This window comes from Camellia sinensis, chromosome 1, assembly GCF_055761805.1.
Source record: "Camellia sinensis isolate YWXY chromosome 1, ASM5576180v1, whole genome shotgun sequence".
Classification (NCBI taxonomy): Eukaryota; Viridiplantae; Streptophyta; class Magnoliopsida; order Ericales; family Theaceae; genus Camellia; species Camellia sinensis.
In genome coordinates, this window is record NC_138961.1 from 243,425,358 (window position 1) to 243,535,378 (window position 110,021).

A 110,021-nucleotide genomic window follows, 5' to 3' on the forward strand; every position below is an offset into this window, starting at 1 on the left:
TTAAGGCTTCATTTGTGAAATTCTGGATCCTCACTGTCGAGCAAATTTCTAGAAATTCATTCAAATGCTTATAAGGATCATCATGAGTTAGTCCATGGAATGATGGGAGCATTTGTATGGTGCTGGACTTAATCTCATAATGAGCAGCAGTGGTATTGGGTAATTGGATGCACGATGGTGATGTATATGCAGTGGGTGTAAAATAATCCTTTAGTGTCCGGTTGGGCACATTCGGGACATTAGGATCTGTCATCTCTAATGGCTCAATGTATGAATATTCAAGCCTAGGAATACGAGCAGAGGTCCTAAGTCTCCTAAGGGTCCTTTCTAGTTCAAGGTCCAAACTCCACAATTCAGGGCGACAAGAACGACGCCCGTGCATACACTACCCAAACACACACACAAGTTCTGACTCTGTGCACTAAGAATGAAAGCAAAATACCAAAGGAAGAAATACTCACAGCGGTTTAACGAAAACGCTTTACTCGTCTTGCGGATGCTTGACGTGTAGACATTGTTTTCAACCTCTGTTTGAGCTTTGACTTTCGTTTTAGCACTTTGGTGCTTTGCTTGTGAGTGTTTGCTTCTGGCTACTCACTTTAGTGCTGCGGTTTTTATTTAAGCTCGGCTGCACTTCGCTTGCACTTTAATGATAGCTCCAATTTCAAACGCTCTGCACACTAGCAACACCAAATGCATAAAATCCTAAACTAAAAATTAAAGTAAGAATGTAACTTTAAATTAACTAATTTCGCCAGAAGTCCCCGGTAACGGCGCCAAATTTTGATGGGTCGTTGAACACACAAAAATTAAATACTAAACTATACCAAATTCAATCAGAATAATGGCAAGTCTAGGTATCGATCCATAGGGACTATTGTGAAATTAAATTAATTCAATCGCAAAATTCCTAAATTAATTTTGATTAAAAAGATAGGATTGATTCTATACCTAAACAACAATTAAATAAAATTGAAGAATTATATTGACAATTAAAATCTAGGGTTTGAGATATTAATTTTCAGGAAAAAATCCTAGGGTAGAAAATTCACCACTAACCACATGAATGAGACTTAACATCAACCATCAATCGCAATTCGGTTTGAATTATCCAACATTTCACAACTACAAGTTTGAAATATTGATCAAGAGGGTTGTTGCATTCAATGTACAAGCACGAATCATCCCGAGTAGTACGAGTCGTTTGCTCTAAACTATGTTAGCAAAATGACCCGTTTCTCATAGCATGACTCATCTCGTACTTTGAATACAAACACAAAGAATACTAATGTATGGAAAACATTAAACAATCACAGAGAGTAAAATGCTTGAAGAGAAGAACGAAACAATTATTTATAAACTTCTAAAACATCCATACATTCATTCAAACCAAGTTACAATGAAAGCTCGTGAAAAATTCCATTACATGGCTAGGGTTTCATCAAAACTCTAGAAAAGACGACTAGCCACTCATGGAGGAGTGGAAAGAGGAAGAAGATGAAGAAGAAGCCCCCATGGAAGTGTTTTCCAAGCTTTGGTAGTGTCTCCCCCTTTGGAACCCTAGCCTCCCTCCTTTCTGTGTTCAATTTTCGAACCCTAACTGTGACTGATTTTCTGTCTTTTATTCGGAGCAAAATAGACCAAAAAGTTCGTGCACGCGTCCCTAGGTGGGCCGCACGTGCGGTGAAACTTGGCCGCACGTGTGGTGGCCTGGTGGACTCGGATTTTTCACGTCTCGCTCGGAGAATCTGATTTCACGCCCCCTTTTGATTGAATTTTCATATTTCCTGTCAAATCTGTACAAGTGCACGAAACACATCATCTCCACCAAATAAATAGAATTAAAAGACAAAAAATGTAACTTAAGTGGCCTCAATGTAGTACCTTTCGGCCTACATCAAGTACCCCTGGTTATTTATAAGATTTTGTGTTTTCAGTTTATTGTTTGTATTTTTAATTAGAAAAGAGTTTAAATATTCTGTTGAAAAAAAAATTTCAACTTAAATATCTTTTTTGAATTAAAAAAAATAAACGTATTATTTATCTATATTTTTTAGTTTTTAAATCTATCTCTAAAAATAATAAATAGAAAATATGATATATGTTGATTGGTTTTTGTTTTCAAAAACAGATATAGATGTAAAAATACAAAGATATACAATCTACTACTGCTCTGTTCATGGTTTTGGTGGTTTGAATTGTTTTTATATTTTAAGAATCACAGATTATAATACTTTATGTGGATGAGAGATGCTGTGATTGTAGTATGTGGATGATTGTGATATTCTAAAGTTTCAAACTTCCTTGTTTTGGATGAGGCATGCAGTGATTGTAATATTTTTTTAAGTCAATGACTGTAATACTTTCTTCTTCTTCTTTTTTAAGAAAGTACATAAGTTGAATTATGTTGAAAATTTATAAAATTTTAAACCGTCAAACCGATTTGCATCCATCCGCCAAACCGCCAATCCGCTCAATCCATATCTGCCGGATTGGCGGACGGATGCAGATTGATTTTCTCTAATCCGCCAATCTGGCGGACAGATGGCGGATTGGAGGTTCCATGGCCGCAACCGACCCGCGCCCACCCCTAGTTTGAGTTTGGATAAGTCTACTTGCGAGGGTAAATTTGGCTTTTGCCAAATAAAATATATTAGGGTAAACTACCAACCCACCTCCTGAGATTTACTTAAATTATAAATTACCTTTTGTGATTCTTGAAATCACATTATACTCTTTAAGATTTTTAATTTCATAATAAATAGATCATTTTATTAATAAATCATCAAGTAATTAATAGTTTTTAATAATGTTAAAATTTTATTTCAATTAATAATTCAAATAATTTTATTATTGTATAGGTGAATAATTAGAAATTTCACTTTTTTAATTAACTTTGTTAAATAAAAAATTATGGCAGAGAGGTGTTTGTAATTTTTCAAATCACAGAAGATAATTCATATTTTAAGTAAATCTCAACAAATGTATTTGTAAATTACTCATACATTAATATAGCGCGATTAATTCTTGTAGTTTGCCTTGTAAATTGTTAAATTGATCCTGGCAATAGCAGCATATTTGTAATTACTTGAAAATATGTAAATACTAGTGTATACCCGTTCTTAAAGGTATGGTGTAAATAATATTAGGATCAAAATGTAGTTATAATTTATACATATTATATTAAAATTCGTATTGTCCATAGCATTTTTTGATTCTTCTTAAAGAATTTTTAACAAATTTATTTGTACGATAAACTCTATAGAACTCAATTAAAAATAACAACTCCCCCTAGCCTTAATACAAATTAAGGAATAAACATATAAAATTTATAATGTTCAGTAATATTGCAAATCAAAATAGTAAAATGTAAAGTAAAAAAAAAAATAGGGTAAATTACACTAACACCCCATGAGGTTTACGTTTATTACAGTTTCCCCTTCAGCTTTTAGAAATTACATCTCCCCCTTGAGGTTTAAAGTTTTATTACAGATTTTCCCCCTCAACAATTTAATTTTTTTAAATACTAATTTTGCCCTCATTAGGTAAATTACATTGACACCCCTCACATTTTAGAAATTACAATCCCCTCCCTAAGGTTTAAAGTAGCATTATCAATTGCCCTCTCGGTCAGTATTAGTTGGAAAAAAAATTTATTGAAAAAAAAAATTACTTAAAAAAAAATTTGTTAGTAAATTTTTTAAATTTCTGTTTAAAAAACCAACGTAAGCTCATTTTTTGAATTTACGTTTTTTCCTTAAATTTACAAACTGAGACAACCATTTATAAACAAAAAAATTATCAAACATGTTTTTATGGCAGCTTTTTAAATTTTTGTAAGTATACATTGAAAACTAAAAATGAAATGGCTACCAAACAAGATTTAGATAGTAAAAATGTCGTAAAATTAACAAATAATTAAATAAGTTACCAACGTAAGAAATGACTTATCAAAAGATTCTTAGGTTATGTATGGTTTGATTTTTAGAATTTTTTTTTAAAAATTAAAAATTAATTTGGTTAAGAAATAAAAAATAAAAAATAATTATCGTTTTTATATATTTTTATCTTTCAAGTGGTTAGAAATAATTTTTTACAAATTAAATTGAAACATTCATGCGTCTGTGTATAACCTGCCCAAAACTTAAAATGATAATTATTTTTTACCCTTAAATGATAATTATTTTTTATTTTTTATTTCTTAACCAAATTAATTTTTAATTTTTAAAAAAAATTATAAAAATCAAACCATATATAACCTAAGAATCTTTTGATAAGTCATTTCTTACGTTGGTAACTTATTTAATTATTTGTTATTTTTACGACATTTTTACCATCTGAGGCCTGTTTGATAACCATTTCGTTTTCAGTTTTCAATTCATATTTACAAAAAATTTAAAAACTATCAAAAAACTTGTTTGATAATTTTTTTTGGTTTATAAATAATTGTCTCAGTTTGTAAATTTGAAGAAAAAACATAAATTCAAAAAATGAGTTTACGTTGGTTTTTAAACAAAAAATTTAAAAATTTTACTAACAAAAAATTTTTTCAATTAATTTTTTTTCCAATGAATTTTTTTTTTCAATGAATTTTTTTTCCAACTAATACTAACCGAGGGGGTAATTAGTAATACTACTTTAAACCTTAGGGAAATTATTGTTATTTCTAAAATGTGATAGGTGTCAATGTAATTACCCAATGAGGGCAAAATTGATATTTAAAAAAATTAAATTGCTGAGAGGGGAATCTGTAATGAAACTTTAAACCTCAGGGGGGAGATAAAATTTTCAAAAGGTGAGGGGGGAACTGTAATAAACATAAACCTTAGGGGGTGTCATTGTAATTCATCCAAAAAAATATAAATCTATAAATCATGCCTAAAAGAACTCTCAACAATTTTTTTGGTACCTCACACTCTACAAAACTCAATTAAAATAAATCAATTTAGAATGACAACAATTTTATTGCCCTCTAGAACTCAATTAAAATAAATCAATTCAGAATGGCAACAATTTCACTGCACTATAGAACTCAATTATAACAAATCAATTCAAAACGACATACTTTACGCATAAGAGGAATGGTGAATGAACATTTTAGTACAAAAAATAATCATTATAGCTTATTAAAAATAAAAAAAAAAACTAATCATTCAGTCGAGAATGAAAGACCAACCATTAACACACATAGAAAAAAGCAACACAACCACAACATTTCTAATGCTGATCAGTCACCTATAAGAAAATCACTCCAACACTTGAATTTGACTTTAAAAAACCAGCTAAAAGAAATCATAACAAGAAAACTCATTCAAAATATTTGTGAGCAATAGAAAAACCAATAATTATGAATTAAGAGAAATTAAACATAACAAAAAATTCTAACATAACTCTTCTTGATAAAAGCACCAGTGTCTTCTCCAAGTTACCTACAATTATCAAACTAAATGCCAGCAATTATCACATTCACACTTGAACAATTTTTTCGTGATCAAAATACATGATTCCTCATAGAAGGCTAAAAAAAATCGTTTAAAACAAATTACCATTAAAAAAATGTAACACTTGAGAAAATCTAAACAATCCAAATTGATTATTGCCGAAAAAAGCTAAGAGGCAAAACAAATTATTGTATTAAAACTAAAAAGATAGGACACCTAGTCAAGGTTCCTCACCTTCGTAAGTATGAAGGTGTACTATAGATAACCAATTTATTCCCTTCAAAAAAAATTGCTTTGAGTTGTAATGGAGTATCATAGAACTAAATAGGAAAAGTAATATGAACTCCTACATTTCCTTTTATCTAGTGTAAAAAGGACAATGCTTCCAAATGCCTTCAAGAATTACCAAATGCATACATCACTGTAATCTATGAATTAGTATTATAAAAGATTGGTTCAATTCTTTCAATTTCCCTGATGTGAAGAACCTTTATAGTTTGTTCACATAAAGCCACATAAGAAATCACATAATTAAGCATGTTAAATAAGTAGGCATTGAAGAAAAAGTTGATTGAAAAAATTTATTTACTACATCATGCATGATTTCATTAGACAGTGATGAGACTGCTTGAATCTTTAAAATCTAAGATCTTACGCAATCATTAATAGTACATTATCCCCTGTTTCTCACTTAATCCCATTAAAAGAAATAAGCTTAGAAATTACAAATGTATTTAAACTAATAAAAAAAATCCATGAGATCTATGGCCATCAAATCCACCATCTTGTTGTGCCCTTGGGTCAATATCACTTATCCAGCGGTTCATTGGAAGAAAAATCCTGAATATGCAAACCAAAAAAAAAAAAAATCCTGTATGCAGGAACAAATTTGACATCTCACTAAATCTAAATTATTTGTTTTTGATGAACATAACAAATCTAGTAGTCTATGGCAAAAATGATATTACACCTATTACCACATTCCTAAGTATGTATCAATATCAGAATTAAGAAAAGACCACAATGTTGCATTAAATTATTCAAACATAAGGAGCTTTTGACATAATTAGAAGCATAACAATAGAAACTTGACACAACACAACCTATTGGTAACATCAAATAAAAGTTTAACAACAATACTAACATTATGAAGCATCAAGTGCTTTCTAGTCTTGAAACATACTAATATTTTAATTGTTAAATAAATTAAGACACTTCAAGAACCATATTTGTTTATAAGAATTTTATTCAAGAACCATCCTAGTACTAAAAAAAAACTGCGATGTCAACACTTTAAATTCTTCATTTTTGATGGACATGACAAATCTAGTAGTCCGTGGCAAAACTGATATTACACTTATTACTACATTCCTAAGTATGTATCAGTGTCGAAATTAAGAAAAGACCACAACGTTGTATTCAAAATTCGAACATGAGGAGCTTTCAGCATAATTTTTTTCTTCATAAATAAGCAGACTTTATTAAAAAGTATCAAGTTGATGTAAAGAATATAAAAATTCAGCCTTCAAAGGGATAACAAAGCTAAGAAATCAAATCATTCATAAAATCTACAAAAGCCAAGACATCTGGATTAACCAAACCCATAACCCTAGAGCTATTTTGGGAAGTGGCTTATGAGCCATCGTATTGACTTATTGGCTTATTTAGGTCACATCACCTCTGTACTTTCTGTACATTTTTTTCGTAATAAGCCAAAAAAATTATGAGCCAAATATAAACTTGACAAAACACAACCTACAGGTAATATCAAATAAAAGTTTAACAACAATACTAATATTATGAAGCATCAAGTATTTTATAGTCCTAAATCATACTAATATTTTAATTGTTAAATAAATAAATAATATAAAACCATACCAGTTGATAAAAATTTTATTCAAGAATTATCCTAGGACTAAAAAAACTGCAATGTCAACGGTTTGAAGGTTGTTGAACCTCTTTTTTAAAAAAAAATTAAAAAAATATACTTTTGTGACAAAATTAAAAACTCAGCATCTCATTAAAAAAGAAAAAATAAGAAAAAAAGAAAAATAAACATTTTTGTGAGAAAAAGACATTACCAAAAGGAAGAATATATCAAACAATCTAGCGAATGACCTAGCCTAAAGGCACTCTCCAACCAAAATGTAGCGTAAATTATCAACATCTGATATGTCCGTAAACTCACTGTTAGCCTCACACTCAATTTTTAATCCTCGAAGATTCAATTTTCACAAGAAAATCAAATTAAGGATATTAATGCAACAAAGTTCAATCTAAATATTCACCCAAAAAAAAAGTTCGCTCTAAATGGTTAACAACAAAGTCCAAAACAAAGGATAAAAATAAATAAATAAAAGAAAGAAAAAATGAAAAGAAAAGCAAGAAGACAAATACAAATCTGAATAAAGGAGCTCTCCTATAATCTAAACAACAATACTAGGAATACAGATGTATAAAAACAAACCCAAAATAGAATTGTAAACAAACACCAAATCAAAATCAAATCAGAAAACAAAGGCACCTAAGGATCTCATCACAGCTTGAGTTGAAAATAGAAATGTTTTTAGAGATCTATTAGCTGGCATAATGGAAAAACGAAAAAACCAAAAAAGGAAAAGCTCATTATATAATGAAAGAGGCACAAAAATAGTGAAAGCAAAAATTAGAAAACCTAGACAACAAAAATTAGACTTTGATGAGGTGATGGCTAGGAGGAAGGGGCAAAGCTGAGGAGGAGTCGAGAGATATCTAGAATCTGAAATGGGTGAAGTGTTAAAAAATAGACCATTGGATTAAATTAATCTAGACCATCCAAATTTGTAACAACCCCGACCCTTAATTAACGTTAATTCATGCTTAAGTGTGTCTAACAAGTGATTAAGAAGAAATCATGAGTTAATGACATGTGTGTTGCATTATTAATGTGTCTCTATCTGTTTAGCGTAGAAAGATCTATTTATGTTTTAGTTTTGATTTGCGAGTTGAAGGCCTTATCGGCATCCGATACAGAAATTGATTTGATTTATATGTCCATCTGGATTCATAGGATTTTATGGTAGGTTTAATTTAAATTCGATTTGGAATGATTAAATTAGAATAAATAAAGTTGAATTATTTGAATCCAAATTAATTACAAGTGTGCCATTGAGTGGGCTTATACAAATTGTTGCACACCTTATGCATATTTTGACTTGTCATTTTCCATCCACAAGACCCAAAACGTGAGAGAGAGTGAAAAAGGAAGAATTGGCTTAAAACTTAAAGAATTTGGGGCTCAAATTATAGAATGCTAGGAATTGTTGTCATTGATGAAGATTTAAGAGTTTTGACTTCAACCATTGTAGATTCAAGCCTCTAGTAAGGGACTAAACTCTAAATTGAGTAATTGAGTTAGATTCTACAAGATTATTGATGAATTAAGTAAATTCATGGTAGAATTGCATTAGAGTTGAGAGATTTGGGCCATACCATACATGCATGTGCAATTCTTCACAATTTCAGCATAACTTCAAAGGATTCTTTCATGCATGTATTTATTTCATCTATGTTTTGAGAATTCATCATGTTTTCTATCAAATTGCCAAATTTAATCTTGGTTTGAAGTGTTTGAACTCAAGGGAGATCATGCATGTTGTATTTATGTTTTATTCATGAAGTTTTAGTTAGAATTGTGTTCAATTGGCATGCATTCTTGAAATATCTTTAATTCATGTTACTTTAGGGTCTTCATGTATTTTCCTCAAGTTTTGGCCCAGAAAAATCGAGTTTGAAGCTTTAAAGGTTGAGTTTTGTGCTTGAGGATCAATTTGGAAATTTCAGATTTTCGATCTACGCTCGAGCGGAGGACATCAAGCTCGAGCGTACACTCCGAGTACATGCACTTCCGCTCGAGTGTCGAGTGTCACGCTTGAGCGTGAAATGCATATGCCTAGAAGTTCATGTGTTTTGCAGTCTGCTCGAGCGAGGGAATCCGTGCTTGAGCGAGGGTCTGAGTCTCACGCTCGAGCGTGGGTCGAGCGTCCATCGAGCGTGAAAAACATACAACCAGTACTTTTTCAAGAGTTTGCAGTCCGCTCGAGGGAGGGAAGTCACGCTCGAGCGGAGCTTCATTGTCTGCATGTCCGCTCGAGCGGGAAAAGCCACACTCGAGCGTAGACCCTATTTTCAGCAAGTTTCGAAAAATGTTTTCCAGCACATTTTTGCATCCTCATTCCATCCTAGGCATTCCTAGGCCATGTTAAGACTCCATAATGAGGATTAAAGACTAGAAACACACTAAGAACAAACGAAATAAGTTATGTACAATTCGAACGTGTGTTTCAAGTGTGTATTTGTATGTATGTTCATCTAGGTCACGTGCCTCAAGACAAGTGAGTGCCACATTACCATCTAATTAGAGCATTCAATCATCTGTGAGTAATAACTTTGTAAAGTTATGTTCAATGTTAAATATTTTCTGATCATTATGACATAAAATGATTAGTCTTCTGAAATGATACACTATGTTTTGAATGAATGAATGATTATCCAAGATTCTAAAAGTTGTTTGTGGCATCCTTAGCATCATATGATATGCGTCCCTTCATGGGTCATCAGGTCCCTTCATGGGTCATCAGAAACGTCTCTGTGCACATAAGTCATCAGCAAGCCTTCATGGCAGTCCCTTTGTGGGTCATCGGATTTGTTAATGCTAATGGATGTGTCATGTATTATGATATGATATATGTACAAGTTTTGACTATGAATGTAAGAATACCTATGAATTTGCTCTGTTATGGTAACTAATTATGTGCAAGGCTTTGTTTCCGTATGGACATTATTCAATAAAATCTTTACTCTGTTATTATTCACTGGGCTTTAGCTCACTGTTTATATTATGTATGTAGGTGAGCAAGCACGTGATCAGGCCTAAAGTTGATGGCCTATGCTTCAGTTTTGTCAGCCAACCCTTGTGCCTCCCGAGGAGGTTCTATGACAACCCTCACCTCTGATTAATGCTAAACTATAACTGAGAATGATAAGTAACTGATTTGACTGAAATTCTGAATTGATTGCAAGAGTATATATTGCTTTATTTGCATTTCTAACTGTTTGTCATTTGATCGATCTGTTCATATTTTAAGTTTCGAACTGTAAATTGAAGGCCTTATTGACGGCCGAATCTGAAATTGATTGGTATTTTATACTAATTAGAATTTTTGTGATTTTATGGTAGATTTAATTGAAATGCGATTTGGTATGATTAAATTAGATTAAATAATGTTAAATTACATTAGTTTGAGTTATTACCAAATTGCCATTAGTGGGCCACTTTCATACAACATTTTGAGACTTAATTCATATCAGTTGGTGCATCATTTTGTCCATATTCTAGTCCAAAACTGAGAGAGAGGGAGGGAGAGTAGGAGAAACTTGATTTCAACAAGGATTAGCTTGGAGACTTAAAGGAATTGAAGTAGATTGCAAAATTGCGCTTCCATACCTAGAATTCAAGACCTAAGGTAGAGAATTCATCCTTTGGTTTATGTATTTAAGTTGTTTCTTGCATGATTCATGGAAATTTAGAGATTAATGTCAAGAATTAGTTTAAAGAGTTGATTTGAGTAGCTAATTCATGCATGCATGTACATGTTCTTGGAATTTGAAGTTGTTTTCATAAAAAGCCCCACATGCATGTCCATTTTCTAGTTGTAGTTCATGAATTCATCATGATTTTGGAGGGATTAACTCATTTGATCATGTGTTAGAAGCTTTGAACTCAATTGAATACATGCATGTTAATGTACATCTTGTTTTTGAAGTTTATTTGAAATTTTGGTTTAATTGACTTACCTTTGGACTTTGATTTTTCAAATTGATCTTCAAAACATGTTATATTATGGTTTTTAAAGTGTTTTCCAGAAAATTGGCCCAAAAGGATCGAATTTTGAGGCTTTTAAGTTGAGTTTTGTGCTTGGGGATGAATCTGGAAATTCCAGATTTTGGACCCACGCTCGAGCGTACACTCTGAGTCATGCACCTTCGCTCGAACGTGGAAAGTCACGCTTTAGCGTGAAATGCATATGCCCAAAAGTTCATGTGTTTTACAGTCCGCTCGAGCGAGAAAGTTCACGCTCGAGCGAGGACCTGAGTCTCACGCTCAAGCGGGGGTCGAGCGTCCGTCGAGCGTGAATTGCATGCATCCAGTATTTTTCATGAAGTTTGCAGTCCGCTCGAGCGTAAGAAGTCACGCTCGAGCAGAGCTCCTTTGTTTGCATGTTTGCTCGAGCGTAGAAAGCCACGCTCGAGCGTAGACCCTTGTTTCAGCAAATTTTGAAAAGTGTTTTAAGGTGCATCCTTGCGTCCTCTTTCTATCCTAGGTATTCCTAGGCCATGTTTAAGGCATCTTAATGAGGATATTGATGTAGAACCACACCGAGTCAAGATAGGGACTAAGTTGTTGATTCCCGAGTGTGTAACTTAATGTGTGTTCGTTTTGTAACTATGTAGGGTTGGCACCCGAGGACGCCTATTAGCTGCATATAGCCCAGTGCTCTGTGAGTAACAATGTTGTAAAGATATGTTCAATTATGATTATTTTCTGAATGATCAACTATTCTGCTTACTGAAACGTTATTGTTTAATGAATGAATGTTTGTCCTATTTGTAAACTATATTCGTGGCATCCATAGCAATTTACTGTTACTGTACTGTTACTGCTACTGACATAGAGATCTCTGTCGGTTCCCATGTTTAGAACTGCTACTGTTTACTATTATGATGGCCATCAACTGACTGTTCGGTCTGTTAAGACCTATTGTACTGTTTTGCTATGGGATGCACCACATATAACTGCTATGGTTTCTAAGTGACTGATATGGCTGTTTAATTACTGAAAGGACATTCATTCTTAACCTCTTTACATAACTGTTATTCACTAGGCTTTAGCTCACTGTTTATATATATATGTAGGTGTCCAAGCACCAGACCGGAGCTAGGAGCGTCGGGTTAGCTCTTGTTTTGTCAAGCCAACCTTTGTGCCTCGCCTCGAGGTTCCAAGTTCGTTCAAGCTACGGCTGTTTTGGGGTGTTCGAATTCACCCTTCTATTTCTGTTTTGTAATAGATGCTATAGACTCCTACTATACAGTCATGGCATAGGGATCGAATCCCTAACTTGTATGTATGTATATGTGGTATGTAAATGTGTTTTGGTTACGAATGTGACTTGTTCATAAAAGTCTTTTTGCATTCAAACTGTCATAGCTCATTGGACACCTTTTATTTACTGTTTTGGCTTCCGCCAACCCCTTTACTCTGTATTACTGTCATTACTATTAAGCAGGCCTTTGGTAATCACGGATTACTGGCCGGTTACGATGCTAAACCCATAGAGGCGGGTCTGGGTCGTGACAGAGTGGTATCAGAGCGATATCAAACCCCGAGTTATACCATACACACGTGTCCAAATGAGCTATAGGATGTCCTAGAAAAGTAATTAGGGCATTGCGTGAGCATGAGAAAGTGTGTGTGGCCATGACATGAACATATGTGCTAATGTGCTAATGTGTTTAAGTATGTAACTGCCTATGTTTATTATTACCATATTGCCTATAGTGAAATGGACAATGCACGAAATCCTGATGAATCCGAATCATCTAAGGCAAGGATGGCAAGATTAGAAAGAACGGTTGAACTGTTGACTGAGGCCTTGAGGCAACAACAGAACCAACAGCCCCCACCTCCTCTAGTTCAACCGGAGCAAAATGTTAATGAGGATATAATTGCCTTGACACAGAAGTTCAGTAAAATGAAACCACCATCCTTTCAGGGAGGCCTTGAACCATTAAAGGCCGAAGCATGGGTTCTAGAAACAAAGAAATTATTTGAAGTGTTTCCGTGTTCCGAAGCACACTAGGTATTGCTGGCTACCTTTACCTTACAAGAAGAGGCTAGAAGATGGTGGATGCTTGTTCATGGCACCAATACTGCTTTGACTTGGGCTCAATTTAAAGAAGCCTTCTTTGAAAAATACTTATCTCAGTGTGTCAGGGATCGCAAAGTGACTGAGTTTAAACAGTTGAAACAAGGTACTATGTCAGTGACAGAGTATGAATCAAAGTTCACTGAACTCGCCAGATACGCGCCACACATATGGTGGACACTGATTACAAAAAGGCTAGGAAGTTTGAAGGCGACCTTAATGTAGAGATACTTGACAGAATTAATGTGCTGAAATTACTGAAATATGTGGATGTTCTTGACCGGGCGATAATAGTTGAGTCGAACATCGAGGCATTAAAACAGACCGAAACACCAGCGACTGAATGTCGTGGTAAGAGACGGGGTTTTAAGTTTAAGAAAGGCCGAAGCAGTCCATTGAACAAAAAGCAAAATACTGGGTCAACAACCAGTTCTAGCCAGGGAAACAATTCCATACCACCCTGCTCTGAATGTAGGAAAAGGCATAAGGGGGTTTGCTATAAAATCTATGGTGCTTGTTATAGGTGTGGCAAAGTGGGTCACATGGTTAAAGATTACCCTTCCACTTCTCAAGGCAATAGTAAAGCTGTAGCTAGCGCAGCAGCATCAACTGTTGTACCGAAACCCAATCCCAAAGCTACCGGAAATGAGCCTCTAAGGCAAGGCCGAGTGTTCGCACTTGTACCGGGAGATGTGTAGAATACCGAGACTGTTGTGTTAGGTATACTCTCAATCTGTACTCAAAATGCTTATGTTCTGATTGATTCAGGGTCTACACACTCATATGTCTCGCATGCTTTTTCGCGAAAACTAAATAGACCACTGGAACCCATGAATTATTTGTTAGTTGTACCTTCACCTGTTGGGGGATCCATGACTTGTGCTTGCATGTACCCTGCATGTGAAATTATTGTTGGGGATGTGCATTTGTATATTGATTTACTGCCTTTGAATATCGATCATTTCGATGTGATTTTGGGAATGAACTGGTTAACAAAATATCATGCTACCATAGACTGTGTGACAAGACAAGTTATTTTTCATCCACCTGGATTGCCTGAATTTGCATTTAACAGAGTTGGTGTAGTGCTTCCCCCATATCTGATTTCGTCTATGAAAGCTTTTAAACTAATTAGGAAGGGATGTAAAGGGTATCTATGTTGTATATTGACTGTACCTACTGATGCTAAAGCTAATGTGGACAGTATTCCCATAGTCAGAGAATTCCCAAAAACTATATTCAAGTTAAATTATTTTCGGTATATGAAATAAGATCTGTTGAATGGAATGTCATGTTTTATACTATGAATGATTGTCCAACAATAATAAGCATTTATGCTATGATTCAAGTATGTTACAAGTTCCTGGTACCGGAGGTTCCTTATGGAACTAACAAGCTATATGTACCCGGTTGGAGGTTCCTAGGTGGAACTGACAAGTTTACAAGTTTCTAGTCCGGAGGTTTCTTTATAAAACTGACAAGTTATCCTTACCTGGCCGGAGGTTCTTCTATAGAACTGACAAGTACGATTTAAGATTCTCTGTATGTGTTCTGTCAGTGCTAGCGGATGCACCATGTAAGATTTAGCATGAATCTTTGATATCTATATACATGTTCAGAATGAGAATACGAATGTGAACTTTGGTTTCAAACACAGTTATGGGACATCATTCATTTATCCCTTTACTCTGTTATTATTCACTGGGCCACCGCTCACTAGTTATTTATTATGTATGTAGGTGAGCAGTCTCGTGATCAGGCTTAAGATAATGCCTGAAGCATTTTTATGTTTGTCAGCCACCTTTTGCGCCTCACGAGGAGGTTCCAGATCAAGTCATGTCTTGTGGCTATGTTAATATGAATGTATAAGACTATTCTTTTTGCTCTATGAACAAGTTTTCCTTTTATATGTACATGAGGTGACGTGTAAATACTGTACCTATGACGTCATTCGTATGTTTATAAAAGTTAAGATTATCAGTCACATGTATGTCTGCACAGCTCGATGGACTATGTATATTTTTCTTTTATGTATTTACTTTCGCAGCCCCTAATTACAAGTCTAATTGTTAAGAGGCCTTCGGTAATCCAAGGATTACTGGCCGGTTATGACGCTAAACCTTTATGGGCGGGTTTAAATCGTGACAGAGCCTATTAAGTAAATTGAAAGCAATGCTTCAGATACAAATTGTAAGAATCAATCACAATTAAAGCTATAAAATAGATAAATAAATAAATCAGTACCAAAAACAATTGAAAAAAATGACACAATTTTTTTTCTAAAAAAAAGAACATAAAAATTTACCCAATCTTCTTAAATACATATGAATGATTTACCATTGCGATTCACTTATTTCAATTCAATAATTTGGAATAATAATTGAAAATTATTTACACAAATGTAGAGAGAGATTAGGGATTTGTGATTGGAAATACCCACCGCATCTGTTGTCGAGACTCGAAATTCCAATCTGTTCTTAGTCTGCCATGCTCCATTTAACAGCTTCAGTCATCGAAATAAACCACTCGTCACCCATACGTAAAAATATGTTGAACCAATAAATTTTTCGCAATAAACGGCGAAAAAGGCTGAACGTGTTTCAATATGGACTATGGGAGTTTCTTTAAAACACACACAAAAAAAAATAAAATAAAATAAATAAATAAATTCAAGATTGTGCCTTCAATAAAATTGATTGTATAAATATATATATATATATATATATATATATATATTTGTATATATCTACAAATACTGATTTAGAGTAACAAACACAATATTGAAACCTGCTGGAAAAAGTGAATCCGAATACCCAATTAATCAAACACAATGCCTAATAGAATTAGAGTAAAGATTATTGAAACATTATTAAAACAAAAGAATTAGACAAACCTGTCGAAAAAGAATTAGAATGACAAACTTGCTGGAAATATACTTGTTTGGCCCAAAAAAATTAATACTCAAGAAAAAGAATTAGACACCTCAAAAAAATAGCACCAGATTCAAAAGAAACTCAGAAAAATATACTTGGTTTAAAGATACAAATACTCAAAAAAATATACTTGCTGGAAATATACCATGATGGGTTAAAGATAGAAAAAGATTGGTTTCATTCCTTTTGGTTTGCTCACCTAAACAGTATTTATACCAGATTCTTCCTTCAGATTCTTCATTTTGCAGTGGCTCCATTCGGTTGTCGACAATATTCAAGGAGGTTTGGGGCTGCCACTGTTGGGTCTCCAGCAAGGCACTACAAAAAAATACACTTTTGGCGACAAAAATATTAGTCACCAAAAGTACTGATTTTAGTCGCCAAAAGACTTTGCCAACCAAAAATTTTGGTCGCTGGCTTTGTCGGGGATACATCATCGCTGAAGGTATTAGCGACTAAAGAACGTTTAGTCGCCAAAAGTACTACAAAATTACCGACTAACACGTTTGTAGGCAAAAGTAACAGCTATCAGCGACGTAAAGAGCCTTAGTCGCCGATGACTCACATTAGCGACTAACATATTAGTCGCCCAAAGGGTGCATTAATTTGTTTAACTCACTTCTTTAGCTACTAAATCTTTTGTCGCGAAAACTGAAAATATTTACGGTGACAAAATCTTTTGTCGCCAATAGTGTTATTTTAGCTACTAAATCTTTAGTCGTGGAAAGGTTCATTCTTGTTTGGCTACTAAACAAGTTAGTCGGCTATGCTTTTTTATTATGTTTTGGCGACTAAAAATGTTGTCGCCAAAAGTGTTTTCCATTTGTTTTGGCGACTAAAAATGTTGTCGCCAAAAGTGTTTTGAGTTTTAGCTACTAAACAGTTAGTCGCCAAAAGTGTTTCGATTTGTTTTAGCTACTAAATATTTAGTCGCCAAAAGATTTATTTCTTTTTTGGCTACTAATTGTTTTGTCACCAAAAACGTCATTTTATATTTTTATTTTGTTTTTTTCATTTTAATAAATTTTGTTGGAACCTGTATGTATCCACCACAACCTGTAATAGGTATACAACCTATATATATTATCACCTATTCCGTAATGCATGTTTCACTTACAACCATCAAACAAAAAAGAACACCTGCTAATGTAAACTTATATACAAACCAACTATATATATTCCAATTACAAATAATAACGTCATACATTCCAAATACGTTACCAAAACAATGTCCTCCTTACACAATATTTTTACTATACTACGCATCGTAATGATCATTTGCCAAGGTACAAATTACCATGGTAATATGTACCACGACAAAAGGTAATCTATATATATACCACCAGAGTAATTAATACAAGCTCCAAAAATATTATGTACCCCGCCATAAATTATATGTACGACGCATCCAAATTCCACGGTCCATTGATTCTATACGACCAGAGCAATTAATAGAAGCTCCAGAAATACTATGTACCCCGTCAAAAATTATATGTACGATGGATCCACAGCCCACACAAAAAGTATAGGACGACAAAAAACTTCCGAAATTTGCAAAACTATGAATTATCTTCCGGAAAAAAAAAATAGAAGATCCACATGTCAATGCCAAAAGCCATCTACACAGCAAAAATTACACCCATTAGTTCCATTGTAAACAAAAATTGTAAACAAAAAGTTATAGCCATCTACAAAACACAAATTGCAAGGATGTCAATTGTAATTGAAATTGTATTTAACTATAGTTTGAATTTAGGAATTTCAATATACTTTCTTTACACTTTAAATTGTATTGAAAGTGTACATTTAAAGTGCAAAGAAATTTCCCAAGTCAAGCATGAGCCCCAAGTCAAGTTTAGTCCAATGTGTAAACATATATGCATTTTATTCATAAATGTACATATATAGAGATGCTTATAGAACATATATTTTTGTAAGCTTTAATACATGCCATCACAACTTCATCAAAAAGTCCTTTTTTCACTTGTTTGCCAAACTCTTCAACCATTTTTGTCTTACCTACCCTTCCTAGTCCATGCACCCCAATCTGTTTTGCGGTTCACAAATTTAAAGCATTTCATGCTTTCAGGATCTGTTATGTGGTTCACAAATTCTTCAACTTCTTTTATCATTTTGTCCGCCTCTGTTAGCCAGTTTGAAACATTAGCCTTTATGTCTTTACCAAGGGTCTTGTATATATCAACTTCGTCATTGACTTTTTGCCACTGATCTTCCAGGTTCTTCTTTTCAGCATCCATCTTCTAGAGGTTTCCTTTGTAGCAAGTAACAAAACGGATATGACACACCACCAATTGGATCACTGAATCAATAATTTTTTCTACAATCTTATCCAGTATGATTTGGGGACTACACATTTTCAATTCACTCTTTTTCTTATCTCTTCGTGAGTTTTTTTTTTTTTTTAAGGATATGGTAGAAAAGAGAGGTTCAAAGCAAATGCTAACAATAGAAACAATGTAAATATTGCAACAGAAACTAGTCAAGACTTGTGGTAAATGTCAAGGATCTTATCTTTCAACTTCGGAAGTCAATATAAGCTTTAATATATTTTTGGTCTAGCTTTATAGCGTTTCTCACGCCAACTCCCAACGTACGCGTACTAATTACGTCTCGTCTGACCCCACAGGTCCTATTTCACATGAGGAAGCTACCCGTGCCATCCCTACACTTGTTTGGGGGCTGCTTTCAATTTTCGGCCCTCGAAGACATTTTCGGCTAAGTTTATGACGTTTTTCATGCCAACTCCCAACGTACACGTGCTAATTACGTCCCGTCTGTCCGCACAGGTCCTATTTGATACAAGGAAGCTACCCATGCCATCCCTACAGTCGTTGGGGGGCTGCTTTCAATTTTCGGCCCTCGAACGCCTTTTTCGGCTAAGTTTATGGCGTTTTTCACGCCTACTCCCAACGTACACGTGCTAATTACGTCCCGTCTGTCCCCACGGGTCTTATTTTACACTAGCAAGCTACCCGTGCCATTCCTATAGTTGTTCGGGGGCTGCTTTCAATTTTCAGCCCTCGAAGGCCTTTTTCGGCTAAGTTTATGATCTTTTTCACGACAACTCCCAACGTACACATGCTAATTACGTCCCGTCTGTCCCCACAGGTCCTATTTGATATAAGGAAGCTACCCATGCCATCCCTACAGTGGTTCGGGGGCTGATTTCAATTTTCGACCCTCGAAGGCCTTTTTCGGCTAAGTTTATAGTCTTTTTCACGACAACTCCCAACTATGTTCCGTCTATCCGCACAAGTCCTATTTGACATAAGGAAGCTACTCGTGCCATCCTTACAGTGGTTAGGGGGCTGCTTTCAATTTTCGGCCCTCGAACGCCTTTTTCGGCTAAGTTTATGGCGTTTTTCACGCCAACTCCCAACGTACACGTGCTAATTGCGTCCCATCTGTCCCCACAGGTCTTATTTTACACCAGCAAGCTACCCGTGCCATCCTTACAGTGGTTCAGGGGATGCTTTCAATTTTCGGCCCTTGAAGGCCTTTTTCAGCTAAGTTTATGGCCTTTTCCACGACAACTCCCAATGTACACGTGCTAATTACATCCTGTTTGTCCCCATAGGTCCTATTTGACACAAAGAAGCTACCCGTGCCATCCCTACAGTGGTTCGGGGGCTGCTTTCAATTTTCGGCACTCGAACGCCTTTTTCAGCTAAGTTTATGGCGTTTTTCACGCCAACTCCCAACGTACACGTTCTAATTACATCCCGTCTGTCCCCACAGGTCCTATTTTACACCAGCAAGCTACCCGTGCCATCCCTACAGTGGTTCGGGGGCTGATTTCAATTTTCGGCCCTCGAACGCCTTTTTTGGCTAAGTTTATGGCATTTTTCACGCCAACTCCTAACGTACACATGCTAATTACGTCCCGTCTGTCCCTATAGGTCCTATTTGATATGAGAAAGCTACCCGTGCCATCCCCATAGTGGTTCGGGGGCTTCTTTCAAATTCGGCCCTCGAAGGCCTTTTTCAGCTAAGTTTATGGCGTTCTAGTAAGACGACATTTTACAGAGGAGACTAACTGAACTAATATATTTTTCCAATATGACAATAATGAAGCTCATAATTGTCCAACATATTGAACATGGTCAATAGGGGGAAATATACCCGGAATTATGTTGATTACAACCCAAATAAAGTCATGATTCAATGTTGACAACTCCTAATGCACAATGAGGGTTTCATTAATTTTTTTCACGTATTACAGTCCTTTTTACGCAACAAAAATTACAATTGTATTAGCACCCTTTTGATTACAACCTAAAATTGTTGTCCACTAATAGACCCCAAAACTCTAGAAACAATGATAGACTTATTGTGCATAGAAGCGTTACAAAAATATATACCGATTGACACGACTAAAACCTACCGACTGTTTCTAACTTAAAAAATTCAAATAACATTTTAGTTTTCAGGTGAGTCAAGTTCCATAAAATTCCAAAACTTTATAAACTTAATTCCAGTATAAGAATAAATTTTTTTCCTAAATCAACTACCAAAAATTACAATCCAAAATTTCAATAGTGGTGTGCGTCAAAAAAATGACTTCTCAAAATGTGAGTGTTCTCAGCATAAACAAAACCAACAGCAAATGTGAGTGTTCTCATGGCTTTGTTTACTTCAAAACATATTTTGAAATGCCTAAATGTTGTGTCAGATTAACAACCAGCACAACATGAATAACAACCAAACAGCACCACACAAAACAACAAAACAAGGCATCAGCAGAGCAGCATGAATACATTTAAGCAACCAACACAACATCCCAACTCAGCCAACCAACCATCCTACCATTAGCTAGCACCTAAGCATAGCAGTCAAGCATCAAGCAGCCAAAATGGACAAAAACAGCAGCGAACTGTCAAATACAACAATTTGTATTTTGAATTTTATTCAGAGGACCCTCGTACGCAAATGATTCATGGCACAGGAAGTATATGCTCAATACATTTATGTAAGGGCATTGTTGGGTAATCAACAAGATGTGGTTTTGGATGTGTGGTAGTTCACAGGATCCTAAGGCAAATTGTTTGTTGTTCTCTCTCAAACTATTTCTGCCTACATTATTAAAGGCATTAGAGTATGCAACTGAAGCTAATTAAATGGACACAATGGAAGTTATCATCATCAGGAGGGGCTACTAAAATATAAGCGACTAGACTCCTAGTGCTTTTAATGATTGCCACTACTTTGAATGTGAACCTTAGTTATATCCTCTGTTTAGGTTTTTGTTATTTGATTTTTATTTTTCCATATACTACTACTAAATCCATAGTGGGTGAGATGGGGTATTGAATGAGCAGCAGGTTATAGTAGGATGGCCGCGACTACCCCATCCAAGTGATGCTAGTGTATGTAAAAATTGTAGATGTTTAAAAATGATTGGTGCTCTCAAATTTGAGTGTTTGATTACATTAAAAACATATGTTGTTCTAAATGCTGGGAACAACATAAATAAGATTTTCATCATCAGAGCAACAAAAAAAAAAAAATTATAAGCAAATTAGACGGAAATTTTTTCCAAAGAAAAGGTACCTTAAATCTCCAAAAAGCACAGCAGAATGGAACTGGATTGTCACTTTAAACTCCTTAGCTTGTCCTTGTGGTCTCAGATCCTCTCACTAACACACAAAACAAGGTCAAACATTATTTAGATTTCTCACCTATGAAATCTAGATTTATATATATATAGGGTTATATATATAGGGTTAGTTTGGAATAATATATATAGGGTTAGTTTGCAAAGAAAGTGTCCTGCAAAATTGAATTTATAGTTAAGGGTATGCCTTGGACTTGTCTTGTGAGAGATCAAAGCAAAGAGCATGAAATTGTTTCCTATATAATATGATACATTTCTACCAACAAGCATTAGCTCAATTGATAAAAAGAGCTCCAAATTAGTGGGATGTGGACTATACCTACATTCTTCAAAATGAAATCTTTTATTATGAGCATAGAACATGATTTTTTGTTTGGAATATTATTTAGATTTATACATATATATATATATATATATATATATAGGGTTAGTTTGGAATATTCCTAAAACAGAGGTCATATATATATGCATTCAGTTTAATCATCTGATTTCCTAAAATAGGGTTAGTTTGGAACATTTGGTCATATAGTTCAACAATCCACAATGGAGAATCAGAAATCGGCAATCCAAAATTTTAACCAAACCCATTCACGAAATCAGAAAAAGCCCTAAAAATTGTTTGTGAAATCAACAGAAAATGAGACAAAAAAAAAAATTAAAAACCCTAGAGAAATCGTTAGAGACACGGGGATGGGAGATACAAATAGACAGACCCAGATCGACAGAGGGGGAGAGAGACGAGAGACAAATACCTGTGGCCAGCGATGGTGACCAGCGATGATCGGCCAACGCCGGTGGACAGCGCCGGTGGCCAGCGATGGTGATGACCGGCGGTCAGGTTTGGTATCGAGTGCTGGTGTATGAGGTTTGTATGTTGGTGTGTGAGACAAAATAGTTCCAAAAATGTGTCTCTGAAATATATATATATATATATATATATATACTGGGCACGAATCATTAATGAGTTTCCCTCTAAAAAATTTCAAAGCTTTAGCGACTAAATCCTTATTTGTCGCCAAAAATCATATTTGGCGACTAAAAATTGGTCGCCCAAAGCATCCTATTTGGCTACTAATTCCAATTTTTCATCGGCAATATTTACTATACAACGACTAACTTAGTTTTGGTCGCCATAAATTCATCAAAAATACGCCCATCTTTTGGCGGCAAAAATTTTTTGTCGCAAAATGGTAGCAAACAATTACTACAGCTAAGTTTGGTCGCCAATAATAATATATGGTGACTAAATTAATTTAGTAGCTAAAAATATTAAACGAATGCCGACTAAATCAGGTTTTTAGTCACCCAATATGGTACTTTTGGCGACTAAAATTGTTTTGGTCGCCAATTTTAGTCGCCAAATGTGCATTTTCTTGTAGTGAGGGGATGGCAGAGAGAGAGAGAGAGAGAGAGAGGGGGGAGGAAGAGAGAAGATGAAAAGAGTAATAGCGGGTTCGGGGTTGGGTCTCTGGCAAGGGTTGGGCTCCAACAGGGAATTAAAAAAGAGCACGAGTATGGGCTCCGATGGAGGTAGAGAGAAAGAGAAAGGCTCTGTGTTCAAAATTTGAATTTGGAAGAGAGAGAGATTCCTGAGAAAGAGATACTTTGGAACTTACATTTTGGGCCATTAAATCTTGATGGTAATTAATCTCAACCATTAAGTAAGACATTTTCAGTTATTGGATTGAATCAATCTAATGGTTCATATGTTGACACATATACATTTTGAGCCCTTGAATTCAAACCAAGCCTTCCATTGTTATATAGATTTTTACACACAAATTTTGGAAGCCAACAAAATCTTTCTACTTTCTTGTTTTTTTTTTTTTTTAGTTGCATTAAATCAGAGTAAAAATGTCCTGATTTAAAGTGGCAAAATATTTATTTATTTTCCAGAACATTACATTATGGGACAATATCCTCTCTAGTGAGCGGACCGACAAGTATTGTGGAGTCCATTAATTTCATCTTGAATCCTTTTAATTATTTGAATTGTTCATATTTTATTACGTATTTAGACCAATTTTAAAAAGTAGGGGAAAAAAAAAAGAAGAAGAAGAAGAAGAAGAAGAAGAAGAATTTTTTTTTTTTTTTTTTTGGTTTTTTTTAAAAAAATGCAAAAAGTATATAAAATTTATGTGACCCAAATAAATCAATAAGCGAATAAATTGACTTTTTTCCTCATTGTCAAGATAGGCCTCAGATTATATAAGGAAAAAAAATGATTCAATGTTCATAGTGATATAATTTTATTATATTTATTTTTAAAAATATAGTTACTTTTTTTTAAAATATATATAATCAAATTATGACATTCAAATTGATTTGAGATTTATGCCAATAAATCAGGTGATTTGATTCATGACCAATAAATCATTTGAGTATATTTATCAGCAAATCACTTATATTCAACAAGTGGAGCCAAAGTCCACCGTGGTTACTTTGCTGAAAAATTCCACCATGTTTGATTTTGTTTCACCCACTTCTTCCATGAGAGCTGTTGTTAGCAACCAACTCATAAGAGACATTTGACTTTTTATTATTATGAGATCTCAATTCTCCATAGTTGGAATGAAAAAGCTAACAAAACCATTTCCAAAGGAAACTTAAAAAGAAATTGTAAAGAATGTAACTGCGGTTCGATTGTTATGCCGGTTTAACCACAATTTTTTCAAAATAGGCCAGTTTTCAGAATAGAACAAGTTTAGAAAGCCATCCGAATCAGAACCCGAACAAGTCAACAGGTTTAGTTTGTTTTTGATAAGTGCTAATCTGATCTCCCCCTAGTATATACCTCAATCTGTTAGTTTTGTCATTGGAAAGGTTCGATTGATTCATATATATCCTTGAGTTGTATAGAGTTGAGAAAATAAGATAGAATACGATTTCTAAAATATTAGTAAATAGATTGTTTAGTGTTCCCAAATTTCAATGAAATTCAACTTACGGAAACTAAATCTGTGGCTCATTACCTAGGCCAGTGTACCACCTTTGTGTTCAATTATGGCACAATTCCTATTTTATTCCCCCGTGAACTTTAATGAGAGATTCCATCATAAATTTCTGGTGTTGACCGATGATCTTGGGCTAATATCGTTCAATAACAATAATATTAGGATGATTATCTTTACTCAACAACCCCCCCCCCCCCCCAAGTGAACTTTAATGAGAGATTCCATCATAAATTTCTGGTGTTGACCGGTGATCTTGGGCTAATATTGTTCAGTAACAATAATATTAGGATGATTATGTTTACTCACCATGTTTTGTTTATAATTTGATACCCGTGTGCTTAGTTTAATATGAGTAAAAATGACAACATTGCTTTCCAGCATTGTTTGATAGAAGAATTTTGCAGAGCATATAGAGAGAAAAAGCAATGTAAATTGTCTTCTCATGAAATGCTTTGCTGAATGATTACAAAACTTCCAACAATGTCCTCACTTTTCTTTTTCTTTTTTATTTATTATTTATTTATGTATTTATTATTATTATTATTTTTATTTTTTTTTTTGAGAGAGAGAGTATTCTATTCAATTTGCAGCCCACACATCCAGACAATTGTATATATTTTTATCAAGAAACCATAAGCTTGAAATTGAGTATTCCATATTACACAGTAGAACAAGGTATTTTGAAATGCTTATTTTTGTGTATTTGGGTACCTAGTTATTCAAAAAGTCGGTATGAAATAATTATACAATCAAAGAATCAACTCTACTACGGTGTCTCTTAATTGCTAATTGCAATAGCAAATGTGCATCATCTGTGAGAATCCCAGCTCCAAAGTTTGGCATTCTATGGAACTCAGAATTTCTTCAACAGCAATACAACTTCCATGATCATATATAGGTGTTACTGTTTCAACTCATCTGCTCACCAATTAAATCCAAGCCAACCACAAGGAAAGACAAGCCTTGGAACAGCAAGAAATAGAAATGAATTCCATGTGCTGATAACAGGCTTCTTGCAGCAGCGGTGAGTAGAAGAAAAGCAAGGGCAAGTTCCTTCCTATAGAGCTTGTTTCGCTTCTTGACAACAGGTACCTCTTGTTCCTTTAGTTTTGTGAGCATTTCTAGGCCAGATTCCGAAAGCCTCCTTTGGATTTTCTCTTGGTTTGAATTTATCGATTCCCTCTCAGCCAGGGCTAATAAATCAGATTCAGATGACCTGCCTGTCTTCTTTGTCACTACCCATTCGTACGCACTTCCAAGTTGAAATAGCCCCGACACCATGGCATTGAATTTTGTCACGGACATGGTGTTCTCAAACAGTAGGTATGGTATCAAGAATGGGAAAGATTTCGGAGAAGGTAGGACATTCAAAAAAGACATGAAAACCGGTACATAACAAACCACCCAAAGAGGTAATTCTGCCTCGGGTATGAACATTGTTAATGGAAGTATGACACAAAATAGTGTGAATGAGTAAAAAGGAAGTATCAGTTTTCGCAGAAGAAAGAAGAGAAATATCATGTTGGCCTTCTTCCACATTGATATCTGCACATAGACACAGCGATAAATCAGATTTGAACAAACATTAGAACTTCTACAGATTCTTAAAAAGCAACATTTAACTCCGGAGGGAAAAAAAAACCTTGGAAGTCAAGATAGCAGGAAGGCATAATCTGAAGAGCTGCATTGGACCCGAATGCCAGCGATGCTGTTGTTTCTTGTACGCTTCATAAGATTCGGGTAATTCACAAAGCACCCTCACATCATTAAGGAAAATGAATTTCCACCCGTTCAGATGGGCTCGAACTGCAATGTCCATGTCCTCTACAGTTGTTCTTTCAAGCCAACCTCCTGACTCCTCTAAGGCCTTAATCCTCCACACTCCAGCAGTTCCATTGAATCCGAAGAAATTAATAAACATGCCATTAACTTGCTGCTCTACCTCAAAATGGAAGCACAGATTAACATTTTGAAGCCTTGTGAGTAAATTCTCATCCTTGTTGACAAACGACCAGCGTGCTTGGACAAGACCCACCTCGGGATTTCCCTGAGACAATTTCACAAACACCTCATAGGTAAGATTAACAAGATTATAAAGATTCGAAAGAAACAATGCCTCCGTTTGGGAAGTGGGTTGGCTTTTTGGCTTTTTGGCTTTTTGGCTATTTTAGCCGAGGCTATTTTAGCCTGGTTTGGGAAGGGCTTTTTGGCTTTTTTGGTTTTTTTTGTGAGAGAGGATTGTAATGATTATGAGTTGGATTTGATGTTTTGTTTTTTGTGGCTAAAATAGCCTATTTTGTTTTTTGTGGCTATTTTAGCCAAAAAAAACCTGGCTTTTTGCTTGCCAAACGGAGGCATTATTCAAGTGGATAGGTTTGTTACCTTGAAGTGAGGTATTGTCAGTTTAAGGAAATCAGGATTGGGCTGAAAGTCTGCATCGAATATTGCGACAAACTCGTAGTCCTTGACATAGTCACAGCCCATGGCTGATTTAAGATTGCCTGCTTTGTACCCTGTTCTTATGAATCTATGTCTGTAGATTATGTTCACCCCTTTTTGTTTCCATGAAAATACTTCATTTCTTATTAGATTCTGTAAACTTTCATCATCTGAATCATCTAGGACTTGAACTAGAAGTCGGTTCTTTGGCCAATCCAACTGGCAGACAGCAGAGATTGATTGCTCATATACCTAAATTCCAAGAAAATCTTTCACATCAGATCCACACAAAAAAAAATGTAAATGGATCAATAAACACCAATATGCATCTAAGTGCTAAAAAAATGGTGACCCAGTGCACGAAACTCTTAATCTAGAAGAGAAAAAAAAAAAAAAAAAAACACACCAATATGCACCTACGTGCTAAAAAAAATGACTCAGTGCGATACTGAATTTGGAAATAACAAACAAGATTTGAACTCGTGCCACCAGGGCAAGCCTTATCATTGGGCCAAACAGCCCTTCAATATGGTGCAACTGATTGCTCTTGATTAAAAATGCAAATTGAGCTGTCAGATGTAATTAAAGAGGTTAACATGTACAAATTGAGAACAGAAACGTACGAAAAGAAAAGGAGAAAGTAGTTTTTTTTGTTGTTTGATTACCTCTCTTTCATTGCACATTGGAATCTGAACAAGAACCATTGGGAAACCTGAACAATCCTCAATGTCATATGGTTCTCCTTCAATCACTGGTTTCAATTTCTTGCACTTCATCCAAAAACACCCAAAGCAGAGAACTAGCCGATCGAGCGATTGAATCATGAAAAGTACAATGCAGAATTTAGAAAGATACACAACGGAAGGAGCAATATAATCAACTCTGAAAGATAGCCAAGCCATGTAAGACCACTGCACAAGACCCTGAACCTCCCATGGATTGATCAGATTCAAATTCCATTTCTTGAAATGGGCAACAATTTCTATAACCAAAGCAAAGACCGAAACAGCAAGAAAAACTCTGAGAAATCTGTACAACCTCCCTTTGTTTTTGGGCTCTTCTCCTTCTTCTTCGCTCATTTCGGATACAGCGATGCGTTTCTTAACCGAAACAAAGGTAGACTTTAAGGCCATTGCTAGCCAAGAAATGCAAGTGAGAGCTTTGTATGCTTTGAGAAGAAGAACCCATGTGAATTGCTTAGGACTTGCAGCTTTTTCTTTATCTGGGAACATTAAAGGCTTGTTCTCAATTGTGACTGCCACTGATGAATTGGGTGCCATTTCTTTTCAATCACCCAAGAAAATCAAAGACAACCCAGATGAGAACTCTGGCAATAGAACAATGGGTTGAACTTGGAAATTAGTTATATATGGGATTTACATAGAATCAAGAATGAGAAAGAAAGAAAAAAAAAACACAACTCCAAATCATTGAAAACTGGATCTGAGCAGAACAGAATGGCACAGGGCCCAGAAATTCAGATGGAAGGTGAGGAAGAGAATATGCTTCCCACAGAGAGAGAGAGAGAGAGAGAGAAGTTGCTTGTGTGGGTGATTAGCAAATGGAAGAGTGGGTTAGAGGGGCCTAATATAAAATTTCACAAAGTCCAAGGTCCACACTGTTCGTTCAAAAGAAAAAAAGGTCCACAGTGTGTGTATGTATACAGCAAAGGATAGTCCAGGTGATGAGAGATGTGTGAAGCACAAAGGTAAAGAGTCAAAGGAGAGAATAGAGAATTACATAATAGGGTAATGTTAGGAATTTTAAAAATTTTATTAAATATTTTATATGGGTGTGTGATTTATATTATGTGAGTTTTACATTTATGTGAGATATTTAATAAAATTTTTGATAGAATTTTTTGACTCTCTAACATTTTTGTATAATATAACAAGTGTACTTGGTTTTAATTTTTTAAATTTAGTTTTTTTTGTTTTTGTATTTTTTTTTGTTTTTAATGAATATTTTTAAAATTTTAAGTAATTTTTTTACTTTTTTAAATGAACTTTACTTAGATGTATTTAAAAAATAAAATATTTATAAAAATCAATAAAACACAATAATACCAAAACAATGAACTGAATTGTTATTATTATTTTTATATTTTTAGTATTTAGCAAATTTTTTAAAGATTTTTTTATAAATATTATATTTTTTTAATTGTATTTATGTTAAGTGTATCTAAAAAAAAATTAAAAATTATTTAAAAATTTTAAAAAAATCAATAACAGTAAAAAAAATATAAAAAATAAAAAATTTTAAGTGAGTGGTTTTTACAAATCAATCTTACACAAGACACATGTTGAAGTAAGAAGATCTAAATTGTCGTCATATGATGATTAATTAAGATAACTTTAGTTGAAAATAATGAGAAAAAAAAAAAAAGTGACAGCCAATTTACAGCCAAAGTCGAGAGACACGTCATTTTCAATCAATAATATGTATATGTATATATCAAACTCAAGCCAACCAACCCATAAGAGAAGAGTTTAATTTCTTCGTCGTGTGGTGTGATCTGGAGTCTATGGACACCGTGTGTCTTTGCGTAATGCATGGTGTACTGTGTTTCAACTTCTCAAAAACAAATCGGTGTCAATCACCGCCGAATCCTGATTGTTAAGGTTTAAATAATATCAAAATAAATTTAAAATTTTAATACATGATAAAATTTAAAAAAAATTATTAGAAAATCTTTCATCAAATACTTATATTCTACCATTGGTGTAGTGGTAACATAGATTACGCATCAGCATTCCACGTTAGCAAGTAGCGCTCAATTTTCAAGAGGCACAAATCTCTTTTAATGACTCTATATTTCAATCGTGATTCTGTTTTATGCTATTTTGATTAGACCGACTAAATAAGAAGATTAGAATTTATCAGATTTGAATCTAAGAACTGTGAATCACCGAATTATTTATCCGTATTGGTTTTCTCATAGAATTAGATATCTGAAAATGACTATTTTTAATGAATCTAATGTTTGGTTGGACGCACTGAATAGGATAAATAAACAAAAGATTATTTTACCTTTTTTCAATTGTTTACTAAGTAATAGTAATATTAAACATATCTTTAATATTTTAATTATTTTTAGCTAAATTAAATAAAAATTTTATTTATTTTATTTTTTACACAATTAAATAAATTTATTTTTTTTAAATTAAATAAATAAAATATCAATAAAAATATATGTTATTTTTTAATTAAAATTTTAAATGAATTTATTTTTAAAAATAATAATAATGAAATAATGAAATTAAATAAAACATCTATTAAAATTTAAATTCAATAAAATATAAACAAAATTTTAAAATAAAACATCAATAAAAATATCTATAAAAAATTATTTTAAAAAATTAAATAAATAAAGCATCAATAAAAAGTTAAATAAAATTATTTTATTTTTAAATTGAGACATTTAAATTTTTTTTAATTTTACTAAATATAATATATAATTAAATAGTAGAGAGTTAAAATAGTCATTTCACCATCTAATCCGAACAGTAAATAGTCCCATGGAAATAATCTCACCTCCCCCAGGATATAATAGTCCCTCATATAAGGGATATAGAGTCTGGTAGGACTCCATGTCCGACGAACTAAAAAAATAAATAAATGCCGGATTGGATGCTTCCAATAGATTACAGTCCGCACAGTAAATAGTCCCTCCCTTATCCCTCCAATCAAACACATTCCAATCGTGACTCTGTCTTTTACTATTATTGTATTTGTCTTATTATTTTGGATATTTGATCTACCAAATCGTAATTCTTACAATTTTACCCTTATAAATATATTTTAAATCCTTACCAATTTGGTGTGTGCTATTTTAGATTATTTTGAATATTTAATGATGTAAACATTTACATTAAATAAATTTAACAATATGAATGTCCACATCATGAAATATTTGCATTGTCAATGTAAATGGGACATTTTGATAATTATGTTATCCATATGATTTATTGGAACATAAAATAAATAATTTGAACTAAATATAATATAAATAGGTGAAGAGAAATTTATAAATAAATATTCTTAAAATTTATATATTTCAATTTTCTCATTGAGACGTGTACAAAGCTATCCATCACACACATTAATCATAATTTGTGCATCTTATTTTAAGGTTGAGATTCTCTCCTTGAATTCCCTCCTTGTCTCCCTACTTGTAATGATAAATATACACCTTAAATTGATCCCACGGTCCAGATTTGGGCGGAAAAAACAAATTTAAATTTGTTTTATTATTTTTTTATTTTTAAATTGTCAAATTTGAACCGTTAGATCAATTCAAAGTGCATCTCTACCATTACAAATAAAGAGATAAGGATAGAGTCCAAAGAAAAGATCTCAACTCCTTATTTTAAGTTAAAACTAGTAATAAAAGAGTAGAAATTAAAAATATCATTTTCCCAATTTTTAAATAATTTATTTATTTAAATTATTTATGTCTAATAAGTTATAAGCATAAATTATATTAAATAGTTTAATACAAACTCTTAAATTAAAATAAGTTATAAGTAAGTTATTTAAACGGAAATAAAAAAAAACCGTGATTGTTAGTATTTTTGTTAATTAATAAAAAATAAATAAAAAGACCACGCACGCAATTAGAAAAGTAATTTGAGAACATAAAATCTATAATTTAAATTTAATTTAATATAATGTGAGCTAATAAATCAAAAAATATACTTTTTTATAACATCTCAAACCAACCTTAAATATGGTTTCACACGCTTAACTGCATTGTCCCTACCTAAAACAGATTTAAGCCGTGTTGCACATTTTTATTAAGTTGATCAACCCTTCTTAATTAATCTTACGCGGATTCATCATGGGGATTTGCTGTCACTTTTCACCTCGATGTGGGTGGGTAGCCTGGCTCATAAAAGTGATGGTAACCATTGATGAGTTGTATTTTAAAGTAAGGGACAGTGTGGTAATTATGAAGAGTAAGCTAAAGAATCTAAATAATTTATTAAATATTTTATTAAATTTTTTACATGAATATGGCATCTACACATATATGAGATTCATAATACGAGATTTGGTAAAATATTTAATAGATTATTTGAGATTCATAATATTTTCTAATTATCAATTAAGAACTATTTTTGGTTATCAAAATTAATAATAAATTCAAATTTCCCGTTTCAAGAAAAAGTTTCACAAATGTTTGAAATTTTTTTTTTTCTTTTCATTAAATAGCTAAAAATTTACACCATTTGGATACGCTTCACTGTTAAAAAAAAATAAAAATGATTAGAGTTGGAGCTTAAGGCAAAAGAGGGAGATGAAAATATCATAATCAAGGAAATTCACCTAAGATGTTAGTTTTTGTTGATAAAAATTTAGTTCAACTCCAATCAATAATGATTTGATCGACAAACTAAAATAAACTTTCAATAAACAGAAATAAAAATCAAGCTATGTTTTAAACAGATTAAGGATTTTCTTAGAGGTAATTAGGCAAAAAAGAGATAGAATAGAAAGGAATATGTATTAATACGAATGAGTTGTCACTTGTCACTTATTACAAAAACTTAAACAAGAATAAAAGATTGAAGAAATATAGCAATCGACAGAAAAAAAAAAAAAAAAAAAGTGGAGGGGAGGTTTGGAAAAGGCTATCACTATTCTACTCCTAAAAATGCTACGTTAAACTACTCGTAGATAAACTCTTAGCAAGTATTTGATTATTGAGAGATGTCCTTCCTTGTATCCCTCTTGACCTATTTATAGACTCATTCACATGAGAAAAAGAAATAACTTAAGGCCACAATTTTCTTAACAAGCCCATGATTTTCTCAACATGATATATATTCAATCTTTGATAGGAACCATTTTGCAGATTTGGTGCTTGATTTGATCTTGGCTCTTTAATTTCAGCAACTAACTTTCAAATTGCTCAATTGCCATCTTTCTAGCTCTCCATTTAACATGTCATCATTTCACATCCTTAACATATTTTTCCCGCTACGTTAGCATGTCTGTTGACAAAAACAATAACAATAAAAGCAAATGTAGCCAAGGTTATTCTTAAAAATATTCTATGGTCTTAATCGACAGGCCATAATTAATAGGTCATACTCAACAGAAAAATAAAATGTGGTACAAATAATGCCCCCCTCATTTGAATGGATTGAAGAATGAAATCCAATTAAATGATTTATAAGACCTTTTACCACAATCCACAGAAAATATTTTATGGTGCAAACAATTCGAATTCTTGAAGAGTTATATTATATCTATCGTAATTTTTAATCTATCACTATCGATTTGTGAACATTCAATCTTTGGCTCTGTCGACTGACATAACATAGAGTCACATCCCTTATTTTTAAAATAAAAATAAATTTTAAAAGAGAATATTTCTATGTTAGCCACATTTTGACTAATTAAAGAGAATTCATTACATATAACATTTTTTAACCATTGTTGCTTTTCAAACCAGGTCATGAAAATTAATTTTTGGTGTAATCTATAAATCCAAAGTGGATGTTGGATCTCAAAACTCACATAATTGAATGTTATGAAAAATTCATAAATTTTGACACTTTGAACAATGTTAAAAAATTCATATTCAATAAACATGGGTTCATAACTTTCAGCCACATTTGGCTTAAAATCATGCCCTCCAAGTGAATTTTTACTATCATTTTGTGATATTTTTTAACATTTTTTAATAGAAGGGGTTGTTTGTCTTTTTTAGCCATTAATGACTTGTCACTTGTTGTTACATTTGGGAAAACATCATGCCCCCCAAGTGGACATTTACCATCAGAATTCTCAATATTTTTTTGAAAGAAGAGATTGTTTTTTAATTTTAGCCATTAATGGCCTATAAAAATTATCCAAAGTCTTATTATTTTCATGACTCGGTGTACTAACCCTTCGAGCTACATACGTTGGCTCTTTTTAAATGATTGGCTTTTCAAAAATATGTGTATTAACCATATGAGATATATTATTTTCATATCTTAATTTTTTATTGGACATTATGTCTTCTAATTTTTTCTTCCAATATTGAATTTCTTCATCAATTAGAAAAATTTGGCTTTTAAGTCAATGAATTTTTTCATCACGATAATTTAAATCTCTGTGTAAAATAATACAAAGATGACAAAATTATTTGAAATCTTTGCCTGTAAAGAGAATTGATTTCTTCTTTTAGGGCCAAGATTTCACTCTCGCACCAATAAATTTCATCATCACAATGCCAAATCATTATTTTCACATCATTTGTCATGTCATTATGTTGGCAATAAGCAGTAGAACCACCACCATAACACTGACAATTTTCAGAATATGAGGTATTTCATTGATAATCTGTATCTATGGGAACATTGCCACTCCATTGGCAGTTTACAGCCATGGGTTCACAAGATGTAAACATACCTGTTAAAAGCATGATTCCATAAAGATAAGTATGTTTCTTCACCACCATCACTCTAAGTTAGAATGGTCCCACCAGGCTTGCCAATTTGTGTTGGTAAAAATTTAGTTCATGCCCAACCGACAATGATTTGATCGACAAACTCAAATAAATTTCCTGTAAACACAAATAAAAATCAGGCTTTGTAGTTGAGGTCTATGCCTTAAATAGATTAAGGACTTCTCAGGAGGTAATTAGGCAAAGAAGAGATAAAACAGAAAATAATATGTATTAATTCGAATGAATTGTCACTTGTCACTAGTTACAAGAATTTAAACAAGAACAAAAGATTGAAGAAATACAACAATCGACAGAAGAAAAGAAGCGAAATGGATGGGGGTTTGAAGAAGGCTATTATCACTATTCTACTCCTAAAAATGCTACGTTAAACTGCTCCTAGATGAACTCTTTGCGAGTGTTTGATGATTGAGAGATTTTCTTCTTTGTGTCTCTCTTGGCCTATTTATAGGCTCAGCCACATGAAAGAAAAAGATAACCTAAGCTAACAATTTTCTTAACAACCTCATGATTTCCTCAACATGATCATATCCCATTTTTTATAGGAACCATTTTACAGATTTGGTGCTTGATTTGATTTTGACTCTTTGATCTCAGCAACTAACTTTCAAATTGCTTAATTGCTAACTTTCTGGCCCTCCATTTAACATGTCATCATGCCACGTCCTTAACATATCTGTCACGCCACGTTAGGATGCTTGTCGACAAAAATAATAACGATAAAAATAAATATAGCCAAGATTATTTTTAAAAATAGCTTATGGTCTTAATCGACAGATTATAATCGAACTTGACAATAATTAACAAGTCAAAATCGACAGAAAAATAAAATGTGGTGCAAACAATTTTGAGAACAAATTAAATTTTTATTTTTAAATTTTAAGTCCCATTAAAATTTTTTTTTTCCAACCATCAAAAATAAAATAAAATAAAATGTCAACTCACAGCTCATAATTGAGTACCTTCCTATCTTCTTTAGTAGAAAAAAAATACAAAATAAAATAAGCTCGTTGACTACATTATCACATATTACTAATGTTTCTCATTTCATCAATAATATTACTAATGTTTCTCATTTCATCAATAATTTTACTAAATATTCTTTCCACCGCAACTGCCATTATCAATGTTAGAAATTTAATAAAATATCTTATGTTCAATGAAAATATAAAATAAAAAGAATAAATTACACTCTACCTTTTTTTTATGTTTGATTATTTTTTTATTTTGACTTAAAAATTTTCCCCCTACTTTAACCTTTTATATTTCAATTTTGTTCAATTTACTTCAAAAATTAATTTATGTCCAAAATTAAATTGAAAATAATATATTGATAGTCACGTGATATAAAAATATTTTATTATATATAACTTACATTTCTGACATAAATTCAAATCACAATATAATAATAAATTTCTTATGTCACGTGAAAGTTAACGTGACATTTTTTTTTTAATCTATTTTGAATAGAAATTAGTTTTAAATAAATTACAAAAACTTGAAATATGAAATATCAAAATAGAAAGAAAAAAAAAGTAGAACTTTAAGAGTAAAATTAAAAAAATAACTAAATATAAAAGGGACAAAGTTTAATTTGTCCAAATAAAAATGATTATTTTTGCATTTGGGTGCCATTCAATTCAAGCCAACGAAAAAGTAAATAAGCAAAATGATGACCAAATTATATTTTAAAATTTTGGAAAATATTGTGGTGCAAACTCTTTAAATATTGTGTACTATATGCACCTTATAATTAAAAAAAAAACATAATTTTAATTTTTTGAGTCATAATTAAAAAAATTATTATAACTAAACACAACATGAGGTATAACTAAAGAATTTATAAATTAAAATTAAAATAATATTATAACTAAAGAAGAAAATTGATCATAATTAAAAAAAAATTATATAATTAAAAATACATATGGTATAATTTTTTTAAATAGGTGTATATTTGAATTTCTCTAAAATTTTAGATACCAGTCAATTTTAGATAGCATCTAAGACAGTCAATTGTGAGCTGCATGGCATGGCAATGATCAGGTACGTATGTAACAAATGGTTTTGGAGATGTATCATATTCAAATTTAGATCTGACAAACCTGTTTGTAGCTTCAGATTGATTAAAATAGTTAGCAGATCAAAAGAATAAAAATTATTTATATCGTTTGATTATAAATTAGTTGGATCTGATAGGTCCTTAAATCTGCATTAACTCCAAGCTGCAGCTTTAGCTACTTCTTTAAGCAATCAGATGTTTTAATTTTTTATTACACCTCATTTTAAATTTGATAAAGGTTTACCTGGGAGCACTTATTTACAAGACGCTGCATCTTAATCATTGATTGCATATTAATCATTGATTGCTGTAGACCTTAAATGGGGGCCATGCAAATCAACGGTTAAGATGTGGGTAACAAATGTCACTTATATTAACGAATAATTTTTTTATTAACCTCTCCTTTTACATTTCTGTATGAATGTCTTACATATCAAAACTACTATAAACTTTATTTGTTTTAGATGGGATAAAATAAAAGACTCATCGTGATTTAGTAATACCTGATTGACAAGATTGCAAGTTTGAGTCATCTTAGACACTAACCAAAAAGAAAGACACAAGTTTAGAAGATCTGTTTGTTGTGATTTATTCTAAATTGAAAGTTAATCATTTAAAAGCAGAATCTAAAAACAATCCTTTTCTAACTTTAAAATAATCAAAATTTTAAATTTATTTAAGTTACTTTTACCACATTAATAGAAATAACAAAAAAGTCATAAACAACTTATTTAAGTTACAACTACACCATAACTAGCAATATCTTCTTTGAGTAAAATGATTTTCACATACGAAACACAAATATGAAAAATGTGAGACCCACCATTGTCTCGCATTGATGTCTCATTATGTGAAAATCTTTTGTATTCATAACAATAGGACTTTATCTTCTTTAGTTGGACAATCCTAACTTGAAACATTAACTGTAACTCCCGTTTAGATGTAGGAAATATGAAAACCAACCCAACAACATAATGGAAATATATACATAAACTAGTCATTTTCATGTAAGAAACTAATGGGGGCAGAGGTTTTAATGGGGGCTAAGTGGGGATGCACCCTAGCTACCAAGCACTTTATTTTTGTCTTCGCTGTTAGGAGGAAGAGCCACATGTGAGAAAGAGTACTGTGTCCCCACTATTACGCCCCATGTGCGTCGCCATTTCTCTATAGTCTCATTTTTTATATACTATTCTAGTATCTACTGGTTTCACTTCCGTCCACTGATTGTGATTGTCTCCTCAATATAATATAATATAAAAACATACTCAAACCCAGAACTGCATAATCAAGGTTAAAATTATGTTTGAAAAAAACATTTTCATGAACCAGACCAATACATATGTAATAATTGATGATAATATTCATGTGGTAAGAGAGAACCAGCGTTCAAATCTCCAAACCAAACTATGATTTCCTCGTGTGATGGTGTGTGTGTTCTTGTTACACATTTGTGAGTTTCTGTTATGCTAAAATCACAACTTGGCAAAGGAGGCATAAATCACATTTGTAACTTACTTATTGCATCACTCACGATGGAGAGAGGGTAGACCATATTGTCGTCACTACTAGGGACGGAACTAGAATTTCATTATTAGAGGGAGTAAAATAAAAATAATTTTTTTCATTATATACACAAACCATACATGTATATATATACATATGATATATAAATTATATATACATAAAAAAAAATTGAGTAAATTACATTGACACCCCTTGAGATTTATATTTATTACAATTCTCCCCTCACCTTTTGGAAATTACATCTCATTTCTTGAGATTTAGGCTCTGTTTGGTTGTGCTCTGTAATCAGTTTTCTACCCCTGTGTTGGAGCATGATGTTTGGTTTCGTTTTCAAATCAATTTTCTACATTCTGCAGAGAGAACTCTGATGCACAGGCGCCTTTTTTGTCCACCCGGTTGTCCACCCGGTAGACCACCCGGATGACCACCCGGATGTCCACCCGGATGTCCGGCTGATTTCCAGATTTTTTTTTTTTTTTTTTTTTTTTTTTTTTGCAATTGATTTACATAATCGGGACAAATATTTTCTGAAAATTTTTAAATTTTTTATGTGCTTTAAAATAATTTTGAGTTGTATGTTTAGTTATGAGTTGTAAATTTTTGTATCACATATCAAATGTCACATCAATAATTCCCCACTCAAATCAAACCTCTTTTCCAAAACTATTTTCAAAACTCTTTACCAAACAAATTTTCTACACTCAAATCATAATTCCACAACACACAAACTCAAAATACAACTTATACTCTCAAATCACATTTACAAAACTCTACCAAACGCTACCTTAAAGTTTCATTACAGATTACTCTTCCCAGTAATTTAATTTTTTTAAATACCAATTTTGTCCTCACTGGGTAAATTACATTGACACTCTTCACATTTTAGAAATTACAATCCCCTCCCCAAGGTTTAAAGTAACATTATCAATTGCCCTATCGGTTAGTATTAGTTGAAAAAAAATTCATTGAAAAAAAAAAATTAATTGGAAAAAAAAAATTTTGAAAAAAATAATTAATTAAAAAAAATTTGTTAGTCAAATTTTTATTTAAAAACCAACGTGAGTTCTAAATAATATATGATAAAGAAAATTTTTAAATACATAAAATTTGATCATAATTAGATATAACTTTTTTACATGAGATATGAGCTACATGTATAGATTCCATTTCACATAATAAATTGTGTTTAATTCTATAATTAAATTATACAAAAATATTATATGGTAAATTTTGAATATAATAATGCCTTGTTTGCAGTCATTAATTGATGGGAATGGAATTGCCAATGTGTAACAGCGGTGTCACCTTAGTCGCAGCCAGTGATGCAATGGCCATGTAATTAAAAGTTGAATAATACCATAATGATCATAATTTTTTGGGTTAATTGCACTTTAACCCCACCAATTAATTCTGAATATTATCTTATCTGATCAACTTCAAAGCATTATTTTTTGTCCCCTCAATTATCAAAATTACTTCACTTTCATCCTATATAGAATGAGAGCTTTTGTACAAATTTTAATAGTTGAGGGTCTGAATGTATAATTTTAAAATATAAGAAGTTACAATAATATTCAAATGATAGTTAAAAAAATAAAGTACAAATTTTCAATGATAGTTAAAAATTTTCTTTATCATATATTATTCAGAACTCACGTTGGTTTTTAAATAGAAATTTAAAAATTTGACTAATAAAAAAAAATTTCAATTATTTTTTTTTTCAAATAATTTTTTTTCCAATTAATTTTTTTTTTCAATGAATTTTTTCTTCAACTAATAGTAACCGAGGGGGCAATTGGTAATACTACTTTAAACCTTAGGGAGAAGATTATAATTTTTAAAATGTGAGGGGTGTCAATGTAATTTACCCAATGAGGGCAAAATTGGTATTTAAAAAATAGAGTTATCTGTAATGAAACTTTAAACATCAGGGAGAGAGATGTAATTTTCAAAAGGTGAGGGGGGAAAATATAATAAATATAACCCTCAGGGGGTGTCAATGTAATTTACCCAAAAAAATTTAAATTTCAAATAGGATGAATAAGTTTTTTTTAATATAAAATAGAAAAATAATTCAAAATGAAAGAAGAATAACATATATATTTTTTATACCGGAAGGACATTTTATATATAAAATGATATATACATACATACATATATATATATTTTAAAATTTTATGACAAACAATAATGTTCATAGAAACAGGCGCCATAGCCCTCCATAGTCATCTCCAAATTTCGTTCTTGGTCACCGTTGTAAAAATAAACCATGTTTTTACTATATTAGTCCAGTCAAAAATCAAAGTACCATAATCTATATTCAGCTAAGGACCTAACACAGTTAAATTTGGGCACTATCGTCCAAATGCTAGGCCTAGCATTGCGTGGAAAACAGTTCTAACCATATGGATCCATGTTATTTTTGGTTTGACAGCATTTCGGGTACTATCTATAACATGCCACCCCTTCAATGGGCCATATAAAAACTCACCATAAAAGTGGGTGGCACTTACTTTGCCCCCAACAATCAAATAATAGAAAAAAAACAAATTAATCCAAATCAGAGACTCCATCCACATGTTTTTGAAGGCAACAGCTGTTGAGCTAATGACCCAATATCAGACAACATACGGGCAAGTGGTGACAATGGAACTTTTACATCATGGGTAAAAAAAAACCTAACATACACAGTAAACATGGTATGCATGTGTTGGACATGATTTGTTGCCATTATCAAAACACAAAAAACATAAATATCTTTGTCAATATATGGTTACCTTCACCAGAAGACAATCCACCTCACATGACCAAATCACATTTCAAATTTTAAAGAAACCAAGTGCAGACAAACAATAGAAGAGTCGCTGAAAGTTCTTTTCAGTAGAATAACAAAATAAGTGCTTTACTTAAATATAAGGAGAACAAGAATGTGGCATTGTCTGACAAGTGTATTGAGATTCAATCCCATGCACTGTGTAGTTTGGTGAGATGTCTAAATCCAAATCAGGATTGGATGGTCTAATTCAGTTGTCACACCATTGGGCACCCATGACTGCCACCTCACCAGTATGATTGTTTTTGTGATCAGGATTTAGTCAGACAACAGAACTAGCATAAGCTGGCACTACCAAAACTTCCAAGAAGAGATCCAAAACAATTTCCAACTCCTAATTTGATCCTATCAATAAAGCAACTCATTTCTTTTGGGCACATTCAAGTGTGTTCTTAATATCCCCAAATATCCCACTAAGACTGTTTGGATCTTGGATTTTCCTTTTCTTTTTCACTTTTCTCTTCCCTTTTCTTTTCTCTCTACAAATTCAAGATCCAAGCACCACATAAAAAATCTCAACTGACTTATTTGCTAGGCCTCTGGTGTTGCCATGTACAATTAAGCAACAAAACCCTCTCAGCAAGGTACAAGAAGGAAGACTTTGCAAGTCCAAAACAACATACATGTATCTCTTGTTGCAGTCAAGTGCATAGAAGGGTTGATTTGCCAAAACAAAAAAAGCAGCAATATCTAAATTGATAAATTTTGCTAGTTAACCCAAACATGATCACAATGTACAAATCAAATCATAGAAAATGGTTCTGTATCTGTACCAGCTGGATGGTCCCTTGGAAATCTGATGTGGTTCACTGATTCTCATCCATGTGATGTGACAAAATCCACCAAAGATAAGGAACTTAAAAAAAAATAAAAATAAAAACCCGCAGTTTGAAGAAAGGAACAATGCCTAGTTATTGATAATATGACCAGAGATGCTAAGCAGAAGACAAAATTAGAAAGAATTAAGCTTGACCCATCCATGCTCAGAGCCAATGGACAAATTTGAGCTGGATTTTTAGAATCAGAATTGGGCTGGAGTTCAAAATTCCAAATTGACCCGAGAGGTCTGGTTCTCTTTAATGATTTGTGCCAAGTGCATCAAATTTAATGCCAAAGTCCCTAGAAAAGAAAGGTCATTCCCCAATGTTGGACTGATTATAGACCTTAATTTTGTAATTATTTGCTTCATGTGGCTGCTTTAAACTTGAACCCTCATTCTCACACAAGATGTCCTGAGATTTTGCCAATGTACCAAGCAATGGACTCTTGGTATCAAACTCCCACGCACATCAAGCTGAGTATAAAGAGCAGAAAAGCCAATTTGAATGAGAAATTGCAGTAATTCAACCCAACCAAGTTCCCTATATGAACTTACTCTATGCTTTACAAAGACACAGGGCATCAGGTACCAACCAGCACCTAGGTTTTAACTTTCAATGAAGCTATCAAACAAATGCCATAACAGCTGAATTCATCTTCTACATATGGTAAACATACTTGATGAATATTTTTTGCCTCTTAAACATCTCAGCCAGGTGACATGAGGCAGGAGGAGTAAAGCCCTTAAAGGATTTCTTATTTCCTTTCTGTGGTAGGGCACAAAATTTCAAGGCAAAGTTGTTAAAATTTAAAAAACATTAAACTAACCCTAAATAATATATATATAGCTCATGCTAAGAGATTCAGACAGGAAATGCCATGGTCAAACAAGAGATGCCAACAAAATTACCATAATGCTAAAAAATGACAAACTAGAAGCAACATGAATGATAATGAGAGCTGCTGCACAAATCTCTAATCATAAGAATGGAGCAAAAGTCATATGTAAACTCCACTTCTCTTGTTGATAATGCTAAAAAGTACCATCATTTCCCAATGATTAATTTACTGTCTCTTCGAAAGAGGAGAAGAAAACAAGAAGGAAAGGGCAGAGATGGAGACAGATACCTTGGATTAGTAGGAAAAGGAAAGGGAAAGGAGATGTCAAGGGGTAGTAAATCTCTCCAAGCCCACCAAAATCAATCTGCCCAACAATGGACATATCGGAGAAAGGTTAGGGAACCTTTTACTTCACATTTCTGCCTGTCAAACCACACCCTTGTGTTAGCATATAAGCGTATAATACTAACATAAAGGAAAAGCCCTTGCCTTCCTATGCAACCAAACAAATGAAGAACAGAATACCCTTTCTGTCCCTCACCTTTTCCATCATTCTTAACGAAGTTTCAACAGCAGATATCATCAAATGTTCATGATCTCAGCAGAACCTAATTACCACCATACAGCAAACAAGATTGTGTGCAGGACCCCAGAGAGCAGAACTGTAAACCAGAGCATGTAGAGAAACTCATTGAATGAAAAATATCTTGCTATGAAAGGTAAGGGTTAACTCTAGCTCACAGACAGGTATGTTTATGCAGCTCCTCATGCACTAACCCAGTATGCTTATCCAACATCTAACTACAAGATTATTGATCAAAGCTGGATATTATAAGTTTACAACAGCCTAAGCAAGTCCTTGGCAATATACGAAAACTTCTGGTCAACTAGTAAGCCTAAAGATGCCAAATCATTTTCATTGACCACTAATTACAGAATGAACAGTAATAGTCTGCATGTTCCTACATTCTGAAGTAACCATTATGTTAACAAACATGGGAGGAAGAAGTGGCTCTTTTACTGATATTTAAGCTCCAGAATTTCCAGTACATACCACCTCCAGATGCCAGTACCACAACACATGAAACTGAGCGAACCTAAAGATACCTAGCAACCATACAGCATGAAAGAGAAAGCTTTACCATCCAAGACCGTGAACTTGCAACCTCTTTACTTTTTTCACAACCTGAGCTGCACACACGCGAAAGATAAAAAGAGTCTAAAATAATAGTATAAAAAAAAAAACTTCCCACATGATACAGAACAAATACCGTCATTTTCTCAGAGATATGCTGTATCACATTCTTCATCAGCTCAGCTTGTGATCCTCCACCAACAGTTTTTGGGAGGTAGAGATTGATAACATGCTAGTATATTTATCATCACTAACATTGATTTTGTTAGAATGAACAGAAGCCTGGTCATAAAATTTAAAATACACATTTTCCAACATGAATATATTAAGGTGATCTTAAAGGGTACAATGTGACTTGAGGGGGTACAATGTAGTAAAAGAGTGAATTTGATCTTGCAAGCAACTACTGGCATCCCACACGATGGGAGAAATTTTAAGAGATATACAGATAGACTTTAAAGAGATTTTACATTTCATAACTAAATCAAAGCATGGTTTCTACATAAAACAATTAGTGGCACAATTTCAGACTTTTGTTAGAATGAAGCACAGTCAATTTCAAATATATTAGTTAACAATAACAAAGAAATTCAATTTTTTTTTTTGTGGGGGGGGGGGGGGGGGGGGGGGTTGTTATAAGCAAAATTCAAGAAGAATATAGTAACATAATCAAGAAAGTTGTCTAATTCCTGCTTATCAATCATGTGACTGATACACATCATTCCATTCATGGACTATATACCAATCTGCCAGTATTTTGAGTATCACCACTATCCTTCATTTTGAGCTCATTGGTTGAGTATCACCAATCCCGAATGTTCACAACTGATCCACCGTCCGCACCTCCTACATTCATTCCCAAAAATTGAAGTCAACGTCATGGTATCTCCACATCTTTCCCTTTTCGGTGCTGCACCTCAAGTCTTCAAGGTCTTCACTTGGATGGCTTGGTGCCTCTATCCTGGCTTTTCATTGTTTTCTCCGAGGGGCCTTTATCAATTTGCGGGTGCATCTTCAAGCAATCAGGAAAGTTGCAGAGTACATCAATGTGAGCAGATAAAGGAAGTATCTAAATGCCTCCAGGGACCTCAATTAAGTCCTTTTCAAACAATACAGTAGTGTACACCAATGAGGATCAGGTTAAGAAGATTATAATTAGCACTTTTATCTTATTTTCCATAATTTTCATATCTATCCCCAATATCTGAATTTGGTGTTGTTAAAGGCATCAAGTTGGTTGAAAACACTTGATCTTTTCCATCACCAACACAATGCAGTTCTTCGCAAGTAATAACAATTTGCAAATAAGATTTTGCCAAGTAAAAACGCTCCAACATCTAGGCTGGAGTAGAATAAATTCCAAGCAAATTAATTAACATCGTAAACTGCATTGATACAACCAATTCAACTGGCATTTAGTGCCCCCATTTCCAAATCGTTCAATTCATCATCTCTCTCACACTACCTTGAGCTAAGTTAAAGTCTTCTTTTTCCTATCACAAATGAAAATTGTTAATACCATTATCATCAAGATAGTCGCATACTCATTCAAGACCTTTTGGATGCCCTCTAGATACCCAAAAAAAAATCAGTTGTAAACACCATCAACTGATGTTCCTACCCAAGAAACCATATATTAGATAATATTTTCTGAATTCTCACTATAATAACTCTACAGAGAAGTCTCCTAACAAATCCTATCAACCCAGAAAAACCCCAAAAACATAAGTGATTGTTTGAAAGGACTTCACAGGATTTGATTTCCTTGAATATATTAGCCTATTCTATGTACACCATTTTTTCTTGAACCCTACTTGCTGTAAGAACTTGAGATGTTACATTCTGAATTTTTTAATTTTCTACATCAATAGCGGGTGAAATTCTAACTTTAAAACTTTGATTTGTCAAAAAATAAAATTATTGCAATGCTGAATGGATGCAAAAGTATATTGAGAGAGTATAAAGCTCAGTAAGGTTGCAGGAACCCTAGCCCCCAAAAATTCAAGAAAAATTATATGGCCCGTGATGACCATGCTCTAATAGCTTCAACTCATCCATATTCATTTTTGGTCTAAAGCTGCCATTACTGTGTCTTACATGTTCTACTAATTACATATAATATAACTAATCTATGTTTGCAGTGAAAAGAGTAATGATATTATTGCTAGTTATGAATTGGTTATCCAAACCAAACCATTGCAGCTTTTGCAGACCAATATGACATCAAGAAGCACACCAGAGAAAAAAAGATAAAAATAAATAAATTGATAAAAGAATAAAAAGCAATCTGGGTTCTGATATTTAGCCCCATTCCTCTACTCACATCACATGCATTGGAAATTATACAGAAATAATCAGGAATCAGAATTGGAGAAAGAAAGAGAGGAAAAGGTGGAAATAACATTGGAGGAAACTGATAGATGAGGAAACAAAATTGACAGAAAAGACACACCCCGTGGGAGAGAACTCAGTTTCCTTGTGTTGCTGGCTCACGTCACAATCCATCCATTGTACCGCTGTCGGCATTGCTCCTCCTCCCTCCCTCCTCGTAGTCATCCATCCATTAGTACCTTCTCAAAGCCAAGCTGCGACTGCGATGCTTCAGTACCAGTCCCCAGAAGGAAAATTTAGAGAATAAAATGAGTTTTAAAATAAATGATAAAATAAAAAATGCACCCTTAAAATTGAGTAACGTTGTTGTCCAAATGTTGTATCAATATTTTTATTAAATTTTTTATAGGGGAGTGTTTTAGGAAAATGGTTAAAAATAATTTTTTAATTTTTTTTTTAACTGCTTTATGTGGGAGATTATATGACCTAAAATAAGTTAAAAATTGACTTTTGACTTTTAACTTTTAACTCATGTTTTCCAAAATAGGCCGAAACTTACATAGCATTTGATAGTAATATTGGTAAAACGGTTCCTCACATTTTTCCTTAAAATTTATTTAAAATACCAGTTGTTGTTATAGTTTTAAGAAAAAAAATATACACAAATTCACTTTTTAGACCCATTTTATAGACTCAATAATGTATTAAGAACATGATTGATTAATAGTTAGAGAACATTTAATTATTAACCAATTATCTTCTTAACCTATCACTAAATTTAGAAATTGGGCTCAACTTTTGAGTTTGAATTACAATATTCTTTGAAAAATTATAAATATATTTTTTTATTTAATAGAATTAATTTATAAATAAAATTTTTAACTGTCCTCCTATATAATAATAGAATTAATTAAAATATATTCTAACATCATTAAAAATATTAATTAATTTAATAATTTATTAATAATAATAATCATTTATTGTAAAATTATAAACTTTAAAAGGTGAGATGTTATTTCTAAAATTATTCTAAACTAACATTTGTAATTTTTACTAAAATAAAAATAAAGTAAAATTTTTAGTTTGGTTTGGTTTGATCTGATTTGACCTTTAGGTTTGGCGTGGCCGAAAACTCCAAAATTTAATTTTCAACTTTTTTTAGTAAACTTTTAACATTTTTCTTTTTAAACCTTTTAGATGTAATTAAAAAAAATAAAAGTATTTATAAAAAATGTAAAATAAAATTACTACAAACAAAAAAAATATGAAAATGTAAATATGGTGATTTTTTTTTCAAATTGTTTTCAAGTATTTTATTTTCATTGCAAAAAAGGGGAATTCTCAGTATCTTTTTCCTGAAGGAATAAGATCACTAGGTCACTTTTGCATTAAAAAATTGTATTGTTAATAATGTTTTATCACTTTTATAATATTTGTAAGGACAATGCGCGCCAGTAATTACAATTTTGAGGCCATTTTGTCGAATCTGAAATTTTAGATACTGTGCAAAATGTTTAAAACTTATAACCTATTGCCCATAAATTGAATGCTTATAACATGGATTGTTTAGTTGTTGATTAATATAGACATTAGGGTAGTTCAATTTGCAAGTCACATTTTAAGAAAAATATTATATGTCACTTAATTTTTATCACCGTTTTGTAACAATCTTTACATAGTCATTACCGATTAATTTCTTCATTTAACGATAATCATTAAAAAAAGTAAGGAAAACAAATAACATTTTTATTATGCACCGATAATATAAAATAATAACAAAAAACCAAGTGATATATTAATATCACTCACTTCAAAAATTAAAACAGAATTCATTTTTGAAAAGAAAAAAGTGTCGCAACTTTCAAAAATTTCAAAATATTTTGAAAAAATTGTGCTTTTTTTTTTGTTTTTTAAAATAAATTTTATCTTCTTTAGCCGTCACTCACTACTTCCAACCATCACCTACCACTGAATACTATTTTCATCTATTACCTAGTCATCCACCATCTCTGACTTTCGATCAACCAATAATGACCCTATGTTAAATTCCGATAATCTTCCTATTATCTTTGGTGATTATATTTTGACAATCTCATTATTGGTTACTAACTCCAATAATTTATCAAACATATGTTTATATGTATTTGTATTTATATTTATATTTATTTATCAAAGTAAGTCATGATGCTGTCTCCAATTTAAGCCAAGACATCTAGTTGGTCAAGTCGTATGTCAATAACTTAATTCATACGAATAACAAACAAACAGAGCGCCAACAAATTTTGAAAATGAACAACATTTTTAAAGTCATAATCCACTGGAAAAGGCTGTCATTTCATATAAAATTTTAGAGTAGAATAAAATACAAAAAAAAAAAATACAACTTTTACAGTTTGAATATAATTACACCGATTTCAAATTTAATAAAGTTAAAAAAATTAAAATTAATACAAATAATATAAAAATAAACAAATAAAATTATATATTTTAACATAAAAGTAATTTTAATATCATTTTTCTATCGATATAACTAATAAATTATTGATAAAAATAAAATTAAGTATTATATGAATTAAAATTGTTAAATTTACTGTATTTTAATGAAAAAAAATTATGAGAATGGTTTGATTGTAAAAATTGTCTAATCTAAACAAACACGTCTTTAAGATGAAACATTTGAAGGATGACACACCATTGATTGAGGGAGTAGTAGCGTGTCTATCGCCATTTCCAAGTCCCATTTGCAATAATACGTCAGAGCCTCTCATTTTCAGACATTTTCGTCTCTAACTTTCTAGCATGCACTCTCCATTTTTCAATTCCATGCTTTCTACTTGAACGTCTTGTGATGTTGATCCATCAATGTCACTTTCCCATATTATTATTATTATTATTATACATATATAATGCTTACACAATCAAACAAAACAATGTGTGACTTTCACTATGTTTTTTTATTAAAGTTGTTGAATTTTCGATTTTATTTTTTAACCAAAAGGGAACTTATATTTTTGGCTTCTTTCAAAGAAATTTCTAGCTTTGTTTATAGTGGGATTTAAAATTCGACCTTATCAGCTTCTACTCATTCAATAAAAATTGTAAAATATTGAGTTTCCCTTATTTTTTCTTTTTTTTGTTATACAAAATATTAATAAATCTCTTTCAATCATCATGTAAACTGTCACAAATTCTCGTCTCAAAGTAGGCTCCGTTCTAGGATTGTGTATATCATTCAATTCGTTAAAATCACACTAATTCGTACCGATTTGTCTACTAAATACGAATTAAACTTTGAAATTTATAACCCGTTTTCGAAACCACCCTATTCTACTATAGTTAATATATATATATATATATATATTTTTAACTTTTAATGAAATCTTAAAATAAAAAGAAGTGCAAGAGAGATTTAAAATTAATAGTTATATCTATAAAAAATATTATGTAAAATTAGTTTATGTTATATATATAAAAAATATTTTGTAAATTAATATTAAATATTATGTAAATGTTTGATAATTGTTTTAAATTATTCAATTGGCTAACAAATTGAAACCACTTCAATCTGTTCAAATTGTGATTTGATTATTTATCAATTCACCATTCACAATTTCGCATATAATTTTATTCTCAAACTATTCCAATTCCACCCTATCTATGAATTGATATCCCTTTTTATAAGCCACCAAAATCAAGTAGAATTAAAGAACAGGAAACAAAAGCAATTTATAAAAACAAAACTGAAGAAGAAATATACCACATCAACATCCTGTATATATATATATATATATATTGTACAACTTCCCAAAACTATATACATAGAGTGATGTTATATACAAATGACATATACAACTTCTACAAATGTAGCAGCCATTGTCACCCATGTCAGTCATATCAAATGATGAATAACGCCTTTACAGTTTGATAGGTTGTTCTTTGAATGTTTTTGGAGTGTTATGGTTTTTGGATGTCAATTCGGATGGGTCGCATTCATAACAGGTGGCCACATGTGTACTATAATTTGTTCGTTTCTCATTTTATCTCTGGCCAAAATATGCAGTGGTATCCTTTTTCCAACTGACAATCTAATCCCATTATTTAGGCTTTGTTTGTGCAGTTAGGTGGTTTTTTAATTTTTTAATTATTTTAATTTAGGATTAAAAATTCCGTATGAGTTAAATATTTTGACTTTTTAATTTTTTGTAAAAAAAAAAATAAATAATTATAATTTTAATGTGATATTTATTTTATTAACTTTTTAATCTATTTTATTTTTTTGTAACTATTTTAACTAAAAAACCTCCAAACAAGAGTATAAATTTGGCCTAATCCAGCCCAACCCATGTTGGGCCGTGCGAATTCCTATCAAATTCGAGTTAGACCACTGGCCAAAAAATTAGATCCAAGTCGCATAGAATATTCGGTTCTTGGGCGAATCAAACTTGGGCGGGACTGAACAATTTTTTTCACCAAAATTTTATTGTTTTCATCAAAAATGATACTGAGCATCGAGCGGGCAGGGCCGGGCCTCAGGTCGAGCTTTGAGTGGGCTTATAGCGAGCCGATGAGTTGGGTCGAGCTTCAAATGACAGTCCAAGCCCAGGGTCTTGAACTGGGCTCGAGCTTGGGCCTAATCAGACCAGGCTCACCTCGAGTAGCGGACAATTTTTGCATCCAAACCCAACATGCCTAACAAGGGCTTAGCAATTTTAATAACTCATTAATATTTCGTTTGTTTTGGTATTACATTATTTTTTTAATAATAAATATTGTTGCCATAATTTTTTTTAATTGCATCATTAATGAGAGGGAGATTTATAATCTGGCTTTGGGCCGTGGTAGAAGCCAAACAGAAGATGGCCGAGCACATTTGGGCCGAGCTAACTTAGGCCTATGTAGAGGTGGTTTTGCTCGGTCGAGGTCCAGGACCAAGTTAGGGCCGAGCTACTTGGGCTTGTCTGCGTCCAGAATCGGTCTTGATCGACCGAGGGTCAAGCCCCATGTATGGGCCGAGCTTACTCGGCCGAGTTGGTCACCTACCAACCCGGGTTCCATGGTTCGCACGTTTAGCTCGGCAGAAAGGCTTTTTGTTTGTCGGCTCGACCTGTCTGGAACTCTACTCTACCAGAATACTACTGAGCTCGGTTGTTATGGAGCTCGGCGAGTGGACACTGGGACTCGTTGTGCAGCCCGGTCGTGTGAAGCCGAGGTGATGTCGCCGGACTGCCGAGTTCCTGGTAATGTTGTCTGGCGGTTTGGTTAGGTGGTGTTCGCTGGATTTGTGCTAACAGATGGGAGAGCAGCTCCATGTGTCAAGAGACCAATGGGTGCAGAGTTGAGCGCAGAAAGTATATAAGCATGACTGCGCCCCCCATGTTGGGGATGGAACATCATTTGGTGGGAGAAACCTAAACACTCAACTCTCTTCCTCTCTCTCTTTATCTTTGAGTGTATGCTAACTTGACCGTCGGAGGGGTTTTTCGGCAACACACTGTCGGTAGCTCACCGCTGTTGTATTCTCAGGTCGATCGGATAGATTTGGAGCTTGGACGAAAGGAGTACAGACAACAACGAATATATTTTCCCTGTACAATTAAGATTATTATATTAATGCTTGAATTAGTTATAGTGTGGCAGCAATAACCACAATAGATAGAGATAGAGGTGGAGATGGTGGTAGAAGTAATTGTGGTGATGATAATGGTGATAGTTGTAATAGTGATGTGCTCACAGTAGCAGTGGAAACAACAATAGTACGATATCATAAAATTTATCCATAAAAACATTATTAGAAGAAAAAAAATATGTGATTTTGATTTATTTCAAGCGTGAGTGATATATAGTACAATAATTTAATGAGAAATGCCTAATTGGTTGAATTTTTTTTTATTTTTTTGTTTTAGTCTTGAGAGCACAGCCCCCTACGTGGAGCTGGGGGTGCTGGGTGTCATCCCCCATTGGGGTCCCAGCATGGATGTGATTTAATTTAGACCACACATCACTTTTTAAAAAATAATAAAATAAAATTCTTACCATTTTTTTATGATTCTCAAAACTTTTGGTGATAAAAGTGATTGTGATGACAGTGTGACATTAGTAAAAATTTTAATATAGAAAGTAAAAATATTTTTGCCAAATAAACTAGTTTTAGTTGACCATAAAAAATATTTTTTATTTTTATTATAGGGTAAATTACAAATACGCCCTATCCGGTTTGCTTAAAGTATAAATTATCCATTGTAATTTGAAAAATTGCAAATATCTCATCGTTAAAATTTTTTATTTAACAGAATTAACAAAAAAAAAAAGAAATTCATAATTGCTCTCCTATATAATAATAAAATTGCCTAAATTATTAATTGAAACATATTTATAACATCATTAAAAACTGTTAATTGACTTGATGATTTATTAATAAAATTGACGATTTGTTATAAAATTAGAAACCTGAATGGATGAAATGTAATTTCCAGAACCACATGGGGCGATTTGTATTTTAGGCATTGTTTGGCATTGGCTTGTTTTATCCTAAAAATAAAAAAGTCACTAAAAAAACAAAAAAACCAACAACTTATATATCAAAAAGTCAAAGATTTCAATTTCTCTCTACTTTTTGCACATTTTTTCATAAAAAATCAAAAATTCATCCTAAACGTACTTGTTTTTTTTTAATATCATATTTTAGTAAAATAAAACTAAAAAACTATTAAAAAAATCTGTTCCCAAATGAGGTCTTAATCAAACCTTTAGAGGTATATTTGTAATTTACACTTTATTATATTAAACCTCAAAAAAATACAAATACAAAATATTTTTTTATAAAATTATAATTCGATAAAGTTGTAGTCGTAACTTCAAACACATCAATTCACACGAACATCACCGATATCTACCCTTCCATTTTTCTTCCAAAGATGATGTGTTTGTTGAACCTTGAAGAAGACAATAATTTCAAATCAATCAATGTAATGCTTTTCAAATTTTTTTATTTTTTCCACGGGGTTGCTTTCAAAAACACCTTCAGAGAATAATTTTAAAAACAAAATCAACAGCAATAAGGGCCTACCTCACATCACCATCAAAAACCCATATCGATATGGATGGTTTATTTGTATATAAAAATATTATTGTGGAAAGTTTCATAGATGGAGAACTCTAATTTTTACAGCACTAGGAAGGGCAAGACATGTGAGGCTGACTATTGAGTGTTAATGTGCTCTTCTTAAAGTATGTTGAGAGTGACCAATCAAATTGGGAATCCCAAATCAAGGAGTACAATAGTACATCAATGGTGAATAGGTGGGCGATGATGATCCATTTCTTCAAAGTTGATGAATCAGTTCATGTTGAATGTTTTAACCTTTTGATTGATCGTCGATGTGTGATGAATCTCACGGTTGTGATCATTTTCTAAAGTTTTTGCTTTTTTAAAACATGTGTTGTGATTTCTTGAATTTGAGGAATACTTATATCAAGTTTGAAAGTTGATCAAAGATTGCCGTTTGGGAAGTGGGTTGGCTTTTTGGCTTTTTGACTTTTTTGGCTATTTTAGCCTAGGCTTAAAAGCTTGGTTTGGGAAGGGCTTTTTAGCTTTTTTGAGTTTTTTTGTGAGAGAAGAATGTAATGATTATGGGTTGGATGTGATATTTTGTTTGTTATGGCTAAAATAGCCTATTTTGTTTTTTGTGGTTAAAATAACCAAAAAAGCTCAAACCATGGCTTTCCAAACGAAGCCTTATTTGAATTTACGGAATTGAAATAGGATATTTATATAGTTTTCTTATGGCATTTAGTTGTGGGTAGTTCTTTTATGGGGTTTTTTTTTTAAGGTCCTTGATCTTATGATTTTATAGCATAAAGGACATCAAATATTTTTATGATGTCTAAGGTCCATCAACAATATTTCATAATGTCTAAGGTCCCTCAACCTTGATCCAGAGAAATTTCAGTCCAGAGAAAATTGGTCCAAAGAAATTTCAGTCCAGAGAAAATTGGTCCAGAGAAATTTCAGTCCAGAGAAAATTAGTGCAGAGAAATTTCAGTCCAGAGAAAATTGGTCCAGAGAAATTTCAGTCCAAATTTCTCTGGAAAATCTAGAATTTCTCTGGTTTCAACCTAGAGAAAATTCAATTCAAAAACCAGAGAATTTCTCTGGTTTCAACTTCAAATGAAAAAAAAAAAATTCAATTCACAATTTGGAACCTCGAATGCTTAATTTGAAACCCAGAGAATTTCTCTGGACTAGCATTGCTATTGCTTGTGGTGAACCCAACACAACTGCAATTGTTCCAGCACTTTTCCATACAATCGCTAATGCTTAAGCCCGAATTATCGTCACGGTCACTGGATTCGGCCGAGTTGGAAGTGAAGGCTCGGAGCAATAATGAGATGAAAAGGACTTTTACTTGACTACTTTGCCTCTTGTAGAACACAGAGATGCTGAGGTTTTGAACTCCAGGTTTATCTTCTTGTTCGACATCTTCATCAACCTCTATATCAGTAACTAAACAGCACAAAATGCTGCACAAACTTTATTACCAAGAAACAACAACAATACCAAAAGCATACATATACAAGAACACATCATTTGTGTAGTTGACAGATATAATACAAGCTGTAGAAGGGGAAATTGAATCAATTAGACTCAACTAGTCAGAGAAAATTCGATCTAGAGACTCTAGACGAATTTTCTCTGGACTTCACAGAGAAATTCTAGTTTACAGAGATTTTCTCTGGTCCAATTTTCTCTGGACTTCACAGAGAAATTCTAGTTTACAGAGATTTTCTCTGGTCCAATTTTCTCTGAACTTCACATTTCACAGAGAATTTCTCTGCTCCAATTTTCTCTGAACTTCACATTTCACAGAGAATTTCTCTGGTCGAATTTTCTCTGGACATCACAGAGAAATTCCTCTTCCATTTCTTGTTCTTTTGCATCTTGCTTCCCAGATTAATCATCACACTTGTTCATTGTAAGGTGCAAATCTAAAGCATTAGGGACAGAAGAGTAGGCAAAGTGTATGAAATAGACTGTAAAAGCTTGACGGAATAGTAGGGAAAACAGGGGATGACGAATTAAAATGAAATTGAAGGGGTTCAAGAACTTGAAACCCTAGAATGAGAAAGTGTATGAAAGAGGAGGAGGAAGAGGAACCTCGTTGATTATCGCCCTACATGTCCACAATTCCACTTCTTGGAGACCAATTAAGCATTCGACGAACGATGAGAGTGATGATTCATCGCCGATTGCATAGCAGCTTTGCAATTGGAGTTTCTTGAGCTGTTTACAACTCCTCCAGAGCCAACTGAGGCCGTAATCGCAGTGTTGAATCCCGGACAAACCTAGGGTTTCTAATTGAAGTTTGGTTTCGGAGTTTCCGATCATTGAATCGGTCAAATTGAGTTTGTGTAAATCGAATTGTCCAGTGTTGAAGACGATCGAGAGGTCTTTAAGTGAGTGGAAAGAGATGAGCCAGTGAAACTTTCATCTGATATATGTTTAGGGACCTTAGACATCAAAAAATAATTTTGTGGATCTCTTCCATTATGAAAAGTGGAAGAGGGACCCTAGACCGATTTTCCCTTCTTTTATTTATTTATTTTTAAATTATACTACATTTTAACAATGAACAATTTTATATATAAAAATCTTGAATTGAAAAAAAAAATATTAAAATGCTATATGTAATGGCAAAAAATTAATGGAAAATCCCATGGTATGTTCCATTTAAAACTGTAAACTTGAAGTCCATTGTATAAATTGTTTTGAAAAACTTAAGTAATTAATTAAAAAAAGGTACATTTTTTAGATTTCAACAAAAATTTAAACTGTGTTTTCCTTTATTTTTAGGTGGTTACTTATTGCAAACATTACTTTTCAAGATTTTCTGTAGAAAATAGTGTAACTACTGGATTAAGTACTCATTAATGAAATGAACAATGCTATATAATACATAATCTCTCATTTATTATTTCATTTTGTCACTCAGCATAAAGCAATGGAGTACTCATTAATCGAGAAAAGGCTCTTATAGATTTATTTTTATATTTTTTTCCACAAATAAAAAGTGAAAAAAATACAAATTTTAACATTAATATTTTCAAAATTTAAAATTAAAATAGAAATATCATTCGATTCGTCGATTCTCAACGAAAGAAATAAGCAAACTTTATTCATTGAATGACAAATGGGGAAATCATGGAAAATTACAATCCCAATTGTGAAATAGTGCACCTAAACATCTGCATTGATGTTATTTTTCGACTGAAAGACTGATAGCTAACTATCGACGCTTTGGATTATTTGGACACATACAAGATCAAGTTAGTAAGGATTAAAATATCTCTTAATTTCTATGATGGGAGCCCTTTTTCAATCTGTATAAATAGACTATTATATTTGTACATATATAATAAAGGGCAAATTACATATACACCCCTCGAGGTTTGGCTAAATTACAGATACCCCCCTGAGGTTTCGAAAATTACATCCCGCCCCTGAGGTTTGTATTTTCATAACAATTTGCCCCCTGAGGTTTATATTTCATAACAAATTACCCCCTAATTTCTTATGCAAATATAGCATTCAGGGGGGAATTCGTAATTTCTTAAACCTCAGGGGGCATCTGTAATTTAGCCAAACCTCGAGGGGTGTATATGTAATTTGCCCTATAATAAAGGATAGCATTCAATCTTAGCCTCCGTTTGGCAAGTTGGTTTATGAGTTTTTTTTTGCTGTTTTAGTCACAAAAGATAAAATAGGTTATTTTAACCATAACAAATAAAATATCACATCCAACCCATAATCATTACATTTTTCTCTCACAAAAAAAGTCAAAAAAGCCATAAAGCCAAAAAGTCTTTTCTAAATCAAGTTTTTTAGCCCAGGCTAAAATAGTCAAAAAAGTCAAAAAGCCAACCCACTTCCCAAACGAAGCCTAGTGTCCAAGTTATTGAAAAAGGGTTGTGGTTCGTTCTATAAATATTTTTTCCTCTGTCTATAATTACCCTTCTTCATAAATATTTGTTGAGCAATGATACATAGCTCTAATTCAAGAGCTCTAAATAGAACTCTAGTGAGTTGGCAAGTTAAAAGAAGATGAAAAGCACCAATAGAAATTAACAATAATTATACATGGGCTAGTGCCACATAATTAGAGCTCTTATTTTAAAGCTACCAAATAGTTTTGATATTTGTTTCATGAATTGATAGAGCGAACATTTTTATAAAAACTAATCATCAAAACATAAAATTTCAATTGAAAAGCACAATTGAATTTCAGAAGGGAGACATTTTGATTTCAGATAAAATGAAAAGGATAATTACAAATATACCTCTTAAAAAATGAATTGTCTGTTGCAATTTTTAAAATGACAATCTGAATTTTTTAATTTCATAAAAAATGACTCATTTTATTAATGATTCATTAAGTTAATTAACATTTTCTAATAATATCAAAAATTCATTTCAATTAATAATTTAAATAATTTTATTACTGTATAAAAAAGTAGTTACAAAATTTTTTTCCCAGTTAATTCCATTAAATAAAAAATTATGACAAAAAAAATATTTATAATTTTTTAAAATATGAGTGGCAGTATGTATTTTAAGAAAATCCAAGGCGTCTATTTGTAATTTATTGCCCCAAATGAAAAATAATAATAAATTTAATTTGAGAAAACGGAATTGTTTTATTTATTGAGCAGTAGTAATGACCAAAACGGCACCGTTTCCAATGCCTGCATCAATCGAGATTGACCTGACCCCGAAACCATCTCACCTTGTCTTTCTTTCATTGGGCGCTTCGCGTAGCATAGCATACCATCCCCAAACCAAACCAAACCCCATCTCCGTTTTTCGCTCTCGCTCTTGCTCTCGCTCTGTCTCTCTCCGCAAAATCTCGATTCGCTCGAAACCCGGCCCCGAATCTCTCGATTTCCCTAACCCAATCTCCCCCATCTCTCTCTCTGAGATCCAATAATAATCGAATTTTCCGTCAAATTCTGTCGGATGATTTCACATCCCAAGCCCTAGTTCTTCAGTTCCGGTGATTAATTCATCTAATTTTGAGGCTGTCTCTTCATCGAAGCTTTGTAACCATCTCGAATTTCAAATTTCCAGAGCCTAGGGTTTTGTACTTGAAGGGGGATCGAAATTATTAGGGATTGATGTTTATCGTGAGGGACGAAAGCTCGACGACCGATACAGATACCGGCGATGATGGACGGCTATTATGCATGGACGGGAAGGTGAGCGCAGGATACACCGCCGGCACATGTGGTCTGTCCCCGCTCCCTCCACGTCGTCTGTAGCTGTTTCCGATTCCGTTGCTGCGATTACCTCCGATTCTCTCTCCAAAGTATATATACATATATATCTGTTAAATAAATATATTACTATTGAAATCTTTTTTGTATACATGTTGTTGGGTTTGTTTTTCTTTCTCTTTAGATGCCCTTGATGCTGATGAAATTAAATGATTTCTTATTTTTGCGAATACCCTATGTTTATAATTTTTGGGTTTGGGTTTGGGTTTGGGTTTGTGGAAGGGAAAAGGGGGAACAAAAATTGTGTTCTGGGTGTGGATTTCTTAATTTTTTGTGTTGGCTTTGGGCTAATAATGAAAGATTAGGTTGTTTTCTTTATTATCTTTATGTACATTAACTCGTTTCTATTCACATGTGGATTGCCGATTCTTTGAGCCTTATTAGTTGCTGGATTGGGCAGTTTTCCACATTTTATATTTACCAAAGTTTTCCAGTTTTTAGGACTCTAGGCTGTTAAATGCATTCGCTACAGGTTCCTTTATTTATTAGGATTGGTATAGATGGTGAAATGTTGATTATTGAGAAAACCCGTCTTTGAAATTACTTTCACGAAACAAATTAACAGTATGGTTCTGGTTAAGATTGCATTGTTAATGCGCAGGAAGTTATTGAGTGAATTTTGTTTTTATTTAAGAAATAATATGCTTGTCTAGATTGAATTTAATTATCGAACTTAAATTTTTAGTGGTAATTCTCAATGCTTATGCCTTTGCCTTTTTATCTTGGCTGAATTTCTCTTCCGGAGATTTCTATTTTGCAACTCTATTGTTTTTCCCTTGACATATTTTTTGTTGGGTATTTGCCCCAAGTTGGAGGGACATACATTTCCTGCACCAATCTGGGATGTGAAAATTTTCAATTTGTTTGTGCCATAAACTTAGGAGTATTCTTCGCTCATGCTTTGCTTTCTTGTAGGATGGACGCAAGATTTGTGTTGGTGATTGTGCTCTTTTCAAGCCGCCCCAAGACACCCCACCTTTCATTGGAATAATTCGTAGGTTAATATTAGGGAAAGAGGAGAATTTAAGCTTATCTGTGAATTGGCTCTACCGACCTGCTGATGTAAAGCTTGGAAAAGGTACCTTGCTAGAACCTGCACCCAACGAGGTCTTTTACTCCTTCCACAAGGATGAGATACCTGCTGCATCGTTACTCCATCCGTGTAAAGTCGCATTCCTTCCTAAAGGTGTTGAACTTCCTTCAGGGATATCCTCATTTGTGTGCAGACGTGTGTATGATATTGAGAACAAGTGTTTATGGTGGCTAACTGATCAAGATTATATTAATGTGAGTATTGTGATTTTTTGTGATATGTATCTGGTGGTTCGTTCATAAGTATTCTCTTGATTATATCTGTAGTCTTGTTTTGGACACAGGAACGGCAGGAAGAAGTAGATAAGCTATTAGACAAGACGCGACTAGAAATGTATGGAGCAGTGCAATCTGGAGGCCGGTCTCCAAAGCGCTTGAATGGTCCAACAGGAACACTGCAGTCAAGGCCTGGTTCAGAAAGTGTTCAGAACAGTAGCTCGCCCTTACCTTCTCAAGTTAAGGGAAAGAAGAGGGATCGGGCTGATCAAGGCTCTGATCCTGTCAAACGAGAGCGTGTCTCCAGAGCAGATGATACTGATTCTGGTCAGTTTAGACCAGAACACTTATTAAAGTCTGAGATTGCTAAAATAACTGACAAAGGTGGGCTTGTAGATTTTGAAGGGGTTGAGAGATTAGTGCAACTCATACAACCTGACAGTGCCGAGAAGAAAATAGATTTGACTTGTCGAAGAATGCTGGTTGATGTGATAGCTGATACAGACAGGTTTGATTGCCTTGGATGGTTTGTACAACTTAGGGGTTTGTCAGTGCTGGATGAATGGCTGCAAGAGGTTCACAAGGGGAAGATTGGTGATGGTAGTAGCCCCAAGGAAAGCGATAAATCTGCTGAGGAATTTCTGTTGGTTTTACTTCGTGCATTGGACAAGCTGCCTGTGAATCTACATGCACTACAGACTTGTAATGTTGGTAAATCAGTGAATCACTTGCGAAGTCATAAAAATTCTGAGATTCAGAAGAAAGCTAGGACTTTAGTTGACACATGGAAGAAACGTGTTGAAGCTGAAATGAATATGATTGATGCCAAGACGGGATCGACTCGTGGTGGTTCATGGCCATCCAAGTCAGTGCTTTCAGATGTTTCTCATGTGGGGAACCGGCGTAATGGAGGACCCTCCGAGGTTAGTGTGAAGAGCTCTACCTTACAATCTTCTACTTGTAAAATACCACCTATTAAGCTTGGTTCTGGCGAAACTGTTGCCAAGAATGTGTCGACATCTCCTTGCTCAACAAAATCGGCAGCATCAGTGAGCTTTTCCAGTGGTGCTAGCGCAAAGGATCCAAATTCGGCGAATTTAATTGGTGGATCCTCAGATATGCATCTGTCAACAATTAAGGAGGAGAAGAGCAGCAGTTCCAGTCAGTCTCAGAACAATAGCCAATCTTGTTCGAGTGATCACGCAAAGATGGGGGTTTCTTCTTGCAGGGAAGATGCACGGAGTTCTACTGCTGGGTCAGTGAGTGTGAGTAAGATTTCTGGCAGCACTCCTCGCAACCGGAAATCAAGCAATGGTCTTCAGGGGTCAGCTATATCAGGGGTTCAAAAGGAAACAAGTTATGGAAAATCTGGTTTCTTTAGTAGGAACTTGGCTTCTGAAAAGGTGTCACCTACTAGGGGTACTTATGAAAGAGTTGCTGATGTGCCCAATGTGGATCATCAGCGACTGATTGTCAGGTTGCCAAACACTGGTCGAAGTCCTGCACGAAATGCCAATGGAGGTTCTTTTGAAGATCCTGCTGCTACATTAAGCAAGGCTTCTCCTCCAGCACAGCCTGAAAAACTTGATCATCTTGATAGGAAAGTAAAGGGAAAAAGTGATGCCGTACAAGCTGGCAGTGCATCAAACATTAACATGGATTTATTTCAGGGTGGAGATGGGTTAGTCAGGTCTGATGAAGGTAATGTGTCGACCCCCAGTGCTATTTGTAATGAATGGAGCAGGACTGCTGATGATGGTGGGAAGCTGATGGAAGCATCTAAAGTTATTGGTTCATCATCTGGGGTTACGCCCAAACCAGGGAAATCCTATGATGCTTCTTTCAGCTCTATGAATGCTTTGATTGAAAGCTGTGTCAAGTTCTCTGAAGCTAGTACAACTGCCTCAGGTGGGGATGATATTGGGATGAATCTGCTTGCTAGTGTGGCTGCTGGAGAGATGTCCAGATCTGATGTCTCGCCATTGGGTTCTCCTGGAAGAAATTCACCTGTACCAGAGGAATCTTGCTCTGGAAATGACGTGAAATCAAGACACTTGGATGAGGATACAGCTCGAACTGAGGATCTAAACACTGGTGAGGCAAATGGTGATGCTATACTGAAGCAAGGTAATTCTGTTGATTCTTTGCATGTTAAGAATGAATCCCCACATGATGCTATGCCTATGTCAACAAACTTTTCTGAAGATGGCAAGGAATCCTTGTGTGGCTGTGAAGAGAAGACGGGGGAGTGCAGTGGCCAATTGAATTCTTCCATTAGTTTGCAACAAAATGCATATGGCTTGCACATGAAACGTGATGGGAAGCCTGTTCAAGTAATTGATGCTTCATTAGCTATCTCTTCTGAACATGCTACAAAAGAGGGTGATGTGGAGAATGAAGGAACTGACCAGAAGTCAGGTGCTCTCCGGGCGATAATGAACAGTGTTTCGACTTCCAAAGTTAAAGCAAGGAGTCTCTTGTCTGATGAAGATAAGAAGAACTATCATGCAGATGAACAAATTGTTGAGAGCAGTACATTATTAGATCCAGAAGCAGCTACTAGTGTAAAAGTTGAGAAACAAGGTAATGCAGAATCACCTTCTTGCTCGTCTTCAGAAATGTGCAGGGAGGACAAGAGTGCTTTGCCTAGGGAGTCAGGCTGTGGCATCTTAACTGAGCAGAAGCTACCTGTTACAGCAAAGATTCTCCAAGAGTCAGGTGGAAAAAGTGAGGGTTCTGTACTACCTTCTGGTTCTGTTAATGTTTTGGGCATGGAGTCAAAGGCTGAGAAGGCTATTGATATGAAGGCAGCAAGTCAGACTGAGCAGAGCGAGAAACCAAATATTGACTTGAGTTCAACCATTACACATCAAAATGAGGAAAGTTGCAAGGAGAAGTCAGAAAGAAAAGAGGTTCTTGATCATTGTCCTGATGGATCCATTTCCCATGCGGAGCCTCCCACAATCCCTGTGCAACAAACAGAGGAGTGCATCAAATCTAATGCAGGCAAGTTAGATGGAATTGAAGCTGGTGGGACAGGTGAACGTGCTTCCAGTGTGAATGCTTCTGGATCCGTGTCAGGATCAGATGCGGTTGTAAAGCTAGACTTCGATCTGAATGAAGGTTTTCCCGTTGATGATGGGTGCCAAGGGGAGTTTGTTAAGTCATCAGTTCCTGGAAATTTATCCACTGTACATCTGCCTTGCCCATTACCCTTTCCTATTTCTTCCATGTCTGCAAGCTTTCCTGCTTCAATTACTGTTGCCTCTGCTGCCAAAGGATCATTTCGCCCTCCTGAAAACCCATTGAGAAGTAAAGGGGAACTTGGATGGAAAGGATCAGCTGCTACCAGCGCATTCCGGCCGGCGGAACCCAGAAAGGTTTTGGAGATGCCACTCAGTGCAACTGGTTCCCCTCCCGTTGATAACATAACGAGTAAGCGAGGGCGCTCTCCTCTTGACTTTGACCTGAATGTGCCGGATCAGAGAGTTCTTGAGGACGTGGCTTTTCAGTATTCTGCACGGGTTACTTGTTTGGAATCTGGGCCTACTGATCGGCATGGTGGTGGACTAGATCTTGATTTGAACAGAGTTGATGAGAGTCCTGATATTGGGCAGTTCTCAGTTAGCAACAGTTGTAAATTGGAAATTCCACAATTGTCCAGTAGATCATCATTATCTGGTGGATTTTCTAATGCTGAGTTGAACTCCTCAAGGGGCTTCGATTTGAACAACGGACCTGGTCCTGATGAAGGGGTCAATGAAACAGCTCCACGTGCCAAAGGGAATGTGCCATTTCTATCACCTTTGCCCTTTGTCAGAATGAATGCTACGGACCAAGGGAACTTTTCGTCATGGTTCCCACAAAACAACTCCTATTCAGCCATTGCAATCCCATCGTTTCTCCCTGGTAGAGGGGAGCAGAGTTATCCCATTGTATCTGCCACTGGGTCACAGAGGACATTGGGTCCAACTGGTATCTCGTTTGGTCCTGAATTCTACAGGGGGCCAGTGTTGTCATCCTCTCCTGCCATTCCCTTTCCTCCAGCTGGCCCATTTCAGTATTCAGGATTTCCATTTGAGACCAATTTTCCTCTGCCATCAAATTCATATTCGGGTGTCTCAACCGGATATGTGGATTCTTCATCTGTTGGGCCAGTTTGCTTCCCTGCCATTCCCTCACAGCTGGTTGGACCTTCTGGTGTAGTATCATCACACTATCCTCGACCCTACGTAATGAACCTTCCAGGTGGTACAAGTACTGTTGGTCCTGAAAGTAGAAAATGGGGAGGCCAGGCTCTAGATCTTAATACTGGTCCTGGGAATACTGATGTAGAACGTAGAGATGAGAGGTTGTCTTCAGCTTTGAGGCAGCTCCCCGTTCCTGGTTCTCAAGCCTCAGCAGATGAGCAAATAAAACTGTATCAGATGGCAAGTGGGGTTTTGAAGAGAAAGGAGCCTGATGGTGGGTGGGATGGAGATAGGATTAGCTACAAACAACCCTCATGGCAGTAGGACTACAGGGTTATGGAAAAATTTGTCAATCTTTTCAGGCCTGGTGAGCCATCTATTCAAACTTCTGTTACAGTAATTGAACTTTGATGCTGATGTAGTTTCACATTATGTATATATAGGATGCACTCCAAAATCTTGTGAAAGTGAATCTTCAAATGTGTTTTTCTTGTGACACATGTAGGCATAAAGTGCTATTTACTAGACTGGGGCTAATTCAGGAAAAGGGGCCATCAAATTACACATGATTGTAAGAATTTGAAACTGACAATGTTTTAATAGGATCCTATACATGCAAAATGAATGATGTTTAACTGTTTGCGAAGGCAAAATGGTGTGTATTTGAAAGCCATGCCAAAATGCACAAAATATTATCATTGTTTTTATGGGGGTGCATGAGTGTGCTATGCATTTAAGCCTTTGTTATTTGGCAATTGTGGGAACTGTTCCTTTACTCTCTTGCTTATTGTCTGAACATGCTTTCTCCCGTGTGTACTGTGCATTTTGTTTTTAGAAAGCAGCAGTAATGTCTCTGTTTCTAATTCTTGCAAGTATTGGGGTGACGACGTTGCTTTAGAATTTTTATCCTTGACTCGATGAACTCTTTTGCAGCTGACAAATCCTAGCAGTGTTCAACTAACTGGTCAAATTTTGGCCGTCAGACGAGAAAAAGAGCTCCTTGTCCTGAACCAATGAAGGCTGCTGGAGTCCTGGAGGAATCGTTATTGCTTGAATCTGTTCTTACATGGCAGTCATTGCTGATCAGTTCCTTGTGTAGATATGACTTTCGAAAAGAATATGTGGTGGTGGTGGCCTTGGGAAGTATGGACTTTGGGTCGGCTGGTGCACTTGAAACTCAAATCTGTATCCAATCCTTTTAGATATAAAGAGAGTATTGAGGGTCGGAACTGTCCAGGCACAGTATCTGGGTTGTATCTTCTTTTTTAATTATTCTTTTCTCTCCCCTCCCCCCCCCATCCTTTTTTTTACAATGCTTTTTAGTTGTGACTGTAGTCCTGACTACCAAATTTTGGTATTATTATTATTACCTCTTCATAATGATATTGCATGGGCCAACCAACCAACCGTCATTGTTGTCTGATATGTATTTACAATTTTTTTTTTTGTTTAAATAACATGATAAACTCAAATTTAGTCTCATTGGACAACTCTGGAACATGGGAATGAAAAATATTTGATTGGTTGCAATTTTTGGCCAAGTTATGTTCCTGAATGTGTATGGTGCTGCTGATTACACTCAAATAAGTGAGTGAAATTTTCTTGAGATGAGCTAGATAAAATGCTTGTTTTCAGCAGATGTGATCCAACAGGTTTGAGGACTTCAATTAATGCTGGAGTCGTTGGTCAATGCTAGGGTAACATGACGGGAATTCATTTTTTATTTTTCCGTAGACATGATATTGAAATGTTTGTTGCCAAGGCCAATTCTCAATCTCCTCGCTTATTTGAAGTTACACTTCCAACATGTCATGGTTAAGAGTTTGTTTGTTTGTTAGATTCTAATGTATCATTCAAAATTTTGGAAGCTCGAGTTTTCTCTGCATCAGTGAGGCAATTGGTGGTTGATGAACTGTGGGGTGATTATTTTCATAGGAGGATGGTTCCCCCCCCCCCCCCCCCCCCCAAATAAAAAATTTTATAAAAATTTAAATGGTTGAACATTCTTCAACTACCCATGTCTTTGGAATGTAGAATCATCTTAATGCTTTGTTAAGAATGTCTTAATCACATCTATAAACTAGACCTTAAAAAATTATCTATAAGAATAACTCAAACAAGCTGTCATTTGGGCAAGAGCTCAAAATCAAGGGGCCCCTCTATGGTGAAAACAAAGGTCCAAACAGCTGCTTTGAGCTAAATATTAAAATTCTGATTGACAGATGGAAGAAATTCAGAGACCTAACAAAACCTGGTATCGTAGTCCAATGAGTAGTCTTAGCCCTTGAGCTTCATTTAATTTGTCAAGAAAAGAGAACTATTTTTGCTTGCAATCTTATAACTCAATAAAATTTTATTCACTTTATCTTTCATTGATTCAAAAGTAACCCCTCACATTCAGTTACAAATCTCTCTTATTTGTCCCTTCATATATGAGACATGAAGACACCTCTTTCTTCCGATCAAGATTACAAGTTACAAAAGAGAAAAAACTTTCGCCAATAAATCCCTCGACAAACAACAGCATAACTAAACACACTGTTGGTAGCATACATGAGTGAAATATGGAAGATGCTGAAGCTATTGGCTATGAAAGTACGACAATAATAACAGTAAAATTATAAAAAATAAAACATAGAAAAAGGAAAGAAAATCATGGCAGAAAAGTATACAAATATATGATCAAACTGTAATAACAAAACACAACCATTTTAGTCCTCAAGACCTAAATCTTCGTCAACCCAACTTCTTCAGGTATTGAACACAACTGACAAAATAACAAAAAACAAAAACGAAAAGGACAGACCAGGTAGAAATTGCTTGTATTGAAGCAGAGATGTGCAAGTGCAATACGAGGTTACATGCTGCTTTAAAGGATAGGCTTTTAATTATAAGAAGAAACAAAGTTAGAAAAAGTTGGAAACCAATGGCAAATAACACAAGGGGTAAAGGACCAACGCCGGTATGCATGGTGGGCTCTTTAGTATATAATCATGTAAAAACATGTATGCCTTGGGGCATGATTGTTTCTACATTTGTTTTGTTTTGCAGTAATCTAGACGTTTCTTCCTCCTATGTCCCATTCGAATATAGCACTAATTTCCATGCAGTGAATGAATTTTGCCAATGAACAGTAATACTGTCAAGATCATGGGTTAAAGCTCACCAATACCAAACTTTAAGAGATCACCTTGTACAACAAAATTAACAAGAAACACCGGTAAATGTTCACATCTGATAAAGAACATTCTAGATGAGATTCAACAGGCATATGGGGCTAAACTAGCAATGATGTACATATATATAGAAGCTAAATCAGGATGCAATGCTGCAGGATATATTTGAACTATAAGCAAGTAAAGTGCTCCGAGGCAAAACCACAAAGGTGTAAAATTAATTTTGCCTACAATTGCTGAAATTCATCTTCCTAAGTAGTAATACCCTTTCATCTCCTCTGTTATATTAACACTTCCAGAATTGAGCTAGTTGACGCCTACTTCAGTCAAAACCAGGAAGTGGTATTCCCAACCAAATAATAGTAGGGACACAGTGGATATTGATCACACCATCCAATAACTAAACAGCAACAATGACTCTTGAACTTGACCAATAATTTTTTTTTAAAAAAAACCCTTAAGAAAATTGATTCTTGTAAGAGAATTTCTCAATCTCTACTACACCACAAGGTAAAAGGCAACAAGACATGTAAACAGTAAAGTTAAACTTCAACTGATGTCATTTTCTTGGTAATTTTCATCAGTATATGTAATGGACCAACAGGTACTTGAGACAAACAAGCACGTCATTGCTTCAAATATAACAACTTGAGTTCTCTTATATGACAGCTGTTGCTATTTGAAATTCACTTCTCTATCCTCCAGTATTACTACCAATATTCATACCACTAACATACAAAACCTTCTTCATGTGATATACAACATCTCTCTCCATTTCGGGAGAGAACATACGGTCTTTAATTTTGGAATTGCTAATGCAACCAATAGAAAGTGATTCCAAATGGCAGTTAATGCTATAATACTTTCCAAAAGTATGATGCAAAAAGAGATATCTATCATCACTACTAAAATAAAATAAATAAATAAATAAAACACATTTCCCCTTATAAATGTCTTATGAACTTCTAAATCTAACTCCACAGCCAACATCATACCATCCTAATTACGTGTCAAGCATAAGAAATTGAGAACACAACTAATGAGGAGGTAAGCGACTTGCCATATCATTTCAATCTTACCATGTATCTCATTTCAATGTATAGTTCTACCAAAATCACATTCTATATCAATCTTCATCCTACTAACCTAAAACATTTCTGAGTAAAGTATCTCTGCACAATTTTAAGTTAAAATTCACCACAAAACAGCATTATGGATATGGATACATAGCAAACATGATGGGATTCTTCCTATACATGGTACTTCTCAACCGTGTCTCCTAGGGGCACTGAAACAAGCAACTCATGAATGCTGCCAGGTTGAAGGAGTCAACAAATCGAACATGGCCCTCTTGCTTACTATCAGTTTGGTTCCTACAACCCCATGCATGTTCTAAATGCCCTTCTTTCATTCAACTAGCAATTTATCACAATTCATAAAACATAATCATATTTGAATTTTCTTCAAACAGGGCATTCTATCATTCCCCTCACATACACAGACTTAATTAAAATTTTAAAACACCATACTCCTACAAAATATTTATAAGCATTTTATACAAACAAACTCTAACCTTAAATATCCAAATTCTATGGAAAAACCTGTTTTCCTTAACAAACATGATTAACAAGCTCTTTTAAACCTAAGCTTCTAACAAGTATTTCATTTTAAAATTCTTGGAAGTGGAATTTCCACCTTTCTTTAGTTTCGTCAACCTTTCCTGGAATCTTCAATCAGGAAAATAAAAAAAATACTAGAAATGAAGAAACAATCACTTCCAGCCAATGTTTAAAAATATATGAAGCAGACAAAAAAAAATCTTAAATCCCACAGCCAGCAAATGATATATAACATAAAAATGTGCGAAAAAGAGTAATGAGACCGAATCCAAACAACAATGAGATAATCTTTCAACATTCAATAACTGTTGTACATCCATCCTTGAGAACTCCAGCAATGCTTATAGGTTGATAGAAGTCACAGACTCACAAATCATTAACATTATAGTATCAGGCTCTATTATGTAGTTAAATAGGTCACAACTAAAACATAAATATTATGGAAAATTAGTTTGGTTTGGTTAGAGCAGTGAGTCACACCAAAGGCAATTGGCAAACTAATGGGGGAGAAAATTATGGGTATCATGCATTTTGTAAGTTCCAACAACAGAGAGAGAGAGAGACATTCAAAATCCAATATTAGATAAATAGCCTATCAGATCTATCATCATATTAAATCCATACAGTTTAAGGGTCCAAACAAATTACAGAGAACTTGTTTCTACTTTAAAGTACAACTGTGATTTCCCCCCACTTTATCATGTCCAAAGCAACTTGAAGAAAAGCCACTAGTTGACCTAATAAAAAGATCCTTCCAATCCTCCCAAAAAACATCAGATAAGCAGAGACAAAATTTTCTAATTTTTTTCTTCAATAAAAGTGAAATACATTCATTCTAAACAGAACATTCTCTAGCCAAATTAAGCACAGGTACTGTTTCAATAGTAAAAGCAGAATTCTTTAGCATGGTCTAAATTGAACCATTGATACAGATCTATGTTTAGTTTCTACATTAGCGAAAAACATAGACAAAACATAATTTAACACAAAAGCAGGGAATGGGGTTTGAAACCTCATGCTTCAATTGTGCTGCCAAGCATAAATGAGAAGAGTTCACGAACCGGAGAAAACTCCACCAGCCCAATATCCATCGCGTACCCAGTAACTGGCAACTTCAAGTCTCGCAAAACAGTAAACGCCTCGGCCATTCGACTCTTTGGCACTTCTTCAGCAACTGGGCAATAAGGAATCCATGAATCCGGGCGGTACTCCTCCCCAATTTCGATGCCTTCCTTTTTCATAGCATCACACAATTGCAAATGAAATTGAAGAAGGGGCAGTGACGGTGTCGGGGCAAGAAAGAGAACATTGTTGTCATTTGGAAGGCTTCCAATTGAGGAGAAAGATATGGCTAAAGGTTCTTGCTTCGAAGCCAAACTTTTTGCTATGTTTTCGAGCTTTGATGGGTCGATAAAGGGGCTGGAAAAGAGGGTAATGTGAGGCCTAGATTCTATTTCGATAAGCTGAGTACTGATTTGGCGGCGAGCCAATACATTCCAGGCCTTCAAGACCTGGTTTTCCAGAGCGGGATCGAAGTAAAGCTCAATTGCATAACCTTGTGACATTGCCTTTAAATTGAGATTCGAAACAAGATAGAATCAAAGAAAGGAAAGGCAAAAATTCAATAACAGAAAATTGGAGTTTCCCAAGACCTAACTTGGAAAAATGATACACAACAGTGTAAAAACCAAAGCAACCCACAGAGATAAAATCGAAGCAGCCCTCAAACAGTGACTTAGAAAACAACAGAACCCCCAACCCAACAAAAGAATATCAAGATCTCAGTTTACCCAGAAACAGAAAAATCCAAATAACAATCGAACAAGGTATTTAAATCAAAGTATAGACCACAAACAGAAGAGATCCAACTAACCCAAGAAGCTAAATTCAAAACCTAAAGATTGAAAAACAAGATAATAAAGAAATGGTAGTACCCAATTGAGATTAGAGATAACAGAGAAAGAAACACCAAGAAAATTAAAAGAAAAAAAAGAAAGAAAAGAATTGGGGGCCGACTGGACTTACCTAAATTTCAGAGATGCAAAGGGAAGTATATAAGAAAGAAAGAGATTCAAAAATGGGGAAACATGGAAGGAGGTAAAAGGGTTAACAAGGGAATAGAGATTGAGAGAGAAGCAAAGAAGGTAAGGGGCAACATTTGTGTAAAATAGTTCTCAAATCTGAAAGAGACAGAGGGAATAAAGAGAGAGAGAGAGAGAGAGCGCAAAGGTTTTTGACAAACAAAAGCAAAAAGAGTCGGTTTTCTATGTAAAGTAATTAAACCGACAAGTTTTGTGGGGGCAATTTCATCGCACTCTCTTGTTGAGTTTATTTTATTTATGAAAAATACTTGGGAGTATTAATTAGTGCTCCCACTAATTAGGTGGTAGTGAGTTTGGTAGTGAGTTTCGTCATTAATGATGTGATGTTTTGATTTTAAAATTATATTTTTTTTTTCTTTTACATTTTTAATGCATTAGTGCTATTAGTGGTGATTTTTTAGTGGGATGAATCATTATTGTTTATTTATTTATGATCAAGTACATCATTATTGAGTTTATTTATGAAAGAGGAAATGATTTTTTTGGCTTAATTAAATTTTTTGTTTTAATTAAATGGGACATAAATTTGAGATGGGATAATCATGCAGTAGTCATGAAATCAGTAAAAGGCTAGAAAAAGGTATGAAACTAGTTTTTTTTGAGAAAAAAAAATATTTTTTAATGAATTTTGTTAGGACAATCCCACATCATCTGGGAGGGACACTTACAACCAACTTATAAGCGTACTGGCCCCCTCCACCTTGTAAGAGGTCTTTTAAAGTCGTGAGGCCGACGGGCGTCGTTTCGCCGCCTCGCCAGAGCGGACAATATCTTACCGGGGCGCGAGAAGCCATTCACGTCAGTTTGGTGGCCCAACTGGCGCGCGGAGTAAGAGAGTTCCCACAGACGGCGTGACTGGCTTCTCACCCCAATGTTCCTGACCACCAAGCCGACCTTCCCAATCCAAACAACCCACCACAGTATTTCACTGAGCTCACCAACAGCATTAACCGTCTGGCCGAGCAAAACCAAGCCTTGATTAATGCTCTACTCCAAGGAAACCTTCCTATACCCCCTCCACCACCTCCAGATATCCCACCCAACCAAGAGCGAGCCCCAAGCCATACTATCCAACAGCCTAATCCACCCAACTTGGAAGGCTTGCGACCCCCTTACCCAGATATAAATCCACTACCCCGAGCCCCACATCTATTGATCCTGGCACCGACCCCTGAAGGAGAGGCCAGCAGCGTCCAGCCCCCGCTGCCATCCGGTGATGACAACATTCCTCTCTGGGATGCAAAATTCCGAGCCATGAAGCTCCAACTCCAAAGAGTCATGCAGAACATACAGCATAAACCCTCTATCACAGCTAACTCACCATTCGTCGCCTCCATCCGGGATAAACCTCTACCCCCTAAGTTCAAAATGCCCACCATCGACTCTTTTGACGGTACAACGGATCCAGTCGACCACTTGGAGACCTACAGAACCCTCATGATCCTCTATGCATTCCCTGACGAAATCATGTATCGGGCTTTCCTCGGGACACTCAAGGGGTCAGCTCGACTTTGGTTTAGTCAATTGCCAGCAGACTCTGTCTCCACTTTCCAGCACCTCAGCGACTCCTTCCTCAGCTATTTCATTGGAGCCCAGCGTCTGGCAACCCAACTCCTTAACATCCGTTAGACCGAGGGGGAGTCGCTGCGCAGTTTCGTTACTCGCTTCAATACCGAAGCCTTGCAGGTAGCGAAAAACGATGACAAGGTCATCCTTACGGCTTTCATGGTCGGTGTACGGTCGTCTGACTTCCTTTTTTCCCTCTCTAAAAACCCCCCGACCTCCATGGCAACCCTACTCTCCAAAGCCTAAAAATACATGAATGTTGAAGATTCCCTAGTTGTTTGTCAAGACCCTACAGCAAAAAACCCGACCCCTCGGGAAAAGCGAAAAGACTTAGAAACCAAACATACCCAGTACAATAACCCAACAAGTCAGTATACCGACCGACCCCCCCGAGCTGACCAGTCGGCACCAGCCCGATCGACCGGGCGGTTCGAGCGGTACACACCTTTCAATTCCCCTATGGAACAAGTCCTCAATCAGATTCAGCGGGACTACCCCCCTAAAATGGCCCCAACCATTACGGACTCCTTCTAGTCGGAGAGACCAGTCCAAATATTGTCGTTTTCACCAGGACCACGGCCATAATACCAAGGAGTGTATTAACCTCAAAGATCAGGTCGAGGGCTTGATTCGTCAAAGACGTCTCAGTCGATTCACGGATACTCGCCCTCAGCAGAGGCAACGGACTGAACCTATCAGAAACAACCGCCGGCGCACCCCTCCCCGACAACCAGCACAACCTAACCAAGGTCATGATCGCCCTCCACAGCAACCTCGGGCACAAGGCAACCTCGCCCCACCTGTTTGAGAAATCAGAGTTATTTCCGGTGGGCTTGCTTGTGGAGGACCATCTCGCTTGGCTCAGCGGGCAAAACTCAGAAAAATAAGGTAGGGCTCAGACAAAGAAGTTGCCACATTGGATCGACCCCCCAAACAGCCCCGGCAGTGGACCGAGCCTATCATCTTTACGGACGCCGACTGCACAGACATCCGTTACCCCCATGACGACCCTCTTGTCATTTCCGCTCTCCTCTTCAATTACAAGGTCAAACGGGTTCTCGTCGACAATGGCAGTTCTTCAGACATCATCTTTCTCAATTACTTCCACCTGCTCAAGATCGGGAAAGAAAGTCTGTCTCCTCTCCAAACCCCTTTGGTCGATTTTATTGACGACCGAGTGACCTCCATCGGCTTCATTGATCTTCCCATCACAATCGGCGAGTACCCGTGTCAGACCACTAGGTTACTCACCTTCCTTATTGTTGACTGCCCCTCTGCCTATAACATCATCCTTGGTCGCACCGCCCTAAATGCTTTCCAAGCTATCACATCCAATTACCACCTTGCTATCAAGTTCCCCACCGATCTTGGGGTCGGGACAGTAAGGGGAGAGCAGACCGTGACCAGAGAATGTTATGTCGCCTCACTTAAAAAAGTCAAGCTGAAGGAAGCTATGATCATTGAAGGACTCGATGTCAGCGACGAGGACGAGCTGGTTAGGGGGGAACCGGTGGAAGAACTTGTTGAGGTCCTCATCGATCCCACTAACCCAACAAAAACTGCCAAGATCGGCAGCCAACTATCCACCCAGGCAAAAGTCGACCTTACCGCCCTCCTGATCGAGCATAAAGATGTATTTACCTGGACCCACTCCGATATGCCGGGTATCGACCCCTCCTTCATAACCCATCGCCTCAGTATTGAATCCCATTTCCGACCCTTCCGCCAGAAGCAACGCATCTTTCATCCAGAGCGCAACACTCTCATTGCCGCGGAAGTAGATAAGCTCCTTGAGGCACAATTCATCAAGAACGTGGACTACCATAGATGGTTGTCAAACGTGGTCCTGGTCTGTAAGAACAACGGTAAATGGCGGCTCTATGTCGACTACTCAGACCTCAATCGAGCTTGCCCCAAAGATAGCTATCCACTTCTTTGCATAGATTTGCTGGTTGATGCCACGGCCTGTCATCAAATGCTCAGCTTCATGGACGCCTTCTCCGGGTACAACCAAATTCTGATGCACCCGTCTGATCAGGAACACACATCCTTCATCACTGACCGTAGTACCTACCATTACCGTGTGATGCCATTTGGGTTGAAGAATGCTGGGGCCACCTATCAACGGTTGGTTAATGCTGTCTTTCATCATCAGATAGGCCGGAATATGGAAGTATATGTCGACGACATGCTAGTCAAGAGCAAGCTCTCCACTGATCATCTGGCCGATCTACGAGAGACCTTCGCCACCCTACGAAAGTACCAAATGAAGCTCAATCCGGAGAAATGCGCCTCCGACGTAGGATCTGGGAAGTTTCTAGGTTTCATGGTCAGTCAGCGAGCATTGAAGCTAACCCCGAAAAGATCAAGGCCTTGATTGAAATGCAGTCACCTAGAACGATTAAGGAGGTTCAGAGACTTACTGGCCGAGTTGCCGCCCTCAACCGTTTCATTTCTCGTGCAACGGACAAGTGTCTCCCCTTTTGGCAAACTTTTGAGTGGACGGCCGAGTCCGAAGAGACCTTCCAACAATTGAAACAGTGCATGGCCAACCTCCCTTCCTTTCTCAGGCAATCACAGGCGAACCCCTCTTCCTCTATTTAGTCATGTCAAACACCGCAGTCAGTGCAGCTCTCATCAGGGAAGACAACACCGTTCAACGGTTGGTCTACTACATCAGTCGGGCTCTTAGGGAAGCGGAACAGAATTACCCATTGTTCGAATAAATGTCCTTGGCCTTGGTCACCGCCTCCAGACGACTCCGTCCTTACTTCCAAGCCCACTCCATAGTGGTCCTCACTGACCAACCATTGAAAAAGATCATGCAACAACCAGAGCTCTCCGGCAGACTTATACAATGGTCGGTCGAACTCAGCTAGTTTGATATTTTCTACTGGCCTCAGACAGCCATTAAGGGGCAAGTTGTTGCCGATTTCATCCTGGAATTCACTAATTTCATCCCAACCACAGCTCCTCCACCCCCACCAACCCTTACCGAACTAGAGGACCCCCACTCCTGGACCCTCAATGTTGACGTATCATCCCGCAAGGAAGGCAGTAGGGCTAGTCTTATCCTCACCGCCCCTGAGGCTGGTTATTTTAAATGTGCCCTCCGTTTCTTGTTCGATGCAAGCAATAATGAAGCCGAATATGAGGCGTTGATTGCAGGTCTCCGCCTCGCCAGAGACATTGGTGTTAGCCATATCCAAGTGTTCAACGATTCCCAGCTCATTGTCGGTCAAATCACGGGGGAATTCGATGCCAAAGAAGACACAATGCGGGCTTATCAGGATATTGCACTCCCTCTCGCTCGCTTCTTCACCAGGTTCCATATCAAGCACATCCCTCGGACCGAAAACTCCAAGGCAGGTGAAATGGGTCAGTTGGCTTCAGCAGACCAGTCAGACCTCAGCCACGGTGTTCGCCTCGAGTACCTGCCTCACCCAGCCATTTCCCCAAACCAGCAGCAAGTTTACTTCCTCCAAAATGAACCTATTCCTTGGGTGGCCGACATCTTTTTATTTCTGACAACGGGGGAACTACCAACTGACAAACAGTAGGCCGCCAAAGTGAGGGCCCAGTCGTCTAAGTACATTCTTGTCAGTTGCCTCTTGTATAAACGCGGCTTTTCACACCTGTATCTGCGATGTCTTAATCCAGCTCAAGCAACCTACGTGATGGGGGAAGTCCATAAGAGTATCTGTGGTAATCATTCGGGCGCCCGGTCTCTAGCCCACAAAATACTTCGCACTGGTTATTTCTGGCCTATTCTCAATCAGGATGCGACTGACTTTGTGCTCAAATGTGATAAGTGCTAACATTTTGCCAACATCCCCCATGCTCCTCCTACGAAATTGATCACACTGTGCAGTCTTTACCCATTCATCAAATGGGGCATTAACCTAGTTGGCCCATTGCCCACTGGCCGAGGCCAAATCAAATTCACCATCATTGCCATTGATTACTTCACTAAATGGGTGGAGGCAGAGCCCCTCTCCACAATTACTGAGCGGAACACAACCAGATTTGACGTGACTGGCTTCTTGCGCCCCGGTAAGATATTGTCTACTCTGGTGAGGTGACAAAACGACGCCCGTCGGCCTCACGGCTTTAAAAGGCCTCTTACAAGGTGGAGGGGGGCTAGTATGCTTATAAGTTGGTTGCAAATGTCCCTCCCAGGCGATATGGGATTGCCCCAACATAACCCCCCAGCGGACTGGGCCACGAACAGAAGGAGAGTTTGCCGGATGACCTGCATGGGCCACCAAACTGACGTGACTTGCTTCTCGCGCCCCGGTAAGATATTATCCGCTCTGGTGAGGTGGCGAAACGACGCCCATCGGCCTCACGGCTTTAAAAGTCCTCTTACAAGGTAGAGGGGGCCAGTACGCTTATAAGTTGGTTGCAAGTGTCCCTCCCAAGCGATGTGGGATTGCCCCAACAAATTTGAAGGATCACTTTTTTTATTTTTATTTTATAGATTTGTGTACTAATATTACATAATAGTGATATGCAAATAAAAAATACATATAAATTTTATATAGTGATTATGTGGTTTGGTGTTTGTTATTTTAAAATAAAGTATGAATTTAAATGAGATTTGATCTAATTACTATAAAAATATCACCATCAAATTATTATTCAAGTGAAAATGTTATATGCATAGCATTTTCTTATATTAAGGCATGTACGAGCACGAAATAATTCCTCTCATATGATCCTGTTGATCAAGTTTGCGCTCCTCCAAACGTCATCGCTTTACTTCCTCAAAACACAAACGTGAGCTAGCCGGCGGGTGTGTGCCGGATACCCCTCCGATGCCTAAGTCAGCAACTAGACAATAGACAATAAGCTCTGTGTATTCTAAAGTAAGAATTGGGATACCTGTCCATAGGTCTGGTCATAAGCTTTTATAGACTTTACTTTGGCACAATCCTAGTAGGATTCCAACTCTCCCTATGAGAGTCCTCCTAGGAATCACACACCCTACTCACTACCAACCAAGTGAGATGGTTTTGCACAATCCTAGTAGTACTTTACTCTCCTTAGCAGAGTCCTCCTAGGAGTTATACTCCTACTCACTACCAACCAAGTGAGATGGTTTACACAATCCCAGTAGGACTCTAACTCTCCTTAGTAGAGTCCTACTAGGAATCTCATCACTGCAAGCCAAGTGAGATGGCTGAACCCTTTTACCTCGGTTATACATTCCTAACCGAACTGCCTTATCTCGGTCCCCTGCCATTCAGACCGTGTGATCGAAAGCCAATCTATCGAATGCCATCCTGTCGAGTTATACACAGCTCGGCCCTCGCCATTGATGTTACCTCATTTACCTCGGCTGACTTCTTTACCTCGGCTGACATTGCGGTCAACCAGGTTATTTCGGCTCGGTGATACTTTAAGCACCACTGTCAGTCTTGACTCTGAGATGACGCCCTGTAGAGCTATCATTTAGCTCGGTTCTCCCCCCATTGATACCTCGGTTTTGTCTGTTTAGACTGAGCTAATTGCAGCAGTCTCCGATCGAACTGACAAGGACGAGGTCTAACTTGCGAAGCCCAAACACCTCGGCCCATTGTTTGGCCCAAATCCGTAATATGAGATGTCTTCTTAGTCTAAGACCGAGCTATACCGGCCCTTATCTCGGCCAATTGCGCGGTCCAACTTCCAAAGAAGACTTTCCTAACTCGGCCCAATTTGCTTACAAATTACCCTCTCAATTGCCCCTTAATTCCATCTGCACAGGATGATTGGGATTACTCTCCTCTAGTCGAGCTAAAAATGCTCAACTCTGCCGAACTAGAGAAGTTTGTTCGATCTCACAACTCATTCAATCCCAACAAGTTTGGTCAGTTGCTCAGCACGTCGTTCCACTAATCTGGCATGTTTGATACGACGTTATCCCAAGGACAGATGGCGTGCCCCCATTTGTCCCGTTCTCCTATTACATCCGTCATGCCAAAAATTTGAATAGCCATGCTTTTTTGCCTTCAACGTATATATCCTTCGAGTTTGCAATCGTATGGCGAGTCGTTCTTTCTGTGTCTCGCCGAGCAGACTAACTCGGTTTATGCTAACCCTGCCAACTTGCTTTGGCCGAGATAACCATCTCGGTCCACGAAAAAATTTGTTGGTCAAACCTGCCAACCTGCTTTGGCCGAGGTAACCATCATCCCGGCCAAAGAGTTCAAAAATTTATTGATCAAACCTGCCAACCTGCTTTGGCTGAGGTATCCATCATCTCGGTTAAAGAGTTCAAAAGTTTGTTGGTCAAACCTGCCAACCTGCTTTGGCTGAGGTAACCATCATCCCGGCCAAAGAGTTACAAAAATTTTGTTGGTCATACCTGCCAACCTACTTTGGCCGAGGTAACCATCATCCTGGCCAAAGAGTTCAAAAAAATTTTGTTGGTCATACTTGTCAACCTGCTTTGGCCGAGGTAACCATCATCCCGGCCAAAGAGTTCAAAAGTTTGTTGGTCAAACCTGCCAACCTGTTTTGGTCGAGGTAACCATCATCCCAGTAGGGTGACACTCGATAGATTGGCTTTTAATCACACGATTCGAATGGTAGGGGACCGAGATAAGGCAGTTCGGTTAGGAATGTATAACAGAGATAAAAGGGTTCAGCCATCTCACTTGGCTTGTAGTGATGAGACTCCTAGTAGGACTCTGCTAAGGAGAGTTAGAGTCCTACTGGGATTGTGCAAACCATCTCACTTGGTTGGTAGTGAGTAGGAGTATGACTCCTAGGAGGACTCTACTAAGGAAAGTAGAGTCCTACTAGGATTGTGCAAAACCATCTCACTTGGTTGGTAGTGAGTAGGGTGTGTGATTCCTAGGAGGACTCTCATAGGGGGAGTTGGAATCCTACTAGGATTGTGTCAAAGTAGAGTCTATAAAAGCTTATGGCCAGACCTATGGACAGGTATCCCAATTCTTACTCTAGAATACACAAAGTTTATTATCTATTGTCTAGTTGCTGAGTTAGGCATCGGAGGGGTTTCCGGCACACACTCGCCGGCTAGCTCACGTTTGTGTTTTCAGGAAGTAAAGCGATGACGTTTGGAAGAGCGCAAACTTGATCAACAGGATCATACAAGAAGAATTATTTTGTGCTCGTACAATTGGCGGCGTCTGTGGGAATCATAGAACGAATAAAACCTCTTGATCAAAGTTTTTCCTCGCTAGACTAGATGCAATGGCGCACAATGAAGATTTGCCACAGTCCGCCATTGACGGACAAACCCCAGAGGGAGGTGGGAGGCGCGAAGGTTTTCCTTCCATCCCTCCCATGGCAGATTTAGAGCCCCAACGACAGAACCCCCGGAGGGATGTAAGGGGGAGGCAGGGTAACAGCCCCCGTCGCTCATCAAGTCCTGATAGGCAGAGGCGGAGGATCGACCCTCAAGTTTTGGAGGATCGGGTAAAGGAGCAGGACGAGTTAATCAGGAAGATGGCGGTGGACATGGAATTGATAAAGTGCCAGATAAAAGGGAAGGTGGTGGCGACAGGAGAGGGGCACAAAAGTAACACGCCCCCTCGCCACTCAGAAGATCGTGGTAGGCATACCACGCCATCGCAAGTAGAGAGTAGGAGCCTCAAAACAGGCGACACTCAATCAAGGACTTCCAGAACTTGTTACTCCAGGTTTGAGAGAACGAGATCATTGAGGTCTTACACTGAGGGAAGTACCTATCGGCCCTCACATACGCACCAGACATCATCTAGGCAAATGGAGTTGCCTAGATCGTCCGACTTACGGACTGTGCTTGAAGAAAGGGCACGACGGAAGGAGGATGCCAGGGCACGCGATCCGCACAGAGTTTCAGCCCTTCAGCGGTTGGCTCCTTGGACGCATGGAAGCGTCGAGGTAGGAATGCCAATACCGCACCTTGCCTACGAACCAACAGATAAAGCATTGGCAAGGCTACATAGCTCGCCGTTCGTTCCGACGATTGAGAACACACCCTTACCTTTAGGCTTCATTTAGCTTAAATTTACGACTTACGAGGGGAAGACAGACCCTTACATGCACCTAAGCCACTTTCGCCAGGTCATGGCAGTATACCGGCGGAACGAGGCTTTGATGTGCATCCTATTCCCATCCAGCCTTGGCGACCTAGGTTTAACCTGGTTCGAAAGGCTACAGAAGGCAGTATAGCCTCCTGGGCACAATTAGCAGAGGCATTCGTGACGAGGTTCAGAACGAACACCAAGACGCCAGTAGAGATCGATCAGCTACTCTCCATTGACATGGGTGACAAGGAGACGTTGAGATCCTACAATAGTTATTATTGGGAGACCTTTAACCAGATAGGAGATTACCCCACAAAACTCGCCATCGCACAGTATAAAAGAGGTCTTCCAGTCGGAAACAGGCTAAGGGACTCAATTACCATGACGTCCCTTCTCACAATGGAGGCCTTAATGGAGAGGGTACACCAGTACATTCGGGTGGAGGAGGATGGCGCCTATGCTAAAACAAAGTCTGGTACAACCACAATACCAGATAAAAAGATTTCGGCAAAAGTCAACGCAGTAGAACGTCCAAGCAAAAACGGGCGAGGCAGGCGGGACAACGGCGAGGACCACGATAAAAGGTGGTTGAGAGTTCGCACTGCCATTACCACGATGTTAAAAAAACCGATCTATTGGATTCTCAGTGAGATATGCGAGGAACCTTTCGTCAGATGGCCAGCTAAATTGGGAGAGGCACAAAAGGACTATGACAAAAGATCTCGGTGCACCTTTCATAAGGAAAAAGGGCACCGCACTGAAAATTACACGCCTTTGAGACAGCACCTGGAGGAGTTAGTGGTAGCTGGGCACTTGGACTAGTACATAGAAGGAGGGACACAGCCAGCCCCTCAAAACCATGATCATCCAGACAGAATGCCGACCGACGCCCCACCTCAAGGCGTGATAAACGTAATACACGGGATATTTGAACCTGAGCGAGTATGTAAGCTCAGGGGAATAATCAAGAAGGCTGAGCACTTAAGGGAGGTATTAAGTGTGCAACCTACCATTAAAAAGGAGAAAACAGAGGCCACGAACATCATGTCTTTTTCAGAAAGAGACTTGGCAAGGATATATTGCCCTCACAATGATACACTGGTCGTCACTCTCCGCGTCAAGGATTACGACGTCAAGCGAATTTTGATTGACGAAGGGAGCTTATGTGAGATAATGTATTACGAAACCTTCAAACAGTTGAAACTGGAGGACAAAGACTTGGCACCTGCCGTATCTCCCTTTATCGGATTCAACTCAATGCCAGAGTGGCCAGTTGGCAAGATAATCCTCCCAGTCAGAGCAGGAAGCATGACGAAACAAGTGGAATTCTGGGTATTGAAAGTCCCTTCCACTTATAACATAATTTTGGGAAGGACATGGCTGCATGCCATGCGATCGGTAGCTTCAACCTACCATCAAGTAATGCGGTTTCCCAACGAAGCCGGAGTAATTGAAGAGGTCTTTGGAGACCAAATTATTTCCAAGCAGTGCTTCGTCACAGTAAATGGCAGCCGAGCTGCCAAAGGGTTTGTTCAGATGGTAGAAGAACCTGAGAGCAAGGAATTATTTGCGGATGTTGGCAAAGCCGTAGAACATAAGGCAGTGGAAGACTTGGTACAGGTAAGAATAAATGAAAAGAACTCGAAAAAGTTCTTTTTGCTTGGCTCATCTATGTCCAGCATCGAGAGAATAGAGGTCATGGAATTTTTGACCTTTAACGTCGAAGTATTTGTTTGGACGTCGTATGACATGCCTGACATTATCCCAAACTTCATCTGTCACCAATTGAATGTCCACCTAACTGCCAAACCAATTATACAGCGCACTCGCAGATCGGCACTCCATCATGCCGAGATAGTGGCAGAAGAAGTAGAAAACTTGCTAGAAGCAGGAGCTATCAGAGAGGTGCACTACCCCAGATAGATCTCCAATACAGTAGTGGTGCTAAAGAAGAATAGAAAATGGCGTGTCTGCGTGGACTACAAAACAGTCAACAAGGCATGCCCAAAGGACAGCTTTCCTCTTCTACGGATAGGCCAACTGGTAGATCTGACGGCATGACACAACCGTCTTAGCTTTCTTGATGCGTACAGAGGTTACCATCAGATCGCTATGTATGAGCCAGACCAGGAGGTCACATCCTTTACAACGCAAAGAGGACTGTATTGCTACAAGGTCATGCCCTTTGGCCTAAAGAACGCAGGGACAACATTCCAGCGGATGGTCACCAAGATGTTCGAACCATTGTTAGGAAGAACAATAGAAGCCTACATCGACAACATGGTGGTCAAAAGCAAGGATAAGAATGACCATCTCAGGGACCTAGGCGAGATGTTTCAGATCCTGAAGAAGCACAAGCTACGCCTTAATGCATCCAAGTGTGCATTCGGCGTAGGGTCTGGCAAATTGCTAGGCTTCTTGGTGACCAACCGAGGTATAGAAGCAGACCCTTCTCAAATCAAAGCAATCCAAGATCTAGAGAGGCCCAACTCAGTAAAAGAAGTGCAGCATCTCACCGGTATGGCAGCCGCGCTAAACCGGTTCATAAGTCGGTCGTCAGACAGATGTCGACCATTTTTTCAAGCATTGAAAGCCAAGTTTGAGTGGGATGAAGAATGCGACCGTGCCCAAGAAAGTTTGAAAGAATACATATCTTCTCCACCGCTGCTAGTAACCCCAATATCTGGAGAAGAACTATTTTTGTACTTGGCAGTCTCAAAGCACGTAATTAGCGCAGTGTTGGTCCGAGCAGAAGGAATCCAACATCTGCCCATCTTTTATGTCAGCAAGACATTACTGGGCGCAGAAACCAGGTACTTATCATTGGAAAAACTGGCCTTAGCCTTGATGATGGCCTCAAGGAAGTTGTCGCACTACTTTCACGCTCACACCATAATCGTCCTCACAGCTTTTCCACTAAAAGCTTTGTTTGAGAGGGCGAACTTTTTTGGGCGAATCTTGAAGTGGGCAGTAGAGTTGGGAGAGTTTAACATCAAGTTTCAATCCAGAACCGCGATAAATGCACAAGCTTTGGCAGACTTTGTCGCGGAATTCACACCAGGAAGTCATCACGTCTGCCCAGTTGACTTGACGGGTATAACCGAAATAGGGATGGAAAGTGGCGCCGGAATAGCGCAACCTCTAATACAGGTGTAGACGTCCCCGAACGCCCCGGGAAGACGAGTCCCATTCTGTTCGTTTTGGGTTCACTACAGTTCAGGACTCTCAAATTGTCACGGTTCTTAATCTGAATCAAAGAGTCCAAATCCGGCAAATCGTTTTGAGAAAAACAGATTTTTAGAAAAGTGCCAAACATGGACTGCTTTGCCAGATACAGAGTCGCCACCTAAATATTTTATTTTGGGAAATTTAGGAAACCCTGACTCGGTGCCAAAGGCCACGTGTCCGTCATCACCAATGTTGCCTCGGCTCGGGAACTTGGGTACGATTGGGAAAGGTCAGCTATGAGCACCCCCTCTCGCCCGATCAAAGATCGGCCTCTACTAACCGTGATATCTTGTTTTGAAAGCATTATGTGTTCCTATTCCGATTATTAGCCTAAAATTACTATGTTATGCGCACAGCAAACAAGTATAGACCAAATCGCCTAAATTGGAACAAAACATTGCATGTTTGTTTTGAAAATGGTTTGCTACTCGCAAGTAGGCTAAAATGTAAGTTTTGCCACCCTCAAGTGGGCTTTAGCAAAATGGTTTTGCCACTATCTAGTGGGCTTAAAACTCACAGTTTTAATACATTATTCCAATTTAGTTAATTCAACCTCCACCCACAGGCATTCAAGCAGTTATATCACATAAGCAAGTAGTCTCATGGTAAGCATGCTGTCATGGCAACACTCACACGCATGCAAGGATGCTAAAACATAAATGCTTACCGAGTACTCCAAGCCAAAACAGAAACTAGTTAGTAATCATATGCATGATCCTAGTTCATGTTAAGATGGCTAATGCAACACATGCAAGATGCAACTACAATAGGCTCGGCTAATTTATGGATGGCATATGATGATGCTACAACTAACACGTATTCAACTTGGAATTGAAATACAATGCAGTTAGTATGATGCGCCGAGCCCGGTGCATGCAAGACAAATATATGGATGCACGCATGCATAGCATAAGGTATGCTAATTTAAATATGACCTAATACTAACCATCAAAAGCAGGTAAGTAAAAGGGAGAAAGAAGTGGGGGTTGGAAGACATGCACACACGCACCCACACTTATTACAAATTCGCCCTTGCTCGGAGGGACCAAAAGAATAATACAAACCGAATAAGTAATTAACTACTCTAGCTAATTAAATATTACAAACCCTTAATTAATTAAACAAATTAACTAAGCTACTAAAGTAATAAAACAGCCTCAGGAAGAGGGATGAATGCATGCTCGGATTGGCTTCGCTCGGAAATCCATTGCCATGACACATGTTGCCTCTATTTTCACTGTTTGGCACCTCTGAAGACTACACAAGTCCCAAGGTATGCTCTCTGCACACTGTGAAGTGCCACCGGCCAAGGTAAATGATCACCGGGGATGTGGTCATCGGCCACTGGTGTGACTCTCGGCCAGCAATACATGGTCGGTCGGCACTGTATGTAATCGACCGGCCAATTCTTCCTGCAGAACCTGTTTTGACAGCAGCAGAGGGCAAAACAAGGCATGACAATGCATTTCAAACAAATGTGTGCACCAACACACCCCTTATCATGTTTATGACTCAAAGGGGTATGGTACTCGATTCTCGGACCACCAATCGCGCATTTCAATGCGTGATGGCCCAAGAAACCAAGTTGTGCATTTTAATGTCAAATATAATGCACACAAACACACAATGAACTCAACCTCTATCATACTCAATTCAAGAGGCAAAGCATGCATGCCAATGTAATGCAACTTAGGCATGTGATCTAAGTGTGCAACATGATCATGCAAACAACAAAACCATGTGCAATAGGCACATGAACTAAACAAGTAAGCATTCAAGGCATATAACATCAATGTTAATGACACACATGCAACAACATGAAAGGCACAACACATGTAAATATGCAAAGCGACTTAATACAAGAAGCATGCCAAATGCAATGACACTTAAACATGCAACATGTTAATAGGCTAAGTACCTAAAAATACAAACATGTATAGCATGCAACAACATGCCAAAGGGATGGTTTTAAACTAATTTGGACAGCTCTCTACTGGGTCCAAAACAGTGGCCAACATGCTCAAGAATGAAAGCCAAAACACATACAAATAGGCATGCATGCAAGATCCAACACTTAGGCACATAGAGACAACTTTTAAACACACTTAAAAGAGGAACAACATGGGCATATGGCATGCAATGTAAGCTCTAAAAATCATGTTAATGATGGTGCCAAAACAAACAAACAAACAAGACAAGCATAGCATACAACAAATGATCTAAAGCCTAAGGCTCACCAAAGAAGCATTGAACTACACTTAGTGCAACCACACATGGAATGAATTAAGTGATTGAAAATAGAGATGTGACATGCTAAAATGAGCCTCAAAACCCACATTAATGGCATCTAAATGGCTTAAGTATGGAAGCATGCATAAGGGCCCAAACAAGAAGCATAAGACAACAACCTTTTAACACATTAAAGGGATATCAAATGCAAGCATATAGGCATGCCACAAGGACTAAAATAACATGACAAGTGGTTCCAAACCACTGAAATGATGCAAGGATGGCATGCTAGAGGGGTCAATGCTCATGGCATACAAGAGAGTTTGCATGGTAGCTATAAAAAGCAAAGCATGGATGACTCAAATGACCAAAAATAGTCCCTTAGCATACTAAAACAAGCATAAAAGCTTCACAAAGCTAGGCCAAAACACATGGGCATGGTAGTCTAAATGCTAGGCACATGCTAAGGCAAATCATGACATTACAAGACATGTATACAAGCTAAGCATGGTGTGTCTAAACCAAGTAAAAACAGAGGTAATATATGGAAAAATACTACCAAATAACACTTAAGACATGGCCAACATGCACTTAGAAACGATGCTCACACATGAGGCTATAATGACCATTATTGAAGACAACAAGGAGAGGGGATAGCCCTCTCCTTCTTAGGACCTCAAGGCACCATCCTCACCATTGAAATCCCTCAAGATTTCAGTGGTGAGGAGGCCCAAACAAAGTGGTCCCGGAGCTCACCAAAAACACACAAAAATGGGGCCAAACAAGGCCTAAGACGGGGTAAACAACCTCAAACACAAAAGTGACCTTAATGAAGTAACTTAAACACACAAAAAAAAAGAAATTTTTTATGTTATACACAAAGCTCAAATCAGCAAGAAAGACAGGCTAAAAGTGTGTGCAAAAACGGGGAATAAAAAGGGAAAAGGAGTTACCTTTGTAGCCAAAAGGGGACAGCAGCCTCTTGGTTGAAAAAAATAGTCCCTTAGCCTCTGAAAATGGCCTACAAGCTCCTTAGGTTGATGATGGAGGTGTTGTGCTAGGAGGTGTAGTTCAAATGGCCAAGAACTAGACCCTTTTGCACCCTCTAACCCACACAAATGTAGAGAGAGAGGGAGATATAGAGAGAGAGTGATATATATATGATATATATCAGATTTTCTAACCCTTGAAATGGGAGGAGAGGCCCTCTATTTATAGAGAAGATGAAGGCTTGAAGCTTCTAAGGGAAGCTAAGCAAAAGGGTCAAGGGGGGTCAAGCTTCTCTTAGAAGCTTGGAGCAAAAGGGCCAAGCTTCTTGGAGAAGCTAGGCAAAGGGGTCTGTAGACACTCCATTTTGACCGCCTTTAAGACTTGGATGCGACTGATGGTTTTGGAAGTTGTGCAGTGCAAATGGTCGATTTCTTCGGCAAGAGGAGAGTCAAATCTCAACTTCATACCCCTTTTTGGACCAAAACAATCTTGATCAAAATATTTTACACCTTAAAACCCTCTCTTTTAAAATGTTTTTGAAATAAAGTTTTTACGATGTTCTGAGGCTCGCATTTTGTCAAATGTTGCGTTTTTCGGTAAACCGAGCAAGGACAAAGTGGAAATGAACGAAAGAGAGATGAAATCTTTGAAAAATCTTTCAAAACACCTTGTCTAGGGGTTTGGAGTTGAAGAAAATAGGAGAAGAGAAAGGAAAACTAGTTTGGGAGAAGTTCGGCATGAATCCGAGTAGGACCGAATCTGCGCGGCTTCACCGAAACGGGCATAACTCTTTGCACAGGAGGAATTTTGATGCGAGGTTGGCACCATTGGAAAGCTAACTTCTGGGGCTTCAATGTAGCCACATGGAAAACTAGAAAATCAGATGGACGACCAGCTTTTTTGGTCAAAAGTGGTTCAGTATGAATCCGAGAAGGAGAGAAAATATCTGCGCGGCTTCACCGAAACGGGCATAACTCTTTGCATAGAAGGAATTTTGATATGAGGACACCACTGTTGGAAAGATTACTTCCGGGGCTTCATTTTTCACTCAAGAATATTGTAAGGACAAGTCCGGGTGGGGGAGATATGGTTGGTTGAAGTCCGTTTGGACCGAATCTGCGCGGCTTCACCAAAACTGGCATAACTTTTTGCACAGGAGGAATTTTAATGCAAGGTTTGCAGCATTGGAAAGCTAACTTCAAGGGCTTCATGAATGACCATCTTTGGGGCTTGAACCTTTTGACCCCTGGTCGGCCGACCAGGGGGAGTGGCCGGCCGGCCACTTGAACTGGCCGCCCTGCTTATTGCTTTTCCTCTCTCTGAGTGTAATCTAGCTGTGCCAGCTGGAGACCATTTGGTGCATCCTCTATACACGTGTATGGAGGATCTTTGAAGCTTCCAAGAGAAGCTTTGGCCTCTCTTCTCTATAAGAGAGGCCCTCCTCTTCATATCTAAGGGTTAGACACTTTTGCTTAAGGCACATACACCCCACCCTCCATAGCCTTCTTTTCCAAAGCTCCAAACCCTAATTTTCTTGGTCATTTACACTACACCTCTAAGCCTAGCACCTCCACCCTCCATTCCAGCACCTTGGAACTCATTTTCAAAGGTTCAAAGCTCACTTTCTTGGTTCGAAGTTGGCTGCGTTGCTGTGCTACAAGGGTAAGTCCTCATTTTCCCAATTTTTGTATTATTTTGCTCTATACCTTAGCTCCATTTGCAAGCATTTTGAGCCTTGGTGTAAACTGAAAATAGTCTTATTTTGAGCTCCTCTTCATGTTTGTTTAAGAGTACTTTTCTGTTTGAGGTCTCCTACCCCCTCGAATGCTATATCTCTCTTTTAGGTCTTATTTTGCATAATATATTAGCCTTATTTGTGAGCATTTTTGGACCTCGACCTAAACTGAAGAAACTTTATTTTTGACCTCATCTTTAAGTTTGATTGAGGACACTTTCCTGTTTGGAGCCATTTTCTTCCTCGCATGCTTCATTTCCCCATGTTTTGAGCCATGCATGTGAGCATTTGCATTGGCCTTGTTTTGGCCTCTTAGCCACAGAAATCCAATGGATTTTCAGTGGCCTTGATGTGTCTTTGAGCTCCAAAATCATAGAGGGGTGACCCTCTCACCCCTCATTTTCTTTACTAGCATTGTTGGCCTTCCAAAGGGACTCTATTTTGCATGCATTGAAGTCATGTTTCAGGCCTCATTTTGTGAGTTTTATAGTCTGCATTAACTCTTTCTGGAGCCCATTTTTCCATATTTTATGTCTATGATGCATGTGTAAAACAATCCCACTGAAGGCCTTTCAAAGAGGCCTTCCTTTGAATGTTCCCTAGACCAATTTCAGGGTCAATTTGGTGAGTTTTAGGGCTGTCATATTTGATTTCCAGAGCTGGTTGTGCCATGCTAAGCATCCTTGATGCATGTGCTTAACTACCCCTTGTATGCCCTTCCAAAGAAGCCCCTCATTTTTGCACATGTTGGCTGCATTTCAGTGATTATTTGGACGTATTTTGGCATGTTTTATTCACTAATTTTTGCTGGTTTGGTGAGATTTCATATGCTTCATATGCATGCCATGTAAACCATGTTTGCTAGTCAAAGTTGCACGCTATTTTAGTCCATCATGCTAGCATCTTTTGGTCATGCTTTGAACTAGAAATATTCATGTTTTGGAACTGCCTTGGCTCTGTCTTTGTGCTTCATGGTCAAATAATGCATGCTTTGTATAGCTACAAGTCAATACATGTGCCTAGCTTTGAGTTTCGGGGCTCATTCCATGCATTGGGTGCCATATTTCCATGTTTCGGGACCATTTAGCACCATGTTTCAGTGCTGAAATTTACATGTTTGAATGCCATGCTTCATCCTTGCCATGCTTTGGTAGAGTGGTATTTTATGCCTTAGGTTCGGTCCTCGGTTTGCGTGCATGTGTGCACGCATTTCGGTCATCTCATTTTCATCTTATGACCACTGATGTGAGTGTGGCTGAGGTCCATTCATGTTGGTGTAAGTCCATCGTGTATTGTGTATGTCATTTCGGTCCATAGCATTGCGTATGCTAGATTGCATGTTAGAGCATCGTGTATGCCATGTCACATCAAGCATCGTGTATGCCATTTCATAGCATTGAGTATGCTAGGTTGTATGTTAGTCACATTGTGTATGCCATCTCATTTGCATTGTGTTTGGGATAGGAGTTAGCCCAAGCACGGGAAACGAGGGATGTTTCGTACTCCGAGTGACGGAACGTGTCTCAATTCCCTGTCACCGACACTCCGGATTACCCGTGATGGAGTTTAGGTATTGTTGCGTTTTCATGTGCATTCATCTCATATTGAGTCATGCAATTCGACTCCTTGGCCATCGTGCATCGATATGCGTGATTAATGGCACGAGGATCGAGGACTACACTCCCTGCAGAGTAGTCATGCATATATATGTAAAAATACTTTGCCATGCCCCTTTGTTGCTCTCTGTTGCAGCAAATCAGAAATTAGCAGCTTTCTAAAGCCTTCCACAGCATTCCGACATTAATTGCAAACAGAGGCGAATCGGGGCATCACAAGGAATTTCCCGACCAAGGCAACTCAAGCATGCATCATTCGTCATTTGGAACAGAGCTGAGGCGGTCCATAGATTTGTGTGCCGATTTATCACTTTCCTAGTTAATTTATTAATTAATTAGGTTTTTTGTAATATTTAATTATTCATTTCGGACTGTATATTATTTATTCGGACCCTCCGAGCGAGGGTACAACTGTAATAAGTGTGCGTGTGTGTGATGTATGTCTTTCAACCCCACGTCTTTCTCCTTTTTATTTAACAGCTTATGATGGTTAGATGACGGCATACTTCAATTAGCATACAGTATGATAGCATGTTTGCATCCATTCATCTGTCTTGCACGCACTAGGCTCGGCGCATCATACTAACTGCATTGTATTTCAATTCCGAGTTGAATACTTGTTAGTTGTAGCATTTCATATGCCATCTTTAGAATAGCCGAGCCTATCTTAGTTGCATTTTTGCATGTGTTGCATTAGGCATTTCTGTATAGTTAGGATCATGCATGGATTTCTAACATAGCTTCTGTTTTGGCTTGGAGTACTCGGTAAGTTTTATGCTTTAGCATCCTTGCATGTGTGTGAGTGACTGCCATGATAGCATGCTTACCATGAGGCTATTTGTTTATATGATATACCTGCCTGAATGCTTGTGGGTGAAGGTTTGGTTATTTGGATTAGAACAATTCATCAATTGTGAGTTTTAAGCGCACTAGATAGCGGCAAATCACCTTGTTTTCTAAGCCCACCTGAGGGTGGCAAATTCACATTTTAGCCTACTTGCGAGTAGCAAACCATTTTCAAAACAAACATGAGATGTGTTGTTCCAATTCAGGCGACCTAGTCTATACTTGTATGCCGTGCGCATCACATAGTAAATCTAGGCTAATAACCGGAATAAGAATGCATAATGTTTTCAAAACTAGATATCATGGTTAGTAGAAGCCGATCTTTGATCGGGCGAGCGGAGGTGCTCACGAAGTGACCTTCCCCAATCGTACCCAAGTTCCCGAGCCGAGGCAACTTTGGCGATGACGGACACGTGGCCTTAGGCAACGAGTCAGGGTTTTCTAAATTTTTCAAAATAAAATATTTAGGTGGTGACTCTGTATCTGGCAAAGCAGTGCATGCTTGGCACTTCTTTCAAAAAAATTTGTTTTCAAAAACGATTTGCCGGATTTGGACTCTTTGATGATTCATCGGTCTTGCATTGCACTCTGCGAGATTAGATACAGGACCGTGACATTGAGTCTTGAACTGTGGTGACCCCAATGAACAAAACGGGATTTCCCTCCCGGGACATTCAAGGACGTCTACAGGGTCAAGCTTCTTTCAGAAGCTTGAGGAAAAGGTGCAAAAGGTGCAAGCTTCTCTTGGAAGCTTAGAAGGGTTCAAGCTTCTTAGAGAAGCTAAAACAAAGGGTTCAAGCTTCTTGGAGAAGCTAGAACAAAGGTTCAAAAGTTCAAGCTTCTTGGAGAAGCTAGTACAAAGGTTCAAAAGGTTCAAGCTTCTTGGAGAAGCTAAATTAAGGGTTCAAAAGGTTCAAGCTTTCTCAAAAAGCTAGAACCAAGGGTTCAAAAGGTTCAAGCTTCCTCAAGAAGCTAAAACAGGGGTTCAAAAGGTTCAAACCCTCTCAAGAAAAAGGCTCGGCCAGAAAAAGTGGCCGATTGACCAAAATCAGTGGCCGGCCGACCAAACAGAGTGCCGACCGGCCAAACATTTGGCCGATAGCAACAAAACACAGTCGGTGGCCTTAAGACACGGCCGGTGATGTGTGGGGATGGCCATCAAGCCACTCCCTGCCCCTCACAGACAAAACACAAGTGTTTGGTGCAAAACCAAACACAAAACAGTCGAGTCGAGAGATCCTGAGGCAAGGCGCGTAGTCGAGACCTCCGGGAACTCAAGACGAACACAAACAAGGATGATCACCGAGTGTTCAAATGGTGATGCCCAAGTCTTGAGGACGGTCAAAAATGGGGTGTCTACAGTTGCCCATCTTTGACAAAACTCGAAAGTCATAACAATGACGGGAGTGAGTGTCAAAACCCAGAGACGACCCATTTTTGACAAGGCCGAAGACTCAGACAAAAGCATACAAGCTACAAATAAATAAATGGTTGTGCCCACAGGCTGCCTACGTATCCCTTTGCAAGGAATCAAACCAGCGTAGTTCAGGAGCAGGATGCAAATGATATGCAAGAAGACTTTGAGAATTGGCCTTATACGCTATGCGAAGCCGGTTTGAAAAAATTGGACTTATATGCTACGCGAAGCCTGTTTGAAAATTGGACTTATACGCTACGCGAAGCCGATTTGTAATTGGACTTATACGCTTTCACGAAGCCGGCTTATAATTGGACTTATACGCTTTCGCGAAGCCGGCTTGTAATTGGACTCATACGCTTTCGCGAAGTCGGTTTGTAATTGGACTTATACGCTTTTGCGAAGCCGGTTTGTATTCAAAACAATGCAATGTACTAACAAGTACAGGTGAGGTGCGCAAGATAGCACGAATGAAATGCTATGATAGTAAAGATGCAAAGGGTGACAAACTCCAACCATGCCGGAATCATGAGAGGAGGTCCAAAACAAACAATTAGGAGTGCGTACAAATCAACCTAAGTCAAATTCCAAACACGCCGAAACTCTGTGAGGAAGGAACAAAGAGAGAAACATAGGGACATATCCCAGTATTTCGGAAAAGGAGAAGAAACATAGGGACGTATCCCGGTGCTTCGGAAAGGAATGAGAAACATAGGGACGTATCCCGGTGTTTTAGAGTGGTTCAAGCACTGGAACGTATTCCAAATGCTCTTAACCAAAGAGGGAGAAACATAGGGACATATCCCGGTGTTTCGAAAAGGTATAAGCATTGGAACGTATTCCAAATGCTTGTAACCAAAGAAGGAGAAACATTAGGACATATCCCGCTGTTTCGGATTGAGTGAGAAACATAAGGACGTATCCCGATGTTTCGGAATGGTGTGAGCATTGGAACGTATTCCAAATGCTCTTAACCAACGGGGGAGAAACATAGGGACATATCCCGGTGTTTCGAATTGAGTGAGAAACATAGGGACGTATCCCGGTGTTTCGGAATGGTGTGAGCATTGGAACGTATTCCAAATGCTCTTAACTGAAGATGGAGAAACATAGGGACGTATCCCCGTGTTTCGGAATGGTGTGAGCATTGGAACGTATTCCGAACACTTTTAACCGAAGAGGGAGAAACATAGGGACGTATCCCGGTGTTTCGGAATGGTAAGAGAAACATAGGGACGTATCCCGGTGTTTCGAAAGGAAAGAGAAACATAGGGACGTATCCCGGTGTTTCGAAAAAAGGAGAAGAAACACGAGGACGTATCCCGGTGTTTCAGAAAGGAATGAGAAACATAGGGACGTATCCCGGTGTTTCGAAAAAGGAGAAGAAACATAGGGACGTATCCCGGTGTTTCGGAAAGGAATGAGAAACATAGGGACGTATCCCGGTGTTTCGGAAAGGAATGAGAAACATAGGGACGTATCCCGGTGTTTCGAAAAAATGAGAAGAAACACGAGGACGTATCCCGGTGTTTCAGAAAGGAATGAGAAACATAGGGACGTATCCCGGTGTTTCGAAGAAGGAGAAGAAACATAGGAACGTATCCCGGTGTTTCAGAACAAGGAGAGGAAACATAAGGACGTATCCCGGTGTTTCGAAAGAAGAAGAAACATAGGGACGTATCCCAGTGTTTCTGAATAAGAAGGAGAAACATAGGGATGTATCCCGGTGTTTCAGGATGAGAAGGGGAAACATAAGGACGTATCCCAGTGTTTCCGAATAAGAGAGTGTGCATAACAATGCAAGTGGAAAGTGCGTGACAACGTAAGTGAAAAGGTGCATGACAATGCAAATATAATGTGCATAACAATGCAGGTGTAACGGTGCATAATAATGCAAGTGAAGTGTGCGTGACAATGCAAGTAAAGAGGTGCACGACAATGCAAGATAGATGTGCATAAAAATGCAAGTAACGAGCATAACAATGCTAGATAGATGTGCAGAACAATGCAGCGAATGGTGTGCGTAACAATGCGAGAAATGGTGTGCATAACGATGCAATGAATGTGCAACTTCAAAAGCATGTTTGAAACAAAATGCCGAATAAGGAAATACAAGCCTTAATGAGACCAAATCCAAACGCGACCTCCGATTTACCTCTCGGAGGGGTTTGTAACACACTCTGCCTGAAAAGGGTACATCCTGTTTATATTGGCGAGAGATAACATCTGCAGCTGCTTTTAATTGCTATTCTGACTTGAAGCAGGCTTAAGCTTGGGGTTGAGATACACTCATACTCCAGGGAAATGGCGAGGCCTGAAAAGGTGCACCCGGAATTCAGTCTCGGAATTTGCTGAAGTTGAAACACACTAAGATGCTCCAAATTTTCCCTCTTTTCTTTTGCTTTGCAGTCTGGAACCTATATAGCTCCAGATAGGTCCTTGTTCTACTGTTCTCACATGACCTGGGTTGAACCCTACGGTTTATGAAAGAGAGAATCTTGTTTTGCACAAATGTGGGGAATGGCACGGCACTCGGAGCGCAAAACGATTTTTTTTTTTTTTTTTTGAAATTGAGAAATGAGTTCTCGACCGGGTATTGAGCCTACAATTGAATACAGCCAAAAAGACTCAATAACGGTAAATAAAAAGGTAAACAACCTAAACACATCGAGACACACTTGGAACGACTCAAAGCAAGAATCGAGACAATCAAAACAAAAGACACGATATACAGACGTGTTACAAAGATGAGAGACCTCTTAGTACACGAGGAGCCAATTTCTCCGGGTATTGTTTCCCACCTTCTCTCATTTGTGATTCTCGTGTCACTCTGGCACTCAGGCTCTTTTTTTTCTCTCAAAACCCTTTTCTCGCTTTTTCTCTCAGCGCACATCTCTCTATTCTTCAATCTCTCATTTTTTGTCCCTCCCCTGGGTGGTTGATGGATAAACAGAAAGTTGTGAGCTCTTACCCCTAGCATTCCGCTAGATTCTTCTTCTTGTTCACAACAGTGAACTTCCTCACAGTGGGGTTGTACTACAATCAGGTATGTAGCGAATCTGCAGCTGACATCGGTTGACGATGCTCTGCTGGGGAGTTTGGACGTGATCAGATCTGTCCAGATAAGGGAGTGGAATATCTTGTCCCATTCCAGCTCGTGCTTCGCACTTGGCTTGATACCTCGTTGCTTGGAGGATTGAGAGAGCTTTCAGCCCTTTTGCGGTCAGCTTCAGTGGTGGCCTTTTCTGGCGAATACAGTGCCCTTTCTGGCAAGTATGTTGGCAACGGGAGAAAGACAGAATACCTGACTCAACTATGCCCCTATTTCATCACTTTGACCATTTTTTGTTTTGCTTTCTACTAAAACAATTTTGACCAATATGAGAGTTAGATTAACATGCTTGTTCACTTTTTTGATTTTGAAAATCATGCAAGTTAGGTTATGAGCACTGAAAAATTTTCTATTTTAGGTCCAAAGAAAGGTCCAATTTTTTGGAAAAATGGAATAATTTTCGAGACAATTAGCCAACCTCAGTAAAAACTCTCAAAAACTATTTTTGCAAACGGTCACTGCTCAACGTTCACGGAACTTACTCTCAAGATGCGCAACCCTGGATCCATAACAATGGAAAATTGCCTCTTGCTTGAACGGCACTGCATAGCAACGGAAAGTTGCCCCTTATTTGAATGGCACCGCAGCGCATTGAATGGCAACAAAAAGTTGCCCCTTGTTTGAATGGCACCACAGTGCATTGTAGTCAGTCCTCAGAGTGACGAACACAACCAAACTCTTGGATACAGATAAGGCAAAGATGATCAAAACCATTATATAGACATAATCAATTTGGAAGTGTTTGTGGCTGGACTTCAGAATGAAGTTGCCTATGTATCCCAAACATGGGAATCAAGCCTTACGTAGTTCGGGGTGTTTAAGGTACACTCGGGTATTTAACCTCTCATTTTGCGCTCTAACTTTTGCCAAGGCCGCCCTTTCGGGTTTTCAACCATGCGAGCTATGTTTTTCTTTTCTTTTTTCATTTCTTTTCATTTCTTCTCTTTTATTTTATTTTCTTTTTTTTGCTCTTTTTTCTTTTTTTCTTGTTCTTTTCTTTGCTCTAACTTTTGCCTGGGTCGCTCTTCTGGGTTTTCGGCCCAGCGAGCCTCTCAAGGGTAAAAGTGTAACTTTGTCCATATCAAATGGTTTTGAGATCCTGAAGTCATCCGAATCCAGGAGAATGGCTGATGTTCGCTGACGATGCAGGAGTCCATCAAATGGGGGGGCTGAATTTGCCCCTAGTTTTGCGGATAGGAACTCAGTTGTTCTTCAGCAGAAACTGTCTTCTTTCCTCCCTTCTGGGATTTGGCATTCTTGCCGACCTTCTTTGATTTGTGGAATGATCCATCTTCGGCTCTTCGAGCACATTTGAAATTCTTTGCCCCTAGTTCCAAGGGTGCTTCTGAACTAGCTTTACAAGTTTCTTTTGATGACATCTGATCTTCTTGATCTGACTATCTTGCCTCTTGTTCGAGGGTTGCTTTGAATCTGGCCACATAGGCCTTACGTTGTAGTTGACCATTGAACATTTCTAAACTTAAGTCCAAGGTTTGACAATGAGGGGTCGAGTCTTGAGGCTGAGAGCGATCCTAGGCTGCACAATCTCAAGAGTGATTCCATACAAGTCTTCGCAAGATCGCGCAAAACAGTTTTTGAAATCTTTTAAGAAAGCGACAAATCGCTCGCGCTGAAGATAATGTAGAACCAATCTGAATCAAGTCAGGATCCTTCTCAGTACTCACATTAACAAGCATGATCTTGATCATTAAGGGCTTAGCATGCCTCTCTTTCTCTCAATTGATCAAATTTTTTAAAACCCGAGGAATTCTTTCCTCTTCGTTTTTATCACAATGTTTCGAAAAAAGTTTTGGAAAACTTAGGTCGATACAATGAATTCAAGGCACAGAAAAGACACAGTTTCTAGTCAAATACTGTCATCTTATTTAGAATTTCTGGCACAACTGGCACACGGCAGAAGCAAACACAAGAGTGTGAAAATCACTGCTGTTCCATTCAGATCTGTTGGCGTAACTGGCTCCTCAGCAGACACAGACTCAAAAGAAAAACGAAAAGACAAACACAAAACAAGTAAGTGATGTCCGAGGTAGCACCTCCAAAATCATCTGACTCCAACAAAAAAAAGACTGACTCGGTACAACAAGACAGACCCAACTGACTCAGTAAGAAAAGACTGACTCTATACAAAACAACAAGATTGACCCAATACCCAAGTCAGAAAGCACAAAAACTAGCATTCGAAAAATACTCAAAACAGTGCGTGCCATACGCCACATCTGGAGTAAACTGAGCGTCGCCCGCAGGTGGTTCATCCCTCGATCACATCACATTATCCCCCACAAGTTCACTGATCAAGTGCCGATAGACTTTGCAGGACCCGGTACGGGGATGACCCTGTTGTCAATCAAATTTTGTACCTCGTAGCGGAGACGGACGCAACTGTCGGTGTTATGACCGGTTTGTTGATGAAAAGCACAATACTTAGTCGGGTCATGCTTTGGAGGGAGAGGATCGGGTAGAGGCCATTGTTCCAACGGTTTCAGATGTCCTTTCCTGAGTAGGACCCCTAGGGCTTTAGACAAAGGCATATAGAGTGGGGTGAAAACCCTCTTACCTCAGGGTAGATAGTCTGAAGTCCGGGGGTTTGAATTGGATGTACCAACAAAGGGGGTGGCTATTTTGGTGGTGATCATTCCAACTTCAGAAGATCTCGCAGCTACATCACCACTGGTGGTCGCATTTGAACTGCGGGAAAACGCCCTCCTGGGTTGCTCTCTATCATTGTCAATCAGGCCCTGTTTTAAAGCATCCTCAATCTGTACTCCCATCTCATACAAATCTGAAAAGGTGGGGAAGGGGAGAACGATCATCTTCTGCATGAGCTTGGGTTGGAGGTTGCGCACAACCATCCGAATCTAATCTTTGTCGGTTGGCCTAATGGTCATCATTGAGGCCTTGGCCCTCCGCCGGGTTACAAAATCGGTGAAACCCTCCTTTGGCTCCTGCTTAGTCATCTCAAGATCACGAGTTGTAATCTTGATTTATGTATTGTAGGAGTATTGATCGACGAAAGCCTCGGCCATCTCATCCCAATTCCTCTTAACATCGTCTTCCAGTTTTGCATACCAGATGACTGATACACCCGGCAGGGTCCGGCCAAATAATGAAAGTTTCTGTAGTCTGGTGAGGCCCATCGGCCTTAGTATATCTGAGAACAACCGAAGATATACCATGGGATCCCCGGATCTGTCAAAGCGGTCAATTTGTGGCATCTTGAAACGGTTCGGCAGCATCACAGCCGCGTCGGTGTACCCGTCCTCAATATCTGGGATGGACTTCACTCCTTGAGATTTTTTGAACATCTTCTCCAGCTTGCTGACCTTCAGCGCTGTAGGGTCTATCTCGAACTCAAAAGGTGAATCCGGCGGGTTAATCGGCGCTTTAGATAGCTGGGGTAGGATCGGGGGCGGAGCTAGTCCTACTGGAATGTCCGTATCTTCCTAGACATTAGCTGTCTCCCCGAGTGTTAGAACTCTGGGTGGGGGAGGAGCTTGATGTGAAGTGGAGGCTCCAGTTTGCTGCTGCAGCCGGGTGATTATCTTTGCCTGCTGGGTCATGATCTCGGCCTGCTGTTTGGAAAATTCTGCTTGGCGGGCAGTGTCCTGCTGCATAGCTTTCATACTTTCTTGGAGTTGACGCATCATTTCCTCCATCCCTGCCATGTTCTGCTGTTCCAACTGACTGACTGGTATTTCTATCTCTATGGTAAAAACTGGGACCTCAGCCTGACTGTTCACTGGTGGGGTAGATAAGGACCACTGATCTGGTAAATGCTGAACTGGTGATCTGTGCCTGACTGGCCCTTTTACCCTGCCTCTGGCGAAAGAACACTGATTTTCCCTTGAACTGAATCTCCGACCTGACAAAGTCTATCAATACAGATCCAATATACCCGGGGGATATTAGAGCCCTTTGAAGCTATAGTTCTACGACTACCTTGCAAAAGAGAAAACAGACAGTATCTCAGCTTGATTTCACCAGAACAGGTATACACATAGCTGAACGACTGCGCCCTCTACTGAATTCTGCCCAGAATTCTGCCTGTAAACCGATACCCTCAGGTAAAACTGATTCCCCGAATATTGGTGCCCTCAGGCCTGATACCCAGACTTGCAAACTGATACATGCATTCTTGTAGAGACACGCTCTAAAAGCACATAACAAGCAAGTGAGAACCAAAACACCCCTATGTTGAGGTAGGGTTTCCCTATCTTATTTTGTCAGGAGCTAGGGTTTCACTACGCACGCAGTGGCTTGAAACAACCTATCAGGTAAGCAACCTGTCCTAGCTTGGAATGGTCACTATGGATTCCGAATATGCACTAGGTCGAATGGTCGAAAAGGGTGCCCCAGTAAAAGCCGGGTTTGTGTTCCCATACTGGCAGAGCCCGTAACTGGTCAACCTTATGGCACGCAGCCTCAGGCTAACTACTCAGGAATAGCAGATGGCAAACACGGTGTCCTAGGCGCACCAATGCACATGTAATGTAAAGAAACACATAAGTGTAATCAAAACAGGATATCATGAGTTCGAGTCAAGCTCTCTAAATCCACGGCAGAGTCGCCAGAAACTGCAGACGTCCCCGAACGCTCCGGGAGGACGAGTCCCGTTCTGTTCGTTTTGGGTTCATTACAGTTCAGGACTCTCAAATTGTCACGGTTCTTAATCTGAACCAAAGAGTCCAAATCCGGCAAATCGTTTTGAAAAAAACAGATTTTTAGAAAAGAAGTGCCAAACATGGACTGCTTTGCCAGATACAGAGTCGCCACCTAAATATTTTATTTTGGAAAATTTAGGAAACCCTGACTCGGTGCCAAAGGCCACGTGTCCGTCATCACCAAAGTTGCCTCGGCTCGGGAACTTGGGTACGATTGGAGAAGGTCAGCTATGAGAACCTCCTCTCGCCCGATCAAAGATCGGCCTCTACTAACCATGATATCTTATTTTGAAAGCATTATGTGTTCCTATTCCGATTATTAGCCTAGAATTACTATATTATGCGCACAACAAACAAGTATAGACCAAATCGCCTAAATTGGAACAAAACATTGCATGTTTGTTTTGAAAATGGTTTACTACTCGCAAGTAGGCTAAAATGCAAGTTTTGCCACCCTCAAGTGGGCTTTAGAAAAGATGGTTTTGCCACTATCTAGTGGGCTTAAAACTCATAGTTTTAATGCATTATTCCAATTTAGGTAATTCAACCTCCACCCATAGGCATTCAAGCAATTATATCACATAAGCAACTAGCCTCATGGTAAGCATGTTGTCATGGCAACACTCACTCGCATGCAAGGATGCTAAAACATAAATACTTACCGAGTACTCCAAGCCAAAATAGAAACTAGTTAGTAATCATATGCATGATCCTAGTTCATGTTAAGATGGCTAATGCAACACATGCAAGATGCAACTACAATAGGCTCAGCTAATCTATGGATGGCATATGATGATGCTACAACTAACACGTATTCAACTTGGAATTGAAATACAATGCAGTTAGTATGATGTGCCAAGCCCGGTGCATGCAAGACAAATGTATGGATGCACGCATGCATAGCATAAGGTATGCTAATTTAAATATGACCTAATACTAACCATCAAAAGCAGGTAAGTAAAAGGGAGAAAGAAGTGGGGGTTGAAAGACATGCACACACGCACCCACACTTATTACAAATTCGCCCTTGCTCGGAGGGACCAAAAGAATAATACAAACCGAATAAATAATTAACTACTCTAGCTAATTAAATATTACAAACCCTTAATTAATTAAACAAATTAACTAAGCTACTAAAGTAGTAAAACAGCCTCAGGAAGAGGGATGAATGCATGCTTGAATTGGCTTCGCTCGGAAATCCATTGCCATGACACATGTTGCCTCTGTTTTCACTGTTTGGCACCTCTGAAGACTACACAAGTCCCAAGGTATGCTCTCTGCACACTGTGAAGTGCCATCGGCCAAGGTAAATGATCACCGGCTAAGGGGATGTGGTCATCGGCCACTGGTGTGACTCTCGTCCAGCAATACATGGTCGGTTGGCACTGTATGTAATCGAACGGCCAATTCTTCCCGTAGAACCTGTTTTGACAGCAGCAGAGGGCAAAACAAGGCATGGCAATGCATTTCAAGCAAATGTGTGCATCAACACACCCCTTATCATGTTTATGACTCAAAGGGGTATGGTACTCGATTCTCGGACCACCAATCGCGCATTTCAATGCATGATGGCCCAAGAAACCAAGTTGTGCATTTTAATGTCAAATATAATGCACACAAACACACAATGAACTCAACCTCTATCATACTCAATTCAAGAGGCAAAGCATGCATGCCAATGTAATGTAACCTAGGCATGTGAGCTAAGTGTGCAACATGATCATGCAAACAACAAAACCATGTGCAATAGGCACATGAACTAAACAAGTAAGCATGCAAGGCATATAACATCAATGTTAATGACACACATGCAACAACATGAAAGGCACAACACATGTAAATATGCAAAGCGACTTAACACAAGAAGCATGCCAAATGCAATGACACTTAAACATGCAACATGTTAATAGGCTAAGTACCTAAAAATACAAACATGTATAGCATGCAACAACATGCCAAAGGGATGGTCTTAAACTAATTTGGACAGCCCTCTACTAGGTCCAAAACAGTGGCCAACATGCTCAAGAATGGAAGCCAAAACACATACAAATAGGCATGCATGCAAGGTCCAACACTTAGGCACATAGAGACAACTTTTAAGCACACTTAAAAGAGGAACAACATGGGCATATGGCATGCAATGTAAGCTCTGAAAATCATGTTAGTGATGGTGCCAAAACAAACAAACAAACAAGACAACCATAGCATACAACAAATGATCTAAAGCCTAAGGCTCACCAAAGAAGCATTGAATTACACTTAGTGCAACCACACATGGCATGAATTAAGTGACTGAAAACAGAGATGTGGCATGCTAAAATGAGCCTCAAAACCCACCTAAATGGCATCTAAATGGCTTAAGTATGGAAGCACGCACAAGGCCCAAACAAGAAGCATAAGACAACAACCTTTTAACACATTAAAGGGATATCAAATGCAAGCATATAGGCATGCCACAAGGACTAAAATAACATGACAAGTGGTTCCAAACCACTGAAATAATGCAAGGATGGCATGCTAGAGGGGTCAATGCTTAAGGCTTACAAGAGAGTTTGCATGGTAGCTATACAAAGCAAAGCATGGATGACTCAAATGACCAAAAACAGTCCCTTAGCATACTAAAACAAGCATAAAAGCTTCACAAAACTAGGCCAAAACACACGAGCATGGTAGTCTAAATGCTAGGCACATGCTAAGGCAAATCATGGCATTACAAGACATGTATACAAGCTAAACATGTTGTGTCTAAACCAGGTAAAAACAGAGGTAATATATGGCAAAATACTATCAAATAACACTTAAGACATGGCTAACATGCACTTAGAAATGATGCTCACACATGAGACTATAATGACCATTATTGAAGACAACAAGGAGAAGGGATGACCCTCTCCTTCTTAGGACCTCAAGGCACCATCCTCACCACTGAAATCCCTCAAGATTTCAGTGGTGAGAAGGCCTAAACAAAGTGGTCCCGGAGCTCACCAAAAACACACAAAAATGGGGCCAAACAAGGCCTAAGAGGGGGTAAACAACCTCAAACACAAAAGTGACCTTAATGAAGTAACTTAAACACAAAAAAAGAACTTTTTTATGTTATACACAAAGCTCAAATCAGCAAGAAAGACAGGCTAAAAGTGTGTGCAAAAACGGGGAATAAAGAGGGAAAATGAGTTACCTTTGTAGCCAAAAGGGGACATCAGCCTCTTGGTCGAAAAAAACAGTCCCTTAGCCTCTGAAAATGGCCTCCAAGCTCCTTAGGTTGATGATGGAGGTGTTGTGCTAGGAGGTGTAGTTCAAATGGCCAAGAACTAGACCCTTTTGCACCCTCTAACCCGCACAAATGTAGAGAGAGAGGGAGATATAGAGAGAGAGTGATATATATATGATATATATCAGATTTTCTAACCCTTGAAATGGGAGGAGAGGCCCTCTATTTATAGAGAAGATGAAGGCTTAAAGCTTCTAAGGGAAGCTAAGCAAAAGGGTCAAGGGGGGTCAAGCTTCTTGGAGAAGCTAGGCATAGAGGTCAAGCTTCTCTTAGAAGCTTGAGGAAAAGGTTCAAAAGGTGCAAGCATCTCTTGGAAGCTTAGAAGGGTTCAAGCTTCTTAGAGAAGCTAAAACAAAAGGTTCAAGCTTCTTGGAGAAGCTAAACTAAGGGTTCAAAAGGTTCAAGCTTCCTCAAGAAGCTAGAACCAAGGATTCAAAAGGTTCAAGCTTCCTCAAGAAGCTAAAACAGGGGTTCAAAAGGTTCAAACCCTCTCAAGAAAAGGGCTCGCTAGAAAAAGTGGCCGATTGACCAAAATCAGTGGCTGGCCGACCAAACAGAGTGCCGACCGGCTAAACATTTGGCCGATGGCAACAAAACACAGCCGGTGGCCTCAAGACATGGCCGGTGATGTGTGGGGATGGCCATCAAGCCATTCCCTGCCCTTCAAAGGCAAAACACAAGTGTTTGGTGCAAAACCAAACACAAAACAGTTGAGTCGAGAGATCCTGAGGCAAGGCGCGTAGCCGAGACCTCCGGGAACTCAAGATGAACACAAACAAGGATGATCACCGAGTGTTCAAACGGTGACGCCCAAGTCTTGAGGACGATCAAAAATGGGGTGTCTACAACAGGATACCCAGCTACCTCCCAGGACAGACCAGAGAGAATAAAGGGAGGGAGAAACAAACTATGCAGCACCAAGCAAAGACCCATCAACAAATAAAGACTTGGTACAATCAGATAGCGAGGGGTAAACAGTAAGTGTGGACTTTGAAGAAAACACCAGCAACACTCAGGATCCCAAGGCATCATCCGATCCCTCTACCTGCCGGAAGCTATTTGTTGGAGAGACGTGGAAGCTTTTTGTGGATGGAGCATCCAACAGGCACGGAGCAGGACTCGGTATAGTCCTCATCTCACCGGATGGCCTAGTGGTGGAACAAGCAGTCAACCTTGGCTTCCCAGCATCAAACAACAAGGCAAAGTATAAAGCACTTTTAGCAGGACTGAAATCAGCATTCTACATGAAGGCCACCGAGCTCATGGTTTATAGTGACTCACAGCTGGTGGTAAACCAAATTTCAGGCGACTACGAACAACAAGGCAAAGTATAAAGCACTTTTAGCAGGACTGAAATCAGCATTCTACATGAAGGCCACCGAGCTCATGGTCTACAGTGACTCACAGCTGGTGGTAAACCAAATTTCAGGCGACTACGAAGCAAACGATGAAAGGATGGCTAAATACCAAGAGTTAGTCAGAAAAGAGATCATGAAGTTCGAAGTAGTGCGGATAGAGCAGATTGGCAGAGAAGAAAACAGCAGAGCACACGAACTAGCAGGCTTTGTTTCAATGACAGATACATCCATCCCACATTCACTACTGATCGACTTCCTACCTAGACCAAGCATTGAAGAACCTAAAGAAAAAGAAGTATGTTGCGCCGAACTAGGCCCTTCATGGATGGATCCCATCATAGTGTTCCTAAAAGATGGCATTTTATCCGAAGAGAAGGAGGAGGCCAACAAGATAAGAACAAAGTCACAGCGATTTTGGCTCTCCCCATCAATGGCCTTGTACAAGAAATCCTTCGCAGGACCTTACCTGAAGTGTGTCCATTCTAGCAAGGTCGAAGCATTCCTGTTCGAGATTCACGAAGGCGTATGCAGAAGCCACCAAGGGGGAGATCATTGGCTTATAGAGCAATTTCGCAGGGATATTGGTGGCCTTACATGCAAGCAGATTCAGAAAAGTATGTCAAGAAGTGCGAGGAATGTCAGAAGTTCACACACCAAATACATCAGCCAGCCAAAGAGCTTCTACCTTTAACTAGCCCATGGCCCTTCGCAATGTGGGGTTTGGACATAGTAGGACCATTTCTAACAGCACCTGGCAACAGAAAGTTCTTCTTTGTAGCAACAAACTACTTCACAAAGTGGGTAGAAGCAGAAGCACTAGCATCAATAAAGGAGAAAGATGTGAAGAAGTTCGTCTGGCAGAATATCATCACTCGGTTCGGCATACCCAAGGCGCTGATATCAGATAACGGCACCCAGTTCGACGGCAAAATTTTTAGAGGCTTTTGTGAAGAGTACAAGATAGAATTCTACAACTCTACACCGACATACCCCCAAGCAAATGGCCAGGCAGAAGCATCAAACAAGGTCGTCTTGGATGGATTGAAGAAAAGGTTAGAGAAAGCAAAAGAAAAGTGGGCTGAGGAGCTTTCTCATGTTTTATGGGCTTACCGTACCACACCTCGGCGGTCTACTGGCGAAACACTTTTTTCCTTGGCCTATGGCATGGAAGCAGTGATCCCACTGAAAGTTGGCCTCCCCACAATTAGAAGTGAAAATTTTGATCCAGACTTGAATGGAGAAGCCATAGCATTGGAACTCGACCTTGCAGAAGAAAGAAGACAAAAAGCACTGATTCATATTGCCTTATACCAGCAAGAGTTGTTCAGAAAGTATAACAAAACAGTGCATCCAAGACAATTCAAAATCGGAGATTGGGTACTGCGTAAAGTGATGGGCAACACCTTGGTACCCGGAGATGGCAAGTTAGGGCCTAATTGGGAAGGACCTTACAAGGTGGTTGGATTAGCAAGAAAAGGGGTATACCACTTGGAAGATGAAGATAGCAAAGCCATTCCCAGGCCATGGAACACTGCCAATCTCAAACTATTTTATTTTTAGCTTTTCTTTCAAGTATTTGTAATTTTTTATTTCTCAATAAAACAAGTAGTTTCTTTTCAGTATAGTTGTTTCCTTCTGTAAAAGATTGTTTTAGTGAGTTAGGCGCACTGAAAGTATAGTTGGCCGGAATAACCAACTTTGCACTCTCTTCAGCTAAGATTAGGATCAGTGCTGAAGAAGTTGGCTAGAAAAACCAACACCCCTCCTAAGTCCAGGATAAGGATCCAGGCTGCAGGACGTTTGGTCGGAATAACCAAACACTTTACTCTAGGTTGGCAGGAATAACCAACTTAGAGGTTGGCTGGAGAAACCAACACCCCTCCTAAGCCCAGGATAAGGATCCAGGCTGCAGGACATTTGGTCAGAATAACCAAACACTCTACTCTAGGTTGGTAGGAATAACCAACTTAGAGGTTGGCTGGAAAAACCCCTTCTAAGCCCAAGATAAGGATCCAGGCTGCAGGACGTTTGGTCGGAATAACCAAACACTTTACTCCAGGTTGGCAGGAATAACCAACTTAGAGGTTGACTGGAAAAACCAACACCCCTCCTAAGCCCAAGATAAGGATCCAGGTTGTAGGACGTTTTGGCAGGAATAACCAAACACTTCACTTAGAGTTAGCAGGAAAAACCAAACTTTGAGCTCTCTTCTGCTAAGATTAGGATCTAAGTTGAAGAGGTTGGCTGGAAAACCCAACACTTATTGTTCTTCAGCCAAGATAAGAATCTAGGCTGAAGAGGTTGGCTGGAAAAACCAACACTTATTGTTCTTCAGCCGAGATAAGAATCTAGGCTGAAGAGGTTGGCTGGAAAAACCAACACTTATTGTCCTTCAGCCGAGATAAGGATCTAGCCTGAAGAGGTTGGCAGGTATGGCCAGTCAGATTGCAAAGTTAAGACCGGGATAAATATCTCAGCCAAAGAATTTACTTCATTCAGATTATATTAGAAGAGTAAATACAAGCATAGAAGTCAACCGAACAGACAGTTGAAGACAACAAAGGATGATTTCATTGATAATGCAAAGCCGAAGTACAAAAGATGGGGCCATAGTCCGGTTTACAAAAACTTCTAAAGTTAGCACCTAAAGAAAAAGATGAAAGTACAAGACTAAACAAAAAGGTCATCAAAATCCGCATCCAGTTCAACTCGAAGCTCGGTTTCAGCTGGTAGTTCGGTCATCAAGTCTTCTACCGATGGCTCCACCCGAGCTAACTGAATAACGGGATCATTGACGACCGGTGCATTGTTAGGCTCGGTTTCTTCCTCATCATCCTCAGATTAAAGGAATTTTTGTTGAATGACGGCTGCATACTCTGCCATACAGCTCGGTATGAAGAACGATTGAGGGTTCAGGAAAACCTCAGTCTCTGGACCATGACCGAGCTGTTCCACCGCCGCTTTCCACCCACACTTGAAGAATAAATCCTTCCTAGCTTCGCACTGCTGGATATAGGTTGCCTCGCCTTCTTTGTAGCCGCGGTCTTTCGCTTCTTCAATCTTCTTTTCCAACCTAGTTATCTCGGCCTTCTTCTTCTCCTCAATTATGGCAAGCTCACATAGGTAGTAGTCCTTCAGCTCGGTCAAAGCTTTTTGTTTCTCCACTTCAGCTGAGTCAACTACACCGGTGAGGCGGGCGACCTTTGATTGAAGCTCGACCATTTTTTGTTTGGCCACTTTTAGCTCGGCCGTCTTCTTGTCAGCATCAACCACAGCCTACCTTGTTGTCTTCTGTAGCTCCAGCACACGCTTATGTGCAATCTGGTTCTTTTGCATGGCCTGCATAAGGGTGGTAAGCAATATTTTGAGTAAGAACCGAGCTAACAGATGCACAAAATGGGAAGACAAAGGAAAAAATACTCACCAGCACCATTGATTTGGTGGCCGAACGGATAGCTTTTAGCTCGGTAAGGTGGGCATGATGATCCATATCAGGGGGCAGACACACGCTCTAAGGCCAGCATGTGATCTTTGTCTGCCACTACTGAATCTGTGTCTCGGATGGCTCGGCTCTGGTATGATAATCTCGGTGCCCAATCAGAAGAGTTAGCTCAGTCTGAGCTCTCAGGTTGCAGGCTTGGTAGTGCAGTTGGAGGAAGCATAGCTTCGCCCTCATCGACAAAGTGTGGCTCGGTTGGAGAAGACCGGGCGCGCTTGCGAGACCGAGACGATGAAGGCTGGTGGGATGATAGGGCTACCACAATCTCTTGTGTTTGACTGACTGGGGGTACCTCGGGCTGGTTTGTCTCAGTCAGAAGGGCTCTTACGGCTCTTTTCTTGGCCATTTCTTGTTCAACAGTTAGTGGGATCGGGATGATTTAAGGCAAGGTTGGGTCCGGTTCAGGAGAGGCTTCCAACAAAAAGTCAGTCACCCTGGTCTTTCGCCTGCTACTGTATCTGTACATCGGTTCAAAATTCAGTAGCTCGACCCAACTTCTATTAGGATATCGTAGTGCGGCGCGAAGTGTGTTTAAGTTGGGGCAGCTGTACTGGGACTTGAGAAAGTTCAAATCTGCATGAAGGAAAGAAGACAACGGTCAGTGCGGTTCAACATAAGAAAACCGAGGTAAAAGAAAGCAGAAAACCAAGCCGAGGTAATTATACCGGCGACTCCTTTATTCCAGTTTATTCGATCACCCGGGATCTGGGCTTCTTAGTCTTTGAAATTCCCAGAAACCCAGAAGAAGTCATCGTCGTTTACGTCCTTATCTGGGGTATTCTTTATTATCTTTTCACGTCGGCACCTTATTCTTAAATAATAAACCCAGCCATCTTCATTTGAACCTATGGAATATTGGTGGAAGAGCTCGGCAAAACCGAGGTTAAGGCCAGCCTGGCGGTTTAGCTCAGCGATGCCATTTATTATGCAGTATGAATTTGTGGAAAGCTGGGTAGGGCAGAGGTTGGTTTATCTAAGGAACTCGCAAAGAAGAGGCTGTACAGGGAATCTTAGTCCGATTTCTACAATGGAAAGAAGGGTAAAGGGAACAAAACCAGGGTTTCCCCAAAGTGTGATATCTAGTTCGGCTAAAGTGAGATGGACATCATCAGGGATATGGTAGTCCTTTCGGAACTCGACCATAGCACCTGGGGTGTTTACCCAAAAATCTATATTTACCCATGAGGTTTTAAATTATGTATAAATTAACGGAGTATTTGCTCGGTCGTGAAATGACACTGAGTAGCTCGGTTGAGCGTTCAAGGGAGTGCCTGGCAACCTAAGTCTGCAAAGTGAAAAAAAAAGAAAGGTGTTAAGCACAGATTGTTGGACCATGCTAAAAGAAACAAAGGCAAGATAAATA

At 37.7% G+C, this 110,021-nt stretch overlaps 3 protein-coding genes and 2 long non-coding RNA genes across 8 annotated transcripts; 1 reads left to right on the forward strand and 4 right to left on the reverse strand.

Annotated features, from left to right (window-relative positions):
* Window positions 1-25,543: 25,543 nt before the first annotated feature.
* On the reverse strand, window positions 25,544-29,013 carry CSLC04 (Cellulose-synthase-like C4). The gene is made up of 4 exons (XM_028199328.2): window positions 28,032-29,013; window positions 27,310-27,618; window positions 26,570-26,974; window positions 25,544-26,472 (listed from the first exon to the last, which is right to left on the reverse strand). The coding sequence occupies exons 1-4, from the start codon at window positions 28,644-28,646 to the stop codon at window positions 25,837-25,839; spliced, it is 1,965 nt and encodes a 654-aa protein (XP_028055129.1). The 5' UTR covers window positions 28,647-29,013; the 3' UTR covers window positions 25,544-25,836.
* A 12,893-nt stretch (window positions 29,014-41,906) lies between these two features.
* Window positions 41,907-44,314, reverse strand: LOC114259315 (uncharacterized). Its single transcript, XR_014347484.1, has 5 exons — window positions 44,175-44,314; window positions 44,046-44,094; window positions 43,445-43,565; window positions 43,192-43,326; window positions 41,907-42,538 (listed from the first exon to the last, which is right to left on the reverse strand). It is a non-coding gene; the product is annotated as an uncharacterized LOC114259315 (long non-coding RNA).
* A 255-nt stretch (window positions 44,315-44,569) lies between these two features.
* Window positions 44,570-46,674, reverse strand: LOC145804860 (uncharacterized). Its single transcript, XR_014347485.1, has 2 exons — window positions 46,491-46,674; window positions 44,570-45,050 (listed from the first exon to the last, which is right to left on the reverse strand). It is a non-coding gene; the product is annotated as an uncharacterized LOC145804860 (long non-coding RNA).
* An 11,468-nt stretch (window positions 46,675-58,142) lies between these two features.
* On the forward strand, window positions 58,143-65,600 carry LOC114259316 (uncharacterized). Of its 4 annotated transcripts, none has more exons than XR_014347491.1 (5): window positions 58,143-58,728; window positions 59,612-59,983; window positions 60,056-64,561; window positions 64,700-64,765; window positions 65,128-65,600. XR_014347491.1 is itself a non-coding variant. In XM_082900150.1 (4 exons), the coding sequence occupies exon 3, from the start codon at window positions 60,121-60,123 to the stop codon at window positions 64,516-64,518; it is 4,398 nt and encodes a 1,465-aa protein (XP_082756276.1). In that variant the 5' UTR covers window positions 58,143-58,728; window positions 59,612-59,983; window positions 60,056-60,120; the 3' UTR covers window positions 64,519-64,561; window positions 65,128-65,600. The 4 variants fall into 4 exon arrangements, 2 of the variants coding, with proteins under 2 accessions (XP_082756276.1, XP_082756269.1); XR_014347489.1 differs by having other exon boundaries at window positions 60,073-64,561; XM_082900150.1 differs by lacking the exon at window positions 64,700-64,765.
* A 4,182-nt stretch (window positions 65,601-69,782) lies between these two features.
* LOC114259317 (uncharacterized) lies at window positions 69,783-70,696 on the reverse strand. The gene has a single exon (XM_028199330.2). The coding sequence runs from the start codon at window positions 70,552-70,554 to the stop codon at window positions 70,003-70,005; it is 552 nt and encodes a 183-aa protein (XP_028055131.1). The 5' UTR covers window positions 70,555-70,696; the 3' UTR covers window positions 69,783-70,002.
* Window positions 70,697-110,021: the final 39,325 nt, after the last annotated feature.

What these genes read in the sequence shown, in the direction of transcription:
- CSLC04 (XM_028199328.2), bottom strand. Translation starts at nt 28,646, where the DNA reads ATGGCACCCAATTCATCAGTGGCAGTCACAATTGAGAACAAGCCTTTA. An exon ending in CAATGTGCAATGAAAGAGAG is followed by an intron (nt 27,619 to 28,031) that starts GTAATCAAACAA and finishes CTTGGAATTTAG; the next exon opens with GTATATGAGCAATCAATCTC. An exon ending in TGACAATACCTCACTTCAAG is followed by an intron (nt 26,975 to 27,309) that starts GTAACAAACCTA and finishes AAATTGTCTCAG; the next exon opens with GGAAATCCCGAGGTGGGTCT.
- LOC114259316 (XM_082900143.1), top strand. Translation starts at nt 58,603, where the DNA reads ATGCATGGACGGGAAGGTGAGCGCAGGATACACCGCCGGCACATGTGG. An exon ending in CCTCCGATTCTCTCTCCAAA is followed by an intron (nt 58,729 to 59,611) that starts GTATATATACAT and finishes GCTTTCTTGTAG; the next exon opens with GATGGACGCAAGATTTGTGT. An exon ending in CTGATCAAGATTATATTAAT is followed by an intron (nt 59,984 to 60,072) that starts GTGAGTATTGTG and finishes TTTTGGACACAG; the next exon opens with GAACGGCAGGAAGAAGTAGA.
- LOC114259317 (XM_028199330.2), bottom strand. Translation starts at nt 70,554, where the DNA reads ATGTCACAAGGTTATGCAATTGAGCTTTACTTCGATCCCGCTCTGGAA.